Raw genomic sequence first — 144,179 nt, 5'->3', positions numbered from 1 at the left:
TTAGGTATACTCTATAGAATTTAAATGCGTGCCACTTAAAGTCGGTAAGTTATAGATTTACGCCTTTTTACGAGGTGACCGGTGAACTCTTTGTTGTTTATCTCTGCGGTTACACGGTGGCTGGCACTCGTCTGAGTTGTGACTCTTCCGAGACCTCAAGTCGCCATCAGAAAATTAAAAATCGTACATTATTGGACCATTGATGTTGTTCTAAAGCGTCACTTTAGTCTTGTACGAGTGCTTATGCTCGTAATGGTCCATTTTCAATGCGATAAGTGTCTTGCGGTTTGAACTTAGAGCGTTTCTAAGGGGATTTCCAATCTCGACGTGGACCGGATCGACAATTTTCCACACTCTAAAAGCAGCGTATTTTACGTTATGATAATTATTTTCAACAGGCATATAAATGGCCAAGTCTATATGAAAGGTTATTAAATTTTATTTTATTGGTCGTATTTATTGTTTGAAACGAACGAAAGGTCAATTCGAAAGATTATCTTAAAATGTATATTGTAGATAGACTTTGCAAGTTTTGATTGGTTTTCTCGGTTAGAGTTTAACTTGTTTGTAGCATTTAATATATCTTTCTAACATTCCCGTATATATTATACTTTATATATTTTAATTGGAAAAGCTTTGTACATTTGATGTTTGCTAACATGATATATCCACATATGTATGTACATACTTATTCATTAAAAAAATTACGTACCAAAAACAAATATTTACACTGAAAATATGCCACACGAAATGCCGTCTACAGCTAACATGTTTTTGATGAAATTTAATAGAATTGTCTGCTAAAATGCCATTTATCTAAAAAAAAATTTAAAATGTTGTAGTTTCTTTATATTTTTCTAAATTTTTATTACTAACTTTATTTGTATTTTATTGTATTTTTCTTTTCTTTGTGTAAAATGGTCATTTTTTGACCGTACATATAAATAAATAAAGAAATAAACAATTTTAGCGTGGCTGGTTTTAGAATTTGAGACATGTTTTTTGCTTTTTTAACTAATATATTTAATAGTAATTATATAAAAAAATGAGATTAATTAAATGCAAAGTTTGAAATTGAAAAGCTTTAACGAAAATATTTAACTATTTCCCTCAATTTTTATTTTTTTATTTAGTTTCATTTCAATAAACACTACCCCAATATGACGATTTGGCTAGATAATATATGTATACATATACGATAATATACATATAATCAAACGTACATATAAATTATATAAAAAACACGTTTAATTTTATTTAAAAAACTACGCAAGCTTTACATCCTACCCAAAATATTTAAAGAAACAAAAAAATAAAAAAAACAGTAAAAGTTAAAAATTAAACAAAATTTAATAGGTTTAAATTAAGCTTTAAACTTTAAAGTTTAAATTAAAGTTCATTCCTGAGTACCTATCTCACACTTCATTTAATGTTTATTTACCAGCTGTCAATACTGTCATACATACCAACAGATTATTTATGTAGGTATGTATGTATGAAATGTGATATCATAATTCCAAATAAAATTTAAAATTAAATTCGCCCACACTGCAAAGCTCAAAAAGCAATACGTCACAATCGAAATCGGAATTCCAAATATTTTCGCTTGTCTTCCCCGCAAATTTGTCAAAGCTTTTTATTTCACGCGTGAGGCAAAATCAAGTAAAATATTAATCGAGCACACTCGACCCCGTAATATTAAGATCAAAGTTTCTCAAAATTGCAATTTTTTCCACGATATCTCATATGCGAACAGTGCGAGCTATTTATTGCATTGCCGCAATAAAACTTATGTATGTATCTATATCTAAACTGTGGTGCGTAGATATCGCATGACGACGCTCCTCTCCGATTGCGCCACCATTTCGGGTCATCCGAAGTTGACCCGAGATGGTGCAATGTTGAGAATCGCCGTTGTCAATATTGGGATAATCGCGCGCTCAATCGTCATATAAAATCAAGTGAAATTTTATTCATTCCACGTATTTACTGCCGTGAAAGATGCACTCAGCGTGTGCACAATATCTACTGACTATTTCATGGTTGGGTTGGTTCTGAAAGGACTTCATCTTTATCGACTTTTTCATCTGCATAATATCGGTTATTTTTTCATTTATACAAGTCAATAGCTGAAAAAAACTCGATCGTTTTAATATTCAATGTAGTGGACCGAAAAAATGTAGACAACATTATAATAACCAGCAGCGTGAACTAGTAGTTAGCATATTATGCTTTAGATCAAAGTGGTCATGGTTCGATTTCCATTAGTAGCTGTTGGGCATAACTTGGTATATAACTCCAGGTCGATCGTTTCCTATCAGAGTTTGCCAATTTTTATGATTTTATACAGACTCAAGAAATTATATATACATATTTTAAATACATAATTATTACATAAGTCGAAACAATACCTGACATCTAAGGTCAGACATTACAAACATCGTATACAATACGATCAATAACATTTTTCATGTACCAATACGAATTTTTATATTCAATAAATATCCACAGAGACACCTATCTAGAGAAATCAAGCGAAACCTGAGATATAACAATAGCTCAAGGTTTAAAATAGAAAATTGGAGAGGAAAAGCTAATTTTACAGGAAACTGTTTCAATGAAAATAAGTAAAATTGGCAAATTCTGATAAGAAACGATCGACCTCGACAAACCAAAGTCTGGCCAACAACGAAATTCTAGTGGGAATCGAACCCGTGACACCCTGCAAGAAAAAATACAACACTCACCACTAGACCAGGCTGTTGGTTTACTTGTTTATTACTTAATATGCAGCATAGTCTGCTTTTTAAACATAAAAGTTTGTTCGTTTGTTTGTCAATTACCTACGCAAACTTACAATTTTGAATTTAGAATCACCAAATCGTAATATCATAGGCATTCTGGTCTTGGAAGCAGTCCGGAGCTTTTGGAAATGATTTTTTCGAATATCATCCACCCGAGAAACGCTGGGGAAATCAGCAAGTATCAAATTTGTATAGCAGAGGTGACTTAATTCGCTCTTACTCGATACTTAATACGCTTCGCTCTTAAAAAATACAATAAATTCAGCAAAACTTTTCAGGGATTTTTTTTAGGAAATGAATTGTTGAAATCCGCAAGTTCAACTATGCATATTCAAACGACAAATTTGAAGTTTGAGAATCGGTGGTTCGGTGATTATATGATAAGGCGCGCACATTACGTCCAGTGTCGCCAAGCTATTGGGCCGGGCTACGTGTTACTTGAACGTTATAAATAAGCCAATAATTCACGGCGATCCATGAAATTATAATGAGAGCTTATGGAAAATTTTCACCATTAATCAAGATTACACGGTACAAGGTGTCCCACCGACGGACAACCATTTAATTACAGGGTGGCCCGCAAACTGACACACACACACACATTGTGCAAATCATATTGCATTTTTAAATAGCATACATATATACAATGTCAGTATGAATTGACCATTAAATAATTCTCGAAAGTATTTTAAATTTTCAATTATTTAATCAGAGTTTACAAAATTTTAAGCAACCACTAAGTTTCTTAGATGCCTTTATATGAGGAAATATAAATATTACCCCTATTTATTTCCCACTGCCTTTTTACAAGGTATGCTAGGCTTCGACTCACTATCTTCGAGAAGAATTATTGCCATTTCCAAATATTTCTTTGGAGTATTAAAGGGAAGAATTGACAACCCTTCGATTTTAGTGGAATTTAAATTTTCGGCACCTGAATGTGGTAGAGCTTTGCGTCATCATTTACTTTTCCAACCTATTCCTGCGAAAACATCTGCTTTCAATAGCTCGTCTCTTGTAAAGGCTTTCCGGTTCCTTAGGCCTTGTTCATAGTCTCGACAATGTCGCTGCGACAAAGTCGCAGAAGTGTCGCGAAGTGTCGTTGTTCATACTGATGTCTAATAGTGTTCATAGTAAGCGCGAAAAACTGTCGCGTTTATGAACACAATTAGACATTAGTAAGAACAGCGACACTTCTGCGACATTGTCGCAACGACATTATCGAGACTATGAACAAGGCCTTAATGTGAGAGATGAATATTTGGACCTCTTCAACTGTCATGTTGATGAGCTGGTCAGTTTCATAAGATTCAACACGAGTCTATTTAAATGAGATGAATGATTGGTCATTTTTATTGTTCTTTTCTTTGTTATTTTCTTTTTTTGTAAGACTGGTGTGATACTTTGGGCCAACCTGTCAAGTCACATTGGTGATATTATTGTTAAAAAATTAATAAATAAATAAATTGTCCTATGGATTAACCTCAACCAAATAGTAAGCATTGTTACGAAATGTTGTCAATCATCATTGTTATGAAATGTTGTGATCATCGTATTAAACGATTTTACTTACCACTATCTATCTACTTTAAATTTTTGAAATATTTATTATATAACGATAAAAATTTATTTTTCCAACAAAACATTAGTCATGATTATTTCAATTAAATATGACAAAACATGTCATATTTAATTGAAATAAAAAACAAACCTCAATTGAGTGGGATTCGAACCGACGACCTTCGGGTTTGTGGAATTTAAGTACTTTTCACACAATTCAGCTGTACCAAATCTGCAAATTTAAACACACCACATATAAAAATTCATAACAAAGCGTTTTGGAACACCCAGTGCTATGATTGGTGGGCAAACGGGTAGCAGGGGTCGGCCATATTAATCAACACAGTATTTGGTAACGTGGACAACATTATTTAAGTATTACCGATTATACTTTGACAAATAGTCGATCCAGAAAGTCCCACAACGAGTATCATCCTCGTTTTTATACGACACGACACAAGAGGAGAAAAAACCTCATACACACATTGCGCAATCTCTATTTATACGCTTTCATATATATCTAAAATACCTACCGAATTTGAATAATACACAAATATATGTATTTGTCCGAAATCGCTCGTATTTTACGATCTGTGTGTGTATGTGTGTGTGTGTGTGTGTGTATAATATAATATGTGTGAACTGGGTTCGTTGAAACCGCGGGTGGTAGCTTTGAATAAGTCTCGCCTTCTTTAACGTTTAAAACATTCATATATCATCATATTTTCCATGGGCATTTACCATAAACCATTTTAGATCTCGTAGATGCGGCCGTCGAGTGTCTGTACCGTTACGTGGTGCGTGAAAAGCACCAAAGGGTTAAGTCCTTACTTGCCGAATTGTTGCAGATCGTCGTATGTAGACATTTCCTCGAATTTGTGATACGTCTATGATATGAGTTTCATTGGATCCATCTTGTTGAAGCATGTGGAATCTATGGTGGATTTGGGTATCACTTTTAATCCTCAACTCAACTTTCATAACCATATCAAGACAGTCGCTGACGTTTCCTTTCGTCGATTCAGATTTGTCTTGAGATATGCTAGGTTATTCCCCAACCCTTTATCTTCTTGCTTGCTTTTCAACTCGCTTTTGAGAAGCAAGCTAGACTATAATGCGATTGTGTGGAATCCGCATGAAGCAAATTACTATCTGATGATTGAGAAAGTTCAAAAAGCATTTGATCGTTTCCTATATAGGAAAGAGTATGGGTCTCTACCCATATCTCTACCCTACCACTTTCATTTTGGCCATGCTTGGGTATAATTCCCTTGAACTTCGTAGAAACTTCTCATTGATTTGTTTTGTACTCCAGCTACTGCGTGGTAATACTTCATGTACCTCGTAATTATTTGCGGAACAATTGGAATACTGCTGGAACAATTGGGACTTTATGTACCTCGTAATTATTTGCGTGGTATACACTATCATTTGATGGTTGTACCCAGTGGTGTATTCCTAAATAAAAAAGAACATTTTGGGTGGTTTTAAATAAAAAGCCAATAAATTTCATTAAACGTCCTTTACGTTTTGAATGTGCTCAGATTACTATTCGATTGTGGTCATCGAGTATTAGAACGAGAGTCTGCTCACAAGATTTGGAATACAAAAATTCAGTCAAAATATTTTTTAATTGTACTCGAAAACAATATTTATATCAATCAAAGTGCCAGGACGGCGACCTGGCCCGACTACACCACTGGTTGTACCTCTTACCCGCACAATTCTTTATCGAATACCTCCTAATCCAAGAGCAATCCGACTTGAAATCAATTAAATCGTTTACTGGCAACCTATTTGACTTTTGATTTGCCGGGTGAACACCGAATCTGTTGTACTGGTTTTATTTTAGAGAGGGACACTCTTTTTATTTGCAGGGTGAAATGTTTTAGAGGTAAGCATTAGCCAGCAGTTTGGCTTAATGATAGCGTATATATTTAACACCACTGCGATCGCTGGTTCGACTCGCCAAACTGCTGGTTAGATTTGGGGTTTTTGTGACTCCAAATCGATCGTTTCTCTATGAGAGTTCGCCAATTTTATCTGATCATTGTTGAAACGATTCCTGAAAATTGGTAATAGATAATTTCTTGTTTTCACGAAAATCTTTGTGTATAATTTGTAGAAATTATGCACAGAAATCTGAAATCTATAAATGTCTCTATAATTTCGTATTTATTATGTGTATAAAAATTGTAATAATAATTGTGCACAAAATCTAAAAATAATCCATAGATGTCTCTATGATTATTATTTCTGTACTTGATTAATTATTGTATTCGATGTTTATTGAACGTACTGTATACGATGTCTGACCATTCAACGTATTGTTGCGTAGGGGTGGGTGGAGGATCCAAGTAAAAGGCCAAAGTCGTTTCACAGCATTTATTGATGTTTAAGAGGGCTGGACTTCTCCCTACCTCAATTATGGCACTAGAGAAATTATTTTTTAATATGCTATGGATATCCACCATTGGGGTGCATCTATTGTTTTATTTTTTTGATTAATTATTTTTTATAGGAGCTAGGAGCCGCCAAACATCTATAAAATCGCCTCTTTTTTACACCCACGAAAAGAGTCTAGCGTGGTTATTTAACGGTCGATTTAAAAAAAAATACGCCGATAAATGCACAGAAAATATCTTTCTCATAACAATGATGAATTTTTTTTTAAAATTGGTCCAGTTTCGGAGGAGTAAATAGGAGAATACGAAACCTCGATTTTTTCAATTTAAAATACGTTTTATCTGGTCGAAACGCAACTGTCGCATTCACTCAATATATATATTGATATATATTGTCGCATTCACTCAATATATATGTACATACACTCAATATATATATCGAAGAAAGGAACGGTAACAAAATTAAGGTTTCAGGCGTACAGCCCTCTTAAGAATTCAGTCATTGTTTTATTGTACTAACATCTAGTCCATATGTGTATATATGTATTTTAATAAAATTACATTAAATTCGACTTATAAGTATTTGTCTTAAATGTGGTTTACATGCGGAAACAAAATTGTATTCATTTTTGAGAAGACTTTGCTTTCAATAATATTATAATGAACAAAAAAAATTAAACCACTTATCTATATACATATTATAAATGTGATTGAACATAAAAAAAGTTCACATATATCTAAAAAGACCACTTCATAAGTTTGATATATATTGACCACTTCAATATTGATATATATTGTCGCATTCACTCAATATATACCTTCACTCAATATATATATATCGAATAAAGGAACGGCAACAAAATTAAGGTTTCGGGTGTACAGCCCTCTTAAGGAGATACACGCACTGGCAGTGCTCCGTCCAGAATGTCTTGATATCGCCTAAGTACCGCCTTATAAGGGGCAGGTCTCCCAGGACATCTTCGACGTCTGATTTGTTTACCTATTGTTATGATCACGTCCTCGGATATGTATTCCCACGACATTCGGTCCCACGGTACCACGGTATCGGTCACTTCTGAGAAGGGACCAATAACGGCCAACTCGATGGCCATTGTTTAGCCTACATGCACTTAGTAATCCTTGAAACCAATTATAACGGTCGCACAGTGTCAGGGATGCGCCTCGGCTTAATCCGATTGCACTTAACCGGCGGCTCTTTTTAGTATATGCTACAGTATTGTATACGTTGTCTGACCGTTCTCTTACACTCGTCGCATTGGAGCGATCTGTAATGACGAGTGTACAATGATTGTAATAAAATAAAAATAAAAAATAATATCGAGATAAATACCTAATTTATCGGGAAATAGGGCTGTTTTGCCGGGCCGATAAATGGTACCCTTTTTTAACGACTCCACAGCCCTCGAAAAACATTTCTGTCTACTTCTTCATATTTCCTCCCCCCCATTCGTTAGCAGAAAATACTTCGCGAAGACAATCTAAAACAATTTTCCTTTGCGGTGCAATAAATAATGTCCGGGGCGACGAACGCAATGAGCCGTAATCGCCGATTTAGAGTCGAACGCGCTAAACGGCATGTTTGCGCGTCCCAGACTCCGAGAGCACGATCTTGCCAAGTTAACCGATCGGTGTCGATCTAGTCGTTGCATAAATAAATATTCATTAACTTAAATGGCGGCCGTCGAGCCGCCGATCGTAAATTATAACATAATATACATCCAACGCTGCGCTTATTGTTCGACATACGTATACAAATCACACGAGAGACATTCAAACGGGGAGACTCGATGCGATCGAAAAGTGTACCTTGCCATTACATACATACATACAATAGACGGAGGCCGGATCTCATATGCACATCTATCGCATAGTTTTATTTACGGCCTTCCGATGTTAATGTGTTAATTGCGATTCGGCCAATCGATCGGCGAGTTGACAACGATTGGTTGATTTTTTTGCACTTGTCAAATGTGATTGGTCGAATCTCGCCATTGTCGAATTCCACGGTGACTCTCTAAATCGCACTCTTTGATCTGTCGTCGATGCTATCGATTTTTTGCGCCCAGTTATTTATCCTACGTGCTTATTTATAATGTTTTTATTTTTGCTAATAGTACGTTTCCAACGGTGTGAAAATATCGCAAGATATTATTTGGAGAACAGTTGTACATGTGTGTAATGTGATATAAGTGAGTCATAATCGGTAATCACAGGCAATCTGAAATGTATTGTATGTATATAAAAATAGATTATTATAATGTTCATATGAAATTGTGTGATTGTCCTTTGGTAAAATTTGTATTAAAGCTTCGGTTTTTTCTCGTCATGTTCAATTCACTTTGTGTAGATATTATTTTTTTAAATATGCATATATATTTTTTGAGGATTGCAATATTCTCCCTATTGTCTGGAATAAAAAAGTAAATATATTATTATTATAGGATATGTAGTATATATAAGTAAATAAGTATCTACTTATCCAATTATTACTTTTAGGATGATAATGCTAATTTATACCTATTCATGAAATAGACTGTAAATTTTTAAAATTAGAAAATCGACAAATAATGCCAACGACTGAATTTTCTTCATATATTTTCGTGTAGATATGGTTTGAAGTATACTCATGACAAAATTAGATGTACTATTATACTATTTTTCAAAGTGAATTATATTTGCAAGGATTTTTCCTTCTACCAGATTTTTATTTTTATATTTTCGTGTAGATATGGTTTGAAGTATACTCTTATTAAAATCAAACATACAATTTTACTATTATATTTATCAAAGTGAAGTATTATATTTGCAAGGATTTCTCATTCTACCAGATTTTTCGTATTATCTTTTGGAATATATTATAAAAAAAAGCCTGTTGATATATTTTCTTCTTGAATAGTTATCTTTTTTGTTCTCTCCGAAGTCAATTATATTGTACCTTTAAGTGAAATGACTATATGGCAATTTCCTTCGAATACCATGGTTTTTATAGTTTTGGAATATATGTACATATATGTAAGACGAAAAAAATTAATGTATGAATACTTTTCTTCTGAAAAAATATGACTCGGTGGTTGCGTTTATGTTTAGCACCGAGAGGTTCCGGGTTCGATCCCGTGCTAATCTTTACTACTGCTGGTTAGACTTGGATATTTGTGACTCCAAGTTGATCTTTCTTATCAGAGTTTGCCAATTTATCTGATTTTCATTGAAACGGTTCCAACAAATTGACAAAAATCATCCTACCTCTGAATTTGATTTATGTACAAACATGTAAAAATGTACGAGATCTTCGATCAATGCGTTTTGCCAGTGATGACGTATGGATGTGAAACTTGGACACTGAACGCCAAGATGCTAGAAAAATCCAATGCACTCAAAGAAGTATGGAACGCTGTATTTTTGGCATTACGAGGAAAGACAGAAAGCGGAACACGTGGGTGAGAAGTATGACAAGGGTAGTGGACATAGTGGATAGAGTGAAGAGATTGAAATGGCAATGGGCGGGTCACGTGGCTAGAAGGATGGACGAAAGGTGGACACAAGAAGTACTTGAATGGTACCCGAGAGAATGCAAAAGGGTAAAAGGAAGACCGCAAAGAAGATGGGTGGACGAAATTAGGAAAATGTGCGGGGTGAGATGGATGACAGTTGCGCAAAACAGAGATGAGTGGAAGCGTGTTGGAGAGGCCGTCATCCAGCAATGGATGGCGAATGGCTGTAAATGATGATGATGATGATGATGTAAAAATGTATGTATAAATCTAAATCCATAAACGTGTTGGAGAGGCCGTCATCCAGCAATGGATGGCAAATGGCTGTAAATGATGATGATGATGATGATGTAAAAATGTATGTGCAAATCTAAATCCATAAGTGTCTCAATGGATTAATTCATTAATTAATTAATTGCTAATTTCGTATACTTCAGCCTCTCGAAATATAGTGATTTATGTAATAAAAATCTGCAATGTTTGTAATTAATTTTCTAGGAAGGCGCATTGGAGTCTACCTGTTAGACCTTCCTGATATATATCTATGTAAAATTAAAGTAAATTATAATAAAATTAGTACATACATATCTACCTAATTTTGACCTTTACTTGTTTTCCTACTTTTCTAGCATTTTCTTTCAAATTCATTTATATTTTAAGATAGATAAACACACAACAACAATACAATGAATTAGCGGAATCTTTATGACCATCACAAGAATCGATATTCCTGCGAAAACGTCTGCTTTCAATAACTCATCTCTTGTAAAGGCTTTCCGGTTCCTTAATGTGACAGATGAACATTTGGACCTGTTCAATTTTCATGTTGATGAGCTGCTCAGTTTCATGAGATTCAACACAAGTCTATTTGAATGAGATGAATGATTGATAATTTTATTGTTCTTTTCTTTGTTCCTATATTTTTTTGTAATACTGTTGTGACACTTTGGGGCAACCTGTCGGGTCACATTGGTCATATTATTGTTATTATTGTTGCGTAGGGGTGGATGGAGAATCCAAATAAAAGGCCAAAGTCGCTTCACAGCATTTATCGGGTGATTAAGGGGATCCACGCACTGCCAGTGTTCCGTCCAGAATGCCTTAATATGTCCTGCTTATAAAAGGCAGGTCGCTCACTGCATCTTCCTCGACGCGTTTGTTTTTTATAGTCACGTACCAGATATGCAGTACCACGGTCACGCACTGTCAGTTCTGAGAACTCTAGCGGGAAGCGACCGAATGCCTTTACCGACCACTACGTCCATTCGGGAGTCTCCATTGTTAGCCGACAGCACTTAAGCCTGGAGATAATCATCGAAAACCAATTATAACGGCGGCTCTTTTTAGCATATGCTACGTTATTATTATATAAATAAATATCACCAAGCTTATATTTCATTCATATTCCCTATATCCTTGCTTTAATCCCACAATCTATGTACATCTTAAATATCATTCGAACAGTTTAACTTTAATTAACCTACCTTTATGTTTTATCCGAAATACTCCAATATTCAGTCCAAATTCAGAATGTTCGATCTGAAACTAAAATTGAATTTTGCTAGCAAGCAAAAATTCGATGCGGTGCAAACGATCGACAAACGCCAGACAGACTGAACCACAGATTAACGACACGTGTACCTTATGCGTGCGCACTGCTCGCACTTACACTAAGCGAAATCTACCCGAAGTACCGACATACCTACCCTGTATACGTTCTGTGCTTCTGATACTTTAGTTCCTAATTTTGCCTTATTAGACTCGCCAGAAAGATTTTAATAATTGCATCTGTGCACATCGAAAGGTTACTCGTCATCTGATGTGCAATCTATCATTCGTTTAAAGCAGCCATCCAGTTAATCTGTGGTTCAGTCTGTCTGGCGCTTGTCGATCGTTTGCACCAAACCCGCAAAAATTATATGAAATAATATAAATACATATAAAAATTTAGCAATTTACTTTTGAATTATTTATCATCAAACTGTGAATACATGCACACTGTTCGAGAGTACGGAAACCGTCTTTTTTCCGATTGTATAATAAAAGTGGCGCTAGTTACGCCGCGAGCCGCAACAGTTGAAACGCGCAGCAGCCTCTCCTTCTTTTTATTACGAGGTTTTTTTTTATAGATCTACGTACATGTGTATATATAAACGTGCTCGAAAATTAAGCGAAACTTACGATAATAGTCGAAATCGGTCCGAGCCGTGAAAAACTATAACTCAAAGCACGCGCGTGACTATTGGGTTCGCTCTCGTTGCCGGGATGATTTAAATCGGTCGTTATCATCGTCGTTCGGATTTTCACGTCGTCAAAACTTTTCATTATCCGAAAATCATCCTGACGCTTCACAATATTTATCCGCTCGACGTTTCGTGCGTAAATCGTGTAGCCGACAAAACTGACGCGAAAATTGCCGGGTGAAGCTCGCCTAGCCGGGACCCTACTTTGGGAGCAGATTTATTTGGGAACAAGATGGTCTCTCTCTCTCTCTCCATCTCGATCTCGGAACATCCAAATGCAATACATCAGCCACTGATCTGAGGTCAAACGACTAATTCGACCACACTCGAAGACGATAACTCCGACGTCGACATCATATTCAACGCGTTTCCATTTTATAACCAGTGCAGAGCAAAAGTTACCTACCTTTAAAGAGAACAATTTTGTATTATCAATTCTCAGTTATTATTTATCATACTATCATTTAAAGGGTAATTGGATTATTAGTCACATTACGATCGCCCAAAAGACAATCTATGCCATGAAAATCGCGAATACGGAATATTTTACACTCGAGTTCTCTTTAGTATGATAGTTATCTATCGTTAGTGTGATGGACTTTTCGGCTGCCAGATTTTCCGTTATAGAGATTTCAGTGATCAATAATCACCAAACCCATTTAAAGTAACATTTTTTATTCGAAAAATGTAAGAAACAATATTAACCTTTGAAGGAATATTAAGCGTCGAGATCGAACGAGTGTCTCGAACCGGGGTCGAGTAAGACCTCAGTATTTTTTAATCAAAATACAGCTTTTCTCAATACAAATGGGTTCAATATATGTATGTCTTATTAATCATTTTATACATCAACATAAAAAGTTTTAGTCATGTAGCATGTTTTTGACTATTTTTGTATTAGAAAATAACGACAAGCATCAACACGCAAACGCACATAGGTAAGGCCAACAGGCGACTGCATGACTCATTAGCCACGTGCCAAAAGCGACGAAAACAATAGCTTACGAAAATATAGCTATCTCTTTCTCTCGCATTGATTCATCGATCAACAAGAATATGCAAGCAAACAGTCAAAAACATGACTTATCGCTACCGCCTTTAAATCATACTTTGGAACGTAGAAATGTATAAATGTATTTTTTTACGATGCACCCCTTTTCTAAATCATACAAAATCTATTAAAATAAAGTTCTTGTAGTTCATTCTAAGAATACAAGAAATGTAGAGTGTATAACTTTGAAAACCACATAGTTTTTACGAAAAACGTAAAAATTGGGGCACTTGCATACCCCACTTCGGTGAGGGAGGGTCAAATAATAAACCATTTGATTACACACCTATGTACATATATGGTAGAGTTGAAGTGTATCTTCCAGTTGTAATATATTTTGACTAAAATATCAGTGCTGTCAAAACTCAACTGTTATATTACAACTGGCGCACATTGTTAAAAGTATATTTGCGCTTGTAGAGATATAGTTTACTAGTTGAATTGTATTCGAATATGAATGACCTAAAACACCGGTTGGAATATATTACAACTGAAAATACACTTCGACTGTAACATAAAATATTATATTTATAACTAGCTGAACCTGGCATGCGTTGCAATGCCACAATAACGCATGCAATTCCCCTTCCCATTCCCATTTTTCGGAAAAATGCAGACAGCGAACACATTTGAAATTATTCAATTGTTCGTTTATTTTACCCTAACAACGCAGGTCGCGACTGTAAAACATTTGAAATTATTGCGTTGCAATGCCACTCATTCCCGTTTTAGGGCGATTTTTTTTACAGTAAGCTTCCCGCACATGCATACAACAAATCCTGAAAGGTCCATCGTAATCGGTTGAGTGGTTTAGGAGCCTATACGAGACAGATAGACAAACAGACATTAATTTTTATATGTATGTACATATATATAGATATGTAAATACGCTTATATAAAACATTTCAAAATTTATTTATTCAAAATTAAAGTATTATAAAAATATACCGAGATTAGGCTGTGTGTATAATGACAAGATAGTAATGTACATATGTACATATGTTAGAATCAAAATTAAACGCAATATTATGTAGGTACTGGTAAAAGTATTACATATTACATAAGCAAACTGCACCAAGAGCCTCTCGTCTCACAAAACCCATGTCGATATATGGCGAAGGTACTTCAGCATTGACGTGTGCCGATTTTGGCGAGTTGACAGCAACAAATGTCGACAATATTCGATCCAATCATACATCAGTGGCCAGGTGTCGTCAATCCTCGTCACGATCGCATTATTAGCCGCACTATATACTGTCTCCGTTTCGAATTTGGTCTTGCTCGCTGGATACAATGGTATGTATATGGTGGATGCATTCAGCTTCGACAGATGCGTGTAGGTAATATATGTATTGTGTCTATGCCTATCCATTTGTAAATATTCGATAAGACTTTTCAGATGCGAGTTGACACGATTAAAAGTGCTACTACACATTACACATGTATCTATGGATTTGGCATGCTAAATAATAATGTTATTATCAACCTTGGTTGCTCACATTCGAATGTTCAATATGGTACGAAGTCTATACAAGATGTTAGTTGAGTTGAAAACATTCAAATGTTATCTCCTTGTCCTACTTGGATCAGGTTCTTGAGCCCTTTCCAGCACCGTTTAGCTTCCCGAAACTTTCTGGACCACATTTTCTACAAAAGTCTTCATTTACTCATTCGAAGAACGTGCTCTAGCCAGGTAAGTTGAGTAATTTCTAATACTATTATGTCCAGCACTTTCCCAAGAAATTTCACCTTCACTGTCTGTACTTTCAACCTGTCGTTTTTTATTGATCTATTCAAAACTTTGTCACTCTGTTATTCAATTATCTAACCAGATGTCTTATTCATTGGAACTTCTTCGTCAAATTTTCCTCGTCCTAATTTTTAATTTGAGTCCTCTATTACTTTAAAATTTGTTCTCACTGTAGTCGCAGCCATTGTCAAATTGAACTCATCTGCTTACATTAAAAATCTTTTTGGCAGCCTTTCTACGTATAAACATCCATTAAACGTAGCTTAGTCAGCTTTGTCAAAGCCAATAAATCAATTACTAGATATATTCTTATTTCATTGCTACGTAATACCTCCTACAACTCTTTTAAACCTTTGAATGCTGACCAACGCCAATCGGCGTTTTGCTGACAAGTCCATAGACCTGTAAATTTTGCATGTAAACAAGAATACTACCTGCTAAGCCTTTAAAGGTAGCATTGAATTAAAATGCATTGAACATGGGTCGTGTAATCCGTGTCATTCATTTGTCAACGTTTATAAAAACTCGCTTACACCGGAATTTCTGAATTTATAAGCATAGCAGAATTACCCGATGGAAATCCCTAATTGCTGAGTATTTTAAATTGTGGCTTGGCATTTAGATTGTGAGCATTACATTTTAACAACAATGAAGAAGATGGAACTACATAGTTTCGAAAAAGCACATTTATTAATAGAATTATTTTGTTTATTTTATATTGTTGCAAGATATATTAGAGAGTCTAAACACACCTTTACAAAACTCGAAATCCTCAGCGGTAGTTATGATAGGGTTTGTTTGGATTAGCTACAATTTTTATACCTGCTTTCTATTGGATATCTAAATAATTCTAGTTGGAAATGTTGGCGAAATTTTCAGCATGGCGGGCTTTCAACAGAAAAGACATCAGCGCCCAAAGGGTTAATGAAAACTCATTTTTGATTAGACCGTGTATGGCTGTATCTGACACTCTCCATTAAGATCCAAAAATTATATCTACATATTTTTTTTATTTTTTTTTATTTATTCATATACATATATTTACAGGATATAATGTTTATTTCAAAGTTGGACATGTATTCCTTATCAGATAAGAGTAGCTCTTGTGCCTGATAAGGGAGCTACGATTCTATTATAAATTCTTTAAATCTATTATAATATTTTTTATATAAAAATTACATTAAAATTTTTCAGTGCAAGTTTTTTTTGAAAAAGTGTTTAATTTTTTTTACTTGTTCTGTTTGGTTAACAATACAGCGCAATTCAGAAGGTAGATTATTATAGTTATTTATGGCTTGAAAAATATAATGGTTTTGCATTTGTGTTGTTTTAAAATTTGGTGTGATAAATTGGTTTCCATTTCTCATTAGTTTATAAAATTCTTGATATTCTTTGTTATTTTTTTCTTTACACATTTTTATAATGGAAGCTTGCTTAAATATGTCATCGATATTTGGTACTGGAAATAGTTTAAAAAGCGATTTTGTCGAGAAAGTAGAGTTTTTTTTAAGTATTACTTTTATAATAATTTTTTGCGAAACTTTTACTGAATTTAGATTGCTTTTGTAGGATCCTCCCCAACCTATAATTCCATAGATAAGCAGAGAGTGGACAAGGGCATTATTATTATTTTATAAAAACTACATATATGTATATGTAGTTCATTTTCAAGCCTTTAAATGCTGTGTTTCCATTTTTCTCTGATTGAATTATTTATTTTCTATAAACGAACACTTTATATTCCAATACATATGTACATATATCTGATGCCAACTATGATGTTCAAGCTTCTCACCCAAGTGTTTCTCCTTAAGTTTTTTTCTCGTTAGTCGCATATCACATTTTACAACAAAACAATCCGATGATTAAGATGTTTACCATCGCAAGTTTATAATTCTACGTTTGCTGTTATTTTGTTCATAAAAAATACATGCGTATTTCCAGTTCTAGGCAATAAAGTTTATAACCTTTTACTCAGAAGGATATCGAGTGCAGCTGTGCAGTTCACATTGAATGGCTAGCAATTAATTTTACTAGTGCATAACGGAAAATAAGATCCTTCCTTGCTTGTGTTCGACTGCAATATTTTCGAAGTTGTTTGAACATTTGTATAATGTTTCCGGAAACTTTTGATTTTAAACAACAGGTTTCCGGAAACCAATAGAATGACACCACTGCTCTCACCTGTACTCTTTTCAAAGTAAAAAATATCATTCATTGTCAGTAAACAAGCAGCGGAAAGGTGATACGGTAGAGCTGTCGCTATCCACATTCCTATTGGCACTCGGAGCCATAAAGAAGACAGATTTGAGACAAGTTCTCATCAAAATTCTCACGGGGATGGGAATCCTCATAACGACTCCCATATAAGAGACCTTCTTAGCAGCCCTCGTGTGACGTACGAGGTATGTAAGCACAAGCACGAAAGACAACGTCGTAAGTCGAGTCTTACGAGTCGAGGAAAATTCTGCGAAAATGGTCCTGAGTAATATACGTTACGACTGCCATCGATCACCTATTCCGAACACGTGTTTATTAGTCGACAACAATGTGTAATTGAAAATCGAACCGACTCGTTTTTATCTTCTCTTGTCTTCAGCGAACTACTTCTGAGAGCTCAAATGGATATTGCACTGGCTAAGTCAGGGGTCCTCAACCTACAGCCCACGCACTTTTCATCCGGCCCTCAGCTATTTTGACTTGCTCGTGATGTTTTATGCGAGAAAAAATATTTTCAAAATACTGCCACTACGATTTCGATAAAACTGCAGGGTTTCCCAAACTGGAACACTTCGCAAACCCGGAAATTTTAACGGAACACTTAAAATTTCCTAATAGTAAAAATTTAAAAAAAAAATGTTATTAAAACAAATTATTTATTTAGTTATTATTTTTAAATATAAAACTATAATATAATCATAAATATATGAATAAATAAAACACTTAATGACTTTGAGTCATTGAATTGCATATCTTTTTGATATTGTGTGGCGTCCAGCCTATTCCTGCACTTTGACTTCGTTGCAGAATTGTATTTTTACTTTATCTATGTACGTAGTAACAATAGATAAAGTTTTGTGATTATGCGAAAATTCAAGCTCGAGATTTTGAACTCAGAATCGATTACTGATCACGTTTTCATGATCTAGAAAAAATGTGTGTGTGTCTGTATTTTGGGGATTTTTTGAACACAGTTAGTCCTATATAACTGAAACTGAGTATAGATTACTGAAACTCTTATCAACACGACGTAAATTTTTTTCAATTTTTTAAGTTGACCGGAAATGGTACCAATGGTCCCCTTATAGGTGTCCTCTTTTTTTTAAGTTTTTGAATTCAACTATCTCCCAAACCGCTAACTGAATCGGACTGAAATTTTTTTACGTGTAATAGAAATAATAATCTTTATAACCTTATATTTTTTTAATATTTTTATCTGAACCGGAAGTAGTACTTTTACTCTAGAGAATCGAGGCTTTATATGTTTTTCTCAGAAACCTTTTGGTTTATTGAACTGAAATTTCATATCTAGCTTTATTAAAAGATGCATTTTTTCTCTTGTATTAAAATTATAATACTTTTTTGCTTGTAATGATAATTTAACTTCATTGCACTTAGTAAAAATAACCATGTTTTAGCAACCATGAAGGATTTGTTAAAACTTCAACAAAATTTTGTCCTGATTTATTTTGTGCCTTCAAGAAGACTAATAACTCACTTCGAAGTTCATAAAGTCTTAATAGTGCTTTTCCTCTGGATAACCATCTCATTTCGGTATGTAATAAAAGTGTTTTGTGTCCACTACCCATTTCATCGCACAAAATTTTAAATAATCTGGATTGAAGTGGTCTTGATTTCACAGTTTATCACTTTCACGACTTCATCCATAACATTTTTTAAATGGAAATTTTTTAGTCACCAATGCTTTCCTATGCAAAATACAATGTCAGCCGGTCAGGGAAAAACAATATACACCATCTCTTTCATGCGCTGATTATCACTCGCCTTTCAATATGAAGTAGAAGATCTTTAAATGTGTTGTAGTGTATAAAACCTTTCCAAATTGTCGCGGAACAACTATTCAGGTTCAGCGGAACACTGGTGTTCCGCGGAACATAATTTGGGAAACCCCGGGTTAAAGAAATGGCTTTCTGAGTTCCAGGTAGTCTTTTGATTAAATTCCAAATGACGTTGGGATTCACGTAAGATTTTTTTAATGTGAAATTACCCCGTTTATATGATAAGGTGAATAAAAATAAATAAACTACTAAAGCGGTGTATAAATTAGAAAAAAACTTCGAAAATGGTAAAAATGCAAATAATTTTATGTTATCGTTTTACGGATTTACCACGATACAGAAAGTCTTTTCCAACCTGAACTGTTTCCAAATTCCAAAATTCACTGTTTTTGGTGTACATTAAACTGGATTCCAATAAGATTTTTTTTCATCCGGCCTCCATACATTTTGAATGTCTGAACTGGCCAAAAAGGTTGGGGACATTTCCCAAAAAGGTTGGGGACTCCTGGTCTAAATACAGTGTATATGCACTGAAGTTGTGAGTTGTGGTACAGACGTTCCTTCATTACTGTGGTTGCTTTTTACTTACCTCCTTTGTTATAGTTCTTCAGATATTGCTACTGCTTAAATGTCTACTTAGGGCCGGGCCGCACCGTGCAACTTTGTCGGCCGACTAGTCGCGCGACACGAAAAAATGTATGGAAATGTGTGCGACAAACAAGTTGACGGGTGTGGCATGTCCCATCTACCTGCATGCATTGGTCTGGTCGCCCTCAACCAAGTTGTTCGCGAGTTGAGCGGTGCGGCCCGTCCCTTAGAGGTCTGCTACAGTGAAACTTTCCGTTCAAAGTGGAAAACCTTTTTGGATATAAAAAATACCTGTAGGTAAGCCTGATAATACGAGTATGACCATATTTTACCATGCTTATTGAAAAATACGTCAAACCAAAACCTTCAAATGCAAGATACTGTGAAGTAAGTTAATTCTCCTTCGCTAAAATTTCTTCTCAAAAAACCTCCTTCAAAAATTCCGAAAAATAAATACATAATAAATACTGCAATTGGTTTATTTTTAGCGACAGTCATCTTAAGACAATGAACTATATATAGATATAGCTTTTGGATCTTAATGGAGAGTATCAGATACAGCCATACATGGTCCAAGCAATCCAGCCAATCAGAAACGACTTTGACGACAGCCAATCAGAAACAGATTACAGGCGCCGTTTCGGTTTTATATATAAGATTTAAAAAAAAAATGAAAAAAGCCATAGAAAGCATGCGCAAAAGAATATATTTACGTTATTCAATAAAATGAATTATATTATTGCCCACCACCCCCTCAACGAATACAGTCTGTGTGACCTATTCATGTGAAAATTTTCAAATCGCGTTTATAACATCTATTTAAACAAATCAAATGCCTCGTTTCTGCTTTGGACTGCAGGTCGATGACTATGCCATTTCGAGATTGAAATGAATTAAACAAGAGTCTAGCGAATGTATGTAGTATACGATAATCTTAGTTGTAACACCAGTTTTAACGATTGTAGCAATTTGTCCGGGTCGATTTCTCCGGTTATTGGGTAATTAAGTCGCTTATCCGAAATAACACCGCGAAAATATCTACAATTTCAATTAGGTCTTAATTTTTTTGCTATAAATGAATCATATTCGTTGATGTTAATTTTATGGAGATAAATTAGAGAGACACGTAAAATCTATGTCTACAAGTTGTTCTCGTTCGAATGTAATTGTTAATTTTCATTAATTTCGTATTGATTAATTTCCCGAATCAATTAAAAATGTTTCGACGAAACGAAAACAGAAAAAAAATCAACACCACGCCCCATCAGCAAACAGCTCAGCCTCACCAGACTGTGGGCGGAGCCCTGATTTATTTATTTATTGATTCCATAATCAGGGCTGTACCAGCTGATCGAGCAATCGTATGATTTTCATTATTAGACTCAATTTTCATTAATACACTAGATTTTAGCATATAATGCTTTGAACAGTGGTCACGAGTTCAAATCCCACTGGTTTCTGCTGGCCAGACCTTGGATTTGTGACTCCAGGTCGATCGTTTCCTATCAGAGTTTGCCAATTTATCTGATTTTCATTGAAACGGTTCCAAAAAATTTGGCAACTTTTTCAATTTCAACAATCTCAAATTTCGCTGAATTGTATAAAATGCTGCAAATTAACAAATTTGACCATAAATTTCTCTATGTATGTTAATTGATATGTATTTACTGAATTGTTTAAAATACTGCAAAATTACCAATTTGACCATAGATGTCTCTGTGAATATTAATTCATATGCATTTTGTATAATACTAATATTTGTATCAAATGTTTCTGGCCATGAAGGCGCATTGGGGTTACCTGTTAGGACTTCCTGGTATAAATTAAAGATTAAAATGAAAAAAAATTAAAATATATATGTGAATACACTTTTAAGTTAGGTTAAGTACAAATAATGATAATTTAACATAAATACTGACCATTCTACATACATATGATTGTAGATTTGTCAGTATTTATTGATTAAAAGTGTAATAAAATATTCACCAAATAAACACAACTATTCTACATATTATACTATGTAATTTGATTAAAAAAACACATCTACATATGTAGAAATATCAGTACACTTACTATGATACAGTCAACTATAAAAAAATAAAGCAATTATCATGTATATTGAAAGAATCATAATTCTAGCGAGATCTCATTTTTTTCCATTTATTTCACAGAAAGTGCTTTTCTTTGCAGTATTTCACAATAACTTTCAGTATCGTTTTGTAAAACAATATCATCATATCATTGCTAATGCATAAAAATAAATCCAAGTGGAAAACTTTCTTACTTTGAGTAAAGCCACTATTTACAATACTCATGCTCCGGAGAGAGAATTGGATCGCACTTTAACGATACAAAACATAAATATTAATTAATATAAATAGCATAAAGAACAGCCCTTGAATCGATCTCAGTGCCGCTCGCTTTCACAGGGATAAATAATGCATTAAGTGGTATATACGTACACATGTATATCGGTCTCCGAAGAGCGGGCATACCACATGAGACTCTATTCAGCTTGTTATTAATTTCTAATCGATTTGTGTCCATGTAAAACAGTCACGTGCACGCCGATTAATAGCCATTAGTACTCGATGGTAAAATCTCGATCTTGAAAGAACTCTAGCATCATTTAAAACATAATTATCAACATAATATAGACATTTAATCCACCATACAAAAGTATTGTTGGCATCTAAACAATATGAAATAGAGATATTAGAATAAATGCATAACCATTTCAATATTTACAGATAGATAAATAATGTTAGCGGTGTTATTAATAAAAACAACAACAAATCAATCTATTTGATAAACAAAGATAGAAAATTTACAAACAATATGGTCGACAAATGTAGCACAACATACTGAACCAGAAATAAGGGAAGACATTCAAATATCAGGTCCGAGTATATTAAATATTATTATGTATATGTTATGTGACTAATTCTATTGCTTGAACTTTTGTTTTTTTATGAATTGTATTAATTTCTGTATAGTTATTATTTTGTTTCATTTCTCTTATATTTTTTACCATTGTGACGCATTAGGAATTCCTGTAATGCTACATTGGGCCAAACTTTAAAAATAAATAAATTATGTATGTACATACATTCCGAGGTTGAAAATGCAATCAAAAAGGCCAAAAATAAAGAAAAAAAACTCCAGGAAAGACTCTATACCTGTGAAATTATTCAAATCACTGGATGAAGGCATTCGAATACTGAGGATCCTTTAAGCAAATATACATATACATAGTTTATACGAGGGTTCGGTGATCATTGGTCACAAAGCGCTCCCCCAAGTCAATAAAATCCGTATAATGGAACATCTGGCAGCCAAAAAGTCCATCATACTAACTATAACTATCATACTAACGAAAACTCGAGTGCCAAATATTCCACATTCGCGGTTTTCATAGCAAAAGTTGTTTTTGTGACCATCGCAATGTTACTAATAATCCAATTACCATATACGAGACTGTCAAAGTTCCTCAAGAATGGTTATAGTCAACATGAATTCCCCTACCAAAGAAAAACAAGCCAACCGGTTGCGGTGATTACATGTATATAATAGATAGATCAGTGTAATATTTCCTATGTAGATATGTACATAGATCATCAACGCTTTACAGAGTAATATTTCAAAAATGTATTTGTAAAATTATGAAATTGCAAAGATTCAACGAAATAAAAAGGTCTATAGGTCTTGAATATCCATTAATAAGAGCCTGGAAAAGACTTCGATAATGGTTTGATGTAGTTTATTGAAATGTAAAATTTGCACGTGGTGGTTCAGCGGAGCGTACGGAACACAAGTTGTCCGTACGCCGTCTGCTCGAACTCTGTCGACCGTCGCGTATTTCCGCTTGGGCCGACACTAATGCCAACTCGTCAATAATGCCAATCGACAATCAGTTAATAAGACTGTTTGCCACACGTCATTACAAAAGTCGGAACATAGTCCCACATAGGAAAACTGTTGAACAATACAGTTATTCTACAGAGTTACAGCATTACTGACGAGTCGTTTACAATAAATCATAGCTCTTAAAATAATTAAATAGAGGGTGAATAATGAAACCTTTGCCTCATCCAGTGTGAGGATAAAATCAATTTATTGGTTCAGTAATATTTCAACTTATAGGTATACCTCTGGTGAATGTTGTTTCTATTTACATTAAAATTTTTGAAATCTCCTTTGAAGCTGTGAATAAGCATTACAAGATAAGTTTACTTTAAAGAAGAGAGAGTGGACTGTATATGGTTTAAAACTTAAGCATTCCTCATCTTGATGTTAACTTAGACAATACAATGTTGACACTGTTACAGTTGTCAAGACAGATCAGCTATTACCGATCAACTAAACTTGATTAGTGAGTGTAATGCTCCTAAGTTAACTTGATTTCATCAACAAGTAGCACAAACATTGCTAAATTAAAAGTAAATTGGAAAGTCATTCATTCATTCCTACAAGCAGGAAATGAAGGCGAACTATGATTATAGATGTCTCTACGTTAAACATCGAAATGTTCAGTATTATAATATTTACTTATTCTATGATTCACATAAATACTATAAACAGTAAGAGTTAACTTACGTTTTCATAACAAGAAACATAAGACCTGCGGATGACTCCCGGCAGGTTATAATTAAGTAGACATGAAATAATTTAAGATGCTCCATTAAGTGTGGCTTGGAGACTAACATTAACAAATCATGAATCTAATTTTAACTGTCAAATTTAAACAGTTTATTTTAAACTCGGATATAATCCTTCCGAGTGATGACATGAGACAAGTCTTATATTATAAAGACAAAATGATTAGATTAAATTCGGAGATATATACTGCCGAATGTTAAAATGAAAATAGCTTAAATTATACACACAACACAATTAAAGTGAATTACGGAGTACTACTATTAACATTGAATGATTTAAACTCATGATTACATCTAATAAGTAATATGAGTTGGGGGTAGTGTCTTCGGGTTAAACTAAGCTACCGAAGTTGACGGAATTGAAGCTGCTGTTTCTCCTCCCTCTTGCTGATCTTCCTTCCTGTCAAGTGGTCCTTGTGGTAGAATCGGCAATGGCGCCACTAGATGACTGGACCGACGAAACTCTCCGCTGGCAGTAAAGACGTCGACGACTCGAACTCTGCCATCTGGTCCGGGATACAATTTAGTGACTCGACCCAAGACCCATCGGGTTGGCAGCATGTGTTCCTCCTTTAACAGGACCATTTGACCCACACTCAGATTGTTGCTCGAGTCCTTCTTCCATTTGTGTCGTAACTGCAAAGAATGTAAATATTCCGCCGACCAACGTTTCCAAAATGCTGCTGTGGTCAATTGTATCTGAAGCAGATTGGCATGGACATTAGTGTTATATTTAACCTCCATTGGAAGAGCGAGTAAGGATCTGCCAATTAAGAAATGTCCAGGTGTGAGGGGTAAAAGGTCTAGTGGATCCGAAGACAAGGGACTAAGAGGACGGGAATTCATGCAAGCTTCTATTTGAGTCAATACCGTACAAAATGATTCGAAATTTAAGGTGGTGGCCTTTAACACCTTGTTTAAATGAATCTTCATGGATTTAACCGCTGCTTCCCACAGCCCTCCCATGTGAGGCGCCCTTGGCGGGTTAAACTTCCAACGAATCCCTTCGGAGGCTACATACCGTAGTAGCTTCTCCTCATGAGGACGTTCGTAAATTAATTTTACTAAATTAACGAGTTCACGACTTGCACCGACAAAATTAGTAGCATTGTCGGAATATATCGTATTGGGCCTGCCACGTCTGGCTACGAATCTTCTTAAACAATTTAAGAAATTTGAACTCGTTAAGTCTCCGACAAGTTCCAAGTGAACTGCCTTACTGGAAAAACACACAAAGACACAAACGTAACCCTTAATTATCTTAGAATTCTTATTGCAACCACTCTTCACAGGAAAAGGTCCTGCGAAATCTATCCCCACATGACTGAAAGGAAAATTCGCAGTGGTACGTTCAAGCGGGAGTAATCCCATTAATCTATTGTGTGACAGTGGTTTATTTCTGAAACAAATGACACATGAACGCACCACTCCTTTGACAGTATTATGTCCGGCCAATGGCCAATAGGTCTGCCGCAATGACGACAGTAAGGCTTGAGTACCCAAGTGAATATATTTCAAGTGCGCATCTCGGACAATCATGTGTGTAAGTTTATGCTTATTTGACAAGATAATGGGTGACGTTGATAGAGTTGTTCCCAGAGGAAGTCTACTTCCAACACAAATTAAATTCTCGTGGAATAGAGGGGACAATTTAGCTAATTTACTGCTACTGGGAATTGGATGTCCCTTGCTCAGCAAACGATATTCCAATGGAAATGATTCCATTTGCGATAACCTTATCAAATTATTTAAAGCATCTTTTAATTCTAAAGCGGACGGTTCGTTATTTTCTTTAACGTTTAATTGTTTATTCCTTAGTGGCCGACGAACATATGATAAAACTCGAAGGAGTCTTGGAAGATGAAAATGTTTATCTATCCAATTATTTTCCCTCACAAGGGTAGCGTTAGTGACTACCCTTCTCTCTGGAAGATCTATTGTGATCTCAGGAGGTCTTCGAGGCCATCGTGATTCGTCTAATTTCAACCAACTAGGGCCGTCCCACCATAACGAATTATGATTTAATTCTGATGGTTGAGTCCCTCGAGAAATTAAATCTGCTGGATTGTCTGTAGAGGAGACATGGTACCACTCAATGGGTTGAGATATTGATTGGATTTCGGCCACTCGATTGGCAACGAAGGTGGTCCATTTACATGACTCTCCTCTAATCCAATGCAATGCGACGGTTGAATCCGTCCAATAATATTTTTCATTAATATGAATTGTTAATTGGTCTATTGTTGACTTCATTAACTTTGATAATAACATAGCGGAGCACAGCTCTAAACGCGGAATAGTTACAAAACTGAGCGGAGCGACTCTCGAACGAGAACACACAAGATGACATTTGGAATTTCCCAATTGATCAGTACATTTTACATAAATACAAGCACCATAAGCTTTCTCGGATGCGTCACAAAATCCGTGTGCCTGTATATTAATGACATTATTTGGTATTATCAATCTAGGAATTTTATAAAGTTTCATGACTGTATTGGATAATTGACAATCTTTCCATTTTTTGAAGATTGTCTGAGGAATGAATTCATCCCAACCAATGGTTTGTTGCCAGACAGATTGCATTAATATCTTATAATTAATTAACAATGGAGATAATAGTCCTAATGGGTCGAAGATCTGACTAATTACTGATAAAAAGTTTCTTTTTGTTATATTTTCAGTCTCGACTTCGGTTTGAACCTTAAATACAAAAACGTCTTCCCGCGGTTTCCAAAATAAACCTAAAGTTTTGTGTGATTCGTTAGAGAAGTTAAAATCTGAACAATCGTCAGCTTTAACATCCGTGATTATATCGGAGTTGTTCGATGTCCATTTGCTTAAGGGCATACCGGCTGATAATAACATGGTTTCCAGTTGAACCTTTAATAATTGACCAGCTTCAATAGTATTAGTTCCCGTGAGCAAATCATCAACATAAAAATCACGTTCGATCACTTTACTAGCGATGGGATATTTGTTTCTATTCTCCTCTGCTAACTGATTTAGACATCTAGTAGCTAAAAATGGGGCTGAAGCAGTTCCGAATGTTACTGTATTAAGCTTGTAATGCTTGAATTTACTCTGGGGATCTGTTCGCCAAATGATTCGTTGTACATTTTTATTTTTCTCTGCTATTTGAATCTGTCGGTACATCTGCTTAATATCCGCAGTAATCACGTATTTATGGAGTCGAAAGTTGAGTAGTAAACTTAACAAATCTGATTGGACATTAGGTCCCACCATCAAAATATTATTTAGTGAGATATTAGACGTTGTCTTTGCGGACGCATCAAAAACTACACGATATTTAGTGGTAAGGCTAGACTCCTTAACCACGACGTGATGAGGTAAATAACAATGAACCTCATGTGCCTCCGGAGGTTCACACTCTGACATATGTCCTAAATTTATGTACTCTTCTAAAACTTTATTGTATTCCATTTTTAAATTATTATTGGCTAAAAAACGTCTTTCCAAAGTTTTGTGTCTTTTCTCCGCAATGTGCAATGAACTTCCTAATACTACCGGGGAATTTTTATATGGTAAAGCTACACAAAATCTACCGTTTTTATCTCGTGATGTGTGTGCTTGGAAATGTTCCTCACATCTTTTCTCCTCAAGAGATTGATGTTTTACCATAGGAACCTGGTCGATCATCCAAAAGTTTTGAATGTGACTGTCTAATTGACTTAAGCCTATGTGGCTCTTCCCTGGAGCATTATTTACTTCGGGATATGGACCAACTATTGTCCATCCGAATTCGGTATCCTTTAAGATAGGCATACCTTTTCCTAACTGGATGGTTCCTGCTTTCATAGCATGAACGCAAATCTCGGCGCCGAGCAATAAATCGATTGGCGTCGGTTTATTCCAAAGGGGATCTGATAACTTGATTCCCGCTGGTATTGAAATTAACTGTTGATCCAGTTTCACAGTTGGAATTTCGCCAGTAATTTCTGGTAATACCAAACACAACACTTTGGTTGAGTAATTAGTGGTTGAAGACCTTATGGTCACCTTGGTGATGTGACGAATGCTACTTTCTTGATTAGCGATACCTACAATTTTTTGAGAGATTTTCTCTAATTTGAAGTTATTCTTCTTAGCGAAAGATGTGGTAACATAGTTGACTTGTGAGCCGGAATCTAATAATGTGCGACCCTTAACGACCGTTCCATTGGACGTTATAATGTCTACTTGTACCGTCGGTAAAATTATCTCCCTTTGAGAGAAATGAGTAGAATGAGCATTAATTGACTTCCTTCCCGTATTATTGGAACTAAATGTATCGTCCTGATGCAACAAAGTGTGATGGTTTTGTTTGCACCTTAAGCAATTATAGTTAGACTTGCAATTTGTTATCTTATGCGATGAATTTAAACATTTAAAACACATGTTATTAGATTTAACGAATTCATTTCTTTCCATACTGGATTTTGCTTTGAATTTATCACATTTGCCTATGAAATGATTATTTCGACAGAATGCGCATGCGTTTACCTTACTTGATGGGTTTTTGTTCGCGACATGAGTTCTCATGATTCTTTGACGACTATGAGGGAATTCCTTCACCGTAGTTACAGATGCAGTAGATTGTAATACATTACATCTATTCTGCAAGAATGTCTCTAAACTTTCATATGGTGGCATTTCTCTGCTAACCAGCGATATTTCCCAGTCTCTTACTATATTAAAAGGTAATTTCCTTAGAACTAAACATGTTACCCATGGATCTAAAATTTCTCTCGCGTAACCCAACGATTCAATGTTTTTAATACACACTGTTACCTGATTCAATAGATTTCTCAATTCGATATGTGATTCTCTTGTGATTAATTTTAAGTCACAAAGTGAATTAATCCTAGTTTTGAGATTAAGTCTTGGTAAATTATATTGCTTGTCTAAAATACTCCAAGCTATTTCGTAATTGTCTGAGCTAATATCTAAACCTGATACAGCTGCCAAAGCGGGACCGATTAAGGATTGATGCAAATATTGCAATTTCGTGACATTCGAATATTCCGTTTTGTTTCCTATTATATTCTTAAAAGCTTGTTGAAACGATTGCCATTCAGATGGATCTCCCTGAAATGTGGGAATGGTTAACGTCGGTAACTTATCTCTAGCAAATTTAATTGTTGCTTGCTCTACCTTTAGTTTACTATCTTGAAAGGATTGGCAATCTAATGCTGCTTTAAGATTTTTAACTGTTATTGTAATTGCATCGTACTCTTCGTCTATTTTGGCCGCTTTCGATATGTCTGTAAGGTTATCTAAATACTCGTAATGGAGTTTTCGGACATAATCGTATGCTTCTTTAATGGTTTGATACTGTCCTTCATCTAATTCGGAGGATTTATCTATTTTTCCTTTTAGTCTTTGTACCGCGCCTGAATACCTTAATTCTATTGACGTCATTATGACTTCTACTTTATTTTCCTTCGCTAATATTTCTATCGATTGAGTCTGACTTCGAGTCTGATGTATTCTAGAGCTTGACCTGTCTCTAATAGGTTCTACGTCCCTAGTTGGATTTCGACCTTTATGCGACTTGGAAGTCGAAGCTTCTATTTCCTCGTTTTCAGCACTTGACATTTGTTTCAGAAAGTTGCACTATTTCGTCTCATAAATACAGTTGTTCTCTACTATAGCTGTCAATTGAACTATTCGTAGAGATAAGGTAATAATATTCAATGATTAACCGTGAATCTTAATATTCTACTTTAACTATTATCGCCAGAATCTATCCAACATATTTTGGAAGAAATAACAACCCTAAATTGGTGGGTGCTTGATTTAAACCACTTTGGGGCTACAAGTCTTGTGATTTATTTTAAATCACCACTGTTTCATCACACATTATGAAACAAAGAGATCTACCGATGTATGAATATGCCGGTATGTACTTGATTTAATCCACTTTGGGGCTACAAGTGTAATTCCACATTTATCGTGGAAGGGGGGGGGGGGGAGGGTGTTTCTACACACATTAAGAAACAAAGATCTACCGATATGAATATACCGGTATGTACTTGGTTTAAGCCACTTTGGGGCTACAAGTATAATTCCACATTTATCGTGGAAGGGGGGGGGGGGAGGGTGTTTCTACACACATTAAGAAACAAAGATCTACCGCTATGAATATACCGGTATGTACTTGGTTTAAGCCACTTTGGGGCTACAAGTATAATTCCACATTTATCGTGGAAGGGGGGGGGGGGGAGGGTGTTTCTACACACATTAAGAAACAAAGATCTACCGATATGCATATACCGGTATGTACTTGGTTTAAGCCACTTTGGGGCTACAAGTATAATTCCCCACGTGCTTTGCTAATTTTACACTACATCTGATTTTACACTTTTAATACGAAATTCGATGCGACCGATGAAACATTCCTTCGTAGCGCGATATTATTTTATACAATCGCGTTAATTAATTGTTATACTTTAAAACATATTTTAAAAACTGACCTACCCACATGATTGCCTTTTGAACAGATTGCCTGAGATTGAATACATTCACTTACTTGAATATCCTTTACGATGTTTATGTGATCGTTCCGATAATTTTGGATTACCTCTGTGTCCCATGCGTCTTTGTAGGTTATGTTTTTATTTATATATTTTCTGCGTCAATCACGCGGTCATGTACCTCTGTACATCAATCAATATATTGCTGAAATAGAAGCAAACATGTTATTAGTATTGGAAAGGTATGGATAGTAACAAAGGAACGATACCGATTTCTTAATTGACATCCATTTTTTCTCGACCACGTTTTTTCCTATTGGTTTGTCCGTTTGGTGTTGTGGCCTAGGTTACTGGTGTCCGGTTCGAAGTGACCATCATGGAAAAGACTTCGATAATGGTTTGATGTAGTTTATTGAAATGTAAAATTTGCACGTGGTGGTTCAGCGGAGCGTACGGAACACAAGTTGTCCGTACGCCGTCTGCTCGAACTCTGTCGACCGTCGCGTATTTCCGCTTGGGCCGACACTAATGCCAACTCGTCAATAATGCCAATCGACAATCAGTTAATAAGACTGTTTGCCACACGTCATTACAAAAGTCGGAACAGAGCCCATTTTATAGTTTATGTACGAAGGTAATGACGTGACAAAAATCAACCGAATTTTAGTAGTTGCAGGATATTTTGATGTTAAAAAAGGTGAATTCACTGAAAATTTTCTGCGCCATTAATTGCATTGAAGGATCCTCCAAATGCAATTAATATTTATAATGCTATTAAAGAGGACTTAATCAAGTTAAACGCATCGACGCACAACTTGTGTGCTGTAACTGCTGACGGAGATGTGGTTATAAAGAACGAAAGAAAGCGGTTTTTAAATTCGTTTAATGAAGACTGAAAATGAAATATTTCGCATGCATTGTATTGTATGTACTTTAAGAAGTGCTAGTTAGCAAAGCTGTAATTAAATGTATGGAAGATATGGAATTAACAGGAAGAAAAGTATTAAAAGCAAATAATACCAGTAGTAAGTTGTTATGTATAAAAATTTTTAAATGTCTTTTATTAAATAAACTTACCTATAAATTGATCCATTTTTTTTTTTAGGTTTAATTTATTAAATCCCAACCATAAGGAAATTTGGTGTGGCCACCATATGTTTCCATAGAACTTCCAATGTCAATTATGCGGCCACAGTAAAATTTCACGTGAGAACCACTAATGTAGATTGATCAAATTAATGAGCCACACACTTCATTACTCAAAATAATTCAAGAACGATTGACAATTCGGATTTAGAGGGGGATTAGATACAAGGAAAACATGGTAATGCATGAACGTGCATTACCATGTTTTCCTTCAAAAATTTAGAGTATATATGTATTTAATGATAGAGTGAAATATGGTATATTAATCGATGCATTAAAATAAATAAGGCTATATGGAAGGGATTTGTTCGTTTGAAAAACCTATATCGGAATCAATCTGCTGTTGTAAAGGTTGAAGACATGAAAACCGAAAATATAGATATTTATTAAGGGGTACGGCATCCCGGTATGTTGTCGCCCATGCTCTTCAGCCTGTATTCGGAAATGATGTTCGATGAGGCAGTCGATAACCGAATAGAAATTCGAATAGGTGGTTAAATAATATCCGTTTCAGTGATGATACGTTCATTATGCGTAAATCTCCTGGAAGAAGTACGCTAATAATAAAATTTCTTGGTACTGTAAAGCGCCAAAAACTTGAATATTTTGTATTTCAAATATGGCCTTCTATAAATAGTAATAGAAGGAAAGGTAGAGAGCAAACAGTGGCTTGAAAAAAAGAGGCTTTCTTCACTCCGGACATCAGAATATCTCGTGGCAAGATAGGGAAGAGTTCGCCCAAGCTGTCAACAATTTCTACCCGTGGCAGTCGCCGACGTCTGAACACAGATTTGGCAAAGAAAGAAGAAATAAAACCGCACACAATTGATATTGAATGACGTGCGTTTTTCGTCGTAGTCGTATTTAAATCCATTTTCTAGTTTCATTCAGAATGTATTAAGTATGTTTTGACTGAAATGTCTTCTGGTGGAATGTTGATATCATCTAACATTATTATTCTGTAATCACATGTAGTGGCACTTCTTTGCGTATCTTAAAATGAAACAAACTTTTTACAATATTAAACCAGTGTAATATTTTTAGTGTGATAAAAGTTAACTTTATAAATTAAACGGATACTTTGCTCAAAATCACTCCATCTTAAAGTTCTCGATTCCATTCATCCGTCTCGTCCTTAAAGAAACAATCCTAAAAGTTTGACAGGCCGATCTATCCTCCCATATTAAATCTTGTAATAAAACTTCTGTCTTGATCTTTACCCACTTGTCTAACCTCAGCTCTGCAGTTTCATTAATTTGGATACAAAAGTTTCGAAAGTGTCGAGCAATTTCAGATTGTTGATATATCAACAATATCACATTTTTCGTAAAGCTTTTAATCTGCAAATGAGAATTGTATGGCAATGGGTTAAAAGTAGCAGTAAGACCAGATTTTTTTTGTCAAATATCCCGGATTCACACTACGCAAAAGACACCCACAGTGAAATTCCATCCGATTTGAATAATCCATCTAAATATTAAGAAGCTTAGTCTGAACCTAAAATACTTAGCCTTGCTCAGCGTAATTTTAATATTCCAAATGCACTCTACCAGTGGATGAGGGTTGTTGGGGATGGAGAACGAAGCAGTTGAAGAGGAACGAAAGCAAAGTTTGCACTCATCGCGCACAAACTTCAAACAAAAGTGACGTTTCTTCTGCTTCTTCTTCTTCTTCTTCAAGAGGCAATTTGGCCATAACTACACTTACTTTTTCAAGCAATAAAAATTCCAACCATTCGAAATGAATGATTGGAATTTTTATTGCTTTTTCTTTGTTATTTTTTTTTTTGTAAGACTGGTGTGACGCTTTGGGGCAACCTGTCACTGATCATTTTATTGTTTTAAAATAATAAATTAAATTAAATATCTGCTATATCAACTCATGATATAAGCTCTTTAATTGAAGAAGATAATTATTCTTATATTAATTATTATTATCTTCTATCTCCCACCTATTTATGATATAGTGACAATTAATCAATTAATCTAAAAATTATATTATATCAATTCGTTTATCAGGTCACTGATTAAATAACTATGGAGGTATGGCGAATGAGATGATTGGCTTGTTGATGCACGAGTGTTTATTGTTGCAGCCGAGGAAAAAGTGCTGTAGCAACTTTTGAACGCGGCCGAGTTGGTCCAAACTCGCAGGAAGGTGACCGAAACTCGATCATGTCATGGAGCCGCCACATAACCATTCTTTTATATTGTGGCGGCTCGCTTATACGACATGGTCGAGTTTGGTTGCCTTCCTGCGAGTGGGGACCAACCCGGCTGGGTTCGGAGAGCTACTACTCACTCTGTCTTCAGCTGTCATATAATAAACACGTGCATTAACATGCCAGTCGTCTCATTCGTTCATCCTCCATACTGGTGACCCCCGACATCGAGCCACGCAGCCTCGATCAATTTCAACATGCCGCTCATCCCTGCCTCGCCGAGTCAGGCGGGAGAAGCTACCCGCCGCGCCCCCATCGCCATCAACAGAGCGCGTCGCGGCCCGCGGGTGACAATAAACGAGCAGACACGGCTACCTACCTACCTACCTACCTACCGACGTCCAGCCACAACGTCGACGACAGGTGCTTTTAAAAAATGGGGGAGCGAATGAGACGACGATCTTGACAGCTGGATGTGGAGTCATGCGCGATCCACTACACATAGAACGGTCATCCAGCACCACAAGACATACACCACCTCAGCACCATCATCATCATCATCATCATCAAGGCCCCGTCCGTCCCCACGAGCGTCGTCACGCCGAGACGGGCGGTAGCGCTACAACACCTCCACGAGCCACAACGACTCACAGTCCAGCTCGGAGTATCATCAACCACATCGATGCCCCTGCCGCCCCCGCCGCCCCACCAACCGACATCAGCCTCGGAAGAGCGCCGCCGCCGCAGCATCGCATCGCGCGACCATCGGACCACCCACCGTCCTGCTCGCGACGTCACCGCCCTCGAATCTACCGACCATTCAGGGCGGTACACCTATGTACACAGCGGATGACCCACGTCAACATTTTTTTTTTCTCCCCACGTAATAATTTTTTCTCTTTGTGTAACAACAATTTTTTTTCTTTTGTAAAATTTGTTTCTTTGTAATTTTGGTATCGCTGATGCTGGGGGGGGAGTGATGTGGCGGCTCGCTTATACGACATGGTCGAGTTTGGTTGCCTTCCTGCGAGTGGGGACCAACCCGGCTGGGTTCGGAGAGCTACTACTCACTCTGTCTTCAGCTGTCATATAATAAACACGTGCATTAACATGCCAGTCGTCTCATTCGTTCATCCTCCATAATATTTATCTACTTATATAATCAAATCCATCATTTGTTACCAAAAGTTAAAACCAGCAGAAACTACAATATGTTCAGAATGACGACCCCACAAAAAAAAGTTTTTATTAAAAATAATCACAAATTGGTCGACCATGTCGTAGACCTGCTGCACATACATTTCATTTGATGAAATACTAGGAATCTTAAATTAGAATAATAAAATCTATCATTAGTTACTAAAAGTTTAGACCAGCAGAAACTACAAGATATTCAGAATGTCGACCCTTCCAAAAAAAAGGTTTTATTAAAAAATAATCACAAATTGGTCAACTTTTGTCCCTCCCCCGCTGGAAAAAATTGAAATGTCAAACCCTGTATTAAGTATTTGTACAACAAAAAATGAATTATACAATTCAAATATTTTTGATGATTTCTTTATGACCATTTTTTTCTATTTGTCTACTTATCAGTACATTTGGCTTTTACCCAATTGTGATTTTGCTACTGGTGTTAAGGTATTGTCAAAAAAAAAATCAAGTTGAAGTCTTGACGTCTCGGGTCAGTTGTCACTTGGACAAATAAACAACACCATGGAGTGCAGACTTTGTCTGTGCTCTGCTCCACTCGAGTCGTCTCTCTCCATCTATGACGATCTTCATCCACTGGTTCAGCGCATTCGGAAGTGCTGTCAGATGCCGGTCCGTTATGGGTATTTTTTAACCTATTGCTATTAAAATTCGTTACTACATATTTGTTGTTATCAAACTCATTTGCAGGTTGAAAAAGGTGATAATTTACCAGACACAATATGCTTGTTGTGTGTCAAAAATCTGGAATTATTTAACACTTTCCGAAATGTTTGTATTCAAAGTAACGAAACGGCGAGGCTGAGGTTAGATGAATGTGTGCAAATTAAGACGGAAGAAGTTTTACTTGAAGATTTGACATGGAAAGATGATACAGATGTAATTTCTTCATCAAACGTTTGCGATTCAATCGTTAACAATAAGACTGATGATACTGAGGTAAATATCCGTTTTATAGAAAATGCAAATTTACCACTCAAATGCACTCTAACTGTAATGTAAAAGTATTGCTCTCGTTTAATATTGTATGATGTTTGTTTTATTTTACAGAAAAATGGAGAAAAGTTTATTTTGTGTGATTATAGAATGGAAATGGTTGACGATACTAAAATTCTACATTCCGCACAATCTGGATTGGACCATCAAATTAATATTCAAAATAAGTCTAACGACATAGAATCCCACTCTAGGATAAATCCACATGAATGTAATATTTGTTTTAAATCATTTACTCGAAATAGGAATCTCGTTGCACACATTAAATCACACACTGGGGACAAACCATATAAATGCGATATTTGTTTTAAATCATATTCACTAAAAAGTCATCTTGTTGTACACATGAAGTCTCACACTGGGGAAAAGCCACACAAATGCTATATTTGTTTCAAATCGTTTTCCCTAAAAAATACTCTTGTTGCACATGTGAAATCTCACACTGAGGAAAAATCACACAAATGTAATGTTTGTTTCAGATCGTTTGCTCTAAAACGCTATCTTGTCGCGCACATGAAATATCACACTGGGGCTAACTTGCATAAATGTAACATTTGTTTCAAATCGTTTGCTCAAAAATCTTTACTCTTGAGACATGAAAGATCTCATACTGGAGAAAAGCCATATGAATGTGATATTTGTTTAAAATCATATTCTCTAAAAAGTCATCTTGTTGTACACATGAAATCTCACACTGGGGAAAAGCCACACAAATGTAATATTTGCTTTAAATCGTTTACTCGAAAAAATAGTCTTGTTGCACACATACAATCTCACACTGGGGATAAACCATACAAATGTGATATTTGTTTTAAATCATATTCCCTAAAGAGACATATAGTAGTACACATGAAATCTCACACTGGGGAAAAGCCTCATAAATGTAATACTTGTTTCAAATCATTTGCTCAGAACTATGACCTTATGAGACATGAAAGATCTCATACTAACGAAAAGCCATATAAATGTGATGTTTGTTTCAAATCATTTGCTCTAAAACGTTATCTTGTAGCTCACACGAAATCTCACACTGGAGCTAACCCACACAAATGTGACATTTGTTTCAAATCGTATGCTAAGAAATCTTTACTTTTGAGACATGAAAAATCTCATAAGGGAAAAGTTGTATAAATTATGTAATTTTTGTTTCCAATCATGTGCCCGAAAAAGTAATCTTCTACACATGATAAAAGCTTTTATTTCGATTTTGATCATTTGCTCAAAAAAATTCACATGGCACAAAAACCCCACAAATGTTATATTTGTTTAAAATCATTTATTAAAAAAAAATCTATCTTTATGAGTCACAAAAACTTTCAATTTCTATTTACATGTTATCAAAGCGTTTTAGAATGCATTGGTGCTTCAAATTCTTAATGAAGCATCCTATAGCTCTAGGCTATCATGTGTAGCCCTAGTGAAAGAAACACATGAAAATAAACTCTTCAGTTTCTTTACTGTATATTGATGATTATCAAAAGTAAAATGTCTGTTTTGGCAATTGATATGAAATCAATTTTATGATATTTATATTTAATTTATTTGTTAATAAGATGAAATTTTTTTGTTAATGTTTATTGTAACTATACGAAATCCTTAATCCCGAAAACCAAAAATTAAAGGGATAGGCTTTCTATGTTCATTGAATTCGTATAAAACATTGTTAACTTTTGCATATAAAATAATATACTTCTTTGATTCAGATGCCATGTGTTCGATGATGAATTGAACATATGTATGTACATATACATATTGACTACAAAAGCATAATATTATAGTCTCGTTGATTATTTTACATATAATTTTTTTTATAATTAACACCAATTAAAAAAATAATAACGAAAATCCTTATTAATACGAAGAATTAAAAAATTCTTATAATAAACTCTATACTTATTGAATAAATTGAGATTAAAGTGGTTTGTATATATTTTATTTCTTTATCTGTGATAGTATAGTGTGTTGATTCGTCACGTATGTTATCTAAACTTTTTAGAATGCATTGGTTCTTCAAATTCTTTACGAATCATTTGTATGAAGCATTCTAGAGTTCTCGTCTAACATGTGGAGCCATAGTGAAAGTAACACATGAAAATACACACTTCAGCTTCTTCAGAAATAAATTACACACACACAGCGGTTGAATTTTTAATATATAAGGGAAGTGGAACTGAAAAAAAATCCTGATCCGGAACTGAAAAAGGAATCCGGATCGGAAACTGAAAAAGGAATCCGAACAGCGACTGTGTATGTGGTTCGTCGTCGTCTTGTCGACCAGCTCGTTCTGGAACGGTGCGGGGTGGGGTAATTAGAAAGCCACGGTTAGGTTATGACCTCGTTTATTAACAGTTGAATTATGCCGAGCCGGGGACTATGCTCGGCGCCTCTGCCCCTTTATGGCGGGGGCTGTGGATGTGCACGCTGGCTGATCAGTACGGGTCGACCACGGAGCCAGCCTCCTCGGCTGGCTGTTACGAGGCTGCTACATCTGGCGGTCCTCACCGGGATTACCGGACGAACAGACCTACGGAAATGGAGGCTAAATAGCTACTGTCAGAATTGCCCGCGCAAGCCGTAAGAGCACAACCAACGGCCATGACGGCTTTTAGCTCGAACACTATGAATCTTAATTAAATCCATTAAGGTCTGTTCATACTTAACAGCACTGCACGGCTTCAGCACTGCACGACTCCGTTTCAAATATGTCATTTTATTACATTTCTATTCATATCTACCTACACGTCACGGTCACGTCACGTTTACAGCACTTTGGCCGAGTGGAAGGCAAAATCAGCCTACTTATACATTACAGGCCATGACGATACGGCGCAATATTGCTTACGTCGTATTGCCGAGTACTTACAATATGAATGCATACACGTGCATTCGTAGCTACGCGTCAGAATACAAGTCAGCAAAAATGTTTCGGCGTTTATCGAACGAAAAATTATGTATAATCGCGTTGTTGTTGGAAGAAGAAGCTCAAGAAGGCAATAAAAAAGCACGGAAGCGTTTTGATGTGCATCCCATGTTGAAAAATAGAAAAACCGAAGGAGAGTTTTGGACATATTTGAAACGGAGTCGTGCAGTGCTGTTAAGTATGAACAGACCTTTAATCGGTTCGTGCCGACTAGGTATGAACAGACCAAGTATTTGTACAACAAAAAAAATAAATTATACAATTCAAATATTTTTGAAGATTTCTTTATTAAAATGACCATTTTTTTCTATTTATCTACTTATCAGTAAATTTAGCTTTTACCCAATTGTCATTTTGCTACTGGTGTTGAGGTATTATAAAAAAAAATCAAGTTGAAGTCTTGACGTCTCGGGTCAGTTGTCACTTGGACAAATAAACAACACCATGGAGTGCAGACTTTGTCTGTGCTCTGCTCCACTCGAGTCGTCTCTCTCCATCTATGACGATCTTCATCCACTGGTTCAGCGCATTCGGAAGTGCTGTCAGATGTCGGTCCGTTATGGGTATTTTTAACCTATTGCTATTAAAATTCGTTACTATTTGTTGTTATCATTTTCATTTGCAGGTTGAGAAAGGTGATAATTTACCAGACACAATATGCTTGTTGTGTGTCAAAAATCTGGAATTATTTAACACTTTCCGAAATGTTTGTATTCAAAGTAACGAAACGGCGAGGCTGAGGTTAGATGAATGTGTGCAAATTAAGACGGAAGAAGTTTTACTTGAAGATTTGACATGGAAAGATGAGACAGATGTAATTTCTTCATCAAACGTTTGCGATTCAGTCGTTAACAATAAGACTGATGATACTGAGGTAAATATCCGTTTTATAGAAAATGCAAATTTACCACTCAAATGAACTCTAACTGTAATATAAAAGTATTGCTCTCGTTTAATATAGTATGATGTTTGTTTTAATTTACAGAAAAACGGAGAAAAGTTTATTTTCGGTGATTATAGAATGGAAATGGTTGACGATACTGAAATTCTACATTCTGCACAGTATGGATTGGACCCTCAAATGAATATTCAAAATAAGTCTAATAACATAGAATCCCACTCTAGGATAAATCGACATAAATGTAATATTTGTTTTAAATCGTTTTCCCTAAAAAATAATCTTGTTGCACATGTGAAATCTCACACTGAGGAAAAATCACACAAATGTAATGTTTGTTTCAAATCTTTTGCTCTAAAACGCTATCTTGTCGCGCACGTGAAATATCACACTGGGGCTAACTTGCATAAATGTAACATTTGTTTCAAATCGTTTGCTCAAAAAGCTTTACTCTTGAGACATGAAAGATCTCATACTGGAGAAAAGCCATATCAATGTGATATTTGTTTTAAATCATATTCGCTAAAAAGTCATCTTGTTTTACACATGAAGTCTCACACTGGGGAAAAGCCACACAAATGCTATATTTGTTTCAAATCGTTTACCCTAAAAAATAATCTTGTTGCACATGTGAAATCTCACACTGAGGAAAAATTACACAAATGTAATGTTTGTTTCAAATCTTTTGCTCTAAAACGCTATCTTGTCGCGCACGTGAAATATCACACTGGGGCTAACTTGCATAAATGTAACATTTGTTTCAAATCGTTTGCTCAAAAATATTATCTCTTGAGACATGAAAGATCTCATACTGGAGAAAAGCCATATGAATGTGATATTTGTTTAAAATCATATTCTCTAAAAAGTCATCTTGTTGTACACATGAAATCTCACACTGAGGAAAAGCCACACAAATGTAATATTTGCTTAAAATCGTTTACTCAAAAAATTAGTCTTGTTGCACACATACAATCACACACTGGGGATAAACCACACAAATGTGACATTTGTTGTAAATCATATAGTAGTACACAAACCCTAAAGAGACATATAGTATTACACAAACCCTAAAGAGACATATAGTAGTACACAAACCCTAAATAGATACTTGTTTCAAATAATTTGCTCAGAACTATGACCTTATGAGACATGAAAGATCTCATACTAACGAAAAGCCATATAAATGTGATGTTTGTTTCAAATCATTTGCTTTAAAACGTTATCTTGTAGCTCACACGAAATCTCACATTGGAGCTAACCCACGCAAATGTGATATTTGTTTCAAATCGTATGCTAAGAAATCTTTACTTTTGAGACATGAAAAATCTCATAAGGGAAAAGTTGTATAAATTATGTAATTTTTGTTTCCAATCATGTGCCCGAAAAAGTAATCTTCTACACATGATAAAAGCTTTTATTTCGATTTTGATCATTTGCTCAAAAAATTGACATGGGACAAAAACCCCATAAATGTTTAATTTATTTAAAATCATTTATTCAATAAAAACCATCTTTATAATTCACAAAAACTTTCAATTTCTCTTTAAATGTTATCAAAACGTTTTAGAATGCATTGGTGCTTCAAATTCTTTATAAAGCATCCTACAGCTCTAGGCTATCATGTGTAGCCCTAGTGAAAGAAACACATGAAAATAAACTATTCGGTTTCTTTACTGTATATTGATGATGATCAAAAGTAAAATGTCTGTTTTGGCAATTGATATGAAATTAACTTTATGATATTTATTTATTTGTTATTCAGATGAAATTTTTTGTTAATGAAACAGTTTTTCATTATTTTTTATTTAAGTTGTATCTTTGTGTCAAATAAATATGTATATGTTACTACAAGTTTTTTTTGTTTCTTTATTTCACGGGTACATTGCATGCAATATTCTGACCTTTATTTTAATTTAAAACCAGAAAAACAAAACAAATAGAGGAATACTACTTATACAGTTGTTGGTTATTTGGATTAAAATTTAAATTAACTTTAATGACCAATCACTGATAGCTGCTTGTCCAACTTGGGAGAGCAGTAGATTCAAGACATCCCAGCCCCGTTCATGAAACAGGTCCGGAAAATGAAAAAGATGTCGAAAATAATGAATTTTATTTATAAAACTGCTATGAAAACCCAAAAAATTTAATTACTGTCTCGGGCACTTGAGATCTGAGGACAAGAGTCGTCCCGATTGCTTTGTCTTTCAAAAGAATAAAAAAGGGATAACATAAATCTCCTCGGGTACATTTTTTAAAATGTTTATATATAGGTGTATAGTAAATAAATAGTACAAATATAGTTGCAAATATCTTCCACATAAACTGATGGAAGCAATGAATTATTAAATTAAATGGATTTAATTGTTGACGACATAGTGAAATAAATATACACTATATCTGGTGTATGTATACTATGTATAACGAATATAATTCTCACATAAAAATTAGTCTCACAGTTCTAATTATCTAAATTTTTATTCAGACAAAGTTATATACTGCGCTTCCAGATGATTTTGTATTTTTATATAATGTAATAAAAAAGTTCTTAATATTTTGTAGTTTAATTTAATTTAATTTTAAAAAGTTTTTTTGCTTAATTTTATCTTTGATATTTATTTATTTGAATAAAGTATGGCTAAAATTGGTGACAAAGAAGCATCGAATATTCGGTATTAAACTTGAAAGGTCTGTACACAGAGAAATGTAATTATATTTCTCTGCCTATACATATTAAATTGATGAATCGGATTTAAAGTTTAAAAAATATTAATACTTCTCTGTAGTATATGTAGTCTAATTTTCATGTGCCTATTAATTCATTCTATTAATTTAAGGTGACCATTCGTACTGTTTTTACCAGTACAGTACTGGTTTTTTGATTATCCGTCGTGGTAAGTCGTAAGATAAAACCAGTACACTTTTTTTTTATCAAATAGATTAATTTAAATACACAAAGCCTCAAGCAAAAATGATGTCTCCTACAAAAATATTGGGAAATTAGTCAAATATTCCTTTGTTTACCAGGAATATATGCATCTGCCCGAGGACTATGTTCTTCGATGAACAATATGTGGTTCAGTAATAAAACGCAATATTGAATGTTAAAACTTTAAAATGTTTACTAATCGATAAGAATAATTTTAACCAGTTCTGCGTAGAATTTTATAAGAACATAAAAGAAAATTAATTCTTTATGTTAATTTTTGAAGTACTTAGAAAAAAAAAATTGTTGGTGAAATGTCTTGGTTTTCAATTTGAAAAAATGATCACCCTATATTAATAGGCACATGAAAATTAAATCTAAAAGTATTAACAATTTACAAAAAATCAATCGGCAGATAATTCAAGAAATTCATTACCCACAACATTAATTTGTAAAATAAAGTATGATATTATTTTGATTTTTAAATGCTTTTTATTATTACGAAATTATGTTCACAATACATCTTATATCTATTTTAATAGCTACTGATCTACTGATCATTTTCTATTTTACAATTTTAATTTAATTTTTTTAGTAATCATAGTATTATATTATTCTAATGTTAATGTACAGCATAATAGGTAAAAGAGCTCAAAAACCTATTGTATGATATTATCGATTTTTTAAATGCTATTTGAAATTTTGTTAGTGGGCATTGTCATTGGATCAATGGTCGCCTTGATCTTTTTTCATAAATGTTCCGTCGTTGAATTAAATGTCTGTGAAGCTTTTGTCGTGACACATCAATTTATCAAGGAATTTTAATTGCATGGTTTTGACGTTTCGGTCAGTTGTCACTTGGACTAACATTCAATACCATGGAGTGCAGACTTTGCCTGTGTTCTGCTCCACCCGAGTCTTCCGTCTCCATCAATGACGATCCTCATCCACTGGTGCAGCGTATTTGGACGTGCTGTCAGATACTGGTGCGTTGTGGGTAGATTTAACCTATTGCCATTAAAATTCGTTACCCTTCATTGCTATCATTCTCATTTACAGGTTGAGAAAGGCGATACGTTACCAGATACGATATGCCTATTGTGCGTCAAAAATCTGGAATTGCTTAACACGTTTCGAAACGTTTGTACTCAAAGTAGCGAAACTGCGAAGCTACGGTTAGACGAACATGTACAAATCAAGACGGAAGAAGTTTTACTTGAAGATTTGGTATGGGAAGATGAGACGGGTGTGAACTCTACATCAAAAGATTGTGATTCCGTCGTTAACGACGAGACTATTGAACGTGAATCTAAGACATTAGGACAGAGTGATTCTGAGCAGAATATTCTTTTGATTGAAAATGTAAATTTACCTCTTGAGAGAACTCTAACTATATTGTAAAAATATTGCGCAAGTTTAATATAATATGACTTTTGTCTTATTTTACAGAAACGCAGAAGAAAGTTTGCTTCGGGTGATTACAGAACAGAAATGATTGATGATACTGAAATTTCACACTGCGCACAATCTGGATCACACCATCAAATTAGTAATCTAAACATGTCTAAACGCATAAAATCCCGCTCTAGGGTAAATTCTCACGAATGTAATGTTTGCTTTAAATCATTTACTCGAAAAAGAAATCTTGTTACACATATAAAATCTCACGCTGGGGATAAACCACACAAATGTGTTACTTGTTGTAAATCATATTCTCTAAAAGGTAGTCTTGTTCTACACATAAAATCCCACACTGGTGATAAACCGCACAAATGCGATATTTGTTTTAAATCATACGTTCAAAGCTATGACCTTTTGAGACATAAAATATCCCATACTGGGGAAATGCCATATAAATGTGATATTTGTTTTAAATCATATTCTCTGAAAAGAGATATTGTTGTACACATGAAATCTCACAACGGAGAAAAGCCACACGAGTGTAATATTTGTTTCCAATCATTTGCCAAGAACTATGACCTAATGAGACACAAAAAATCTCATACGGACGAAAAGCTGTATAAATGTGATGTTTGTTTCAAATCATTTGCTCTAAAACGTTATCTCGTCGCACACATGAAATATCACATCGGGGCTAACCTACACCAATGTGGCATTTGTGACAAATCATTTGCCCAAAAATCTATACTCACCAGACATGTACGATCTCACACTGGAGAAAAACCATATAAATGTGATATTTGTCTTAAATCATATTCTCTTAAAAGTCATCTTGCTGTACATGTTAAATCTCACACTGGGGATAAGCCACACAAATGTAATATTTGCTCAAAATCATTTACTCGAAAAAGTAGTCTTGTTACACACCTAAAATCTCATATTGGGGAAAAGCTAAATATATAACAAACGTTATATATGTATTTGTTTCAGCTCGTATTCTCTAAAAAATCATCTTGATATACACATAAAATCTTGCAATAAGGAAATACCACGCAATCGAAATATTTGTTTCGAATCATTTTCTCAAAACCTTGTGAGACATTTCGGAAAATTTCGCATTGGAAAAATGTATCATATTTGATTGTGGCTATTTACAGATACTTAAATGCAAATTATTGGCAATTTGCAGGAAATATACCTACGACAGGCGCAAAGCCTTCTGCGCATGCGCGTGAACTGTCACTGTCAGCGTGTTTACTGTTAAAATTTTGTTTTAAACCTCTTAAAATTTAGTTCGATCTCGTAAAGTGACGTAGAGTAAAAAATATAATCCAAATTAGTTAGTATTATTAACCTATATACAAGTACAAGCTGCGAACTAGCTAAATGATCTAAATCTATTACAATAACGTGCGAAATGTATTTGCCTCATCTATAATGAACGATTGATTAAAGAAGTCTAGCATACATTAAATGTAAGAAATTATAATCGGATTATAAGTTCACGCGCATGCGCAGAAAGCTTTGCGCCTGTCGCAGATATAGTACCAGCAAATAGCCAATAATTCGCAGATATAGTACCTGCAAATAGCCACAACCATCATTATTTGCTTAAAAATGGAATATTATTACTATTACAAATATGAACTTCAAATCTCACAATGGAGGAAGTGACCAGTTTTGTGTGACGGGTGATCACGAGTGACCGATCTAAAGCGACCGGTTGTCCTGTGACCTTTTTTTTATTGCACCTGAAAAAATACCTAAAATTCATGCCTCTAGACTAGAATACCCCCTTAATTTTACTATATTTTGTTTTGTTTATTTATTTGTTATTCTGATGATTTTCTTTTATGTATTCTTCAAACATTAATAAATATTTGGTAAAATAATGGCTACTAAAAATATATTTTGTTTTTTTTTATTGCACCTGAAAAAATACCTAAAATTCATGCGTCTAGACTAGAATACCCCCTTAATTTTACTATATTTTTGTTTTGTTTATTTATTTGTTATTCTGATGATTTTTTTCAATGGAATAGTTTTTCTTCATTTTTTTATTTAAATTGTTTCTTTATGTCAAATAAATGATTATATTGTAACGTTACATAGAGAGACGCCCCGTAGACCGGTGACGTCATGGTGACGCCGACCAATGGTGGAGTCGGGCGTTGCGGCCAATGGCTACACCCGACTCCTTGACCAATGACTATACTTGTTTACGTGTCATAACGTGTATGCGCTGAGCGCTGAATATTTATAAGTATGGTGCGCTCTCGAACGGTGGCATTCGGATCCTGACCTCCACCGGACGAGCAGCAATAAAGACCTGGAACCTGCCTGCGTGTTTTCTTGTACCTCGACCTGACTCCACTTACCTTTGAATACTCTTCACTGGTGTCAGAAGTGGGATCTACATGGTTGAGACAAGGAGCCACAAAGGTGCGGATTCGGGGTCTTCATCGCTGCCGGAAGAAATGGAGCCGAATCGAGAACAAAGCCCTGGGGAGCCGAGCAACGGAGGACGGAGACGGGAGGAGCAGAGGAGCCGGGTGTCGAGGAGCCGGGTGCCAAGGACACCGGAGCCGAGCTACAAGGAGCTAAGCCAGGGAATGGCGAGCTGCCAAGAGCAGGTCCAGTCCCTGCAAAACACCTTCGCCACGTTTTTGCAGTCCTGGGAGAAGTCTGCGACACCAACGCAGCCGAAAGCCGACGTACATCCAGAACCACCGAGGAGATCAGAGGTATGTTACGAGGACAGGCGGACCACACAGCGAGACACGTACGGGGTGCGGCAACATTCCCACCGGTACGACTACACCACGTTCGACGGTACTGAACGGTGGAAGGACTTCCTCAACCACTTCGAGTTTGCTGCACGGCTGAACAAGGAGACGACGAACCTGGAGGACCGACTGTGCTGCCAACTCCGAGGTGCGGCCGCCATTTTCGCCAGTCAGCTGCCATCAACGCTGAGCTACGACGACTTGACGGAAGAGCTGGCACAACGTTTCAGACGACAGGGCACACCGATTGCATGCCATGCGGCAGCGGAACAGAGAAGATGGAGTGCGGAAGAACCAGCCGCGGACCACGTAGACGCGATACGAGCCCTCTGCGAAGACATGCTGGAGGGCGTCCACACGAACGCCGAAGCAGTCGAACGCATGACCGTGTGCATAGCGGCGAACTCCTTCACGTACCCCAGTCTACGGGCCAAACTTGGCGCGCTCCGGATCACCCCGACTACAGCGGACGTGATAACCAGAGCCGACGCAACACGACAAGCCGTCATCTTCGAAGCGAAGGAACAACGGTCGGCACAACCAACGTCGAGAACAGTACGTCCCGACGCGGGAGCGTTCAGACCATCTCGACCGGCCGTGCGACCCCCACGATGGGTGTCATCGGACCAGACAGCGCGACCAGCCACTACTACTCCAACGTGTTGGAACTGCGGACAAACGGGACACATTAGCCGGTTGTGCCGCAAGAAGAGGGTCCGGAAGCTGGAGCCAACGAACGACGAGGATGAAGACGACGAGGAGGAGGCGGCTTCGGGAAACGAGCAGTGATCGGCCTGTTACGGGTCAGACCGATCACCGGTGCACGCAAACAGTTTGTTCACGGAGTGAACAAACTGGACGGCAGCGGCACGGCCGGCTCGTTTGTCGTGAAAGGAGAGATCGGAGGCGTGCCGTGTCGAATGGTGGGGGACACCGGGGCGTGCATCACGGTGATCAACCCGGAACTGTTCGCGAAGATCTCTCCTAAAGATTACACCGTCGTGAAGGGCCATTACAGCAGAGCGCGGCAAGCGGCGGGCCAAACCATCAAGATCCACCGATGGATACGGGTGACCCTTAATCTGCAGGGCGAAAAGTTTCCGTGGAACGTAGCGGTGGCGGATATCCAGGATCCCATATTGTTGGGACTGGACGCACTGAGACATGTCCGAGCTACGTTCGAGTGGGGCGGAGTGGAGAAGTGTATCATCAGGGGCGTGCAACGCGAGAAAGGGAAGAAAAACGCACCTGCTGTCAAGAGCATCCGCGGGGAAGTACCCCACCCGAAGATCACGGCGTTACTCGAGAGGGCCGATATTCTGCCAGAAGAGAAACGGCGCCTCGAGACCATGATTCGGGAAAATCGGAAAGCGTTCGCCCGGGACGAGAAGGACCAAGGAAGGACCACCAAGGCGGTCCACACCATCGACGTGGGAGACGCGAAGCCGATGAAACAGCCGCCGAGAAGGATACCGCTAGCACGGAAAGAGGAAGTACGCGCTATGATCGACGACTTACTGAAGCAGGGCGCGATAGAACCGGGGCACGGGCCGTGGGCGTCACCGGTAGTTCCGGTCGCCAAAAAGAACGGGTCGCTAAGGATGTGCGTGGACTACCGGAAACTGAACACCGTCACCAAAATAGACTCACACCCCATCCCGAGGATCGACGACACTTTCGACCAGTTGAACGGAGCGAGCTACTTCAGCACACTGGATCTGCAGAGCGGATTCTGGCAGGTACCGGTCGCCCCGGAAGACCGCGAGAAGACAGCGTTCGTAACAGAGTTCGGTCTGTTTCAGTTCAAAGTGATGCCATTCGGGTTGTGTAACGCGCCAGCGACGTTCGTACGGTTAATGACAAAAGTGGTCGGTGACATAAGCAATGTCCTCGTGTATCTAGACGACATTATCGTGCACAGCAAAACTTACGACGAACACTTGGTGCATTTAAACAATGTGTTCGAACGGATACAGGCAGCCGGCCTTAAATTGAATGCAGACAAGTGTCGATTGTGCTGCCGCGAGGTCGAATTTCTGGGACACCGAGTGTCAGCCGAAGGAATTTCGACAGATCCGAAGAAAGTCCAAACCGTGCGGGACTGGACGACTCCGAAAACACAAACCCAAATGCGCAGCTTCCTGGGACTGGCCACGTACTACCGAAAATTTGTGCGCAATTTCGCCGAGATCGCGAAACCACTCCATCAGCTAACGGAAAAAGGGCGCGAGTTCAAGTGGACACCGACGTGCGAACAAGCGTTCGAAAAGTTGAAAGAAGCGCTGACTACCACGCCAATTATGTCGTATCCCCAGCCGGGAGAGCGATATGTGTTGGACACCGACGCCAGTCAACATAGCATCGGTGCAGTTTTGTCTCAAGTTCAAGGGGGGGTGGAGAAAGTGATCGGGTATTTCAGCCGGACAATGAACAAACCCGAACAAAACTATTGCGTGACCCGAAAAGAGCTATTGGCGGCAATTAAAGCCATTCAACACTTCCACCACTACCTATCGGGCTCGAAGTTCACGTTACGAACCGACCACTCAGCGTTAACGTGGCTGAAGAACTTCAAAAGACCGGAGGGCCAGTTGGCGAGGTGGCTGGAAATTCTGGGCCAGTACAACGTGACCATCATTCATCGACCGGGGATAAAGCACGGGAACGCGGACGCACTATCGCGAAGGCCGTGTACGGAAGAGTGTCCCAAATGCTCACGCGCAGAGACAACCGATCAAGAAAACGACTCGGCCCGAACGGAACCACTAGAACCCGCAGAACCGGAAGCACGAGTTGCCCTCGTAGGGATCTTGCCCAACGAGATGACAAACTCGACGATCGACAAAATCGTCGAGTGGAAGAACGCCGGAACGAGACCACCGTGGGAAACAGTATCTGCTGAGGAGCAGGAACTTAAAATACTGTGGACCCAATGGGACGCATTGGAGGTGGAAGGCGGTAAGCTGTACCGGAGATGGGAGAACACCGCGGGAACACGTCACACAAAGCAGCTGGTGGTGCCGACTGAGAAGATACCCGAAATCATGTGGGAGATGCACAACGCGCCCACGGGGGGCCACTTCGGTATCAATAAAACGTACCGAAACGTGCGCCAAAAATATTACTGGCCGACGTGTCGAATCGACGTCACCCAGTGGTGCGAACGATGCGCACAGTGCGGGGCCCACAACGGACCACACCGAAGGAATCGCGGGGCACTTCAACCGTACCTTTCGGGGACGCCACTACAACGAATGGCAGTCGACATTCTGGGTCCACTCCCGGCCACCGAACGAGGAAACCGATACATACTGGTGGCCATGGACTACTTCACGAAGTGGCCGGAAGCGATTCCACTACCGAACCAGGAGGCAGAGACCGTAGCAGACGCCCTGGTAGAACAAGTGTTCACGCGGCTAGGCGTCCCGAACGAGCTGCACTCTGACCAGGGACGAAACTTCGAGTCGAAGTTGTTCCGTCAGGCACTGGACCGGCTGGGCGTACACAAAACGAGAACAACACCATACCGACCTCAGTCCGATGGAATGGTCGAGCGACTCAATCGAACCATGCGGGCGCACTTGACGAAGTTCGTCAACGACGAGCAGGACGACTGGGACACGCTGGTTCCGCACTTCCTCATGGCATATAGAGCGGCCCAACACGATGCGACAGGAGCATCACCAGCAGCCATGATGTACGGACGAGAACTGCGCATGCCGGCGGACCTACTATATGGGGGCCCTCCACCAGACAGCGAACCTCAGGATCCACACCGATATACCACGAAGTTGACCGAAGACATGGCCAAGGTACATCGGTTCGCCAGAGCCCACCTCCGGATGCAGAATAGCCGTATGAAGACGCGATACGACGTCCGCAGAACCGAACCGGCGTACGAAACAGGTGACCGAGTATGGCTGTACAACCCTGCCAAGACTCCAGGGCTTTCACCAAAGCTGCAATCGCTGTGGGAAGGACCGTACACCATAGTGACCAAACTTAGTGACGTAGTTTATAGGATACGCAGGGAATTCGACGGCTCAAACCGATTAATGGTGGTGCACCTGGATAGACTCGCAAGGTATAAGGCCGTCGAATATTGACTGTAATTGTATGTAACTGTTTTCTAATTGTTTAAGTGTAAATTAATGGGTCGATCGGGACGATCTCTCTTAAGAAGGGGGTTATGTAACGTTACATAGAGAGACGCCCCGTAGACCGGTGACGTCATGGTGACGCCGACCAATGGTGGAGTCGGGCGTTGCAGCCAATGGCTACACCCGACTCCTTGACCAATGACTATACTTGTTTACGTGTCATAACGTGTATGCGCTGAGCGCTGAATATTTATAAGTATGGTGCGCTCTCGAACGGTGGCATTCGGATCCTGACCTCCACCGGACGAGCAGCAATAAAGACCTGGAACCTGCCTGCGTGTTTTCTTGTACCTCGACCTGACTCCACTTACCTTTGAATACTCTTCAATATCATTACAAGCTTTTTTGTTTCTTTATTTCATAGGTATATTGCGTGCAATATTCTGACCTTTATTTCAATTTAAAACCAGAAAAACACAACAAATAGTGGAATGCTACGTCGTTGGTCATTTGGATTAAATCCCCTCGATGTAATTTTTGTTGAAAATTGAAATAAAACTAATATTTTTGGATGATGATTTTTGATGTAATATGGTCTAGTAAAATAAAATTTGACAAACATTGTTCAAAATGTCCTAGAATAATAATTGATGTTAAAATTAATTTAATTTGTGTTTTTGTTTTTTTAAATTTATATTGTATTTTATTAAATTATTATATTATGGGGCGTATGGAGTGAAACGACGGAATTCTTAAGGCACGACTGTTTAATGTGATGGGTGGGAAGAAAGTAGAGTAGCAAAAAAATAACATGGCCGAGTTGGTGCCAACTCGCAGGATGGTGACCGAAACTCGACCATGTCGTATAGGTTAATAAAAATGAGGGGGGGAGGGGCGCTTTTTTTTCGTCAGCCTTTTTTTTGCTCCCTTGCATTGTAGGACAATAGTAATTGACAATAGTGAACCATTTTTTGTAGGCAATGGAAACTTGACCGCCGCCCTTTAGTGATCACAATTGAATACGGTCAATTGGGCGACCGGTACAACTGTATGACGCGACAAATGGGCGCTTTGCAACGTGGCGCTGCGTCACGTCCGTATACGTCCAGTATACGTCCGGTGAGAAGTGAGGAACACCCTGGTCTCTCTTCGTCGAAGTGAGACCAGCCGTGTTGGGTTTGACATAGCCTCAAGTCACACAACACGTGTTCTTTGCTTACCGCTGAGCAATTCTACAAACATCACGTTCAGGTGGCTTCTCGATTGAGAGCCCCTGGCGTCTGTACAGTTCCGTTAACGACAACGAATAAACGATGCTAAGCATTGCTATAGCCCAGTGTTCAGAAAGTTCTAAAGTTTTTGAACATTGAAGATCAAATATAAACAAGACAAATTACACTACGTTGGGGATGTCATTTGGGGCAGGAGGGGACATTTTATCCCCCCTCCCAAGATTTGACCAGGTCAGGAACATGTATGAAGTGAAACGACGGAATTGTTGAAGACACGACTATTTAATATGACATTTGGGGAGTGTTCAGACCAATTGTCTGATGGTCGGCTTTCGTGGCCTTACGACCCACGATCTGGCCGATGATTTTTGTGTTGGCCGCACTGGTGTGGCCGGCGCGCAGACTCTCGCTCCAACTGCCACCGCGTAAACAGTGTGTGTTTTCGCGGCTCGCGTCCTCGCCACCGAATCACCAGCTCGAGACTGGTGATGTTTGACGATACTTGGAGACCAGCTCCAGTATCCATCCGGTGTGCACTAAGGAAGCCTGGTCTGCCTTCGTCCCGAAGGCAGACAACTCAGACACGCGTGCTTGGTGCATAACCTCAGCCGCACAACACGTGCTACTATTTGTATTCGAACTCCCCCCTTCCCCCCTGCTTGATCTCTGTACATTTAACTTAAAATACAGTTAATCATATACAGCTTTACGACCTGTTTTTGATTACATATAATCCCCCGCCCTTTTTTCCTACTTTACACATCGAGCTTACACACGCACACGGTACGAGAGAGGGAGACAGAGAGCAGAACAGCCATCAGCAGAGACCAGACCACAGACGACACCGTGAGGAAAGCCAGCGCCGACGCTCACCACAAGCTATACAATCTTCATGACATCAGGTGGCGTCTCGATTGAGAACCGCTGGCGTCCGTTCAGGGAGGAAGTAAAGCAGTGGTAAACCAACATGGCCGAGTTGGTCCCAGTTGGTGACGGTGACCAAAACTCGATTATGTCGTAGAGCTGCTGCATATGCATTTCATTTGATGAAATACTATGAATCTTAATTAAATCCATTATTCTTTACTGAAACTGCATACCAGCAGAAATTACATGTTCAGAATGTCGATACTTCCAAAAAAAAAAGGTTTCATTAAAAAATACTCACAAATTAGCCAACTTTTGCCCCTCCCCCCTGGAAAAAGTTGAAATGACAAACCCTGTATTAAGTATTTGAACAAAAAAAATGAATTTTACGATTCAAATATTTTTGATGATTTCTTTATTAAAGTGGCCATTTTTTTCTATTTATCTACTTATCAGTAAATTTAGCTTTTACCCAATTGCAGTGGCGGCTCGTCCTAATGGGCTGCCGGGCTGCAGCCCCTCCTATAAAATTCTAAGATATATGTTTAATAATACATTTAATATTTTATTTATTAATGATATTTTTTTTATTAGTTGGATGGACGAACTATTGGGGCCTTCGACAGAGTAAATATTACTTACAATATCACCCATATCCAAAAGGGTGATATTGTAAGTAATGTTGACCCTTTTGAAGAGACCACTAACTTGTATGGTGACAGATGAATTAAAATGTTGCTGTACTGGCTGTAAAGTGTTACAGCGCCGCGCTGAACGCCGCGCAGCCCGGAGTTTCGGAACGAGAAAGAGAAAGAGCTATTTGCAAGTGCAGATAGCTCTTTCTCTTTCACTCACTCTGCCGTTTTGGGCTGGACAGTCGGCAGCCTTCGCCTGTTAAACGACATTCATCTGTCAGTTTGTTTAAGATTTCGCGCGCTTGATCTTACATTTGATTAGTTGAATCGCACGATCACAGCTTTATTCGTTTTCGTTACTCTTAATTGGTTGTGTACGAGCCCTCATCAAATCTTCGGTGAGTCGTTTTCATTTTGATAACAGCAAACTTTTTTCAAATCTGTTTAACTTTTTCTCGTAATTTTTATTTAAATATATTAAGATTTTTTTTCTTTTAAAAATGGAAGAACAAAAGAATTCAGTAAAATATTTACAAAATTTGCACTTTTCGCGACTAGAACTTACCGAAAAAGTCGCTATAAAAGCATTAGGCTGCCTCACGCCCAATTTAATTATTTCACAGCCTGCAATTAGTAGATCTTTTAGTTACTCGCGAAAATTTAATCCAGACATTTATAAAAAATACAATTGGTTAACGAGATGTACAGAAAAAAACGCGTCATTTTGTTATCCGTGTCTTTTGTTTGGAGGCGAGTCGCCAGGCGAAGCATTGTAGGAATCTCGTCGTCGTCATCGTCATCAAAATCCTTCGAGAATATTCCGCAACAACTAAATGCTCGTACAACCACTTCCATCAAGCATTCCAGAAAATACTACGCCTCGACGAAAGCAAATTCCTCTTGTACGCATCATGTTCAGACTATGTCTGATGATCGGCTTTCGTGGCTTTACGACCCACGATTTGGCCGATATATTTTTGTGCTGGCCACCCTGAGACAGCGGTTGGCACACAAACTGACAGTTGTCGATAGCGGTTTGGCGCTTAAACACCCCGGTGTTTACGGGGCCCACCTCGCCACCGAAATCACCAGCTAGAGGCTGGTGAGGGTTGTGACGATACTTGGAGACCAGCTCCAGTATCCGTCCGGTGTGCACCAGAGGAAGCTTGGTCTGTCTTCGTCCAGAAGGCAGACAACTGAGCTACGCGTGGCCAACCTCAAAAGGCACGCGTGGTTACTTTGTTACTCCCCCCCCCCCCTGTCCCCCCTGCTTGATCTCTGTATATACATATATATATAAAATACAGTCACCATACAAACAGAATTACAACCTGTTTTCATTATTACAATTTCCTCCCTTTTTCCACATCACGCATCCCACGCACATTACGAAGGAGAAAGGGACATAGCAGAGCAGCCGACATCAGCAGAGACCAGACCACCGACGACGAAGGAAGGCACCTTGAGGAAACCAGCCCCGCCCAAGCTTACCACTAGCTATCTCACAAAACCGACTTCCGGGGTGCTCTCGAGTTGAACATCCCTGGAGTCTGTACATTTGGTCCTTCGATTCCGTATGTCTTCAGAGCTGGTCTTCCAACGTCGTCGAATCCAGGTTGGTCGTAATTAGCATTTTTCTGTTGTTGTTGCTATTTTTTTGGTCGTCAACGTCCATTTTGTTTTTTCCCGCGTCCATTTTTTCCTTTGTTTGATTTCGTCGCATTTCAATAATGGCGTCTTTGAGTACGCTTAAAAATACGCGGAAAAGAATTCGCGCTCGGTTAACGAGAAACGCGAATCAATTGGGGGACGATCTGAGCATCTTCGAGCTCAGAATCAGGCTCGAAACAATCAGACCATTACTGTCTGAATTCGAAGCGATCCAAGCTCAGATAAACGAGCTGGACCAAGAAGAGGCGCAGGCCTCCGAATCCGTCGTGGACCTATTTGATAGGGAGCATATGGCCGCCTTCGTGCGATGCACCGAAGCAATCAATTTGCGTGAGCCGCAATTGAGCGCTTCACCGTTAGATGGCGCTAACCTCACAATGTCACCTGTACCGCAATCAAATTCGGCAATAAAATTGCCCCGTTTGGAGTTGCCCACCTTCGAAGGCAACGTCCAAAATTGGCCGCTTTTTTCACAACGCTTCTTGGCCGCTATGGCCGGCGAGAGTTCGCAAATCGCCCGGTTCCAATACTTACTAAGAAGCCTAAAAGGAGAGCCCCAACGTTTAGTTGACGGCCTGGAATTAGCTTCAAATTCATTTACGAGCGCGTGGTCTATTTTGGATCAGCGCTATAACAACAAGAAAATTATTGTTCAGCATCACCTTCAGGCATTGCTTGAAGCCGAGCCAGTTGTGAGCAACAATCACGTCAGTCTGCGTCGTCTCATAGATGATGCCAACATGCATGTACGTGCGCTCGTTAACTTGGGCGTCCGGGTCGAGACCTGGAACGAGATTCTGGTGATGTTTATCACCAGAAAACTCGACCGGAGTACACTTCAGCAATGGGAGCTTCAGACTCCCAAGTATGAAGACTGCACGTTTAGCAAAATAATGCATTTTCTAACGTGCCAGTGCCAATCGATGGAAAATGCCGACTTCGTCTTAAAAAGCGAGTCGAATCCTCGACCAAGAACTATTACGAATCCGAAGGCAGCAGTTCTGCATGTGAGGAGGGAACGCTCCTCCTGCATCAGTTGCAGCGGAAGTCATTCTCTGCTAGCCTGTCCATCATTCCGCCAAATGAGCGGTGATGAGCGTAGGTCGAACGCCATAAAATGTCGACTATGTCTCAACTGCTTGAGGCCAGGGCACATAGTTCACGCGTGCCAAACAAAGCAGAGATGCTTCAAATGCGGTCATGCCCATCACACCATGTTGCATGACTCAACTCCATACCAAACTTCGCCTTCAAATAAGGCCAAACATTATCGGAGCCCCAAGAAATCAGAGAACGCCAAACCCGTAAAATCATCGTTGGTTTTACACTCGGTGAGACGCGTATCGCCTTCTCACGCCCGAACTGTCCTGTTATCCACCGTGGAAGTACAAGTTCGCGGCGGAGATGGGCGTTCGCACAAGGTTCGAGCATTGTTAGATAACGGCTCCGAACTCAACCTCATCTCTGAAGACTTAAGAAGGCGACTCGCCTTAAAGTCGAAAAGGATGGACGTCAACCTGGTAGGAATAGGTTCAAATAGGACGTCCATTACTAGTGGCGCGGTAATTCGAATTCTACCGCGCATCCCCAATCAGGGCTCCAGTGTTGATCTCGATTGCGCAATCATGCCCGAGATCGCGAATCAACTTCCATCGCGCAACGTGTCCGAAATTCGGAGCCATTTGCCGCGTCATCTCCCCCTTGCCGATCCGTCATTCGATATTCCCGGTACAGTGGATATGGTGATAGGCAGCGACGCCTATCATGCGATGTTACGCAATGGCAAACGTACCATTTTAGTTCCCTCCAAGTCACGCGGTGACAGAGGAGGACGCATCGCGATGATGAATACAGCTTTCGGCTGGATATTGGGCGGCTCTCTAGAAGCGCCCACAGTTTCAAGCGATTCTCGGAATTGCCATCACACAACGGGTCGTGATCCGTTATCTTGTTTTGGCGCGAGACGTCCAGTCAAGACAGTTACGCGTCCCCTGGACGAATCGCGTATTTCCGCGGTACGAAGATTCCGCTTGCCGAAGCGCAATGTACCCGCGCCCTTTAACCCTCACATCTTTCGACCTTCCCAACCCAGCTCCCATAACTCCTGGCCAGTTCCTAGTTGGCGCACCACTAGTTGCGCAACAGCAGGAGGATCTGGTCGATCAACCCGGAGCGAGGGTGCTACCACACCAGCACATGCAGCAGCGGCCCCTGGCAGACAGGGGCACAGGAGTAGGTCCTACTACTCCTCCATCAGCAACACCAAGCGAGCAGTCCGGCGAGTAGCTCGACTGCCAGTCGAGCAGCACTCAGTGAATTTGTGCAACGGTGTGGCGAACGTTCAAAACGTCCCACATTAAAGTTGGCGTCTTTAATTTGTGTTGTGATTTAGTTAAATGTGTTTCCATTTAGTTTTTTTTGTCTCTTGTTTGTTGATTGGTGTTGGTAATGGAGCTATCAATGCATATGGGACATGTAACGGCTTAACAATATTGTTACCTAGCACTGGTGTTGGTTTTTTGTTGTTTTTTGTTTGTTTGTTTGTTTACCTTGTTGGTTGTTTCTTGCGGGCTTAGTCAGCTGTTAATGTACAGCGGGACGATTGACGGTGGACGAACCTTTGTTTTTGATTACTAATTGTGTATTGTTTGTCTTGTTTGTTGTGTTCTTTTGTTATCTCATTTGTCATGCTTCATTAGTCTCTTGATTAATTCATTTGTTTTGGAATCCGATCCTCTGGATTCCAACGGGGGGAGTATGTTCAGACTATGTCTGATGATCGGCTTTCGTGGCTTTACGACCCACGATTTGGCCGATATATTTTTGTGCTGGCCACCCTGAGACAGCGGTTGGCACACAAACTGACAGTTGTCGATAGCGGTTTGGCGCTTAAACACCCCGGTGTTTACGGGGCCCACCTCGCCACCGAAATCACCAGCTAGAGGCTGGTGAGGGTTGTGACGATACTTGGAGACCAGCTCCAGTATCCGTCCGGTGTGCACCAGAGGAAGCTTGGTCTGTCTTCGTCCAGAAGGCAGACAACTGAGCTACGCGTGGCCAACCTCAAAAGGCACGCGTGGTTACTTTGTTACTCCCCCCCCCCCTGTCCCCCCTGCTTGATCTCTGTATATACATATATATATAAAATACAGTCACCATACAAACAGAATTACAACCTGTTTTCATTATTACAATTTCCTCCCTTTTTCCACATCACGCATCCCACGCAAATTACGAAGGAGAAAGGGACATAGCAGAGCAGCCGACATCAGCAGAGACCAGACCACCGACGACGAAGGAAGGCACCTTGAGGAAACCAGCCCCGCCCAAGCTTACCACTAGCTATCTCACAAAACCGACTTCCGGGGTGCTCTCGAGTTGAACATCCCTGGAGTCTGTACACATCAACAACTAAATGCTCGTACGACCACTTCCATCAAGCATTCCAGAAAATACTACGCCTCGACGAAAGCAAATTCCTCTTGTACGCATCAACAACTAAATGCTCGTACGACCACTTCCATCAAGCATTCCAGAAAATACTACGCCTCGACGAAAGCAAATTCCTCTTGTACGCATCAACAACTAAATGCTCGTACGACCACTTCCATCAAGCATTCCAGAAAATACTACGCCTCGACGAAAGCAAATTCCTCTTGTACGCATCAACAACTAAATGCTCGTACGACCACTTCCATCAAGCATTCCAGAAAATACTACGCCTCGACGAAAGCAAATTCCCCTCGTACGCATCAACAACTAAATGCTCGTACGCATCAATAACCACTTCCATCAAGCGTTCCAGAAAATTCTACGCCTCGACAAAAGTGCATTCCTTTCTTACGCATCAACAAACCACCACCATCGGTCAGGCGATTCCAGAAACACTATAAAAGGAGGTACAACCCAAACAACGCCAGTCGACCCACAGCAGCAAGCGTCGACACACAGCAGCAGACCAGTCAACATACAGCTCCTGACCAGCCACCACTACACTACGCGGACTTGGAAGATCAACCAGCCGGACGAGCCAGCAACACACTGCCGTATCCAGAGACCTTCCGAACATAGCCGAACAACGAGCCAGCAACACACTTGTACAGACTCCAGGGATGTTCAACTCGAGAGCACCCCGGAAGTCGATTTCTTAGAAGCTCGTGGTAAGCGTGGGCGGGGCTGGTTTCCTCCAAGGGATCTACAGGTCGTCGTCTGCGGTCTGGTCTCTGCTGCTGTCGGCTCGGCTCGATGTATATCTCTCTCTCTCTCGTACAGTGTGCGTAAGTGAGGGTGATACGGGGCAAAGGCGGGAAATTGAATAGTAATGAAAACAGGTTATAATTCTGTTTGTATGGTAACTGTTATAATTGTTATAATTCTGTTTATATATATACCCAGAGATCAAGCAGGGGGCAAAAAAGGGGGGGGGGGGAGTCCGACTTGAAATTAGCGCGCACGTGTTCAAGAGGTTATGATAACCTCACTCAACCACGTGGCTACGTGATCTGACTTCGACGAAGAGAGACCAGGAATTCCTCACTTCTCACCGGACGTATACTGAAGCTGTACTTCCAGTATCGTCTGCCGATCAAGGCTGAGCTGATCGGGACTCGGTGGTGGGAACAAACTCGGTAGCGAACAGAGATGTTCACTCGACCGAAGCGGAAAACGAATAGAAGGCGGGGACGCGCGCTCGGCGCCGATCTCCCTCCAAAACGGCTCCTTTGGTCGTAACGCCACGAAAGCTGACCATGAAGACTTGGTCGGAACATACTCCCCCCGTTGGAAGTCAGAGGATCGAATTCCAAAACAAATAAGAATTAATGGTGCACAAGCGACTAATGAAATACACAAAAACCAAGCAAATAAGCAAAAAAATAACAAAAAAAACAAAAAACAACACAACAAAATAACCCAGTCAGCAAACAAAATAACATTAGTCCACCGTCAGTTTCCCATCCTACATAAGCAGCTGACTAAGCCGGCAAGAAACAAACAAAAAATAGACAAACAAACAACCAAAACACCAACAAATAACCAACACCAATGCTAGGTAACAATATTGTTCAACCGTTATATGTCCCAATCTATCCTGATAGCTCAATTACAAAGCACCAATCAAACCAACAAGAGAAGCATAAAAGAAAAGCAACTCAAAAACTTAAGTTAAAACACATAAACTGAATCCACAACACAGATACAAACAACGCGCCAACTTTAATGTGGGACGTTATGAACGTTCGCCACACCGTTGCACAAATTCACTGAGTGCTGCTCGACTGGCAGTCGAGCTACTCGCCGGACTGCTCGCTTGGTGTTGCTGATGGAGGAGTAGTAGGACCTACTCCTGTGCCCCTGTCTGCCAGGGGCCGCTGCTGCATGTGCTGGTGTGGTAGCACCCTCGCTCCGGGTTGATCGACCAGATCCTCCTGCTGTTGCGCAACTAGTGGTGCGCCAACTAGGAACTGGCCAGGAGTTATGGGAGCTGGGTTGGGAAGGTCGAAAGATGTGAGGGTTAAAGGGCGCGGGTACATTGCGCTTGGCTGAGATGAAGCGGCTAATGGCTCTGAATCTCGGACACGTTGCGCGATGGAAGTTGATTCGCGATCTCGGGCATGATTGCGCAATCGAGATCAACACTGGAGCCCTGATTGGGGATGCGCGGTAGAATTCGAATTACCGCGCCACTAGTAATGGACGTCCTATTTGAACCTATTCCTACCAGGTTGACGTCCATCCTTTTCGACTTTAAGGCGAGTCGCCTTCTTAAGTCTTCAGAGATGAGGTTGAGTTCGGAGCCGTTATCTAACAATGCTCGAACCTTGTGCGAACGCCCATCTCCGCCGCGAACTTGTACTTCCACGGTGGATAACAGGACAGTTCGGGCGTGAGAAGGCGATACGCGTCTCACCGAGTGTAAAACCAACGATGATTTTACGGGTTTGGCGTTCTCTGATTTCTTTGAGCTCCGATAATGTTTGGCCTTATTTGAAGGCGAAGTTTGGTATGGAGTTGAGTCATGTAACATGGTGTGATGGGCATGACCGCATTTGAAGCATATCTGCTTTGTTTGGCACGCGTGAACTATGTGCCCTGGCCTCAAGCAGTTGAGACATAGTCGACGTTTTATGGCGTTCGACCTACGCTCATCACCGCTCATTTGGCGGAATGATGGACAGGCTAGCAGAGAATGACTTCCGCTGCAACTGATGCAGGAGGGGCGTTCCCTCCTCACATGCAGAACTGCTGCCTTCGGATTCGTAATGGTTCTTGGTCGAGGATTCGACTCGCCTTTTAAGACGAAGTCGGCATTTGCCATCGATTGGCACTGAAGCGTCAGAAATTCGATGAGTTTGTGGAATGTGCACTCCTCATGTTTTGGCGCTTGAAGCTCCCATTGTCGAACCGTGTATCGATCGAGCTTCCTAGTGATGCACATGACCAAAATGTCGTCCCAAGTGTCGACCGGAACGCCCAAGTTGGCCAGTGCACGGACGTGCATGTTAAAATCGTCTATGCAGCGATGCAAACTTGCGTAACTATTGGACGCAATTTGTTCCGCGTCCAATATTGCGCGAATGTGGGACTGAACAACAATTTTTTTATTGTTGTAGCGCTGCTCCAGAATGGACCAAGCGCGGGAGAAGGAATCATCAGATAACTCTAAGCCACTGACTACGCGATTGGGTTCTCCTTTTAGGACTGCCAACAAGTATTGGAAACGGGCGAGTTGAGAAGTTTCGCCGGCCATAGCGACCAAGAAGCGTTGTGAGAAAAGGGGCCAATTTTGGACGTTGCCTTCGAAGGTGGGCAACTCCAAACGGGGCAATTTTATTGCCGAATTTGATTGCGATACAGCGGAAATCGTGACGGCAGCGCCACCTACCGGCGACGCGCTCAGTTGCAGCTCCCGCAATCTAAGCATTTCCATACATCGTTCGAGGGCGATTAAGTATTCCGTCTCGAACTCGTCAATGACGGACTCGGAGGCCCGAGCCTCCGCTTCGTCCAGCTCGTCAATCTGAGCTTGGACCGATTCGAAATCAGACAACAGAGGTTTAATTATCTCGAGTCTGATTTGGAGCATGGAAATACTCAGATCCCCCTCCAAATGGTTCGCATTTCTCGTTAACCGAGCGCGAATGCTTTTCCGCGTATTCCGAAGTGCTTCCATTTTGGACACGACAAAAATAAACAATGGACACGGGAAAAGAAACAAAATGGCGACCAAAAATCACAACAACAACAGAAAAATGCTAATTACGACCAACCTAGATTAGACGACGTTGACAGACCAGCTCTGGAAGAAATCCGGCTCTTTCGAAGGACCAAATGTACAGACTCCAGGGATGTTCAACTCGAGAGCACCCCGGAAGTCGATTTCTTAGAAGCTCGTGGTAAGCGTGGGCGGGGCTGGTTTCCTCCAAGGGATCTACAGGTCGTCGTCTGCGGTCTGGTCTCTGCTGCTGTCGGCTCGGCTCGATGTATATCTCTCTCTCTCTCGTACAGTGTGCGTAAGTGAGGGTGATACGGGACAAAGGCGGGAAATTGAATAGTAATGAAAACAGGTTATAATTCTGTTTGTATGGTAACTGTTATAATTGTTATAATTCTGTTTATATATATACCCAGAGATCAAGCAGGGGGCAAAAAAGGGGGGGGGGGAGTCCGACTTGAAATTAGCGCGCACGTGTTCAAGAGGTTATGATAACCTCACTCAACCACGTGGCTACGTGATCTGACTTCGACGAAGAGAGACCAGGAATTCCTCACTTCTCACCGGACGTATACTGAAGCTGTACTTCCAGTATCGTCTGCCGATCAAGGCTGAGCTGATCGGGACTCGGTGGTGGGAACAAACTCGGTAGCGAACAGAGATGTTCACTCGACCGAAGCGGAAAACGAATAGAAGGCGGGGACGCGCGCTCGGCGCCGATCTCCCTCCAAAACGGCTCCTTTGGTCGTAACGCCACGAAAGCTGACCATGAAGACTTGGTCGGAACAACACTGCCGCATCCAGAGACCTTCTGAACATAGCTGAATGCCGAGCCAGCGACACTCTACCATATCCAGAGACCGCTGAACGACATACTTTTGCCCACAAATACCATACCTTTGTACAACCATAGGCAAACAATAAAACTTTATAAAACTAGCACAACAGTGTTTCGTTAGGCCGGGATACGGTCAACACATTGTACCCCGCCTACAGCATCTTGGACGAAAACAGGAGTTATTGACTTAAAACATTTAAACGTTAAATTTAAAAATACGAGGGAAGTGTCGAACACTTAAAAAATGTGTGTAATCTCACGATTTTGGGAATAGATAAGCATAACGAAAACGTCAAAAAAAATCGAGATGTTTTATTTAAAATTATTGATTGCGTTAAATTTTGCGGTAAATTTGAAATGCCAATGAGGGGACACGATGAAACAGATAATTCAAAAAATCCAGGAGTTTTTCGGGGGCTTCTAGAATATTCACAAAATTTCGACGATTCTTTAAAAAAACATTTTCAAACTTCTTCGGTTTTTAAAGGGACATCAAAAACTATTCAAAATGAACTTTTAGATTGTATTTTGAACGTGTGTAGGGAACAAATAAGTGCTGAAATAAAAAAAGCAACTTATCTAGCTGTTATGACAGATGAAACAACCGATATATCGATGCATTGTCAACAGGTTAATGTTTTTCGTTACGAATTAGGGGGTTAAGTTTTTGAAGGGTTTTGGGTTTTTTTTAAATCCGCGTCGTGAAACCAGCAAGAACGAATTTTTTTTAGCAATCTTACTGGAGTACCAGCGTATTTTTCGAAATCTTCATCGCGTTTGGACGCACCCCTTTAATGGGTGGTGAATTTTGCTAGTTTTTTTTTCAATAATACTTAAATCCACATGTAAGTGGTCGTACTCCATAAATTGTGCTTATTTTGTCCTGTTATGACATGATAGAATAATTATGGTGACATTTTTTAGACATCTTTTCAGTGCAGCCCCGCCACTAAAAATTATCACGAGCCGCCACTGCCCAATTGTCATTTTGCTACTGGTGTTGAGGTATTGTCAACAAAAAATCAAGTTGAAGTCTTGACGTCTCGGGTCAGTTGTCACTTGGACAAATAAACAACACCATGGAGTGCAGACTTTGCCTGTGTTCTGCTCCATCCGAGTCTTCCGTCTCCATCCATGACGATCCTCATCCACTGGTTCAACGCATTTGGAAGTGCTGTCAGATGCCGGTCCGTCACGGGTATTTTAACCTATTGCTATTAAAATTCGTTACTATTTGCTATCATTTTCATTTGCAGGTTGAGAAAGGTGATAATTTACCAGACACAATATGCTTGTTGTGTGTCAAAAATCTGGAATTATTTAACACTTTCCGAAATGTTTGTATTCAAAGTAACGAAACGGCGAGGCTGAGGTTAGATGAATGTGTGCAAATTAAGACGGAAGAAGTTTTACTTGAAGATTTGACATGGAAAGATGAGACAGATGTAATTTCTTCATCAAACGTTTGCGATTCAATCGTTAACAATAAGACTAATGATTCCGAGGTAAATATTCGTTTTATAAAAAATGCAAATTTACCGCTCACGTGAACTCTAACTGTACTTAAAAGTGTTGCACACGTTTAATATTGTATGAAGTTTGTCTTATTTTACAGGAAAACAGAGAAAAGTTTATTTTGTGTGATAATAGAACAGAAACGATTGATGATATTGAAATTCCACATTCCGCACAATCTGGATTGGACCATCAAATTAATATTCAAAATAAGTCTAATGACATAGAATCCCACTCTAGGATAAATCGACATGAATGTAATATTTGTTTCAGATCGTTTGCTCTAAAACGCTATCTTGTCGCGCACATGAAATATCACACCGGGGCTAAACCACACAAATGTAACGTCTGTTTCAAATCGTTTACTAAAAAATATATATTCTTGAGACATGAAAGATCTCATACTGGAGAAAAGCCATATGAATGTGATATTTGTTTTAAATCATATTCGCTAAAAAGTCATCTTGTTGAACACATGAAATCTCACACTGGGGAAAAGCCACACAAATGTAATATTTGCTTTAAATCGTTTACTCGAAAAAATAGTCTTGTTGAACACATACAATCTCACACTGGGGATAAACCATACAAATGTGATATTTGTTTTAAATCATATTCTGTAAAAGGTAGTCTTTTACCATATTAAATCTCACACTGGGGAAAAGCTACACAAATGTGACGTCTGTTTCAAATCGTTTGAAAAAAAATCTTTACTCTTGAGACATGAACAATCTCATACTGGGATAAAACCACATAAATGTAAGATTTGTTTCAAATCATTTACTCGGAAAAATGACCTTTTAAGACATGAAAGATCTCATACTGGAGAAAAGCCATATGAATGTGATATTTGTTCAAAATCATTTTCTCTAAAAGTTCACCTTGTTGTACACATGAAATCTCGCACTGGGGAAAAGCCACACAAATGTAATATTTGTTTCAAAACGTTTGCTAATAAATCTTCACTTTTTAAACATGAAAGATCTCATATGGAAAAAGTTGTATAAATTATGCGATTTTTTTTTTTAATCATGTGCTCGTAGTAATCTTCCACAAATGATAAAATCTTTTATTTAGTTTTTGATCATTTGCTCAAAAATATCTTGTTGGCCAGATAAAAACTTCTACTTGTGAAAAATTCACATGGGGCAAAAATCCCACAAGTATTACATATATTTGTTTAAAATCATTTATTAATTAGTTCTTAATAATTTTGTATTGTATAGCCTATTTGAACACGAAAAGAAGAGATACGTATGAAGATTTGCTCAATTCATCGGAAGAAGAGTACGATAGTGATGATAATAATGAGATAGAATTCGAAAACTCCGGTGATATTTCTGATATTGAAGACAACATTGAAATCAACGATGATTATAGTGATGTCAATATATCGACTGCTGATGAAGAAAGCGATATAGAAAGTAAAGTAGGAAATGATGAAGTTTGTTACACATCGAAATCTGGATTCACGTGGAACTCGATTCCTTGTCAGTCATCTAGCAAACTCACAGCTCATAATATTGTCAATGCACCATCGGATCGTTTACAAAACGACACCAAAACTATTAATTCAATACGAGAGGCATTTTTACTATTTATTACTGACGAGATGGTCAATTTAATTTTGTAATGAAACCAATCGAAGCTTCAATGATAATAATATTATTACAGTGAATGAAATGTATGCATTTATCGGAGTTCTCTTGGCATCCGGACGAAACGGTGGAAGAATAATGAATATAAATGAGTTATGGAGTACAAATAACCTCTTTAGGTTATTTTTTTTACTGCAGTTATATCACGAAATAGATTCCAATTTATATATAGGAATATACGATTCGATAATCGTAATACCAGAGCACAACGATTTGCTAACAGCGGTGACAAACTGGAAGCTATTCGATCTGTATTTGATCAGTTTCCAAAGTCTTGTTAAAATAACAAATAAAGCAATCATTCATGCAATGTATACATTTTTATCTATCACTGGTAATGTTGGCGATACAGATTCTGAAACTAACAGAACTAAATACTTTCCACCGAGCTCTTCTACTTCAAAATCAAATAGATGTGCTTTTTGTTCAAGAGCTCGAGATAGAAAAACTAGGATATTTTGCTATAAATGCAATAAGCCTATTTCCACTGCTCATAGACTTTCTATCAAGCAATTTACTTGTAAGGATTGTCAAAACACTGCGAAGGAATGATAAAGTACGTAACATATTAAATTTTTTAAACTTTGTATAATAGAGTTAAAATTTTTATTCATATATGTATGTATATATTGTTGCGTAAGGGTGGGTGGAGGATCCAAGTAAAAGCCAACAGTCGTTTCACAGCATTTATTGATGATTCAGGAGATACACGCACGGTCACTGCTCCGTCCAGAATGAATTATATCGCCTACGTACCGCCTTATAAGGGGTAGATCTCTCGGGACGTCTATTCTGTTTACCTACTGTATAGTCACGTATTCGGATATGTATTCCCACGGTATGAGAAGTGCAATCATTGTTTCATGCACTTAGCTTGTCGCTAATCCTTAAAACCCACTTATACCAGTCGCACGGTATGCATTTAGTTAATCCGTTAACAGATATCCGTTACAGATAATCTTTGAATGGTCACAGTCTCTGGGATTCTATTCGCTTAATCCGCGGCGTACGTTACAATATTTTTTAGGGTTGTGAAGTCGTTGGCTTTTTGGTTGGAGTATGGAAAAATTTTGGAAAAAGTCGTATTTTTTTATCCACGGTTTCTTTTTAATTTGTAATTTTTTCACGTTTATGTCATGTATAATAAAAAAAGTTTCAAATAAAAAAAAGGAATTATTTTGCTTGATAACTTATGGAACGTTCACTTGATGACTTCAGGTCTGACCGCACTATGCGACAACCGAACGATCCGACACTTCACAACAGTACTCGACCAAATATTGATTGTATGAAATTGTATGAGTCATAACCATAGAAGTAGAATGCATAGAATGATCATTGTTAACAAAAGTATTTTGAGTTTTTGTAGCAACATTTTTGGAGGCTGAGAGCGATTCTATGCATTCTACTTCTATGGACATAACGCGCTGCGCGACAGTCGCATGACGTAGAACGACACCTTGCGTCAAAGTTGACTTTTCGATCAACTTTGACGCAAGATGTCGTTCGCGACGTGATGCAAGTGTCGTTGATTGGGGGTTGCCTTGCGACAATTATTCTCCTTCTTCATATCGTGACTTTGAAACATCATGTAGCCATAATCTTTTGGTTTTTCTCGATTGTTCTTCTTCCTCGCATATCAAAGATACTATAATAGCGCCCGTTTCGTTGATCTTGCTCCGAAGTACCGAACGAATCATTGACATAATTTACTGCGTAGTGTCGCATCGCTGTCGTAGTGTCGCATCACTTGTGAAGTGTCGGATCGTCCGATTGACGCATCGTGCGGTCAGACCTTTATCCAACGATCACTTGACACATATCGAAACCAAGCGTTTAGGCGTCAGTCAGCCCGCGTAGCTTCGATGAGTATGTGCTCATGTGAAGCAATCTATAGCTGATTCAATGACGATAAAATGCATTTTAATCATTGTAGAGCGTGATTATAGTAAATATTTTAATTGTTTTAATTACTACATTAACCTTTACTTCGTTTTGAATGTATTTTGCTCAATTTTAAGTGGGGTTACTTTGTACCCCATATCGCTTCTCGTGTGACTTTTGAGATATCGGTACTAGAAGGTTAAAAACAAGTTATCTTTATAAGTCACGAAAACGTTCGATTTCGCTTAACATTTCATCAAAACTTTTTAGAATGCATTGGTGCTTCAAATTCTTAATGAAGCATTCTATAGCTTTAGGCGCGAAACTTAATTTTTGAGCGGGCAGCTCTGCGCTTTGCAACGTCACGTGGCGCCAGACTTCCTGAATTCCCGATGCAAACCAGGAACCCAAGAATCTCGAACTTTTATGGCACCGTAATCTTAGTGCTAAGATTGTAATGAACCAGCATCTTAATGCCCAAATGTTCCTTTAACAACAAGCTCCTTTTTTTTTAGTATAATTTCATTCTAAAAGCTATTTCCAAAGTACTTCAGGGTTCGTCCCTGTAATAATTTCTTAAGTACTCAATATTTTACATATTAAGCTATATAACGCTAGAAAAATTAGCCGCGGGTTTCCAAGTTTAGAGCGTTTGAAACTTTCAAGTTAAAAATAGTTTTAAATGTAAAGTTTTTTCTTTTTGATGATTTTTTTTTCTTTTTGTTTTAGGCACATCTAGTGCTTCAGGCGCTGAAGTAGTGACTCGAAAATATCTGTATGACCAGATAAAAATGCAAAATTTACCAACTCTCAGTGAAAAACTGAATTATTATGAGAATCATCTCTTGAACTGTTATGGAAATAACGAAAATGCTAAAAAGTGTTTGAAACGAAGATTTTCTAATGTGAAATCTCAAATAAAACAAAGATGGTTGAAAGCTAACAAGCACGAAGATGATTTCTTAAAACATAACAAATCGTGGTTAGAAGGAACGTTTGAAATTCCTATGCAACCACATTCTCCACAAGGTCGACCACCTAAACCTTTTGGAGGATTAAGTGAGCGAAGTAAGAGAAGGAAAACTGAAGAAGTCCGTGCCACTTTAAATGACGAAGTCATTGTTCACGCTGCAAAATCGAATGACGGAATACATCAATTGACAGCTCAACAAGCACTCCAGATGTTCGTAGAAGCAGATCTTACCAGAGGGCAGTATGAAATAATAAGAGCAACAAACCCAAAACTTTACCCGTGCTACGATCTTTTGTTAAAAGCAAAACGAGAATGTTCCCTAAAAAAAGAATCCCAAAGGGCCGGGCTGCACCACTCAACTCGCGAACAACTTGGTTGAGGGCGATCAGACCAATGCATGCAGGTAGATGGGACATGCCGCACTCGTCAACTTGTTTGTCGCACACATTTCCATACATTTTTTCGTGTCGCGCAACAAGTCGGCCGACAAAGTTGCACGGTGCGGCCCGGCCCTAAGGATTACGGCTAACTGTGCAGAGAGCAACATTCAATGCTTAATGGACTTGACAGTATCGCGATTGTCAATATTCTTAGAAGAGGTGCTAATTACACTAAGCGAAGAAGAAAGGAAATCCGTAACTATAATATGTAAATGGGGTTGTGACGGCTCGCAACAAACAAAGTTTAAACAATGTTTTGAGAATGAGACTGACTCCGATTGAAACATTTTCATGAGTTCTTTTGTACCTTTGCGTTTTGTTTTTGGTAATAAAGGCAATAAAACAGTTTGGCAAAATCCAACACCTTCATCTTCGCGATTTTGTCGTCTTATCCGATTTCGGTATTTGGAAGAAACTACAGATGTAACGAAGAGATCAGTTATGTACAAGAGTCTGTAAAGTCGCTGAACAACACCAATGTCACATTACATGACAAGGAATTTATATTTGGGCACAAACTACAAATGACAATTGTGGATGGAAAGGTGTGTAACGCTGCCACAGACACAAAATCAACCTCCCAGTGCTACATCTGTGGGGCTACATCAAAGAGTTTCAACGATTTGAGCAAGAAAAATTATGTTAGCCCTCAAGCTCTTGAATTTGGTTTGTCTGTATTACACGCCAGAATTCGGCTATTTGAAAGTGTAATCCACCTAGCGTATAAATTGCCTGTTAAAAAATACAGAGAGAGGAAAACTGAAGAAGAAAAGGCCTTGGAAGCAAAAAGAAAATCAGAAATCCGAGAGAGGTTTCGCAATGAAAATGGACTTTTAATTGATATGCCAAAAGCCAACTTTGGCAATACAAATGATGGAAATACAAGCAGGAGATTCTTTGAACAGCCTGAACTATCTTCAGAGATTACGGGAATAAACTTGGAATTGATTAAACGATTCAAAGTAATTTTAGAGACAATTTCCAGTGGTCATGAAATTAACGTAGAAAAATATGACCAATATGCGTTTGACACTGCGAAATCGTACGTGGAGCTATATGGATGGCATCCAATGACTCCCACTATGCATAAAATACTGATGCATGGAGGACAAATAATACGGAATTCATTGCTTCCTATTGGCCAACTCTCGGAAGAGGCAGCAGAAGCCCGGAATAAACATTTTCGGACATATCGGCTGAACTTTGCCAGAAAGTTTTCTAGAGAGGAATGTAATTCAGATATATATAATAGACTCTTATTGAGTTCCGATCCCCTCATCAGCAGCATGCGACAAATAAAGAAACCGTCACGCAGAGCTTTTATGCAAGAGACCATAGAACTTTTGATGCCGGCTGAACCAAACACTGAGCCAATGGAGGAGTGCTCTGAAGATGAAAAAGATATATAGGTACCTACATTTACTGCTATAACATGCAAAATGTATTACTTTGTGTTTATTACCTTTGTATTTTAAATGTTGTTTCTGTACTTGTCCTATAAGTTGCTCCTTTTCAGAAGATATACTATGTAATGTGTAGGTATATATGAAATAAAGATTTGTTTGTATAGGAATGACATTTTTTTTAAATATTTCTTGTATTTGGAAACAAAATAAGCCAAAAAATGTTTTTGACCGCCTAAATCGTCGATATCTACGTATGTGCGATGCTAAACATTGCTATAACGCAGTGTTCTGAAAATTCCAAAGTTTTTGAACATTGAAGATCAAATATAAACTAGACAAATTACACTAGGTTAGGGATGTCATTTATTTATTTAATTTATTTATTTATTTATATATATTTTAGCTATCAAGCTAATTTAAAAATACATCTTAATTATTATACTTAACTCTAAAATTTATAATTAACTTATATGTATGTACTGTCCCTCACAGAGGTGTCTCTTCGCACCAAGCAGGAATGCATCCATGTTTTTAGCAGACCTGATGCACTCAGGGAGGGCATTATACATGAGCACACCCCTGTGAAAAACACCCCCAGCCATCTTATTCTTTCTTACTCTACTTACAACCAGTTTGTCCTTATTTCTAGTATAAAAACTATGTTTATCTCTATTCCCTATTATATAATCATCAAAATATTTAGGTAATATCTTATGATCTAACTTATAAACAAAAGACAATGTACTAATATCACTGTTCGACACAAAAAATGTTACAGAGACGAGATATGACTTTTCTTATAGATCTATGCCCAGTGAACACGAATCTGGTAATAAAAAGTGTTGATTGGCTCGAGATTCGGAGATATATGTGTTTTTTAAATCGCGCGATTTTTATATATGTATCTTGGTGTTGTTCGGTCGATTTCTCAAAATCTGTTAATTTCCTGTTAAAAATGAATATTGGAATCTACAGTCGGGTATTTTATCTTCCATTTGTAGTACTTTTCAGCTTTCAAATCTCTCTAAGTAGTCGTCCAGTTCAAATCAAAAGTCAAAATTACGTATTTTCACTTGGGATTTTTTCCCACTGTTAATACTATTGTGGCAGCTCGCTTATACGACATGGTCGAGTTTGGTTGCCTTCCTGCGAGTGGGGACCAACCCGGCTGGGTTCGGAGAGCCGCTACCCACTCTGTCTTCAGCTGTCATATAATAAACACGTGCATTAACATGCCAGTCGTCTCATTCGTTCATCCTCCATACTGGTGACCCCCGACATCGAGCCACGCAGCCTCGATCAATTTCAACATGCCGCTCATCCCTGCCTCGCCGAGTCAGGCGGGAGAAGCTACCCGCCGCGCCCCCATCGCCATCAACACAACACGCGTCGCGGCCCGCGGGTGACAATAAACGAGCAGACACGGCTACCTACCTACCTACCTACCTACCGACGTCCAGCCACAACGTCGATGACAGGTGCTTAAAAAAATGGGGGAGCGAATGAGACGACGATCTTGACAGCTGGATGTGGAGTCATGCGCGATCCACTACACATAGAACGGTCATCCAGCACCACAAGACATACACCACCTCAGCACCATCATCATCATCATCATCAAGGCCCCGTCCGTCCCCACGAGCGTCGTCACGCCGAGACGGGCGGTAGCGCTACAACACCTCCACGAGCCACAACGACTCACAGTCCAGCTCGGAGTATCATCAACCACATCGATGCCCCTGCCGCCCCCGCCGCTCCACCAACCGACATCAGCCTCGGAAGAGCGGCGCCGCCGCAGCATCGCATCGCATCGGCGCGACCATCGGACCACCCACCGTCCTGCTCGCGACGTCACCGCCCTCGAATCTACCGACCATTCAGGGCGGTACACCTATGTACACAGCGGATGACCCACGTCAACAATTTTTTTTCTCCCCACGTAATAATTTTTTTCTATTGTAAAATTTGTTTCTTTGTAATTTTGGTATCGCTGATGCTGGGGGGGGGGAGTGATGTGGCGGCTCGCTTATACGACATGGTCGAGTTTGGTTGCCTTCCTGCGAGTGGGGACCAACCCGGCTGGGTTCGGAGAGCCGCTACCCACTCTGTCTTCAGCTGTCATATAATAAACACGTGCATTAACATGCCAGTCGTCTCATTCGTTCATCCTCCATACTATATTATATTGAGTATTTTCTATTGAAACATGTTTATTAGGATAGTGTTCTGGCCACACTATTTTTTGATTTCGTTTAAAAGGGGTAATTGGATGTGTGGTGAATTTTAAACCGGTTAATTTTCGAGCAAAAAAAGTAAATGTAGGTACCTATATATCTTTTTCATCTTCAGAGCACACCTCCATTGGCTCAGTGTTTGGTTCAGCCGGCATCAAAAGTTCTATGGTCTCTTGCATAAAAGCTCTGCGTGACGGTTTCTTTATTTGTCGCATCATGACTCATCCATCCTAATTCATCTAACATACTTCCAATACTCTTAAATCTACTCACATTCAAAATACCTCTCATAGCTTTATTCTGTATTTTTTGCATTTTTGCATTTGGGGCAGGAGGGGACATTTTATCCCCCCTCCCTAGATTTGGCCGGGTCAGGAACATGTATGAAGTGAAACGACGGAATTGTTGAAGACACGAATATTTAATAATAGTGTTGGGCCCGTTGATTTCAACGGGTGGTTTCGAAAAGAAATTGAAACTCGACTAAAAATAAAGTTAAAGCTATTGAATCGACTGGTTTCGGAAAGAAATTGATGCACGAATTAGAAATTACGAAGTGAATACGAATTACGAATTACGTTTTGTGCACCGCCGACGCCCCGACGCCTTCGCCCCCAGCGGCGCCGACGCCTCCGGCGCCCGCGCCGAGCCCCCGGAGTCCCCGGAGCCCCCAGCGTCCCGATGCCTCCGGCACCTTCGACGCCTTCGCCCCCAGCGGCGCCGACTCCTCCGGCGCCCCCAGCGCCCCCGATGCCTTCGGCACCCCGGGACCTTCGCCACCCCGGGACCTTCGCCCGCAGCGGCGCTGGCGCCCCCAGGGACCCCGATGCTTTCGCAACCCCGGGGCCTTCCCCCCCAGGCGCCCCGGCGCCTTCGCCCCCAGTGCTCCGGACGCCTCCGGCGCCCGTAGCACAAAAATGAAAAAAATTAAAAAAATGACATCTGAAAAAAATTAAAAACTGAAAAAAACGAAAAAAACTGAAAAAAAAAATTGGTTCCCCATACTGCGCCCGTTGTCCGTCACATATTTATATACATATTTACCGACACATTGTTTTTATATATAGTATGATATGATATTTGGGGAGGAAGTAAAGCAGTGGCAAAACAACATGGCCGAGTTGGTCCCAGTTGGTGATGGTGACCGAAACTCGATTATGTCGTAGAACTGCTGCACATGCATTTCATTTGATGAAATACTATCAATCTTAATTAAATCCATTATTCTTTACTGAAACTTTAGACCAGCAGATACTACATGTTCAGAATATCGATCCTTCCAAAAAAAAAGGTTTTATTAAAAAATACTCACAAATTAGTCAACTTTTGCCCCTCCCCCCTGGAAAAAGTTGAAATGACAAACCCTGTATTAAGTCATCATCATCATTTACAGCCATTCACCATCCACTGCTGGATGAAGGCCTCTCCAACACGCTTCCAGTCGTCTCTGTTTTGCGCAACTCTCATCCATCTCACCCCGCACATTTTCCTAATTTCATCTACCCATCTTCCCTGCGGTCTTCCTTTTACCTTTTTGCATTCTCTCGGGTACCATTCAATCACTTCTTTTGTCTACCTTTCGTCCATTCTCCTAGCCACATGGCCCGCCCATTGCCATTTCAATCTGAATCTCGAGCTATTAAAACTATATCGTCTGCGAACCGAAGGTGACTCAAGAAGCAACCGTTGATGCTTACTCCGGCTGTGTCCCATTCCAAGTTCCTGAAAACTCCTTCAAGCACCGCATTGAATAACTTGGGCGAGATTGTATCTCCTTGCCTTACTCCTTTTCCTATGCTAAATCTATCTGTAGGCACAATGGCCGTCGATATTCGTTGGCGCGCTCGATTAGTTCGTCGACTACTTGGAGGTGGTCCATTGTGCTGAAATTTGCCCTAAACCCTGCCTGTTCAATAGGTTGGTTCTCGTCGAGGATATTCTTTTGTCTTTCTGTAATAACCTTCGTGAAGAGCTTGTAAACCGTTGGAAGTAGACTAATGGGTCGGTAGTTCTTAATATCGCTTTTATCACCTTTTTTGGGTATTAAATTGATCGTTGCGTTTTTCCATCCTTCTGGTATAGCTTGGTTCTGGATGCATTTGCTGAAAAGCCTAGCTAAGATATTATTTAGGCGGGAGCCGCCACATTTTATTAAGTCAATAGGAATATTATCTTCCCCTGGGGTTTTAGCATTCTTAGCAGTTTTTAGCGCGGCCTCTACTTTGCTAGGCAATACTGCAGGAACCCTTTGGCCGGGTGTCGATTTCGGAGCGGGAAGTTGTTCGTTGTTGTTCTCGTATAGTTTTGCTTAGAACGTGTAAACTCTGTCTATGATTTCTTCTCTATTCCTAATTATTACTCCGCTCTCTGATCTGATTGCGATCATTTGGTTTTTGCCTAAGAAAATATCCTGTTTGCACTTTTTCAGGCTACGGTCATTCTTAATGGTATTTTCTATTAGCTTACTGTTAAAATCCCTGACTATTCTCTTTTTAATTTCCTTATTTACTAGATTGTATTCTTGCTTATTATTGTCCCTATCTAAATTCCTTTTATGCTTAATTCGGTTTTTTGTTTCCGCTGAAATTTTGCTTAGCTTCATCTGTTTCCTGAATCCACCTACATAATTTCTTACCTGCTGAGGTTATGACCGAGCTAATGATAGTGTTCAATTCCTCGATGTCTGCTTCTGGATTCAATTTCTCGTATCTATTTCCAAGTTCGAGTTCGAATTCCTTTTTCCTATACCTTAGTTGGGCGAAATCTAGAGTGTTACTGCATCCTTTTGTTAATTTCCTACGTTCACAATTTATATTAATGGCCATCCGGGCCCGGACTAGTCTGTTATCGCTATCTTTATCTACTTTACTTAAAACACTAACATCTTTAACTGAGTGCAGGGTATTTGTTAGGATGAAGTCAATTTCGTTTCTGTCTCCTTTGGGACTCTCCCAAGTCCACTTATTGTTTGTGTTTTTCCTGAAAAATGAATTAGTGATAAAGAGCCTGTTGAGTTCTGCGAATTCTATGAGGCGATCGCTTCTTTCGTTTCTTTGGCCGGTACCAAAATTGCCTACTGCACTTTCAACAACAGGTTGTAAGTCTGTTTGTATTGCAACTGTATTTTAAATAAATTATACAGAGATCAATCAGGGGGGAAGGGGGGAGAGTAAACAAAGAACCACGCGTGCTAGGGTTGAGGTTATATCAAACCCTAACTCGTGGCTGGTCTCACTTGGACGAAGAGAGACCAGGGTTTCTTCACTTCTCACCGGACGTACACTGAAGCTGTACTCCCAGTATCGTCTGCCGATCAGGCCGAGCTGAACGGGACTCGGTGTCGAGGAAGTGGGCCGCGTTAACACCAATGTTAATGCGGCGACCGTTGGCTAACAACTCCTGTGCGCTGACCAGGGTGGCCAGCACCAAAAAACATCGGCCAGATCGTGGCTCGTAAGGCCACGAAAGCCGACCATCAGACAATTGGTCTGAACAATATACGTTCCGAAATGTCGCTTATTTCTATAATATTTCTTTCTATTTTCTTATTGATCAGAAAGCCCACTCCTCCTATTCTACCATTTGGTAACCCTCTCCAGTTTAGACAGTTGCCACTTTTTAGAATTATTTGATTTTGTTGTTTCCGTCTAACTTCACTGAGTCCTATTATATCCCATTTGATATTTTCTAATTCATTCTCAAATGCAGGCACACTTCCTTCACTCGATAACGTTCTTACATTGTTCGTAGCTAAATACAGGTTTCTATTAGTTAAACTATCATTCATCGTCACTCTTACTGTACGGACGCCAGGGGTTCTCAATCGAGAGCCACCTGATGTCGGTTTTGTGAGATAGCTCGTGGTAAGCGTGGGCGGGGCTGGTTTCCTCACGGTGCCTTCCTTTGTCGTCGGTGGTCTGGTCTCTGCTTCTGGCTGCTCTGCTCTCGTACTGTGTGCGTAAGTGTGAGTGTGATAAGGGAGAGTGGCGGGAAATTATATGTAATCAAAAACAGGTCGTAAAGCTGTATATGATAAATATATTTGCAAGTTGAATTTACATAGAGCAAACAGAGAAAACAAGGGGGGGGGGGGAGTAAACAAAGAAACCACGCGTGCTTTTGCACGACCAAATCGTGGGTCGTAAGGCCACGAAAGCCGACCATCAGACACTTACCTTGTTGGAGGTTAAGTATTTGTACAAAAAAAAAATTTACAATTCAAATATTTTCGATGATTTCTTTATTAAAGTGACCATTTTTTTTATATTTATCTACTTATCAGTAAAATCAGCTTATACCCAATTGTCATTTTGCTACTGGTGTTAAGGTATTGTCAAAAAAAAATCAAGTTGAAGTCTTGACGTCTCGGGTCAGTTGTCACTAGGCTTGGGCATAGTAGTTCGCAACTGAGATCGCTCAGTTTAGTTCGCCGCTCCTAAACGAACTAGTTCGCTCTTCTAGTTCGCCAGCTCCCAGCTCGAATCAGTGAAAGGCAGATCGTTCGCTCGTTCGTTCGTTCGTTCGCGTGATCGTTCGCTCGTTCGTTCGCTCGCAGATCGTTCGCTCGTTTTGGCTCGATGAAAGAATAACACATGACGCAAAAAAGAAAACAAAAATAATCAAATTTTTTATATTTTTTTAGAAATAATCAACAATTATATAACTATTAGGTACTGGTTAGTTCTTATAAAAAATATCACTTACACTTATAAAGTTGTTACCTAACAATTAAACATAATGACTTGTTTGAGTGAGATCGTATGTATAAAAAAAAATAAAATGGAAAAAAAATATTACATATTACTGTGTAAAAATATCAATTTGGACACTTTATTCGATGACAGTAGTGTTCTACGTTCATTAAGGACTTGACCCGTCGCTGAAAAAACGCGTTCGCAGGGCACAGATGTTGTTACGACACAAAATCTTTTCAAAACATACGCGTAAACGTGAGGGTATATCAAACGACGTTCATGCCACCATTGAAGCGGATCTTCTTTACGATTTAGATACTCTTCATTTAGGTATTTATCTAATTCGCGAATGCCAGCAGCAAGCTGGTTATCTGGCCTAGTAATTTTTTGTATCTCTTGGTCGTATTCATCCCATATGCAGCTATTTTTATTACTAGGTATAGATGTTGATGCGTCGCTGGAAGTAGGAACAGCCTCTGGAGTATCCCCTTGAACTAATTGTACTTGGCCGATTTTATTTCTAATGGCTTGTACTACCATTTCACAGGCTCTTTGATTTTTGAATCCCCTCGTCTTAAATCGAGGATCCAAAATCGTACACTCTGCGTATAACATATTCTTCTCTATATCTTTGAAACGATCTTCCATGCCTTTCTTTAGCAGAGACTGCACATCAACTATTTTTGTATTGTAAGAAACATGTCTTTGTAAAAATTTTTTTAGTAAATTACATAAAATTATTATTTTAGATAAAGTGACGTTTTTCTCGGCACTTATTTCTACGGTAATCTCGTAGAATGGACTGAGTAACGGTAAAACTTCCTCTATTACTTCCCAGTCCCCTTCATTTAAAGTTAAATCAGGGCGTAGAAGTGCAACGGTAGCAATCACTGCATCCTTTACCTGTACTATTCGCTTGAGCATGTCAAAAGTGGAATTCCAGCGGGTTTGTACATCCTGCTTGAGCTTAAGAACAGGCAAATTCATTTGCTGCTGCGTAGCAGCCAATTTATGTTTTCCTTGTGTGCTACGATTAAAAAACTCGACAATATTTTTAACTCTTCCCAAAACGTCACATATCTTTTTCGTAGCTTCTTGTACAACAAGATTTAGAGAGTGAGCGAAACATGAGATGGACCGCCAATCACCAAGTCTAACAGCAGATAAGATATTTGCTGCATTATCGCTAACAATGGCGGCAACTTTGTGTGAAATGTTCCACTCTGCCATAACAACTTTCATAAAGTCGCACAAGTTTTGACTAGTATGTCGCTCTTTATAATTGATACAACCAAGTAATACTGAGTGAAGTTTAGTCTCTTCATTTATAAAATGAGCTACAATAGCTATATAGCTGTTGTTATTTCTAGACGTCCAACCATCAGTACTAAGAGACAACGCTGGTGCTGCTTGTACCTTTATTTTTGCTTCAGCCATGACGTCATTGTGAATTCTTGACATTAAATTTTCCGATAACGTTTTTCTTGATGGTAGTTTATAGCCTGGGCATTGAGAAACTAATTCAATAAGTTTACGAAATTCTGTTTCTTCTACGATTCTTAAGGCGTGATGCCCTTTAGCTACCATCTTGACAAGTTGTTTATCAATTTGCTCAATCTTTCGAACTGGCGGTGGTCTACGAATGTATTGGGTCATCGATTGTTGGGAGTCTACTATATTTGATGATGCTGAAATTATATTCTCTGATTCACATGTGCTTTGACTTGATTGAAGTGAGTTTAAACTAGGTAATATCGGTGTTTGTCTTTCAGCAGTTAATGGGATCAAAAGGTGTTTTGTTTTCATATGTCGGGTTAAATTACCATTCGATCCGCCCGCAATACTTATTATTGTTGAACAATGGTTACATTTCGCTTTTTTATTATCAATGTCTTCTGTAAAATGAGTCCACAAGGGGCTATGTTTTCTTTTTGATGACATCGTAACAAATAGCCTATAACAAAACACATTAACCCTATACGTAAACTATTTTTAAAGTATATTAAAGAAATGAATAAATTGTTATTATACATTAGAAGCATAAGCTATCTGATAACGACAGTCTTATTATTTTAAAATTTGTTTAACGTTCGGTTAACGTCACTCTCGTTCATTCGGTCACAAACTAATGAAATTCTTGTGTAGTTCGCGAACGAACTGTCTTGTGTAGTTCGCGAACGAACTAGATCGTAAGAGTGAACGAGCGCATGTGCAGTGAGCGAGCGGCAGTAAGTGTTGTGCCGTCCCACTCTCGCTCATTCGGTCACGAACTAGTGAACTAAGGAACGAGGAGTGAGGGAACTAGTTCGACTAGTTCACCTGTGGGAGCGCTCTTACGACCTAGTTCGTTCGCGAACTACACAAGCCTAGTTGTCACTTGGACAAATAAACAACACCATGGAGTGCAGACTTTGTCTGTGCTCTGCTCCACTCGAGTCGTCTCTCTCCATCTATGACGATCTTCATCCACTGGTTCAGCGCATTCGGAAGTGCTGTCAGATGTCGGTCCGTTATGGGTATTTTTAACCTATTGCTATTAAAATTCGTTACTATTTGTTGTTATCATTTTCATTTTCAGGTTGAGAAAGGTGATAATTTACCAGACACAATATGCTTGTTGTGTGTCAAAAATCTGGAATTATTTAACACTTTCCGAAATGTTTGTATTCAAAGTAACGAAACGGCGAGGCTGAGGTTAGATGAATGTGCGCAAATTAAGACGGAAGAAGTTTTACTTGAAGATTTGACATGGAAAGATGAGACAGATGTAATTTCTTCATCAAACGTTTGGGATTCAATCGTTAACAATAAGACTGATGATACTGAGGTAAATATCCGTTTTATAGAAAATACAAATTTACCACTCAGATAAACTCTAACTGTAATGTAAAAGTATTGCTCTCGTTTAATATTGTATGATGTTTGTTTTAATTTACAGAAAAACGGAGAAAAGTTTATTTTGTGTGATTATAGAATGGAAATGGTTGACGATACTGAAATTCTACATTCCGCACAGTATGGATTGGACCATCAAATTAATATTCAAAATAAGTCTAATGACATAGAATCCCACTCTAGGATAAATCGACATAAATGTAATATTTGTTTTAAATCATATACTCGGAAAAGAAATCTCCTTGCACACATTAAATCTCACACTGGGGAAAACCCGTATAAATGCGATATTTGTTTTAAATCATATTCACTAAAAAGTTATCTTGTTGTACACATGAAGTCTCACACTGGGGAAAAGCCACACAAATGCTATATTTGTTTCAAATCGTTTTCCCAAAAAAATACTCTTGTTGCACATGTGAAATCTCACACTGAGGAAAAATCACACGAATGTAATGTTTGTTTCAGATCGTTTGCTCTGAAACGCTATCTTGTCGCGCACATGAAATATCACACCGGCGCTAAACCACACAAATGTAACGTCTGTTTCAAATCGTTTACTAAAAAATATTTACTCTTGAGACATGAAAGATCTCATACTGGAGAAAAGCCATATGAATGTGATATTTGTTTTAAATCATATTCGCTAAAAAGTCATCTTGTTGAACACATGAAATCTCACACTGGGGATAAACCACACAAATGTGATATTTGTTTTAAATCATATTCTGTAAAAAGTAGTCTTTTTTACCATATTAAATCTCACACTGGGGAAAAGCTACACAAATGTGACGTCTGTTTCAAATCGTTTGATAAAAAATCTTTACTCTTGAGACATGAACAATCTCATACTGGGGTAAAACCACATAAATGTAAGATTTGTTTCAAATCATTTACTCGGAAAAATGACCTTTTAAGACATGAAAGATCTCATACTGGAGAAAAGCCATATGAATGTGATATTTGTTCAAAATCATATTCTCTAAAAGGTCACCTTGTTGTACACATGAAATCTCACACTGGGGAAAAGCCACACAAATGTAATATTTGTTTCAAAACGTTTGCTAATAAATCTTCACTTTTTAAACATGAAAGATCTCATATGGAAAAAGTTGTATAAATTATGCGATTTTTTTTTTAATCATGTGCTCGTAGTAATCTTCCACAAATGATAAAAGCTTTTATTTAGTTTAATTTTTAAAATCTTTTATTTAGTTTTTGATCATTTGCTCAAAAATATCTTGTTGGCCAGATAAAAACTTCTACTTGTGAAAAATTCACATGGGGCAAAAATCCCACAAGTATTACATATATTTGTTTAAAATCATTTATTAATTAGTTCTTAATAATTTTGTATTGTATAGCCTATTTGAACACGAAAAGAAGAGATACGTATGAAGATTTGCTCAATTCATCGGGAGAAGAGTACGATAGTGATAGTAATAATGAGATAGAATTCGAAAACTTCGGTGATATTTCTGATATTGAAGACAACATTGAAATTGACGATGATTATAGTGATGTCAATATATCGACTGTTGATGAAGAAAGCGATATAGAAATTAAAGTAGGAAATTATGAAGTTTGTTACACATCGAAATCTGGATTCACGTGGAACTCGATTCCTTGTCAGTCATCTAGCAAACTCACAGCTCATAATATTGTCAATGCACCATCGGATCGTTTACAAAACGACAGCAAAAATATTAATTCAATACGAGAGGCATTTTTACTATTTATTACTGACGAGATGGTCAATTTAATTTTGTCATGAAACCAATCGAAGCTTCAATGATAATAATATTATTACAGTAAATGAAATGTATGCATTTATCGGAGTTCTCTTGGCATCTGGACGAAACCGTGGAAGAAGAATGAATATAAATGAGTTATGGAGTACAAATAACCTCTTTAGGTTCTTTTTTTTTACTGCAGTTATTTCACAAGGTAGATTCCAATTTATATATAGGAAAATACGATTCGATAATCGAAATACCAGAGCACAACGATTTGCTAACAGCGGTGACAAACTGGAATCTATTCGATCTGTATTTTATCAGTTTTCAAAGTCTTGTATTGATAATTTTTCTCTCGGTGCAAATATCACAATAGACAAAAGATTGGCTATGTTTAGAGAAAAATGTCCCTTTCGTGTTTATATGAAGACGAAACCGGGCAGATATGGCATAAAGATATGGATAGCTGCAGATTCTGAAACCGCTTATATTTTGAATCTTCAAGTATACACTGGGATGATAAACAATGTCTGAGAAATAAATCAAGGACTGCGAATAGTAACACAACTATCAGAACCCTATTTTGGATCTTGGAGGGGCATTACAGTGGACAATTTTTTTACCTCAATTCTTCTTGCGAAATTATTGTTCGAGAATAAATTGACAATTACAGGAACGTTGAGAAAAAATAAACGGGAAATTCCAAGACAATTTTTAAGATATAAAATGAAAGAACTTCACTCTACTTCATTTGGATTTACGGACACTATGACACTAATATCACATATCGCTTAAATAAATAAATGTGTATTGTTGCTCTCAACTCAATTCAACGATATAGGAATTGAGCCCGACTTAAAAAAGAAACCTGTAATTACTTCCCACTATAATAAGACAAAGGGAGCTGTTGATACTGGTGACAAAATGACACGAGAGTATTCATGTGTAAGGGCTACAAGACGATGGCCTCTACGATTATTTTTAGAAATTGTGGATATTGCAGTTTTAAATGCATATATTATTTGGACTCGAACATATCCCGAATGGAGGGAAAATGACCGTAGTCGCCTGAGACGTTTATTAGACAAGTGTGTTCGGAATTGTGTACAGAAAATGTGCTTGCAAGAAAAAGTAGTGGTAAAATAATAAATAAAGCAATCATTCATGCAATGGATACATTTTTATCTATCACTGGTAATGGGGGCGATACAGATTCTGAAACTAACGGAACTATTAATTTTCCACCGAGCTCTTCTAATAGATGTGCTTTTTGTTCAAGAGCTCGAGATAGAAAAACTAGGATATTTTGCTATAAATGCAAAAAGCCTATTTGCACTGCTCATAGACTTAATATTAAGCAATTTACTTGTAAGGATTGTCAAAACACTGCGGAGGAATGATAAAGTACGAAACATATTCAATACGAAACATATAAATTCAGTAAAAGTTTCGCAAAAAATTATTATCAAAGTAATACTTAAAAAAAACTCTACTTTCTCGACAAAATCGCTTTTTAAACTATGTATTTCCAGTACCAAATATCGATGACATATTTAAGCAAGCTTCCATTATAAAAATGTGTAAAGAAAAAAATAACAAAGAATATCAAGAATTTTATTTATCACACCAAATTTTAAAACAACACAAATGCAAAACCATTATATTTTCCAAGCCATAAATAACTACAATAATCTCCCTTCTGAATTGCGCTGTATTGTTAACCAAACAGAACAAGTAAAAAAAATTAAACACTTTTTCAAAAAAAACTTACACTGAAACATTTTAATGTAATTTTTATATAAAAAATATAATAGATTTTAAGAATTTATAATAGAATCGTAGCTCCCTTATCAGGCACAAGAGCTACTCTTATCTGATAAGGAATACATGTCCAACTTTGAAATAAACATTATATCCTGTAAATATATGTATATGAATAAATAAAAAAATAAAAAATTTATATTAAATTTTTAAAACTTTGTATAATAGTGTTTTCATATATGTATGTATATATTTTTCAGGGTTGTGAAGTCGTGGGTTTTTTGGTTGGAGTATGGAAAAATGTCGAAGTCGTATTTTTTATCCACTGATATTTTTTATTCTGTATTTTTTTCACGTTTTATATCTACATAATAAAAAAAGTTTTAAATAAAAAAAGGAATTATTTTGCGTGATAACTTATCGAACGATCACTTGACACATGTCGAAACCAAGCGTTTAGGCGTCAGTCAGCCCGCGTAGTTTCGATGAGTATGTGCTCTTGTGAAGCAATCTATAGCTGATTCAATGAAGATACAATGCATTTTAATCATTGTAGAGCGTGATAATAATAAATATTTGAATTGTTTTTATTATTACATTAACCTTTACTTCGTTTTGAATGTATTTTGCTCAATTTTAAGTGGGGTTACTTTGTACCCCATATCGCTTCTCGTGTGACTTTTGAGATATCGGTACTAGAAGGTTAAAAACAAGTTATCTTTATAAGTCACGAAAACGTTCGATTTCTCTTAACATTTCATCAAAACTTTTAAGAATGCATTGGTGCTTCAAATTCGTAATGAAGCATTCTATAGCTTAAGGCTATTTTGTGTAGCCCTAATGAAAGAAACACCGATGATGATTGATGATCAAAAGTGAAATGTTTGTTTTGGAAATTGGTATGAAATTAATTAATTAATTCGTGCCTCTAGACTAGAATACCCCCTTAATTTTACTATATTTATGTTTTGTTTATTTATTTGTTATTCTGATGACTTTTTTTCAATGGAATAGTTTTTTCTTCATTTTTTTTTATTTAAATTGTTTCTTTATGTTAAATAAATGTTTATATCATTATAAGCTTTTTTGTTTCTTTATTTCATGTGTATATTGTATGCAATATTCTGACCTTTATTTCAGTTTAAAACCAGAAAACCATAACAAATAGTGGAATGCTACGTCGTTGGTCATTTGGATTAAATCCCCTCGATATAATTCTTGTTAAAAATTGATTTAAAAGTAATATTTTTGGATGATTTTTGATGTAATATGGTCTAGTAAAATAAAATTTGACAAACATTGTTCAAAATGTCCTAGAATAATAATTGATGTTAAAATGAATTTAATTATTTTAATTTGTGTTTTTGTTTTTTTAAATTTATATTGTATTTTATTAAATTTTTATATTGTGTATCACGTGTCAATAAAAATGAGGGGGGGGGGGGCGCTTTTTTCTTCGTCAAACTTTTTTTTGCTCCCTTGCATTGTAGGACAATAGTGAACCATTATTTGTAGGCAATGGAAACTTGACCAACCGCCCTTTAGTGATCACAATTGAATACGTTTAATTGGGCGACCGGTACAACTGTGTGACGTGACGAATGGGCTCCAAGACAACTGGACACGAAACTTAATTTTTGAGCGGGCAGCTCTGCGTTTTGCAACGTCACGTGGCGCTTGCTTTCCTGAATTTCCGATTTAAACCAGGAACCCAAGAATCTCGAACTTTCATGGCACCGTAATCTTAGTGCTAAGATTGTAATGAACCAGCATCTTAATGCCAAATGTTCCGTTAACGACAACGACTAAACGATGCTAAACATTGCTATAGCGCAGTGCTCTGAAAGTTCTAAAGTTTTTGAACATTGAAGATCAAATATAAACAAGACAAATTATACTAGATCAGGGATGTCATTTGGGGCAGGAAGGGACATTTGATCCCTCCTCCCTAGATTTGACCAGGCCAGGAACATGTATGAAGTGAAACGACGGAATTGTTGAAGACACGACTATTTAATATGACATTTGGGGAGGAAGTAAAGCAGTGGCAAACCAACATGGCCGAGTTGGTCCCAGTTGGTGACGGTAACCGAAACTCGATTATGTCGTAGAGCTACTGCACATCAGTGGCGGGCGGTGACTTTTCAAACAAGGGATGCTGTCCCTTGTTTGAAAAAAAAAACCGACCAATTTATTTTTTAAAATTTAATTTTATTCTTCGTTCCTTTTTACAAAATTCATCGATAACCGCATCATAGAATTTTTTATTGTTTTTTAAATTTGACATTATTTTCTTTTCGATTGCAATTAAAGCAAGACCAGAGAGTCTTTCTTCACTTTGACTACTTCTGGTGAACGTTTTAATTCTTTTCATAGTCGAAAATGATCGTTCAGCCGATGCGCTCGTGGAAGGTATCGTACAAATTAATTGTATTAAACTAAATACTTGTTCCAAAACGTCTATTAGATCATCTTTCACAATTAATTCCTTTACGTCATTTATAGATTTCAAATGAAAATCTTGCGTTGAGTACATGTAAATTAATTCGCTTTTTAATTTCATAAAATCAAAGTATTTTCCATAAGTTAGGTGGAGTGATTTAAATAGGAAATCTGGAAAATTATTTTCATATTCTTTAAATTTTTTGACGTTAAAAAATTCGAGAAATTTTAAATTTTCGATATCTCGAAATCGATTGGTTGTATTTACTGAAAGAGTTTCTAAAATTTCAGAATAGTGAAGTTTATACGTTGTTTTCACATCTTCTTCACATTCAGCATATTTTCTTTTTCTATTAAAATTTTTAGTTATTACTTTGTTCCACAATGAATCAAAATCGTCTTTTTTGTTATCTAAATATTTTACAAATTTTTTAATTTCACTTACGCAATACGATATGTCAAAGGTTTTTTTTTGTAAAATTTCAAATAAAAAATCTGCCGAATTAAATATTGCAGAAAATAAATGCAAATTGAAATTGAATTCAAACTCTTTTAAATAACGATGAAGGACTTCAGCATTTATGACAGCATCAGTATCCGATTCGTCTTCATCATTAATTATTTGATTAAATATTTCCATTAATTCTGTTTGATATTCTAATATCATATTTAAAATTTTGCTATTGTAGTTCCATCGTGTAGGGGCAGCAGTGGGAAATCGTTTTTTTATTTGACAATCGAGAAGGGAAATTCTTCTTGAAGACTTACAAAAAAAAGTTGAAAATGACAACATACGGCTGAAAAAACGTTTGCATCCGGATATATGTTTAACAGATTGCGACAAAACTAAATTCAATCTGTGAGCGTAACAATGGACAAATAAAGAATTAGGACAAATATCTCGAATTTTTCGTTGCACTCCATTATGCTCCCCGGACATTACAGCCGCTCCATCGTACGTTTGTGCAATTAATTTGTCCAAACAACCAAATTCTTCCAAGGTCTCACGTATGTGCTGAAAAAGAGCATTAGCTGTTCTATTGGGACTAACATCGACAAATCCAACAAATCTCTCCTGAATTTCATTGTTTTCATCTACATATCTAAAAATAGTAGATAGCTGAGCTTTGCGACTGATATCTGTAGATTCGTCCACAATTATGGAAACAAATTTTGATGCACGTATTTCAGTTTTAATCTCATCTAGCAAGACTTTTGATATTGCGGATACCAAGTCATTTTGTATATGGTTCGATAGTCCAGTAAACACCGTAGAGTTATCTAAATGAGTTTTCAATTTTATGTCTGATTCACTCAACAGATACAGCAACTCAATATAATTCCCTCTATTTTCCGATTCCTGGTGTTCAAAATGTCCTCGTAAAGGTTGTTCTTGTTTTGCTAAAAAACAGATCGCGCTTATTAATTTCGACAAAATGTATCTATTTGCAGTAACTTCTTTGTTGTGCATTTCAATATTTGCTTTAAATTGAGCACTTAAAAAATTTTCTATACGAGGTCCCTTTCCAAATTTTTTAAATTGAGCAGCAGAACATATGTGAGCTTGAGAACATTCATGTCTCTTGCGCGATTTACTTAAATTGTTTAGGTCAGAAAATCCAAATTTACTCCAGACATTCACTTCTTGAGAAAATAAAATACATGGCCAACAGAATAATTTCGTTAAGTGAGCACATCCACAAATCCATGAAATTTTTTCGTATGTTTCTGTGTTAAAATACCTTTTAAATGTTTTTGTTTTAGACTGAATATTTAATATTGGTGTGGGTTTGGGGCTCTTAACAATAATCTCCTTTTCATTAAATGGGAGAGAAGCAAATCTTCTTTTCAGCACATTTTCAATTAAACAATTGCAATTATTATTGATCTCGACGACAAGTCCACTCTCATTGTTATTTTCGATATCCATATTAAAGGCAATAATGAAAACTCGTAAGTAGTGGAACAGTAAACTAAAAATAAAGTTAGACGAAACTAATTTAAATGAAAACTTAATTCAAAAGTAAAAAATAACCAACTTACAGTATAAATGATTAACTTCGTCTAAAGAAATGAATCGGCTAGCTTTTTGATAAATAACTTGGGGCGTAGCGTGCGGAAATATCGATCAACAGCGGCTTCCAAGTGAAACTCAATAGATAAGCAAACAGAGAAACCGAATCCACCGTAGAGGTTAAACAAGTGTCAACGCGTCCGCGCGAATATGACAGCCTCATAGTGCGCATGCGCAAATGGGATCGGTCCGAACTCCGAATCCATGACGCGCGCGCACTTCACTCAGCGTCTACTCGCCAGCGTCACTCGCCTGTGGCCGGCCTATGCGAATGCGGCCTATGCGAATCCTTAATAAAAATTATCAAAAGATCCTATATAATGCATCATGTAACAAAAAACACGTGATATGTGAAATATATATATATACTCATATACTACATCATAATCACGTACATCACTAAGAATACATCGAAGCGAAATTCAAATATTTATTAAAAATACTCTTGGCTTTTTAAAGTTATAGGGGATGCGCCGCATCCACCGCATCCATGGACCGCACGCCACTGCTGCACATGCATTTCTTGCATTGAAATACTATGAATCTTAATTAAATCTGTACGGACGCCAGGGGTCTCAATCGAGACCACCTGATGTCGGTTTGTGAGATAGCTCGTGGTAAGCGTGGGCGGGGCTGGTTTCCTCACGGTGCCTTCCTTCGTCGTCGGTGGTCTGGTGGCTGGTGATGATGGCTGCTCTGCTCTGTCCCTTTCTCTTTCGTACAGTGTGCGTGGGATGAGTGATGTGGAAAAAGGGCGGGAGATTATATAACAATGAAACAGGCCGTAAATCTGATTACAATGATTATATTTTCAAGTTGTTTGTACATAGAGTTAACAGGGAAAAGAGGGGGGGGGGGGAGTCAACTAAGAAACCACGCGTGATTTTGAGGTTAGCCACGCGTATCTGAGTTGTCTACCTTCGGTACGAAAACAGACCAGGCTTCATCTGGTGCACACCGGACGGATACTGGAGCTGGTCTCCAAGTATCGTCAAACATCACCAGCCTTTAGCTGGTGATTTCGGTGGCGAGGAGCTAACCACGTAAACACACCCAATGTTTACGCGAAGACCGTTATCGAATAACTGTCAGTGTTTGGGGTAGCCGCTATCTGTCAGGGTGGCCAGCACAAAAATATATCGGCCAAATCGTGGGTCGTAAGGCCACGAAAGCCGACCATCAGACAAGTAGTCTGAACAAAATCCATTATTCTTTACTGAAACTTTAGACCAGCATATACTACATGTTCAGAATGTCGATCCTTCCAAAAAAAAAAAAAGGTTTTATTAAAAAATACTCACAAATTAGTCAACTTTTGCCCCTCCCCCTGGAAAAAGTTGAAATGACATCCCCGAATTAAGTATTTGTACAACAAAATGAATTATACAATTCAAATATTTTTGATGATTTCTTTATTAAAATTACCATTTTTTTACATACCTCCTTTGCATTTCACATGGTTTTTGTGTAAGTGGTATTTCTATTTATCTACTTATCAGTAAATTAGCTCTTTCGCAATTATCACCCATTTTGCTACTGGTGTTGAGGAAACGTCAACAAAAAACAAGTTGAAGTCTTGACGTCTCGGGTCAGTTGTCACTTGGACTAATATTCAACACCATGGAGTGCAGACTTTGTCTGTGCTCTGCTCCATCCGAGTCTTCCGTTTCCATCCATGACGATCCTCATCCACTGATTCAACGCATTCGGAAGTGCTGTCAGATGCCGGTCCGTCACGGGTATTCTTAACCTATTGCTATCAAAATTCGTTACTATTTATTGTTATCATTCTCATTTGCAGGTTGAGAAAGGTGACACTTTGCCAGATACGATATGCTTATCGTGTGTCAAAAATCTCGAATTATTTTACACTTTTCGAAACGTTTGTATTCAAAGTAACGAAATAGCGAAGCTGAGGTTAGTTGAACGTGCGAAAATCAAGACAGAAGAAGTTTTACTTGAAGATTTGACATGGAAAGATGAGATGGGTATGAATTCTCCATCAAATGCGTACGGTTCCGTCGTTAACGACGAGAAAAATGAACGTGAATCGAAGACTTTCAGACGAAGCGGTTCTGAGCAATATATCCGTTTGATTGAAAATGTAAATTTACTCCTATAAGTGAACTCAAACTCTACTGTAAAAATATTGTATTACGTTTGTCTTATTTTACAGAAACGCAAAGGAAAGGTTATTTTGTGTGGTTACTCAGCAGAAATGGTTCATGATACTGAAACTCCACATCCTGCACAATCTGGATTGGTCCATCAAAATAATATTCAAAATATTTCTAATCACATAGAATCCCGCTCTAGGGTAAAACCATACGAATGTAATATTTGCTTAAAATTATTTACTCAAAAAAGTAGTCTTGCTGTACACGTAAAATCTCACACTGGGGATAAACCATACAAATGTGATATTTGCTCAAAATCGTTTACTCGAAAAAGTAGCCTTGTTGTACACATCAAATCTCACACTGGGGACAAACCACACAAATGTGATATTTGTTTCAAATCATATGTTCAAAGCTATGACCTTCTGAGACATAAAATGTCGCACACTGGGGAAAAGCCCTATAAATGTGATATTTGTTTTAAGTCATTTTCCTTAAAAGGTAATCTTGTTACACATTTGAAATCACACACTGAGGAAAAATCAAACAAATGTGATGTTTGTTTTGGTTCATTTGTGCAAAGCTGTCATATTCTTGGCCACATGAAAACTCAAACTGGAGAAAAACCATACAGATGTGATGTTTGTTTCAAATCATTTGCTCAAAAACGTTATCTTGACGCGCACATGAAATATCACACCGGGGCTAACCCACACAAATGTAACGCCTGTTTCAAATCGTTTGCTAAAAAATCTTTACTCTTGAGACATGAACGATCTCATACTGGGGAAAAACCATATAAATGTGATATTTGTTTTAAATCATTTTCGCTAAAAAGTCATCTCGTTGTACACATGAAATCTCACACTGGGGAAAAGGCACACAAATGTAATGTTTGTTTCAAATCATTTGCTCAAAACTATGATCTTGTGAGACATGAAAGATCTCATACTGGGGAAAAGCCGTATAAATGTAATTTTTGTTTCAAATCATGTGCTCGTAAAAGGAATCTTGTTCTACACATGAAATCTCACACTGGAGAAAAATCACACCAATGTGATATTTGTTTTAGATCATTCGCTCAAAAATGTCATCTTGTTGGCCACATGAAAACTCACACTGGAGAAAAACCATACAGATGTGATGCTTGTTTCAGATCTTTTTCCACAAAATATCTGCTTGTGAAACATTTGGTATGTCACATTGGAGAAAAACCCCACAAATGTAACATTTGCTTAAAATCATTTCTTCAAAAAAGTTATCTCATCAAACATATTAAACGTCACAGTGAAGAAAAACAACACTAAACATAATATTTGTTTTTGAAAATATTTACTAGAAATAGTAGTTTCGCTGCACGCATGATATACCATTCTCTGGCATGGTAAAACATAAAACATTCCATACTGCAGAATTGTTCGTCGCATATACGAGTATGTACTTGATTATTTAAAACAATTTAAAACATATAGTGAAACACCTTTTATTGGACATCTGTTTTTCATTCAAGATAAATATGTAGGTTTTTGTTTAACTCTGTGAAATGAGTACGATTTTATTAATTTTTTTTATATAATTATATAAAATCTCACATTAGGAAAATCGTACAAATTTGATATTGGTTTAAAATCAGGCTCTTAAAAAAAAGAGACATGAGGGATGAATATTGAAGATTGAAGAAAGCAAGCTCAGATGTGATGTGCTTAAAATTATTTGCTCAGAAGTATGATTTAATATACATATGATTGTCTACGAGTCAAAAAATGTTATTTCTCGTTACATGTAATCAAATTTCTTCAGAATGTATGTGGTTCTTCAAATTCTTTATGAATCCTTTGCATGAAATATTCTAGAGTTCTCGTCACATAGAGCTATAGTGAAAGAAACATGTGAAAACACACTTTGGCTTCTTTATTGTGCAATGACAATGATTAATACTTAATAATATCTCTGTTTTGACAATTGTTTTTAAGATATTGTTTATTTATATGTAATAATGTAATTCAGATGACCTGGTCAATGGAACATTGTATCTTAAATTTAACAAATAAATGTCTTTTGTATCTTTTTATGTAATAGCTTTTAAATTTATATACTATGTACACTTTGTGTACGGGCACTTTAGTATGCGATCTACCTGCACGTTTTTACTTTAATATGCGGTCTCACTGTATCAGTTCACACGTGTGACAGTGAGACTGAATAATACCGACCCTAACAACCTAATCTTAAATGAATGGGGCCAACCCTAACTTAACCTGACCCTTAAATAAATAGGTGTTGGCTGCTAAGATATGTTTTTTTTTGTGAAAATATTGATGAAATAAAAGTAAAAAAAAAAACATATCTTAGCAGCCAACACCTATTTAACCCTTTGCCCGCGGCAATAAATATAGCGAACAAGCCCTGTACGCGGCACCTTTTTCGCGAATTTGGCAATCGAGTTTTCGACCTTAAATACAGATTTTAATATTTACTTAAGTAAACAGATATGTTAATTAACACATAAAGTATTATTTTAAACAATAAAATACATAATATATCTCGTAGTTTAGGCTTAATTGTCAAATAACCATTCTTCATACAATTGAGACGTATCGTCGCCATTGTTCAACAGACGTGACGTCACATAAACGAGGTTTCCGTATGGTTCCACAAAAAACTTATTTTGACTGGTATATATTCATTTTAAGCAAATTGAATAGATGGCATTCAACTCTCAGTAATATATTCAACCAATTTTGAACCTTAAAACAGTTGAAATAGGCGCATATAAGGCTCAAAATTCCGTGCAAAGTTCAGAAATTCTATGGAAGACAGCCGCGCTACAGACTTGTCGCGCAAAGCTTCCATAGAAGACGGCCGCGGGCAAACGGTTAAGGTCAGATTAGGTTAGGTTAAGTTAGGGTTGGCCCTATTCATTTAAGATTAGGTTGTTAGGGTCGGTGTTTTCTTCGCTGCTGACGATATTTTGATAGAAATGCTTCGACAACATTATGGGGCAGCAGGAAAAAACAAAAATTATAATAAATAGGTCGTTGCTACGATAGAAATAAAAAAAAATAGTCGACTGCGATTTAAAGGTAGATCGCATACTAAAGTAGCAACACACATATATTATACTTTTCTTAGTAGTACTACATAAAAACATGAATTAAAGTTTGGCGACGAGTTTATTCAATAATAAAAAAATGACCCGACAAGATAAAATATTTTTCGATCACATGTAGGTAATAGAAATACTAAAATATTAATTTTAACATTATGGTATTAGAAGTAGGCTTGCATACTAAACATTAATTTTTAAAAAAGTTTGGATTTAATATTATATATTGAAAAACAATACTGCAGAACGTTAAATACATAATATATACAAATAATAATCGGCATCAATTACGGATATCGTTCATGCTTGATCTTGTTTACGTTGTGGCCGGGCGTATCAATAGTGTACACTTCGTAATTGATTACGGTAAAATTGTAATCGCCCATCAAACTAGCCGAGCTCGCACTTTCTCCGTCGTAAGAGTGAGGCAAATTCGAATAGCTATCGATGTTCGAGTTGCAATTGTGCGATATTAGCAGATCGGCACCGGCTCCAAAAATTGGCCCACAACTGGAAACCAGAACAGAAAGTAAATATACACGAGTGAAATTCAACGATAGTGCTCATTGTTTAGGACTTACTCGGCGTGATAACATATGGCGTATGGTTTTTTGACTATATTGTATTTGGCAGGGGCGTCTGTGCCGCCGTGCAATGAGAACAGGAAGGCTTTCTCAGACGATATGTAGCCTCCGATGTGACTCGTTTTATGCCAGGCCACGTCGCTGAATCCTCCGCATATTTCTCCTCTACTTCCCTGAAGATGTAATGGATAGTTATTATTATTTATATGTATAAGTTGTATAGAATTCAAATGATTTTTTGGAAAGCATGTTTTGTATTTTACATTGACGAGGATCATCGATGGTGCTACTCCGTCGCAGTGAGCATGAAATGCTGCTGCTGAAAATGCATGAGAAGAAGCACGGAAGACCAGACGCCAAGTTTGTTTCGGAGATCCATACCTAAATTTTTATAAAATATATGTTTATAAAAAAAGTAAGTAATATTCGAGTCTCAATCTCAAGACAAAAACATCTTTTAATTTCAGCGGACTAAATTAATTAGTTAGCGAAATTCAAAGCATTCTTGCTCATTGTTTTTTTACTTTATCTATGTACGAAGTAACAATAGATGAAGTTTTGTGATCATGCGAAAATTTGAACTTGAGGTTTTGATGGATTCGAACTCGGAATCGATCACTGCTCTGTTTCATGATCTAGAAAAAATGTGTGTCTGTGTATTTTGGGGAATTTTTGAACACCGTTCGTCATATCGAACTGAAACTTATTATTGGTTAGTGAAATTCTTATCGAAGTATTTTTTTCAAATTTTTAAGTTGACCGGAAATGGTACCTCCCCTTAGGTGTAGGTGTCTTTTTTTTTTTAAGTTTTTGAATTAAAATATCTCCCAAACTGCTAATCAAATGAAACTGAAATTTTTTCCATGTAAAGAAATTATAAATTATAAATCCCAATAGTTTTTCCTAAGCCGGAAGTAGTACTTTTACTCTAGAGAATCGAGGTTTTTATGTTTTTCTCAGAAAAATTTTGGTTTATTGAACTGAAATTTCATATCTAGAAGTTTAAGCTTAATACCAAGCTATGTATAAAATTTGGTAAGCATCCGTCAACCGGAAGTGGCAGTTTACTTTGTTCGATTATTCTTCCACTATTTTTTCGACCCCTTAAACATGTGTGCTCTTCACAAAAAAATTCCAGTATAATTCTTGTATCAATATGATGAAAATAAAAAAAAAATCACTAAATTTAATAAACCGGAAGTGGCATTTTTTTAACTTAGAAAAGTCAAGACCACGATTTCTTCTACACCCCAACACGAATCAAGCTAAAAATTTATATTTGTATTTTTATGTACTAACTCAGAGTTGGTAAAGTTTTGATCAGAATTCGTAAACCGGAAGTAGTATTTTTTTGTAAAACAAAATTTCATTATTTAATTTTGACCTTTTAAATTATTTTTATTTTCTTGATATTTAATGTGAATAATATTCAGTGATTTTAAGTAATAAAAAAAAATTCGAACAAAATCCGACAACCGGAAGTACATAGAACTTTTGTCTTGTGTATGTTTCCCTACATTTGCGCTTAATATGTATCGAAAATGTTCTTATAACCGGTATGTGTGAACGTGTATGTATGTTTAATTATCGAATTTTGTCTTGTGACCTTCGTATATTCCTCAAATACATAGATAAAATCATGGGTTGATCACATCCGAATTTTTGTTTTTGTTTAATATACATACCAGTTATTGAGTATATTCTGTAAATGACTTCTATCCTGTTGCAAAATTACTGATCCAGGGAAGAGATTCAACGATAGCCTGAAATATAATCATTAATTTTTAAAATAATTTAATCCGGCAACCATTCCATTAGTGTTCATGAAAACGAATCCTCACCTCGGTTGAAGACGCTTATCAAAATCGGGGTGATGATTACGCACACGAGGTCCAGCAGAGTTGCCCAACGCCCCACCTCCTCCACCACCACCAACTCCTCCACCGCCGCCTCCGGCTCCTCGAAGAGCCGCTCGTCTATACCGTTCCAACGACACTTCCATAGCAACAGCTCCAGTTGGTTCCACTTCCTCCGCGAACACTTGACTATCTAAACTCATTTCCAAACAATTATTAGATTGAACCCGTCGGAATCGCAAGATTCCACACATCCTACACATTACCGATCAGTAACAGTCGTACGTGTTGCATTAGCGGTGTGAGATGCTGGCAAACTCTAGCACGTTCCTCTTCGGCCCAGTGAGCCGTCGGCTGTGTCACTCCGGCTTGATGCTTCGCCCAGCTCAAAGCACATCTCCAAACGTCTTCCTCCTCCAGACACAACTAGATGAAACGATCGATTCTATTAATAATTTGAAAATATCATAAAATGTTTCAATAATGTAATTTACTGACGTAGTCGGAAGAGATGAGTTTTATCAACGCGTCTTTGGGTAAGTTTAAGAATGCGTTCGTTTTGATGCATTCCGATGCATTTTCGCCAATGTATGATATGCATTTTTCCATTAGAGATGCAGCACTTTTACAACCTATAATAAAAATTTTGTATTATTTCAGCGTTGAATAAAAATTCATTTTATAGGAAGGTACGGTTGAGTTAACTTAATTTTGTTGTTTTAAATTGAAAACTGTAGATTTTGTATTCATTTTAATGTAGTAATTCAAAATTTAATAAAAGCTATAGAAAGGTATAAATATTACTATTCTTTTTTATGAATTACTGGTGGTTTTACCCGGCTTCGCTCGGTATTTGTAATGTAAACCGCTTAAATGTGGCTAATTTAATAGTAAACATTCACGTTTTTTTATTAAATTTATTTGAATCTGAAACTGAAACAGGAATTCGGATCCAGAACTGAAAAAAGAATCCTGATTTGGAACTGAAAAAAGAATCCTGATTCGGAACTGAAAAAAGAATCAGGATATGAAACTGAAACAAGAATCCAGAATTAGAACTGAAAAAGAAATCCTGAAGCGAAATTGAAAAAGGAATCTGGATCTAGAACTGAAAATGGAATCAGGATCCAAAACTGAAACTGAAAAAGGAATGCAGAACCAGAACTGAAAACGGAATCGATATCATAGGAAATAAAATTGTTTCGATAACGTCACAGATTCTACGAACCAAAACTTACATACATACAAAGTCTTTCGAAATTATATATTAGATTACAGATTTACTGTGAAAAGGTTTATTATAAAATAAACATTTCCAATATTCGGGAAGGGCAAAAAAAAAACGTTTTTCTTATAAAATAAAATTTATTTAAAATGCTTAATGATAATTACATACAAAACTTATATTATTACAATATTTTATTGTAATGAGAATATCACTTTCACCGTGAGTCCGTAGCGATTTATTAAAAATGCCTTTACTTGTGATTCGGCATAAGATTTCAATATGTAACGATCATTGTGAAGTCGAATAACTTGTTTCAACATTACATTGTTGTTATTATCAATCGGCATAAACATTTTAAAACGGCTCAATCACACCTCGGTACGGAAATAAGACAACGGTACTTTTGTGAAAATGAAATATTCCGCCAGGAAGACACATGTTAGAGAATTCACATCTAACTGATCATATGTACTGAGATGTAATCGGGGAAATATGCCTATATGAAACGAATCAACACCTTTGAAGTATCACATTCAATACAGATTTAGAGCAGTTTTGTGTTCATAATGAAACATTAGCAAATAGTAGGAATTCGGTAGGTGAATGAGACGAGACACAATCGCTACGGCTCGATAGTACGTGAACTCGGAACGGGGAAGATGGGTGTGGGGGAGAGGGGAGAGGGGAGGAAGAGGTTATGTGAGAGGAGCGGCCAGAGGGTTGACGTTCTGGATGAGCGTGATGTTGTCTCCCTTCATCATGATGCGGCCGAGGTGTTTGCGGGCGCCGCTCTTGGTGTTGAACTCCTCGGCCTCGTCCAGCACCAGGTTCATGTACTCGTCGAAGCCGACGATGTGGCCTTCGATGCGCAGCTGCACGTTCTCGTACAGCCACACCTGCACGCGCGACCTGTTCTGCAGGTAGCGGAAGATCAGGTTGATGGGCTGCACCATCACCTTCTGCACCTTCGCCGGCCCTTTGTACGACATCTTGGCTGATTTCCGCGACGAATTGGCGAGATAACCTCAAACACGGCCGACGACAGCGGACGCCGACACCCGCCAAATGCCAATAATGCCGGTGCGAGCAGGCCGTAACGGCACTATTTTCGACCATTGTCTGTCGCTTTCGATTTGGCCTTTTTCACGTTTTTAATTTCAATTATAGCTTGAAAAGGGTCGCGATTGTTGGTTTCGTTCTCCACGTGAACCCAGCCAAGTAAAAGTTGATGACCTACCCGTCCTACCCGTTCCGCATCTTTTCTTATTACCCCATTGTACCGAACCCCCAGAGAAATGTAATATTAATAGAAGTGGCTTTAACCCTTTGACTGCTACAACAACGATAAATCGTTGTTTTGAAATCGGCGAAGATTGCTACGACGATCGTTGTTGTCGTCATTAATTGTCGTATTTCAATACTTTCTTTGAGCCACCAGCGCATCAGTGGCACGAAACATTTTTTTTATATACGTATTTATATTTATTTTTCAATCAAGCTTTATAAATATTTATCAATTTTTTAAATAAAAGCTCTTCGATTTCGGGTTCATCATCAAAGTAAATTTCGGGTTCGTTGTCAATGTCATATAAGGAGTTATTACTTGGGAATTGATTATTGTCGATAAATTCATTTTCCGAATCAGTAGAGCTGCTGATTTGTCGAGTTCCTCGGCGAGGAGCTATTATTTCGCTTTCATCACTTTCACTGTCCGATATCATTTTGCAGAGTTAAAATAAATGGCAAAAAACAATAGAAATCCGCTTTCAATTATATAGGTCACGAGACGTCACGAATTCGTGCAATCAATCAAATGCAACTGAAATGCATACAAAATGTTTATGATACATGTTGAAAAATTATTTGATTATTAGAAACTTCGCATCCTTGTGTGTCTCGCTCACACGTACACAATTAAAACCAAGAAAGAAAGAGAGAAAGACCGCTACCTGTTTCGAATATATCGCATGTTGTAAGGATACATCGATGTCTAAAAATAGTTTATTGAAAAAAATAAAGCGTTGGAAAAAAATCGTCAAAACTTATTTAGTGTATATATGTAGGTATCTCTTTCGCACGCACGCATGTAAAAGCAAGACAGAAAGAGAGAGCACGAGTCCACAACTGCTTCTTAAAAATGTATATAAAGTATTATAAAAATTACGAGCGTTCGGCGAAGTAAGTATGTAAAAAAAAATATTATATTTTTTTTTTCAAAATAATTACAAATGTTAGCATTTTTCGCTTGGACATTGAAAAACCTCGTAGCAGCCAAAGGGTTAAGTGTTCTTTTGTTGTCAAGTGACATTCTGTCCACGGACAAATCTAAATAATTTTAGCATCAGTCGTATTTGACGCTTGGAGCTCGACGTATGTCCGATAAAAACTTCTCTGTTTGTTTATATTACTCGCAAGATGGACAAGCATAGGTAAAAATTGCACAATACATTCAAAAGCACACAATAAACAACATGGGATACATTATTATAAGTAAATTGATCCGATTGTATTCGGTGCGATGTAGCATATTTATAGAGACGTACCGCGTAAAATTGACAACAATTATTTATTCGTAAGGGCCCCTCTATTCTTATTACATCTTGCGCAAGTCGCCAAAATCTCGATCACAGAACATCATGCGCGTTTTTATATATTGTTACGTATACCGCCGAGTAAGTGCAATCGGATCCCAGAGACAGTGTGACCGTTATAATTCGTTTCGAGGATTATCTCCAGGCTTAAGTGCAAGTCGGCCAAACAATGAATGCACTTAGCGGCGATAGTGGCACTCGGTCGCATTCCCGTGGAGTTCTTAGGACTGACAACGCCAAAACTTGGGACTACACATCCGAGTACGTGACTAAACAATGGGGAAGTAACCGGACGTCAAAGATGCCCTGAGCGACCGATCCGTTATAAGGCGGTACTTAGGCGATATCAATACATTTTGGACGGAGCACTGCCAGTGTGTGTATCTCCTTAATCACCAATAAATGCTGTGAAACGACTTTGGCCTTTTACTTGGATCCTCCACCCACCCCTACGCAACAATATTATATCCAGTGGTGTGGTCGGGCCAGGTCGGAGCAGGTCACCGCCCTGGTACTTCTTTTTGAGCCGCCCTGGCACTTTGATTGATATAAAAATTGTTTTATGAGTACATACAATTAAAAAATATTCATTGATACAAGAATTATACTTGAATTTTTTCGTGAAGAGCACAGATATTAAAGGGGTCGAAAAAACGAGTGGAAGAAAAATCGAATGAGAGTAAACTACCACTTCCGGTTGACGGATGCTTGCCAAATTTTATAAATATTTTGGCATTAAGCTTAAACTTTTAGATATGAAATTTAAGTTCAATAAACCAAAAGGTTTCTGAGGAAAACATAAAAAACCTCGATTCTCTAGAGTAAAAGTACTACTTCCAGTTCAGATAAAAATATTTAAAAAATATAAGGTTATAAAAATTATTATTTTTATTACATGTAAAAAAAATTCAGTCCGATTCAGTCAACGGTTTGGGAGATAATTGAATTCAAAAACTTACAAAAAAGAGGATACCTATAAGGGGAGGTACCATTTCCGGTCAACTTAAAAATTTGAAAAAAAAATTAAGTCGTGTCGATAAGAATTTCAGTAACCAATACTTAGTTTCAGTTTGATAGGACTAACGATGTTCAAAAAATCCCACAAAATCCACAGACAGTCACACAGACGCATTTTTTCTAGATCATTAATCAGTAATCGATTTTGAGTTCGAATCAGTCAAAATCTCTAGTTCGAATTTTCGTATGATCACAAAACTTCATCTATTGTTACTACGTACATAGATAAAGTAATAAAAGTCAAATTCTACCGACCATTATACGCACGAAGAATGTTGTATTTCTTGACCAAAATACAATGCGGAACTGAAACGAAATGTAATTGGCCATCGCGGACATTTTACGTGAGTCTCATGCTAGATCGGTTCGACCAGAGAAATGTTATAATAATAGAAGTGTCTTTAGGCGTCATATAGTTGTCAAGTGAGGAATGTCCACAGACCTTTACAAATAATTTTGGCGTCAGTCGTATTTGATGCTTGGTGCTCGACGTATGTCTGATAAAAACTTCTCTATTTATTTATATTACTCGCAAGATGGGCAAGTGCATCGTTAAAAATTGCACAATGTATTCAAAAACACACAATAAACAACATGGGATACATTTTTAAAAGAAAATCGATAATTTAAGTAACACATTATTCAATTAACATCTGACAGTTTTTAAAAGTGTCATGGTGAACGCGGGCGATATAAAATTATTTTTAAATAAATATAAACACATTTCTCTTGGTGGCACCGAATTCTAAATTATATTAATAACCAATTATTTAAGTTTTATTAATATAAACATCGTTCATTTTATATTATACATATGTTTTTTGAAACTATACATTACACGCTAATTTAAAAGGTCCCAAGGAGATACAAATTCAAAAAAGTGGATAAAAACAATTCGCCAACTGAGAAAAGAAACGCATTGGCCACCAAAGCCCAGCACCACCACATACTCACATTGTAAATAAATCTATTTCAAAATAAAACTTTAATTTCTGTAGTGAATATGTGATGACCCTGATTATATTCCGTGCGTTGTAGCGGAATTGTGGAGACGTACGGCGTATTATTGACACAATTTATTTATTCGTAAAGGCACTTCTATTATTATAACATTTCTCTATATACAAATAAGTCCATCCATTTCATTATCGTAGAAACACAACACATATCTTGCTTTCGAGCGTAGAGTACAGAGCGTAAAATTACGTAAGAAGGTGATCGGAGAAGGAAATCAAATTTGTATATCGAAGAAAAATCAACGTTCTATTTTGAAATAGTTTTTGTTTTGCATTAAACGCAATATATGGGTTTCCATTGATTTTAAACAATGCATAGTGTCTTCAATGATTTCACTCGACAAATCCGAATTCAGTCAAAAGCACACTCTACTCCGAATGTGTAAAGGGGCACTCAAACGTGTGGATGCCCACAAGAACACCATTTATGTACATACATGTTTAAAGCTAACGCTAGCGAAGATGCCGCACTAAATGTCGAATAACTGCAAATATGAATTCAAAACAAATATATAATATATCTGAAGACATTTAGATTTTATCCATATCTGTTCCCTAGTGCCTTTGTCTTTGAATTTTTGTCTTTCAACTCCCTGACAAAGAGAAGCGATTTATTTATTGGGAAACATTTAGTAAAATTACATAGAGGAGAGATTTACAATCCCGTTTTCCTGGAGAAACTAAAATTTTGGGCCCCGGAAAATCATAGGGTTTTGCGATTAGAGCTAAAACAAACGTGCTCATGGACTCCCCCCTCTCGAGAGCTGTTCGACTCCTTAACTTACTGGCACATTACTTGGACCTCTTCAATGCCAGTTATGTTGAGTTGGTCGAACACATCCTACATAGCACGATATAATTTTCAATCTTCTTTATTTGTTTTTTATTATACATATTTTTATTTTTTTATGATTTTTGTTATTCTTGATTTATGTTTACTTATATTTGTGTTATTACCACATTGACAATTTATGGCTATCTGTCAAGTCTCTGTGATATTGAATTTTTAAAAATAAAATAATGTTTAAAAACGTTCACGATAAATACCTGAAGGTCTTTCTTGAATGTCCATGGCAGCAGCGAGGAAGGTACAAGCACTAGCCACCGACAAAGTGGACGTGACGTGATCTTCGCAAGCAGATCTCAACTCTTCAACACCCAAATCAGCTGCCAATGTCATCATTTCAAACACTCCAGAATCTTGCAGCAAAAGCTTGAATGATTAAACATGTTTTTAGACTTGAACCATTATTTTTTTGTAATTCGTAAATATTTTTAGAGTCGACCCAAGTTCCAAACCTTTCCCGTGTACACGTACAGTATAAATTGCCTGAAGGTGTCAGGCAAAGCGTGCTGAATACGCACAGGAGTAGGACCCGAACCTGCAGGTGAAACAGAACTACCTGGAATGCGGCAAATTTCACCTCTCTTTGTATTCTGGAAGCTTTTACATCTGAAACGAATAAAAATATCGTTTGAATGGTTAGATTTTTTTTATGTTATGATATTCTTTGACTGATTCGATAGGGGAAAATCACTGAAAAGGGGGGAGGCACTTGTAAGGAAGATAAATAGAACGCGGGGAAGGTACGTAAGTAGGAGTAGGTGCAGCGGAAAATTCGCCGTTTGGAAAAGCTGAAATCGACATGTCAAAGCTTTTCTGCAGAGCGAGTGGGTTTTGTGTCCGTTATTGAAACCGGGCGACACTTTTCAAAAAAACTTCTCCACATACGTAGACTCTCTAGTGGTGTGGATGTACCTTCGACGCAAAACATATTTGCGAGGAAAATCGGAAACGGCACGAGAGATTTTCCGAACGACGACGACGCCCTTACAAAAACACTCATTGCCACCGCTTTCAGCAAATACAATTTAGTTTCCATTAGTCTGAGCAAATAACGCGATTTTGGACAAAACCGAAATGCACACTCCTAACCGTATTGGTACAACCCTAACGACAAAAAATTCATTTTTTTTTCATTTTATACATATAATATAGCCAGTGGTGGTACGTGGAAACATTTTTGAGGGTTTTTAGGGTATGTATCCGTTGGTAAATGGATTATTTCGCACATTGCGATCGCGCGGACGAAAATTTTTGTCACGAAAGTGGCGAATATATTTTTTTTGATTTTTAAATGCTTTTTATAATTACAAAATAACGTTCACAATACATCTTATATCTATTTTAATATATATATAGTTTCTTTCCTATGGTTTCTTCACATAAAAACTGACGTTCAAAAATCCATCTTATAACTATTTTAATATAGATATAGTTTCTTTCCTATAGTTTCTTCACATAAAAACTGACTTAAGTCTCTATGCATGGGCTTTGCTAAATTTCATATATGTACATGCTAGTTTTCGACAAAAATTACTTCTATATTCTATCATTAGATTTTTTGGGAATATCATGCAAAATAGTCATTTTCCAGTGTCATATAAATTAATATTGAAAGAAATCGAAAGAAAGGCAAACTAGGAAATATAATGAAAAACACAATTGAGGAGCATATAATCAAAAACTACAAATTCTACATTGATATTTTTTAAGTTAATAAACTATTGAATTTTTTTTGAATATTTCTATCAAAATTGAAAATATTTTTCCGTGTTTAAATTATTAAATAAACTATTCATGCAACTAATTACAGCATTATTCGATAATATGAATCCAATCCATAGTGAATATTCACTAATTTAAATGAACAAAAAATACACGAATATGGACATACGCATATGTATGTATGTAAGTACGATTCAAATCGCAACGGGACACGAAACAAGGTCGTCAGTGAGACTCTTTTAGCGCTTTAAGTCATGTTTATTTATCGATGTGCTGAAATGAACTGTCGTTTAATTTAGGTATTACCATTGTAGGTATTACCTATTATTTAGGTATTACCATTGAACTGTCGTTTAATTTAGGCATACCAACTTAAACATACACTCGACCCAATTATGCCAACCTAATCATTTATACATGCATTATTTTGCGGTCGAGAACTAAATCTTAGATGTACGTATATATGTACATAGATACTAGTTTGTACAAACTTAAAAATTAAAAACATGAACAGGATACAAATCAGTCAAAATTTCTAACGATTACAATATTTCATATTACATAAATTTAGGATTGTAAATAGGTTTTTGAGCTCTTTTTCCTATTATGCTGTAGATTAACATTAGAATAATATAATACTATGATTACTATTAAATTAAATTAAATTGAAAATAGAAAATTATCAGTAGATCAGTAGCTATTAAAATATATATAAGATGTATTGTGAACATAATTTCGTAATAATAAAAAGCATTTAAAAATCAAAAAATATTACATAAAGCTAAAAAAAGCCTTGTTATAAATGAACGTATCGCAGTATGGCTCTGTGGTTGCGTATATGTTTAGCACCGAGAGGTTACCGGATTTGATCCCGTGCTAATCTTTAATACTGCTGGTCAGACTTGGATATTTGTGACTCCAAGTTGGTCGTTTCTTATCAAAGTTTGCCAAATTATATGATTTAATTGTTGAAACGATTCCTCCATCAAATTAGCAAAAATCATCCTATCCGCTGTCACAAATATCTGAATTTGATTTATGTAGAATATTTAAATAATTATGTACAAGTCTAAATCCATAGATGTCTCTATGGATTAATTAATTAATTAATTGTTAATTTCGTGTTCCTCAGTCTCACGAAATACAGCGATTTTTATAATAAAAATGCTGCAATGTTTGTAATTAATTGTCTAGGAAGGCGCATTGGAGTCTACCTGTTAGGCTTCCTGGTACGTATCTATGTAAAATAAAATAAAAATAATAATATACATATACATATACTACATATGGAGATAGATAATATAAAAACAAGTAACTCATAGTGGCAGTTCGAATTGGAGTAGATCTTTGAAAAGTTCTGCATTTTACAACCGTGAATAAATCACAGCCAATTGCCGCCCACCCAATCCGATTAAGTTGATTTTTTTGGTGCAATCGAGCGGCCACTCGTTTTAAAAATTCAAAAGTGAATTATTCCACCGGCGGCCGTTGCGATATTTATAAATCAAACAGAGTGCAGGTGTATCGCCATTGTTGCAGCGTGACGAGCGATGCGCTTCCGGTGCAGCACAAAAGGGGCGCGGCGCAAAAAGCTTTTCATCTCTCCCGTGCATTTTCACGGACTAATCGCATTTTCCTTTCATTTTCGCGGTAGACGGGCGAAAAAGCGACAAGGAAAAAGGGTCATCCGTTGCGAATTCCGGGTCCCGGATACCATCTGAGTATATTTCATCAGATATGTGCCCGTTAAAAAGTCGGAACACCTCGCCCTTAAATGTATGTAGGACGCAGATAAGTCGAGGTGACCGAAATCTTTTAAATCCCGAAGGACAGAAAGGTTTTGTTGACAAAAATAAAAGGGAAAGGATTTTTCCGCGCGCTGAGAGCGAACAAAGTAGAACCTTTTCCGGTATGTGAGCACCGAATTTCGAACGCAAAAACGTATGTCATTGTACTGAAGCGTGAAAATATTCGGAATATAATATAAAGCAATTCAATATATGTATGTATGTATAAGCTTACTTTTTAAATTTCATTCTGGGTATGATAATTTTTTACAATAATATAATAAGATAATCTTCCTACCTAAAATACACTATTGTTTTGAAACTCTAACCAAACAACAAACAAGGATAATGACATACTTACAGTCAATATGACCAATGACTAGTCTTTAACCATTTGTCTGTCTTATTAGTTTCACAGAGTCCAGCAACGTGATTAAAAATTTTGTTCTTGACTCTTTTAATGACCAACAAAATTATTATATAATATTATATATAACCCTTTGAGTGCTGACGTCTTATATATATATAACCCTTTGAGAGTCCGCTATACTTAAAATTTTGGCAGCATTTCAACTAGAATTATTTAGAAATCCAATAAGAAGTAGCTATAAAAATTGTAGCTAATCCAAACAAACCTATATCACTACCCTAGATAACTAAAGCCGAGGATTTTGAGTTTTGTAAAGGTGTGTTTAGACTCTCTAATATATCTTGCAACAATATAAAATAAACAAAAGAAGTCTATTAATGAATGTATTTTTCCAAAACTAGTTCCATCTTCTTCATTGTTGTTAAAATTTAATGCTCACAATCTAAATGCCACAATCTGAAATACTCTGCAGTTAGGGATTTCCATCAAGAAATTCTGCTACGCTTATAAATTCAGGAATTGAAGTGTAAACCATTCTTTATAAACATTGACACGGATTACACGATCCATGTTCAATGCATTTTTTTTCACTGCTACCTGAAAAGGCTTAGCGGGTAGTGTTCTTGTTTATTTTTTAAAAACAACGTCAATTGGCGTATTTGAGGCTCATGGACTTGTTTGCAAAACGCCTATTGGCGTTGGTCAGCATTCAAAGGGTTAAAACACAATTCAAAGACACTTGAATATATAATAGACAATTTGGGATTGTTTTTCATGGATTGGAATGAGGCAATCCAATTAAATGTCGATAAATGAATTAATCATCCCACACAATAGTTCGTATTTGATTTGCACTCGATCGATCGTTCGCCACTGAATGGGGCCTTGATTGTCGAATAATTTGGCAACGTGTCCCTCGGTATCACTCGACCATTAGATTGTCCGCTGGCTAAGCCGTTTTCCACTCAATTGAAAGTTTGCTTCGGATACAATCTCAAACACAAAGGAATTTCAAGAGCGAACAACATTTCGCGACAATTTATTTAGAAGCACAATTGCGAGTGTTCGTGACACGTCAATGAGAATGTGTGCTATGTACGTATGTGGTAGATATAAGATTCGAGGTATTTCCGGGACTCCCCTACGAGGACGAAATGCCGATGGTGAGTAATTGGTGGTCACCTGACAGTCGACACAAAGGATCGACAACAATTACTGGAGGATTGGAAGTGGGTGGTGAGGGGGTTATTTTCTGTCCGAGACACGTTTTCATTCTGTGCGATTATTGCGCGACTGTTTGACAGCTGTGGAAAAACGATAAGTGTTTGTAGAGGTGGATGGAAGTGCCAAATTGAACGATGCGAAAAGAAGTGACGCCACCAACCCCGAGGGCTGCAGCTACCGACCGGTGAAAAGGGTTTCTGCATTTTGGAGTGCGTTCGCAAAGTATTGCCTAGTGAAATTTATGACGTGAATTTTTTTCACGTGAGCTCAATAACAGCAAAGCTTGGTTTTTCACTTTATTTTTTTTAGTGGGGGTGTAGGCTTTTGGCCTCTACATACATAATATCTATTCATCTCTAATATATAATTTCGAAAGAGACTTTGTAACTTTTGTTGGTTCGTGGTAATCCGTGACGTCATCGAACAAATGACTATTCAAATAAATTTAATAAAATGTTTACTATTAGATTGGGCATGTTTAAGCGGTTTATATTACAAATACCGAGTTATATTACAAAAACACTAATTTGTTATATTTATAATATAAAATATAGCACAGTGGTAGTACAGAGTGAACCAATGAGCAAATTAAAAATTAGTAATGGCCAAAATCTGCAATTAAAACAACTTATCTTAGATTGTATAAATCCGTGTCGATAGCAATTTAGTTGAATAGCCTAATACCCTTAGCTACAGTAGATAATATAATCATATTGGTATTTATTTATTTATTACAGTTATGCTATAGTGACATTGCAGATATACTCCAGGGCGTCACTATAGCTAAGCTAGATATATAATACTAGTTGTATGCCTGTTGAACGGGTGCTTTCGGATTGGTACATGATTTAAAATAAAGTTACAATATGAATAGAATAATAATTAATCGGAATCGGAACTGAAACAGAAATCGGTAGAAATCAAAAGTACGTATTTTCACTTGGGATTTTTTCCCACTGTTAATACTATTTTATATCGAGTATTTTCTATTGAAACATGTTTGGCCAGAACACTATCCCAATAAACATGTTTCAATAGATAATACTCAATATAAAATAGTATTAACAGTGGGAAAAAATCCCAAGTCAAAATACGTACTTTTGACTTGAACTGGACGACTACTTAGAGAGATTTGAAAGCTGAAAAGTACTACAAATAAAAGATAAAATACACGACTATAGATTACAATATTCATTTTGAACGACAAATTGACAGATTATGAGACATCAACCGAACAACACCAAGATATCGAAAAATCGCGCGATTTAAAAAACACATATATCTCCGAATCTCGAGCCAATCAACATTTTTTATTACAAGATTCGTATTCACTGGCAAAGATCTATAAGAAAAGTCATATGTATATCGTCTCTGAACCATTTTTCGTATTATAGCATTTCTCACTGTACATATCACTGAAATCGGTCTCCGTGACGAGCCAGAATGTTATAATTTTTCAAAATTTTAAGCCGATTGGGAGTGATACCTCCATTCTTCTCTTCTTAATTTATTTGGATTTTTTTCCTCTCCTAAATCATTCAATAAATATCAAATGTCAGAAAATAACATATTTTTTTATATACATACATACATCATATATGGGTTTACCTTACGGGCCCGAATGTGAAACGCCCGAAAACGCAAATATCGGAAGGCAAAGATCGGAAATCGAAAGATCAAAAAAAAAGGGTACATGGTAAACGGTACATACTCACTTAATTTGCGCGAGCAGGATACAACAGGAACAAGAGGAACAGGCTTTTCCTCCCGTATTAATGTGCGCGCGCAGAATACGGGAGGAAAAGCCTGTTCCTCTTGTTCCTGTTGTACCCTGCTCGCGCAAATTAAGTGAGTATATACGCGAGTATGTACCGTTTACCATGCACCCTTTTTTTTGTATCTTTCGACTTAAGATCTTTGCCTTCCGATATTTGTGTTTTCTGTAATTTAACATTCTGGCTCGTCACGTAGACCCAACTGAAATATGTATGGATAAAATGGTCAATGTTTGAAAATTTGATAATATTTTAAAATTATGTCGCAAAATATGCATTTTGATACTGAATTTTTCAATACTCAATTTCATATGTGTGTTTAGTATTAATTAAGGCAAAATGAAGAATAAACCAAGAAAATATGGAGGAATATTCCGAAATGCATCGGTAGACGATTGCGAGCAGACTATAGCGGCACTTGTATGTGACAACCCCTGGACAGTCGCCCCGAGGGCGACTCCAACCACCGGAACTATCTGCTGAGATGATTGGAAAATTCTTTCCGCTTGTTTACGACCCCTGCGCCAATATAAATTTCATCTTGCGCAAAATTCCACACTGCATTTTCGCATACGCGATATTAAATTCTATCGTAATTAGTGGCGAGGACGAAACGTCAGCCGAATATGACGCTGCAGGATGTCCAGACCTGGATGGTCCCGACGCGACGACATCATCAACTTGGACCAATTAATCTTCATTATCGGGGGAAGAGGGAGATGGGGGAGCAATCAGTCAACGTCACCAACGAGCCAACACACGCCGAAAGGGTTTCCTATCGCTATCAGCACATTTGGTAACGCGGTGGTTAAATGTTAATACGGACAGAGGAGCGCTAACCACACCGTCAGCTTCATTACATTGAATGGATCTCCTTTAATTTTGTACATACATACATATAATGTGTAATTCGCATAAGATAAAAAACGCCGCACAATGGGACGTACACGTACAAACCAATTAGCAGTAGTGCAAAATTTGTATTAAATTAAATATACATTTGTATGTATTGGAATCTTATCATATAGAAAGATAAGATTCACAGCGTGTCACAGCGTCCTTCTTGTATAATAGCGTACTATAATGCACACGCGCGGATTAGTTTGTCATATAATTATATTAAAAAAAAAAGTTTTTTAAAAACATACCTCTTCTACAATTTGTATGTACATATATAAAATTATTATTTTGAATACAAACATTGATGTATAATACACATAGATGGGCCCTGACGTGTGATTTTGCTCGGAGATCTTGTCTTCACTAACTGAGGGGTGCGGGGGGTTTAACTAGCGGGGAAGTTGGGAAAAAAAAATGGTTTTTTTCCCTACGACGCAGCGGTACCTACCTACCTACTAAGAGAAACTGTGCATGCGCCAAAAGGGAGACCAGTATAAGACGTGAGGGCGGATCTAGTGTATTATACATCAATGGAATAAAAATATTAATAATTTTATTTTACTACCGCCATCTATGTTTAAAACTAAAAACTGGATAAAATTCACCCACTTTTCAGAAATTCAAATTTCAAACGCGTCTTATACGATATTTTTGCACCATCGTAATGGCGGAGGATCCATTTACTTATATTGATGCCCAAAATGAGCAATATGGTCAGGTATATTTTTGCACCATCGTAATGGTCATCGTAAAACCAATATACAAAGTATGAAAACGATTGGATAAGAGGCAAATTTTTTCCTGAATTGTAATCGTAAGTGAAACGTAAAGGAGGTATGTAAAAAATATTAGGTTATACAATTTATAATTTCTATTACAAAATAAATTCAGTCCGATTCAGTTAGCGATTTGGGAGATTATTGAATTCAAAAACTTAAAAAAAGAGGACACACGTTTAAGGGGAGGTACCATATCCGGTCAAATTAAAAATTCACGTCGTATGGATAAGAATTTCAGTAACCGATGCTAAGTTTCAGTTCGATAGGACTAACGGTGTTCAAAAACTCCCCAAAATACACAGACACACAATATCGTTAGATTCTTGCGACCGCAAAGGGTTAAATGCCCACACATTTTTCTGATAGTAAATGAAAAAATTTCAGTCTGATTCGGTTAGCGGCTTGGAAGATAATTGAATTCAAAAACTTCAAAAAAAAGGACACCTGTAAGGGGAGGTACCATTTCCAGATAATTTTTTAAAACATTCACGCAGTATCGATAATAATTTTAGTAGACCGATACTAAGTTTCAGTTCGATAGGACTAACAGTGCACATTTTTTCTAAATCATGAAAACGTGATCAGTGATCGATTCTGAGTTCAAATCAGTAAAAATCTCGAGTTCGAATTTTCACAAAATGTAAGGAAACTTACACATTACAAATGTCTAAATTTGATTGGGTGATTTGATTTTGAAAATTTATTTTGTCAAATGTATCAAGACAATAATAAGATAACAACTATACAAAAGCTATTCTAATATGAATGAAAACAAAAGCGTATACATATGTATTATATTTTTAGAAAGTCACTGGTAGACATTTAAAGAAGTCTAAAAACAGATTGATACTTTTCAATAGTGCTCATCGAGTAAATATGTTTGCAAAAAGTCATAATAAATTTAATACGTTTGGTGAATTATTCAATAATATTTTGAGTCTGAAAGAACTATCATCTACTAGTATTATATATTTTTTATTATATATATTTATTCAATCAATCATGCACACTCGTTTTAACAGATTGCTCCAACGCGACGAGTGTGATGTATATAATTATTTAAACAGGTAAAGGTATACCCATTTATTAAACACAATATCTATGGTCAAATCAAACCAACAGAATAGACTAGTGGTTAGCATGAATAGAGTGGCCACGACTTCAAATCCCATTGGTTTATACTGGCCAGACCTTAGATTTGTGACTCCAGCTAGATCGTTTCCTATAAGAGTTTGCTAATTTATCTGATTTTCATTGAAACGGTTCCAAAAAATTGGTAATCTTACCCATTTTTTCACGAAATCTGGATTTTTCAGCAATCTTGAATTTCGCTCAATTGTATAAAATGCTGCAAATTTATAAATTTTACCATAAATGTCTCTGTGGATGTTAATTGATATGAACGTTGTATAATACTACACCATTTCACCAATTATTTATTTATTTATACAGGTAAAAACCCATTTAAGTAAACTACATAATAAAAACATTTAATGAAATCTTACAATATAAAATTAGCAATAAAATAAAAAAAAATTAAGGAAACTCAATATTTTGAATGGATTCTATAAACCAACCAAAAGTAACATTAAATATGGCAATGTCCATCTTATTATACGTTTTTCATGTGATTTAACACTTGTTTTGCACGTGAATATTTTTCCTAGCATACTATTATTAGATGATTGCACAAGTTCGTACCCGTTTACTGTTTTCCGCCATCAATCAAAATCGGACATGAAATTATTCATACATCTAATATATTGTTTCAGTGTTTAAGCTCGTGTGTGATGTTCCCCAAAATTGGTTCGACGACCGGCGCTAACAAGAAGAAATAAAAACGGTGACAGCCCTGATGGATGGAGTAACTGGTGAGGAGACTCGACGCTATCTCATTTTCAGCTGATGACGAAGAAACTTAACGCCCAAACAAAACTGCTGGTACTATTAATTTCCAAGGGATATCAGCTCTTCAAGATGAAATTGACGACACGGCAATATCTCAACAGTTAAACCCCCCCTCGAAATAGTGACCGAGCCCGCATAATATTTGCAATGGTCGTTATATGTATTCTATTTTGTGTGAATGTGTGTGTGTGTGTGCTGAGGGAAAATAGGGAACACGATCAATCTTAAAGGGAATGAATGAACCTCGCGAAAAGTGCTCTTTGAGGAAAGGTTCTCTGCGGGAAAATCCCGGATTTTCCACGCGCACGCAAGTCATTACTCGGCACACGTGGTCTATATATAATATGTAGGCATGTAAGCACAAATACTATATAATATATATATTCTCACGAAATAAATCCTTCTACGAAAAGAAAAAAAATCATATAAACAACAAGACGGATCGTTGAAAGCTTTTCGTTTAGGATAAACGATGTGTGTTCACGAAATGAATAAGCACACTATGAGTTCATTGTTCTTAATAATATATTTATATCGTATATAATCGAAATTATTGTTTTATTCATTTTTTATTAAAATTAAATGTGTAATAGTATAAAAAAGTAAGCCAGTACGATAGTACATAGTGAGTAGTAAATGTAGAAAAATAGAATGGAAATCAGTTTTTCCCGCTAAAATTCAACACATTGGTTTTTAATCGAATCTATATTCCGTAGCAATTAGAGGTTCCAAAAAACCACTCGAAAAATAGCCGGTTTTCGTTTTTTTTACAAATAAAAAGCCGGTCAACCGGCTTTCACCAGTTTCAGAAAATTAAATTTTTTTTCAGTTTTAAATTTTTACATCCAAAAATGTTGTAAATCTAATATATAATTTTGAAAGACACTTTATATGTATATAAGTATGTACATATGGATATACATATCTTTGGTTGGGAATTTCGTAAACAAGTCTTAAATTGTAAAAAAATAATGTCTTACCTCGTAGAAAAACTATAATTGTGGAATCGTGAATAGATAATAACACTGCCAAGATAAATTTAGTGCACTCGACGTTGTGTCCGAAAACGTAATGAACTATGAAATATTTCCATCTTTTTTAGCTTAAAAATCCAAAAGCTTGTCGAACCGTTGGAAATTTAGAAAACGAATTCATTAGAAACGGCATATCACAAACATGTTAAAACCATAATAAAAAGTAGGTATGTGGCCTCAAAATTTAAAGGGCTTCCAATTCCTTCGAAGAAAAATCAATTATATTCCGGAAATTCCCATGTATTTTGACTACTTTGTTTGTTTTCAAGTACCCGGTTTTGCGATAATTGCTCTCGTCGTCGGCTTTTCTGGTTATAAATTTGCCTTTTCTCAATAGTGAATATCTCGAAGCTACCGCTAAGTGCTATACCTTTTTTTTGTTCAAAGAAATATACGCCTATAAGAGATTTCGGATATACACATTTTTTTTTGATCCGTCATAGAAATTTGAAATCCATAATTGTTAGTTTTAAGAAAAAAAACATTAATTAAAGATAAACTTAAAAATCCGGTTTATTTGAGCCATAAAAGCCGGCTTGGAAGCCCTAGTTGCAATACTTCTCACCTGACACGAGCGAGATACACATGAATACCAAATCGAAACGTCAGAGGCTGAGCGATAGTTGTCAAACCTTCCAAAACAACCGATAGATGTCTCCACTGCGATTTACTAAGCTAAAGCGCTTCATTTCACACCTAGTCTTGGTTTACTCAATAGTTCAAACATCCTAAAGTTGTACCGCGTAAATTTTTATTTTCCGTTCGTTAAACCCTTCGAATCAATTCCATAAAGCGGTAACAACGCAAAACATTTAACACTCACACAGTTACATATTATACTGTTGTATATTCGAGTGTAAGCAACAAAAGTGGATCGATCACGATTCGGTGTAAGTTTTCCCTTTTATGTTAGCTCTGAATGAATTCCATTAGTGGTTTCGGCGCTATCAAATCCACTCAAATTCTCGTAACTCAGTTGCGGCACATCTCGACCATTGTGAGGGTTCCTGAGAGCCCTTTCGCCCACAAAAAGAAATCGCATCGTCCGCAACATTAACTGAATCGTAACCACTCGAGTTAAAGTCTCTAATCTGATCACACGAACATCGCGAAACGCCGATACGACTTCGCATACCCGAAATTAGCACGCACTCCTTCATTACCCAACTTAGTTTTGCCAAAATCTGTTACGGAGGATCTCTACCGGACGTACAGCCTAATAAAGCGCCCCTGAGCTGACAACAGCCCTGCCTAACTGTGCAGAATTATCCAAATTCCAAATATTGTATTTAAACCGAACATGAACATAAGATTTACATACATACATACGAGTACACATATGTATACATATAGCAGTGTTTCTTAACATTTTCAGTGAGCCGCACCCCTTTGAATCTGAAAATATGTTCCCGCACCCCCTTTTTTTGATTTTTAAATGCTTTTTATTATTACGAAATTATGTTCACAATACATCTTATATCTATTTTAATAGCTACTTATCTACTGATCATTTTCTATTTGACAATTTTAATTTAATTTGGTTAGTAATCACAGTATTATATTATTCTAATGTTAATCTAAAGCATAATAGGAAAAAGAGCTCAAAAACCTATTTACAAATCTCGCACCCCCTTAAAAAATGAGTTTTGGTATCTTTAATTTAGAAAAATACATTTTTTTCTTAGCGCATAAATATGCCACTTGATAGGACACTTTTAACAAGGGCTTTTGAATTGTTGTGCCACACAATTTTGTGATTGTACCACTGTCATCAAATCGAGCCTTCGTTGACTTCAAGATGTTCAGACTATGACATGCACCTTCACCACCATGCACATTGTTGAAATGTTCTAACAACTTTTATGGTTTAAGATTGGAGTTTGAAAACATCTTGGAACATAAGATGTATTGAAGTCGTTGTGTATCTTCTTTTTCTGTTGTACAAGTGAATCCGTAACCAACATAATAGTCTTTTTGACATGGCGGGGTTTACTACAGTCAAATAATAATTAATAAATAATAATTAGAAAGAACGTATAAAATAATAATAATATATCTATGTATAATTTAAAATTTTGCGAGAAAAATTCTTACGTTTGTGTGATCATTATATCCTATTCAGGCTATAATCACTGAACAATTACGTTTTTATTTGTTTCTGCTTTAAAATGGTAGATAACGTTTGCAATCCAACTGTACACATGCTAGTATCAAGAAGATTTTGCTATCTATCTATAGTATCTGCCAATGTCGCAAAAACAATTGTAAACAGTATACCAGTGGAGACGACGGTGTCCAAATTCTGAGAAAACTGTCGTTATTATTTGCGAAAGATGAGGATAGAGCTTGACGCGATATCCTGCCATAAATTATATTATTTTAGTTATAGATACCTTTGTGTAAGTGCTTTCGTCACGAAAAAAATTGGCAGATGTCATCGAATATTAAAATAGTTTTCAAATATCATAAAACTAAATTTATATTGTTAGAAACGCCTCCCACACCCCCTGATATGCCTTCTCGCACCCCCGGTTAAGAACCATTGACATATAGCATGCATATGTAAATCTGCTATTTTGTGATTTTTAATCTAAACGATAGTCGACCAATGGATGACCAGCATTCATTGTCCAATCAATGATCGGAACTCAACGGCATATTAACTCACAGCACTCGACTAGAAAATTTGACGATTCTTTTTGTATACAGGGAATATTTATTTTTAATAATCTCATTTACGAGTATCACTCTCGTATTAAATGTACATATGTATTTCATTCGTATTAATGTTGTATACGTGCATGCAGTGATGTAAGGCAGCGTTTGATTGAGATCATTTCATACGAAATTTGATTTTCAAGTGTGCCGAAGGAGAGTAAAAAAAATAAAAATAAATAGGAAAAAAAACGACCGTCAAAAAGATCGAAAGCGGAAAAGGAAATCGAGTAACATTTTGTTATACGACATTTATAGGTGGTAAACAAAAATAAACGCGAAAGGTTAATAGAAAGCATCACCAACCCCCCCACATCGGCGATTGAATAATGCCTAAACACGTCGTGAAAGTTTTCCTATGTATGCTTTTCCGGAGAGGGTTTTTCCTCGGTTTACGACGCCGTACATAAACATTATGGCGACGTAACGCGTCGTTGCGGATCCGACGTAAAACCGATCGCTCGAACCGAAATATGTCTTATCTGGGATTTTGTCTCATTTTCTGACATGTGTGTCTACTTTTTTTCGTAATATTATTCCCATATTAAATTTAGACACTGAACGTGGTCACTGAAAAAAATAGAAATTCAAAAACCCTACAATATATTAAATATTATATTGTTATATAAATTTTAAAATACACAATGGTTTTGTGCCTTAAATATTACCATAAAATATATTGTTTTTGTCATACATTGCAAACCTCATACATACAATTCTTCTCCATTCTTTCTTAAATTTATTCAACGCGTTCTAGATTTTTTGGAGTCCGATTTGAGTAATTCTTTTGTTTATCAATCTATCTAAATATTATTTGAAATAAAAGCTTTTAATATATTAATTCAGGACAGAGTTTTGATTGATTGATCTATTTCGATTTTAATTTTATAATTTTCATGCAATATTCAATCACTTTATGTTTAGTAATGCACTGTTCTATTTAGTCGTGTTTTAGTTTTTATTATTTTCTTTTTCATCTGTTTATTACACTAATTGGGCTCAGATGTTATTTTGTTACATTTATTCTTTATTTTTATGCATTTCTACATCTGTTGGCTGTTGATTTTTCAATAAATAAATATCCTACTTACTACTATTCTACTATCAATCAATCTAATATATGCACATATTTATCGCATTGGTTTCTATACAAATATTTTATTAAAAAAGAACTTTACTCTTTTTTAATGAAAACACGAATCTAATATATAATTTCGAAGGAGACTTTATATTTAAGGTTTGGGTGGTAGAAAAAATATAGTTTTCTATGACGACGATATCTATTTCGAATTTTATTGCGTTTTCGATTCCAATTTCTGTTTCGATTTACAATTCCGATTTTAGTTCTGATCCCGATTCTTTTTTCCGTTCCGGGTGCCGGATTCCTTTTTCAGTTCCGGTTCCCTTATTCATTATTTGTGTGTGAATTACACACACAACATATTCATTTTGTGTGTGTAATTCATTTTTGATTGGCTGTTGCTAAATGTTATTTTTTTTCGATTCAAATAAATTTAATAAAAAACAAATGAATATTAGATTGGCCATGTTTAAGCGGTTTATATTACAAACACCGAGCGACGCCGGGTTAAACCACTAGTATAATATAAGATATAACTCTTATTTACAATTATTTAAAATATGATTTAAAAACTGTAGCTCCTCGCCCTTGTTTCTGAAGTGTCTAAAATAAAATAAGTGGTGGACAATGGGAGTAATCGACATTTGAAGTTGTGAAAATCAATTTGGACGAAATTATTGTTTTGAACTAAACTTCAAACACCGATTGCATCTACCTATGTATATGTTTTATAAAAGTTGAAAACAAATACTTATTATTCGTTTTTTAGTGTATGCAAAAACTTCCAAGGATTGGGTGAATGTAAATATTTCTTTATGGAATCATTACAAATATCTTTCTACATTTATTTTTCGACATGAAAATTCAAATCCATCAAAAAAAAAAAGGTATTTCTTTCAAGTTGAAAGCATCTTTTGTGTATATAGGAAAATATTCCAATATCAGTTTTTGAATATTGACGAACGTGTTTACTCCTTTTTTGGACTCCCCGTCAGATGGTCAATATTGTTTTGGCGACTTAATGGAAAGTCGTAGCCTCGAGCAACAAGAAGCAATCGTTGCTCACAAAAATACCCATCACCCACCCCCCATTCAGGTCTTATATTTGTTTGTCAAGCCTACGGGGGTGGCGGGGTCAATCGCCCAGCAGATATCTCATAATAATTCTCCAACGGTGTTTACTATTGCCATTCATTCGAGAACTATGATTTATGATTTATGTCGAAAACATTTGAAGCACGCCCTTCATTCCTCCTGACACCTAGAAAATTTGATTAAATAATCAACCAACAACCTATAATACAGCATTTTCTCGTGGTCATTATATATATGTACATTGAGATCATATATTGTTAGATACGAATAAAGTTTATAAGAATCGTCTCTTTGCAAAGTGCTTATTTTTTACTGTGACCGTTGCTCACTCGCTCCATTTCCAACCCCTCTTTTTTGCTTGTATACTTATTGTATTTTTCGGGGTTTGTTATTAAAATTGTGCTCGTATTGTTGTCGTCGGGGTGGGTTTCCTCTCTCGAAATAATCTAATGGAGAAAGCGTGTAGAAAATTCACCATTGAAAAGTTCCTCTCGAAGTCACTCGAAATATTCGTTGAATGAAACGATGACGATATTCGTATTCGATTTGTCGCTGATAAATGCGACATTTCAGAACAATAGGTCGTTCGAGCAAAGGTGAATATTGTCATAAGCTTAATTATGTATATCGTAGTCTAGTAGAGGGGTTCTCCTTAAATGTTAACGAGAATGACCGTTGAAATTTTATTAAACATATATAAGTATCAACATCGATATTAATTTTAGTTATTTTCTATGGGAATAGTTAACATTAACGGATTAATTCAATTCAATTATATCAATTCTCTCTTCCACTCGTCTCTGCTTTGCGCAACTCTCATTCATATCACCCCACACATTTTCTTAATTTCGTCTACCCATCTTCCCTGCGGTCTTCCTTTTACCCTTGTACATTCTCTCGGGTACCATTCTAGCACTTTTTTTTGTCCACCTTTCGTTCATTCTTCTAGCCACGCGACCCGCTCATTGCCATTTCAATCTCTTCCACTATTTCCACTACCCTTGTCTTACTTCTCACCCACTTGTTATGCTTCCTGTCTTTCGTTACGCTTAGCATACTTCTTTGAGTGAATTGGACTTGGCGTTGAATATCCAAGTTTCACAACCATACGTCATCACTGGCAAAACGAATTGATCGAAAATCTTTTTCTAAAGGGAGAGTGATATTTTTTATTTAAAAACAACATCCATTCGTCCAAATGCACTTCATCCTAATTTAGGGCTGCCAGATTTATTGATATCCAAACCGGGAGATTCCTATTCCTACCCCCCCCCCCCCAGACACAGATTAGTTATGTTAATAAATTAAATTAATTACATATTGCCAAAGAAGATTGAAAAAAATATATATATATATAAAATATATAAAAAGAGTGAAAAAAGAAAAAGTTATAGGCGTTTAAATAATTAAAATTTGACAGCGAGATGGTAGGGCGAAAAGTTTTGAAACTACCGATGTGAATGATGAATGTGACGGATAAACGTCACCGTGTAATACGATGCAGTATTTTCAAACGTGTCTAATATGATATTTTTTCACCATCGTAATTGCGGATGATACGTTAACTTATATTGATGACCAAAATGAGCAATATGGCAAAGTATGAAAACGATCGGATAAGAAATAAGGGATATAAAAAATGACCGCTTACACGAAAACCATGTGAAACGTATAAGAGGTTAGTAAAAAATGATGATGATTGACATTCATAAGATTCATCATTGGTATTTCTGAACAATGACAGGTCAGTCTTAGGCAGCCTTATCCTAATTTCATACGTCTATTTATTTCTTCTTCTTTACTACTAGACATGTCTATTATTTTATTATATACATAGAGTATACCTTTGTAATTCGTATTGTCCTGAGAAACAATTCCATTACAATCGGATAGGTATGAAACAATTTAACAATTTATGACAATGGTCGCAGACGCATTCGGCCGTTGTCAGTGTACATTTCAAATTGGGGTGTTGATAAAGGATAGGGTTGAAGAATTTGCCAAAGTACACACTAATGGAAAAGTTATTACCATAACCCACCGGGAAGCAGAGCAACTCCATTGTTTTAATGGAAACCTACGCTACGTCATCGGCTCGCTTCGTTAACTCTGCGAAAGCTTTCCGGATTCGAAAGCCTCAACGTTTGACTTCTAATTGGATAACAAGGAACAAAAAAAAAATAGCATAATTAATACCCATGCGTTGATTGCTTCGATAGTCCCGACACAAATTTGATTACAAGTCGTCCCGTGTGCAGACATCAAAGTTGGTTAGTCGAGGTACAAGCAGGGTGGGTTGGATCTCGAGACAAAGGGATCTGTGACTTTGGCAACCCCCGCCCCCCCCCCACCCACTCTGATAAACCGATAAACGAGACTGGCAACCTATGTTTGACAAATTGTATCTGATGCTTAGCCTAATTCGGTTAATGCCGCATTCTGCACACGGCTCGCCCCATTTATGATTCGATTAAAATTCGGATGTTGCCATCTGCTGCCGCCCTTCTCCACGTCTGAAAACTCTTGGTTAGACGAAAAGTTTCTGCTTCGACTTTAGTTTAATTCCGGTTTATCCGGCGAGTCCGGCGGATGTGAATTTTCCATAATTTTTAAGTCTAGATTATAACTGATACCTAGACGAATCTGTGACTATACAAATTGGATTAAACTGTATTTTATCCTTTGCAGCTGATTGGATGAAGGCAGCTATAAAATGCTTTCATTCTTTTTAACCCCGCAAATTTTCTAAAACTTCAACCACACATCTTATGTACTTGTAGCATGTTATGTACATTCTCTTAGGTACCATTTGGGTATTTCTAATGTACATTCGTCTAATCGTTTCATCGCTCTACTATCTCAGCTACTCACTCAGTAATATCTCTCACCCATTGTGTATTGTTTCCAGTCTCCCGTTATACCATAGTCAGCACTGGTTGCAGTTTATGTTTAGCACCAAGAGATAATTGGGTTCGATCCCGGACTATTCTTTAATACTGCTATTTAGACTTGGATATGTGTGACTCCAAGTCCTTATCAGAGTTTGCCAATTTTATCTGATCATTGTTGAAACGGTTCCTCAAATTTGGCATCTTCTCACAAATCTTCTGTATTTAATGTATGTACAAATTTTAAAAATTTACGTAGAAGTCTAAACTCACAAATGTCTCAATGGATTAATTAATTAATTGTTAATTTCGTGTACTTCGGCCTCTCGAAATACAATGATTTATGTAATAAAAATGCTGCATTGTTTGTAATTAATTGTCTAGGAAGGCGCATTGGGGTCTTCCTGTCAAGCCTTCCTGTTATATATCTATGTAAAATAAAATAAAATAAATACCAAGTATAATTCTTTGAGTGTATTGGACTTTATATAATTCTAAGACATTTAATATCCATGTATTTGTTAGTTATTATTAACAAACCATAGTCAAATGATGTAACGAAATGCGCTTTTTTTCTAATACATTTTACAATTTATATTTTTCACATTCATCGTAAAAGGTCGAATACACTCTTGCACTCTCTGGTTAGCACACGTCCCGTGTTCACCCCTAATTACTATCCCCACACAAATCTAATATCAATCAGGGGTATGTGGCTACTGGCTAGACATCTGCCACCCCAACCATTTCGATTCCTTCATTAGATCAACTTGCGGCATCCCCAGTCCTTGGAAGTTTCACTTCTATCGTACGTGCTCTCAGACATACCCAATTTTTCATTTAAAAGCACTGATTTCATTCTTCTTTAAATTCCGCGATAAATAATTATAAATTATATATACAGGTACATATACACCCATATATTTACATTAAACTAACTAGTAACTATTATACAAGGCAAATATATACAAACATTGATCCACAGAGATGTATATATCTGTAAGAGATTGGAAAGTAGATTTTTTTTATATATAAAGGAATCGGAATTGGAACAGAAACAGGAATCTGGATCTGGAACTGAAACAGGAATCGAGAACCGGAACTGAAACAGGAATCCGGACCCGGAACTGACAAAAGGAATCCGGAACTTGAACTGAAAAAGGAATCGGAATCTTTGATTTGTTCGATGACGTCACGGATTCTACGAACCAAAACTCACATACATACATGCAAAGTCAAAGTCAAGTTATATATTAGATTAAACACGATATCTATGGTCAAACATTATACAAGGCAAATAAAAACAAAGATAACCATCCACAGAGACATACTCGTATATCTACAAATTTGCAGCATTTATACAAATCAGCGAATATCGAAATGCTAAATAACTCGAATTTTTGCGAGAGAGATAGGACAGAGATGCCAATTTGTTGGAACCATTTCAATGAAATCAGATAAATTGCCAAAGTCTGATAGGAAACTAACGCCCTTGGAGTCACATATCCAAGGTCTGGCCAGTAGCACACACCAGGGATAGACCTTGTGCCCACATAATTGAAAGCATTAAGTGCTAACGATTGATCTATGCTGTCGATTGACTTGCCTTTACTGATTGATTGAATATATGTACCAGTGGTCTGGTGCACGTGTTCGTGTACTTAATGAAAGGTGAGCACTATTTAACTGTCAGTTGACTGATAACGTATGTTTATTGTCAATGTAATAAACACTTGTTCTATTACATATATGTTCATATGTAACTAGGATTTATTTTTCAAGTCCAGAAGAGTTCAAGAGTTTTAAAAGCCTTTTATTGAGCGTTTAAAATAAAATAAATGATTAAATTGACATGCTTGGATTGAATATAAGTTGGTATGCTGCGTAACATCGCGACCAAACGATAGTTCTTTTCGAAAGTGTCAAACGAGTCTCATCGGCTTCCCTTACCACGTGTCCCGTCAAGAATTGAGTCCTACATGTAATATAATAAGATCGTTGGTAATGCAATATTTATTATATTATATTCTGTTTTAGTTTAATCTATATTATTATATTACACAATATGAAATAAACGAAAAATCAGGTTGTTTGACTCAAAGCACGAAGGGGCATAATCAAGTCCGTTTGAGGGCCCCCACTTGCAGTGCCGTACATGATATAATTAAATAATAACAAATATTCTTCATCGAGCAGCGCAAAAGGTATAATTCTATTTGTATGCGGTGAATTAGTATGAACCCAAGGAAACATTTTGCAAAAAGGGAATTTCCCGATAATACAGCGGAGCACAAAGGGTTCCGGTACAAACTGCAACCCTCCCTGCCACCCCCCCCCCCTCCCTTCTCGTCCGCAGTCCGTAATGGTTTATTGTGTTTATAATTCCGGCGAGATAGGGCCAAATTGAGAAAATGTCCCGAAAGCCATTGTGCTCGCTGTCATTTTAAATCCATACGCAGAGCCGTAATGAAGTTAGCCCGGGGGAGGAGGAGGGGGAGGGAGAGGCAGGGGGTTGTACAAAGGCATTCGCTTTAAACACGGTGAGTTTACACAAAAATAAATACGAAAAAATGGCCGTTTTGTACGCGGAGAGAGTGCATTGAATGGGGAGGCGAGGGGTAGTATGACTCGGCGGAAAAAAATTAAATATTACTCTAAAGGGCTGTTATTAATTTTAATTTAATGCGCGTCGTTAATCGTTTGTGGCGACGACGCCATTTTTGGGGGTGACTTTTGAATTTTTACCATCAATCAATAAATAGAGAGTCGCTTTTTGGAGCGTGGAAACGGTGCGAAAAAATAAATATTTAAATCCGAGAATGGATTGAAATTAAAAAGGAAACGGAAACAATCTAACTTTCTCCCTGTTCATTTCGAGTTTTAATTTTGTTCGTAGCGCTGTGTTTATTTGGTTTCGTGTTATTAAAAAAGAAATAAGGTGTTGTTTTTGGAAAAATTCTTCGCTTTCTCTTAAATGAGAATTACGAGTACTTTTTTTTTAATAAAAATTTTACACTTTCCGGTACATTTGAATTATTTGTTTCATTAAAATATAATTGTATCAAAAATAATGTGTGACTCACATTTAGTTCCCGCGAAACGAGCTAAGGTGCAAACATTCAGAATGGTGTTTTTTAAAGTTAATTTTGCACATAGAAAAAAAAAACGCTAGCACGCCTAATCCATGCCATTGAATCCTTGGCAAAACTCACCACTTGAAGTGTTTTCGAAACATGCAACAATGGAATATTTGAATGAATGAATGAACCGAAGTATACTTTCCGTACTTGCTGGTTCCGTGCAGTTGGCGGTAGGTGCTGTGCTAATATGAATAGACCTTAAACAATGGCATGAAGGCATATACATACGTCTATCCCATCTGGAAAGCTAGAGCGCGTCCATGCCGTACGATTAATTGTGTTCTTACGATTATGAATCAATTAATAATAAAATTTATAAAAATATACTTACAACAAGAAAAAAATGTATTTATGAATTTACGTAAAAGTTTCTGAGCATATTGTATGTATATGTGACTAGGCAACCAGCAGAATAGACTAGTGGTTAGCATATAATGCTTTAAACAAAGTGGTCACGGATTCAAATCCCACTGGCTTCTGCTAGCCAGACCTTGGATTTGTGACTCCAGGTCGATCATTTCCTATCAGAGTTTGCCAATTTATCTGATTTTCATTGAAACGGTTCCAACAAATTGGCAACCTTACCCATTTTCTCGCAAAATCTTGAGTTTTCAGAACGAATCACGAATTTCGCTGATTTGTATAAAATGCTGCAAATTTACAAATTTGACCATAGATGCATCTGTGGATATAATAATAATATTTGTATCAAATGTACAATGTTTCTGGCCAGGGAGACGCATTGGGGTTACCTGTTAGGCCTTCCTTGTATAAATTAAAACATGAACAGCCACAGATACATCTATGGACAAATTTTTGCAGCATTATCTAATCAGAAAAAATTGAGATGCAGAATAACATGAATTTTTGCGAAAGATTTGAAAAAAAATATTTAAAAAAATGTAGGTGTGTGAACGTAGTGTAAATATTGAATAAAAAAATTATCATTGAATTTGTTTTTTTATTCAAATGTTTTTATTCTTTGAGTAATTTTTATCAAACGAACATACATACTTCAGAATCTTTTTAGATAAAGTTCAGTAAAATCGTGTTTGTCAAAATCTACTTTTTTTTAAATTTATTGTATACTAGTTGTTATACCTGGCTTCGCTCAGTATTTGTAATATAAACAGCTTAAACATGGCGAATCTAATAGTAAATATTAAAATAAAATTTAAAAAATATATCGAAACGCCATAGAAACTGTTTTGTTTACGGAGTTCCCAATCAAAAATACAAAGTCTTTTTCGAAATTATATATTAGATGTATTATATATTATACCAGAATCTGGCGGCCCCCCCCGGTTCCCCCCGCGGCGAATTTATTTGAATCGAAAAAAATATATGTACATCTAATCGTCATAGAAACTGATTTGTTTTCGATTAACATTACATATTTACATACTTACAAAGTCTCTTTCGAAATTTTATATTAGATGTTACCTGACTTTCAAAATTTATAAATTTATCTGTATATTAAAATAAATTAGAAATAATGGAAGTCACATATGTTTTATACACAACACTGAAAAAACCGCATTGAGCTCCGAAGCCGCAGTTTTTCGATACATCAACTTGATATACACGTATAATTCAATAAATAATGAAAAAAATAGAGATTTTAGACACATTCTTGCCATAGTATGACAATCACAGATTGTTTAAATGATTATTTAATTTATTTACCTTGCAGAAAGAATGATTTTGTGTGCGTAGACCCTCTCTTCGTGAGGTCCCAGCAAGAAGACAATATCAGAAGAATCCTGATCCTCAGATAGCCTCTGGAGATCCCTCAAAAGTCCTGGAAGACCAGCATGCTCCCCGCCTCCCCCCGCACAGCAAGGACCACACATAACCCCTCGACTACCCATCTCGAATAATCAGCACTTAAATCACGCAAAACAAACCATATTTTCAATTCGAGTACAATTTCATAAGTACAATTCGAGGTTAAGTATTTTGACAGCGCGCGCGCAATTTGACGTTTCCAGGTGGCAGCACTGTCGCCTCTATACAAAAACCGGTAATAATAACACAAAAAAAAAAGCCGAAAAACCGATAATAATCGAACACGCACTATTTACTCACTTATTTACGTTAAAAAGACTTGGACGAACCTCGGACATGTCGAAGTAATGTTAGCGCTCGGGTTTTTTGTGGTTTGACTTGTGGGTTCGGATGTGAGACGATTTGAGATGGAAAGTGGGTAGTTTGGAGGCTTTAGATTGTCGTTTAGATGGTGTTTTGTTTATGGATTTGAGTTGAGGACGCGAGATGAGCGAAGACTGGTGTGTTTGGTCAATGGCCCCGGCACTGTTGCCAAATGACTCGCCGACAACAGGTAGTACAGGTAAAAAAAAAGCTCGGGTCGCACGCGGCACACAGGTATGTACTAGACCTGTTCTGAGACCTAACAAAACAAAACAGAAAAAAATAAATAAATCCAGAGCGCGATCCTGGATTCTGGAAGCGATTGATAAAGTATTAGGTATATAGGACACCTGTCATGTGCTATACGAAAGTTTTCTTTTTTTATATAATAAAATTCGCTTAATTCAAATTTAAATATGCATACATGTCTATCAACCATATTTTTTATTGTTGTGCCCGATGGAATATCATCGCATGGGTTATGGAATATTAAGCTATTAATTACAAAAAAATTAAAATAAATGTGTCGGTTCTGTGTTCAATCCGCATGTGGTCGTATTTTATTCAAATACCTTTTTAATATATTTATATTTAATTGTTTAGTATGAAAAAAATGGTAATAAAAACTATCTACTTACCTACAACAAACTATCTACCTACCTACATAATACATTCAGCGCGCGCACATTAATACGGGAGGAAAAGCCTGTTCCTCTTGTTCCTGTTGTATCCTACTCGCGCAAATTAAGTGAGTATGTACCGTTTACCATGCACCATTTTTTTATCTTTCGACTTAAGATCTTTCGATTTTCGATCTTTGCCTTCCGATATTTACGTTTTCGGGCGTTTCACATTCGGGCCCGAGAGGTAGACCCATATATGATGTATGTATATAAAAAAAATGCTATTTTCTGACATTTGACATCTATTGAATGATTTAGGAGAGGAGAAAAATCCAAATAAATTAAGAAGAGAAGAGAAGAAGAGAAGAATTGAGGTATCACTCCCAATCGGCTTTAAATTTTGAAAAATTACAACTTAATTATAATTATTTCACCAAACAATATATAGTTCCAATGTGATAAGATTAACGATGCTCGAATTATCTCCAAAATACACAGCCATACATTTTTTTTAAAACCGCAAAAATGTGATACTGAGTACGAATTTTCCCACGGTCACAAAGCTCCATCTATTGATAAAATAAATGAAAAATACGGAAAGACATACAGATAAGGATGCTGAAAAAATCAGATCTTGTTACGTTTAAAATTTATTAAGGCTTAGTCATCCATTCATTCAAAATTGTTTTTATAATTTTTGAATATGATTATAATTTAAGTGGGTTAGTTAAAAAAATAATTGAAGAGAATTGTTTTCATCCAAAGTGCCATCTATTGAAGGATTTTCATTTCTCAAAATAAATGCACATAATTAATTTCACATGTTTTCGTAAAACGGGTTTAAAATCGCTTTAATGAAACTGGAGCGATATGCATTACAAAGTCGTATATATTAAAATCATATTCATATATTCAAGCATGCATTTAATTCACGTCAAAGTTTCTCAATATAAACTGCGCCGCCAACAACTTATATGTAATATCCATGTAAATATTAAGCTCGCAAATTTATGAATATCCATGAATTTCGACGCTAAACTTTCGATTCAAAGCCAATTCAAATTTATTCCAAGTTTTCAAACACACATAATAATTTTTGAGCTCTGGATTTTAATTAAATCTAAATTTCACTATTGGGGAAAACTTCCATCACTATATTACATAGTTCGTATCAATTTGAGTAGTTAGCGATGCGAAATTTGGCGACCGTCATGATATTCATACGAAGGTCTATTTATATAAGGAAGAGAGCAAGTTCGGGCCAGGTTTCGAATGAAGAATAGCAATTTGTATTTAAACATTGACATTTTATATATTAAAATGTTTTCATTTACCATTTTTATCTATCTATTACATACAATATAAAGTTTTTTAGTTTCTTTTTCTGCTGCAATTTTCAATTTAGAACGGTCAAAAGGCCGAGCAATGCCAATTACTTACTTAAAAAGAGTGTTTGAAAATAAAAAAATACATATGTATATGTAAATACTTGACTATTTATGGCGAATTTTGTCGATGAATTCGTCACCGCTGGGCAGACGAGAATTTGCAGGCTTCCCTTACATCGTTTACAATTTTGGACCAGGCCCTTAATAGACCTTGGGAATTTGTATCGTCTCCCCCTCCCTCTCCTTGGACCTCTGTACATGCATATAAATATATATGTTAACTATAACTATTAATTTTTAATGTTTTATTTTTTGTGTATTTTATAAAAAAAATTATTACTTTATGTGAACGTTTATAAAATATTTTTAATGTATTTTCTGGCCACAGTGTTGTATTGGGGTAACCTGTAAAGACACTGTGGTATGTTTTAAAAAAAATATAATATTCAAATATACATATAAAAAAAGCCAATATACATTTGTACATCTCGTTGAGTTATTTAAATAGTTTGAGTCCTTATATTCGGAATCATACCGTTCGTTGTATAAGTAGACCACGCATTCGCCTCGGTTAGCGCAGTACTAAACCGTGCATAACTAATGTGAATATTGCATTGTTTGTAATTTGAATTCGTACACTTGGCAACGGCTAGTACCTACCCCCCCCCCTTTAATGATATTATTATTATTAAATTAATTAATAGATGGAAGCAGAGTGTCAGTTGTGAGTATATGCGTGAAAGTGCGGTTCAATTTGCGGTTCTAATATTTACGCGGTTCGCTTCGGTTCGCTAAATCGCGTGTACATTGTCATTTTGCGGTTTACGGTTCGCTTCGGCTTACGTACGCATTTTGCTCCAATATATCATATGTATGTATGTATTTAATTTTCAGATGTAATTTCGTCAGCAATTGATATACGTATTTGTTCATAATGTTTGTTTTTAATTGTATAAATTAATTTTAGCTTTCGTGTGGTTGTAACGATCCGAAATATTATTTGTATGTCAATAAAATTGGGCTTTGTTTCTCTGTGTATTTTTTAGCTTGTCTGGCTGTAAAGTTTCTGCATGCACTAACGCAGCGTATGGTCGTTGGCGAATGTCCTGCTTTGTACAGGGTATATCACATTATCAATTTAATTTTTAAAAGCTTTTATTATATAACTCAGCGGTTACCAACCTGTGATATGTACTACCAAGTGGTACGCGAGTCAAAAAAGGTTGGGAGCCGCTGCACTAACGGAATACTTCGCGACCTGAGGGGTTCCAATCTAGGATCGATTGAATCTTCTCCCTTAAGCTGGAAACTTTCTGGTTGATTCTTAAAATTATTGTTTAATGGTGAGAATAATACAAATACTTCAGTTTGATCATTTTCGATACATACGTACATTCCAAAAATCCAATTTTCTGATCATACTTTCAATTTTATCTGCAAAAGATCATTATCGAGCTGTTCTCAAGTGTCAAATTCCAGTTATTTATTTATAAGTGTACGTATGTACGCTGAACGCTCCGCTGCACGCTTTTTCACAGCGTTCGTGTGAGCTGGTCACTTTTTTCGTCATGGCGTTCGTGTCGTACGATATTATTGATATGTATTTAGAAGAAAACGTGTGGTTAAAATATTTTAATAACTCCAGACAGGCTCCAAGTGAGATAATTAAACAAAGAAGGCTGAGTGGGGAGTTTTCTACGTTGTATGAGATTAAGTGAAGATAAATTCTATGAGTACACTAGGATGACGGTGACAACTTTTGACTATATACTAAAAAAAATTGAATCACGATTAAAACTGACGAGAACAAATTTTAATCCATCGGATTCTATAACCCCTGCAGAAAAATTGATAGTGACTATAAGGTAAGTTATAAATAAAACTCATATTTATTTCGATATAACAGATGTATTTATTAATTAATATGCGAGTACATATACAAGTTACTAGTGTTCTAATTAATTATTAATTGCTATTATTAAAAGATGAATCTTCTGGATGATTATGGAAGGGAAGACAATTGGTTTTGATACAGAGCACGTTCGTTTTCAGTGCATGCCTCTATTAGCCATTCATTAATTTTCCCGCGAAAACGTAATTTTTGAAGCTCATTTAATTTCTTCAACGTCGGTAATATACTTCTAAAAAATAGAAAATCTTCGTCATTTTTTAAGTTTTCATCTTGTTGGCTGTCTTTCAAACGTTTTTCCATTACCATTGATTGTTTTTTTTCTATCTCCAACATGTCATCTTTGATACGACGTTTTCTGATGTTTTCTGAACGTTTTCTGATAGAAGTTGATGATGGTTGACAATTAGAAGAGCCAGCAGGTGACTGTTCATGATAAGATCCCGGGGATGACACAGAATCAAATATATCTGTATCAGTTTGGGTATTTTCTGTGTTATGACGACTCTCTGTTTCATTTACAGTTAAATTACCTGTAGATGAAGCACGGGTAACTTCTGTTTTCATAAATGACATTGTATAAAAATATTGCCACGTCGACACCCATGTTTCCGTTTCTGCTCCTGATCTGAGAACTGGTTGCTTTTTTAACTCCTTTCTATATTGGTCTTTCAGATGTTTCCAGCGTTTTTTTAATACATCTTCTGTAAAAAAATATAATAATAATAATTACTTACATGTATTTCATTTGATTACAGGTAACTCGCTACAGGAACCTCTTTTCGATCACTGGCGCTTAGTTTTCAAATGGGTAAAACAACAATAGCAAACATTGTATATTTAACTTGTTCAGCTATATAGATGGAACTGGTTGATGTACATACATATGCCACACCCAACCCATAACGACTTAAAGAAGATAGCAAGTGATTATTACAGACTCTGGCAGTTCCCAATGTGCATTGGTTCTATTGACGGCAAGCACTGCAGGGTGAAATGTCCAGCTAAGTCTGGTTCTTCATATTTTAACTATAAAAGTTATTTTTCGATAATATTGCAAGGAGTTGCAGATGCAAATAAAAAATTTATAGCCATAGAAGTGGGAGGAAAAGGTAAACAAAGCGTTGGAGGCACCTTTCACTATTCAACTTTAAATATGTTAATGGAGAATGGTCAACTAGATGTTCCTCCACCCGATTTGATACAGCTATACGTGTGCCATATGTTTTAATTGCTGATGAAGCGTATCCTTTAAAAGAACTTATAATGCGACCATTTCCTTCCAGAAATTTGGATATAAAAAGTGAATATTATAACAAACGCCTGTCACGTGCACGGAAGTCTATTGAATGTACTTTTGGCATTTTAAATACGAAGTGGCGTATTTTAAGTAAAGCGATTGAAACTAACACAGAAAATGCTTGCCTCATCATAAAAACTACGTGTTTATTGCATAATATCATACGTGACCTTGAAGGTGTTATGTGGTAGGATCTTACAACCTATGTATATATTTATGTATAATACCCTTTAACCTTAAGTTTGAACATCTGTTTCATTTTCAACTACTTATGATGTTATCTCTTAAAGTTATCCCTCATTATTTATGAGACTTTCAATATCTTTATTGCTTCCACACTGTACAATCAACTATTCTGTTCAATCCTATCTACTTAACTTTTATCTATTATAATTTATGCGAGTTTCTAACACGATTGTTATATAAGACGACATAGTTAATGACCTGTTGAAATCCAAAGTATTACTTTTAATAATTTTTATTGCTATAGTTGCATTTTATCCCACGACACGTGTAAACTCTCAAATATTATTATCACTATTTATCTCTATGATAAACTGTGTATCTACTCAATAAGTCTCGATACTCTCAAAGGATACATAAATCAAATATTAAAACTGTCTTACACACGGATGTTGCTCTGTATCTTAATCACTTTGTTATTTACCAACATTCTGTGATTGGTTAAAACTTATCATTCTTTTGTGTATAAATGCTCATGTTAGATCTATTGAACCTCACTTGCGATTAAACTGCCTTACTAGTAACTTGTGATTTAACTGTGTTACTACATAGTTACTTGCGATCAAACAGTCTTACAAGACACTTGTGATTAAACTGCCTAACTAGCACTTCGAGACTAGTAACTTGTAATACGAACTTGTATATTAATCTCGTTTATATTTACTGCTAATTAAAGAATATAATCATTTGACAAAATCTGTGACTATAAAATTCTACACCATCTCCTACTTGTCCCCGTAACAAAGGATCTATTGCTGATGTCAATAATCTTGGAAACATTTAGATCGGAATAGCGTCTAATAACTCCTCAAGTAGGAGAAACAACAGTTCATCACCGATCGCGAGAAACATACGCCAACAATTTTGTGATTATTTTTGGGATAATAGAATTTAAAGTATTATAAGTAACGTACAATCAATAAATAAGTCAATAAAAGAATTATTTACCTTCAATTCGTAGTTTTAATGACAATTCCTTCCACACTTTCTGTTTAATTATCCTATTTTTATATAGGGAATGAGTTGTTGACCATAATTCTGGTTTAAGTTTGAGTTCTAGAATAATATCTTCGAAAGACATTGCGCGCACGCTCTCGTAACCGCTGCAAATCACAAACTGGTAGAACATGCACGCGACGCTCCGCTACACGCCCCGCCCCGCCTCGTTCAATGCAAACACGCACGCTGTTGCCAACGCGCCGCGCCGCACGCTGTTGCCAGCGGGGAATTTGGGTTTTTCCTTTTCGGTATCTACCTACATACCTACTAAGAGAAGCTGTGCATGCGCCAAAAGGGAGACCGAGAAATGCATGACCAAAAGAATCCGCATCGAGATGGCTAGAACAGCATTTGTAAAAATGAAGGCGCCGCTTACAAGCAAGCATCTCAATCTTCATACGCGGTGAGATTCGCGAAGAGCTACGTCTGGACAGTCTGGACACTACACGGATGTGAGACGTGGACTCTGAAAACCAAGATGATCAGCCGCATTGAAGCTTTTGAGATGTGGGTCTATAGGCGTATGCTGAAGATTCCGTGGACCAAAAAGATATCAAACGAAGCTGTCTTCGGCATGATGGGGAGAGGCAGGGAACTTGTTTCTGTCATCAAGCGGAGAAAGATGGATTACCTCGGACACATGATACGGGGTCCAAAATACGAATTTCTCCGTTTGATAACCATGGGGAAAATAGAAGGAAAAAAATGGATTGGCAGGAAAAAGTTATCTTGGCTTCGAAACATGCGTATGTGGACCGATATGAGCGCCGAAGAGCTGTTCCGAGCTGCTGAAGACCGATGCGGATATATTCAAATAATCGACGAGGTGGTCGCCAACGGGGTCTACGTGACTTGACAGAATGTTAAATTACAGAAAACGCAAATATCGGAAGGCAAAGATCGAAAATCGAAAGATCTTAAGTCGAAAGATCAAAAAAAAAAATGGTGCATGGTAAACGGTACATACTCACTTAATTTGCGCGAGCTGGATACAACAGGAACAAGAGGAACATGCTTTTCCTCCCGTATTCTGCGCGCGCACATTAACACGGGAGGAAAAGCATGTTCCTCTTGTTCTTGTTGTATCCTGCTCGCGCAAATTAAGTGAGTATGTACGTGAGTATGTACCGTTTACCATACACCATTTTTTTTTGATCTTTCGACTTAAGATCTTTCGATTTTCGATCTTTGCATTCTGATATTTGCGTTTTCTGTAATTTAACATTCTGTCAAATCACGGAGATCGCGCCAACGTCCGGATGCGGACAAGGCATTAACAAGAAGAAGAAAAGGGAGACCGGTATAACACGTGAGGGCGGATCTAGTGTATTATACATCAATGCTGTCCGCTCCGCCCCGCCCGACGCTTAAAGGTCTGTTCATACTTAACAGCACTGCACGGCTTCAGCACTGCACGACTCCGTTTCAAATATGTCATTTTATTACATTTCTATTCATATCTACCTACACGTCGCGGTCACGTCACGCTTACAGCAATTTGGCCGAGTGCAAGGCAAAATCGGCTTACTTATACATTACAGGCCATGACGATACGGCACAATATTGCTTACGTCGTATTGTCGAGTACTTATAATATGAATGCATACACGTGCATTCGTAGCTACGCGTCAGAATACAAGTCAGCAAAAAAGTTTCGGCGTTTATCGAACGAAAAATTTTGTATAATCGCGTTGTTGTTGGAAGAAGAAGCTCAAGAAGGCAATAAAAAAGCACGGAGGCCTTTTGATGTGCATCCCATGTTAAAAAATAAAAAAAAACGAAGGAGAGTTTTGGACCCTGTATAAAGAGCTTGTGGATGATGGACAAAATTTTTTTAAATATTTCCGTAAAAAATTTAAATTTTTTTTTAAATATTTGCGCCAAAACCATGTCGAAAGATTGAACAGCTGTCAACTGTCACTATCGATAATTGGTCCAAAACAGCAAAGCGGCAGACTCATGGCACGTAATTTGCGTGTATATTTCCACGATGGCCAAAAAAACGGATACGACACGTTGACGGATGTTGCTGTAAGGTATGAACAGGAAATGTCGGGTACTGCTGTAAGCCTGCTGTGGCGTAAACGTGACGGTTGGTAAGAATATACCCATACAAAATGTACCAAATAATACTTTTCGTACGGCCGGATACCTGCTGAAGTCGGTACGTGCTGACTAGGTATGAACAGACCTTAAGTCGAGCGTGCACTCAGGCCGTAGAGCGTTAATGCACTCCAAAATATATGCCGGATCAAAGGAAAACGTATCGATTGCCAGATTTTCGATCATCGACTGTACATATTGACGTCCACTATGATTAATTACGATAATGTTTATTAATTATATAAAAAATATTTATATTTTTATGATTGTAAATAGTTCATTCCTGCATATCCACCATTACTGATTTTGGTTCGCGTACCACCAAGTGGTACGCGTATAGAGCTGTCAGATATCATGCAAGTCAAACCGGAACACCCCCCCCCTCCACCAAAAAAAAAATCAAAGTGATAATATTTAGAATATCTATAATTGATTTTTTTCCCTTCTATTTTGAATATATGTAAATGAAAAGTGCTACAATTACAACGAAGAAACCAAAGATAGACTTCACTGAGAGGATTAGTGAAATAATCTAATAAGGTTTTTGGTGCCTTTTCTTTAGCTAAAACAAGTTTTTAAGAGGGCTGGACAGCAGCGCCTTGTCCATACAAACCTACTATATTTCTCCCTACCTCAATTATGGAACTAGAGAAATTATTTTTTAATATACTATGGATATCCACCATTGGGGTGCATCTATCGTTTTATTTTTTGATTAATTATTTTTTATAGGAGCTAGGAGCCGCCAAACAACTATAAAATCGCCTCTTTTTTACACCCACGAAAAGAGTCTAGCGTGGTTATTTAACGGTCGATTTAAAAAAAAATACGCCGATAGATGCACAGAAAATATCTTTCTCATACCGATGATGAATGTTTTTTTAAAATTGGTCCAGTTTTGGAGGAGAAAATAGTAGAATACGAAACCTCGATTTTGTCAATTTAAAACACGTTTTATCTGGTCGAAGCGCAACTGTCGCATTCACTCAATATATATATTGATATATATTGTCACATTCACTCAATTTATACATACACTCAATATATATATCGAAGAAAGGAACGGTAACAAAATTAAGGTTTCGGGTGTACAGCCCTCTTAAAGCTTCAAATAGCTTTAGAGTGCGTTCCATTGCAGGTAATAGTGATAGCCACCTAGTTTTTGAATGTGAGAGTAGATTTTTATATTCAATATTAGCAAAATCACAGAAATCTTTTAGTCTTTCTGTTCTGACAGGGTCCATTCCGCGTCTGCGAGTGATGAATCATTCTGAGTGTGAGAAAATTATCGATTCAAGATAAATTGATTGATGCCCGATACACATTTTTTGTCTCCCTTCTACACATAGTTCTACAGGAAGTATTAGGCAGAGACAAACAGTTCATTGTTGAATATTGTTTACCAGACTGTCTGGTCCAGACATCGACTTTTTGTTTATAGTTTATGTTAATTCTGAGTTAAAAACTTCTGTAGAAATTGCGTGGCTCGGTCGTTAAGCTTCTGCTTAACACTGAGAGGCGCCGAGTTCGATCCCTTGAGCTGACCTCGATTGAAAAGAATTTTTCTGAGTATATCTGTAATGCTGCTGGTCAGACCAGGATTTGTGACTCCTGGTTGATCGTTTCCTATCAGAGTTTGCCAATTTTCTCTGATTTCATTGTTGAAACGATTCCCGATTAAAAATTGGCTAAAAATCCTTCCTACCCACTATGTCACCACTATTTGAGTATGATTAATGTAAATATTACAATAAAAATGTATGTACAATTCATAGATGTCTCGTTAATTGTCGAGTTTAAGTCAGTGTCTCGTAATTTAGCGACTTATATAATAAAAAATGCTGTATTGTTTGTAATTTGGCCAGGAAGGCGCATTGGGGTTTACCTGTAATGCCTTCCTGGTATGAAAAAAAAAAAAAAAAAAAAAAAAAAAAAAAAAAAAAACCGGGACATTTAGGCGTCCCGAGAGGTTTGTTCGGGACACCGGGACACGAGACTTCAAACTGGTGACAATCCCGATTAATCGGGACGCCTGACAACCTATACGCGTACCACAGGTTGGGAACCGCTGAGTTATATAATAAAAGCTTTTAAAAATTAAATTGATAATTTGATGTACGCTGTACAAAGCAGGGCATTCGCCAACGACCATACCACGTTGAATACACCGGTTCTCGTCCGATCACCGAAGTTAAGCAACATTGGGCGCGGTCAGTACTTGGATGGGTGACCGCTTGGGAACACCGCGTGCCGTTGGCCCCCCTTTTTTGCATTTTTTATTTAATATTACACATCTACTACAAATTGTTTGTTATTTTAGTTCATTAGTGAAGAGTTTTCCGGATTGAAAGCGGCGCGAGAACACATTGTTAGTTGTAATTGTAGGGGTTTGTGACATTGTGTCTGGCTGTCTGTCCGTCTGCGGTTCGATCCCCTCGCCCCACCCCTATCTTCCTTACACTCGCATATCCCCAGGGCGGCTCTCGCCTGACTGACACATAGGAAATTGCAGGGAATCAGGAGGGATGTCGTGCCACTTGCCGCCTGCAGGAAATTGTATTTATTTTTCGCCGCGATTAACCCCTTGTCAGCCGTGGACGCCCTTGTCCGGTAGCGCTGACCGGTAATTGCGGGGGTGAGATTACATCGTTTCAACCCCCCCGTCCAAATCCTGAAAAAAATTCACTCTCATATGTATCCTTAATTAAAAGTTAAATAAAATGTTCCAACATTCATAATTTTCGTATATAACTATAGATGTCGTACAAGTTTCACACTATATATACATGAAACATAATCCAAATCGTTTTCAGATTTTCATACATATTATGTATCGACGGCTGTTTTTTTGGTCCATCCTATCATAAATTTAAATTGTGTACAATAAATATATAGGTAAACAATGTTCCAGTTAAAATATGTCATTTTATTAGGTAAAATTAAGATTATTATTAATATATTATCATTTTAAAATATATGTGCATACACATTATACTGTAGTTGTTTCCACGAATAAATTTTAAATAATTTTATTGTTCATAAATTATGTTCACAATACATTTTAGGTCAATTCTAATAACTAGTGCTTCAGTTATCATTTTCTATTTTGCACACTAAATTACTGGTTGACATTTAGGATTATATTATTTTAATGTTAGAAGAAAAGTTCATAAACCTATTAATTTTGAAAATAATAATTATGATAAGTGTGTCGATCAATATTCAACTGTAAGTTTTATTTATAAAATTAATTCTGTCTTGAAAATCCAATTTTATAGATTTCATTTAAATTTCATGAATATGTTACAATATAAATAAAGTAAAAAAAAGTATGAAAAAATTCTACCCTGCCTACTCAAAGAAATAGCCGCGTTTCAAATAATAATTCAGCTATTTTCGATTATCCGTCACTTTTCAATCCTCAAACCCCTGCTTTTCAACTTTTTTAATAGCAAGCGATAGCTTTGAACATTTTCACACCACGAAACGTCAACTTCAAAAAGAACTCACCCCTAAAAAAAAGAACAAATTTTCTTTTTTAAAGTTTTCCCCGTTCATTCTATTCTTTATGTATAGTCAATTGCAAATAATTAATTATTTTTTATATGACATTAAACATATAAAGTGACATCTATACTAATTTCATAAAACTATTTAATTGTTATTAAATAGCTATACTACGGTTATTTCGTTGAATATAATCGTACAGCATTTCACTTTATCCTAGAGCATTTTAAGCAAATTTCTTCAAATCCAGATCGAGTACATTTGCAAATCTCGTATAAATCTTCAAAGTTTGCATTTCACTTCACATACACGCAGTGGCTCAATGGAGACTCAATCGTACTTGCACATCCGATTCGTCCGATGTTGTGTTCTAATTCCGGGTTTTATTTTCCGAGCGATTTGCATTTCAAAACCCCGAAACCCTGAGTAGAATACGTGCCCAAAACCCGCCAAAGGGTGTGTGATGGGGAAGAAACTATGGGGAATTCGCCCTCACTTGGGGGCTTTGCGAATAAATTTATATGGTAATATGCGACACAAAAAAGGGAGAGGAAAGGGAGGGGGGAGAAGGTTGTTGAAAAAAAATGAAAATCCTGAAAGGAGAATCAGAAAACGCTTTGCGGCCGGTTTATTGTTTCTTGGACTGGAGTGTTGCTCACAAATTACCATCACGTTTGTGGAAAGCAGTGTAAAGAATAAAAGAGAATTACATGAAAGGAAAAAGACAATTTTTGGCTGACATTCAGACAAATCTGAAATAAGCGCATATATATAATATATATAAGATATTATGATGAATAAGATATTTAATAGGATACCCAATATATGTATGTACGCCGAATATGTATATGTAAGCATCATGTACATATGTATTATTGTAATAGTAAATAGCGCAGACTTTTTATTTGCCATTTTCTAAAGGTATTGTATTATGAAATGCACTTTAATTAAAGTTAAAGCATTGGCAAAGGATGTTGTTTCTCATTATGAAGCAGTTCTATTCCGGAAAAGGTACACATTCAAATATACCGAAACACTCCTATATACATATGTACATACATATGTCATTCAAACTCGCAGATTCGGAAGCTATTCTGCAACGAAAAAGCACTTCAATTGAATTAACATTTAAATAAAATATATACAAAAGATTACTTGCATAGAAATATCTTGACGCTAAGCAATTATATTTAAATCATCTAAAAAATTCGGATGCAAGAGTTCTGAATGCATTCTAGCGACATGAATTGTTATTTAAACATCTTTAAAGCGTTTTTTTTAGCAACGTATCGAGTTTAATTCAATCGAGGGTGAACAATAATTAGAACCGACGCCTACGTTAATTATAAAGTGGGAAACCGATGCCAGAGGCTATGCCGATTTGCACAAATTAGCCAAATTTATATAACTCTGTACAAAGACAGGGGACGATTATTCGTGCACACATACTTGCAGGTTCCAAATTAGTACCGTAGAACCTTTTTGAGATTCATGATTGTATGTATTTGTATAACTATGAATATACATACATATATGTATGTATACGTCAAGTAGGTTTTACTTGAAACCATTACAGATATACATATATAAAATAGGGAGGATATTACTTCTAATTACACAAAAAAACTAACCATCTCTTCAAATACATATGTACATCCAAGTTGATCGTTTCCTATCAGAGTTTGCCATTTTTTTCTGATTTTACTGTCTCAATGGTTCTTCAAAAGTTTGCACACACCCATTAATTATTGTCACCATTGTCTGATTATGATTTTAATTTGTAAATAAGTATACATATGTACGTATCTATACACATTTAGCAGTTAAGAACTACAATAATAATTTATCGTACAAAGTTGCCTTTCGGAAGAATATCCTATTGTTTTCATACAAAATTTGGTTCTGATGATTTCTCGAATTGTTAAAATAAAATTTTAAATTAGCATAAATTTACATACCTACTTATAAAATTTTCCTCTAAACTTCATAAGATATTTTTTGATTAAAATTCAAATTGCAATATTATTATTTTGATTATTAAAAGCTTTTTATTGTTCTTAAGATACGTTTTAAATACGTCTTATATTTTGATAGTTATTGTTACAGTGATCATTATCTATTTTACACATCCTTATGCTGTAAGTATTTATTGTATGAGTGGAGTTTTGATCTTCTCTCATCCATTTGTATTTATGGCTGGATGTTTTGTATTTATGGCTGGATCTTATATAATAAATGCAATATATTCTCCATACAATGTTTATTTGATATTTTCATTGTACATACATACTATTATTTTTAATGATTATTTATTAATGTATTTTTGTTTGTATAATTTTTTTTCTCTTCTCTATTATATTTTCAACCTTTGTGGCGCATTAAGTATTCCTATAATGCCACGATGGTCCAAGCTTAAATAAATAAATAAATAATGATTGTCTTATTTTAATATGTATGTATGTATGTATGTAAGAATATAAAACATGATTGAAGAAAAAGCTCAAAAATCTATTTATTACATCAAAAAAATTTATAGACATAGTTGTATAAAATATATGGAAATTAACTGTGTCTTCGAATTCTAAAATAATGTATTTATTTGTAGAAAGAGGGGATGGGAAAGAAAGATATTCTCGGTTGCAAAATATCTACTGTATGTATACATATATATTTGAACGAAAGAAAGTTCCGTACACAAAAATCCAAATGGAAGAATTCGAGTGAAAAGAGCTTCGAAAGGTATTTCCAGCAATTTCCTTAATAACATCATTTACGATGTTGACGGCTCCGCGAAAAAGCGACTCTCATCAACGCCTCTCGAAAAAAAAAAAACAACAAATAGAACGATAGTATGATCATTCTCTTCACTGATGAAAATGTTTCCTCCGGAATCAAATGTTTATTACGTTGTAAAATTGCTTTAGCGTTTTATCGATTTTTTTTTTGCACAGACTTTCAAACGGCTCAAAGGACGCTTACGTAGTTCGTTACATATTATACATTTACAAGTATAGATGAATCTGTACTCGGATTGCCTTATTCATGAGCAGCTCGTCAAAGAAAGCTTTAACATCATTAGTTTTACATTCCGTCTATTTCACCCCTTTTATACGCGGTAAGAGCTCTCGTCTACCACCGCATCGCCTCTTTTGTCGCAGAACTTTCATACGTTTGTAATACAATTTTCAGCGGGATCCAACTATGCAAAGAGCCCCATGCATCGGTGGATAAAAATATGAAACAAAACCGATAAAAACGAAGATCGAAACTGCATCGGGGGGTACCATTTGAACGGAACATGTGTTTCGATTCTCGTTGTGTTTGTTGGACGAGCAACCGACCAATTCTGTGGGGAGTTTCAGAAAGCATCTCACATATCAGAGGGGAAGTTCAATGGAG

The 144,179-nt window shown here is 37.0% G+C and overlaps 12 protein-coding genes, 1 long non-coding RNA gene and 1 other non-coding gene across 23 annotated transcripts; 9 read left to right on the top strand and 5 right to left on the bottom strand.

Moving 5' to 3' along the window:
• The first annotated feature begins 36,013 nt into the window (after positions 1–36,013).
• Positions 36,014–38,498, top strand: LOC143911848 (uncharacterized). 3 transcript variants are annotated; one of them, XM_077430913.1, is made up of 4 exons: positions 36,064–36,194; positions 36,273–36,521; positions 36,633–36,789; positions 37,058–38,498. In XM_077430913.1, the coding sequence occupies exons 1-4, from the start codon at positions 36,087–36,089 to the stop codon at positions 37,069–37,071; spliced, it is 528 nt and encodes a 175-aa protein (XP_077287039.1). In that variant the 5' UTR covers positions 36,064–36,086; the 3' UTR covers positions 37,072–38,498. The 3 variants fall into 3 exon arrangements, with proteins under 3 accessions (XP_077287037.1, XP_077287038.1, XP_077287039.1); XM_077430911.1 differs by having other exon boundaries at positions 36,014–36,194; positions 36,633–38,497; XM_077430912.1 differs by having other exon boundaries at positions 36,043–36,205; positions 36,368–36,521; positions 36,633–38,497.
• A 933-nt stretch (positions 38,499–39,431) lies between these two features.
• On the top strand, positions 39,432–42,311 carry LOC143911847 (uncharacterized). The gene is made up of 4 exons (XM_077430910.1): positions 39,432–39,712; positions 39,825–40,050; positions 40,124–40,372; positions 40,484–42,311. The coding sequence occupies exons 2-4, from the start codon at positions 39,943–39,945 to the stop codon at positions 41,465–41,467; spliced, it is 1,341 nt and encodes a 446-aa protein (XP_077287036.1). The 5' UTR covers positions 39,432–39,712; positions 39,825–39,942; the 3' UTR covers positions 41,468–42,311.
• Positions 42,312–44,090: 1,779 nt separating this feature from the next.
• On the top strand, positions 44,091–46,623 carry LOC143911891 (uncharacterized). Of its 2 annotated transcripts, none has more exons than XM_077430980.1 (4): positions 44,091–44,308; positions 44,382–44,684; positions 44,772–45,930; positions 46,263–46,623. In XM_077430980.1, exons 1-3 carry the CDS (start codon positions 44,201–44,203, stop codon positions 45,684–45,686), a joined length of 1,326 nt encoding a protein of 441 aa, XP_077287106.1. In that variant the 5' UTR covers positions 44,091–44,200; the 3' UTR covers positions 45,687–45,930; positions 46,263–46,623. The 2 variants fall into 2 exon arrangements, with proteins under 2 accessions (XP_077287106.1, XP_077287107.1); XM_077430981.1 differs by having other exon boundaries at positions 44,772–45,937; positions 46,242–46,623.
• Positions 46,624–56,505: 9,882 nt separating this feature from the next.
• Positions 56,506–58,410, top strand: LOC143911986 (uncharacterized). The gene is made up of 2 exons (XM_077431091.1): positions 56,506–56,879; positions 58,407–58,410. Exons 1-2 carry the CDS (start codon positions 56,506–56,508, stop codon positions 58,408–58,410), a joined length of 378 nt encoding a protein of 125 aa, XP_077287217.1.
• Positions 58,411–64,908: 6,498 nt separating this feature from the next.
• On the top strand, positions 64,909–72,106 carry LOC143911733 (uncharacterized). Of its 2 annotated transcripts, XM_077430747.1 has the most exons (4): positions 64,909–65,252; positions 65,322–65,570; positions 65,681–67,874; positions 68,266–68,380. In XM_077430747.1, the coding sequence occupies exons 1-3, from the start codon at positions 65,145–65,147 to the stop codon at positions 66,224–66,226; spliced, it is 903 nt and encodes a 300-aa protein (XP_077286873.1). In that variant the 5' UTR covers positions 64,909–65,144; the 3' UTR covers positions 66,227–67,874; positions 68,266–68,380. The 2 variants fall into 2 exon arrangements, with proteins under 2 accessions (XP_077286873.1, XP_077286874.1); XM_077430748.1 differs by lacking the exons at positions 65,322–65,570; positions 65,681–67,874; positions 68,266–68,380 and adding an exon at positions 69,852–72,106 and having other exon boundaries at positions 65,056–65,263.
• Positions 72,107–74,267: 2,161 nt separating this feature from the next.
• On the bottom strand, positions 74,268–80,810 carry LOC143911985 (E3 SUMO-protein ligase ZBED1-like). Its single transcript, XM_077431090.1, has 5 exons — positions 79,629–80,810; positions 78,980–79,535; positions 77,755–77,892; positions 77,470–77,663; positions 74,268–74,375 (listed from the first exon to the last, which is right to left on the bottom strand). The coding sequence occupies exons 1-5, from the start codon at positions 80,808–80,810 to the stop codon at positions 74,268–74,270; spliced, it is 2,178 nt and encodes a 725-aa protein (XP_077287216.1).
• LOC143912228 (uncharacterized) lies at positions 78,503–85,252 on the top strand. 3 transcript variants are annotated; one of them, XM_077431495.1, is made up of 5 exons: positions 78,522–78,551; positions 81,240–81,374; positions 81,448–81,696; positions 81,808–81,964; positions 82,233–85,082. In XM_077431495.1, exons 2-5 carry the CDS (start codon positions 81,267–81,269, stop codon positions 82,244–82,246), a joined length of 528 nt encoding a protein of 175 aa, XP_077287621.1. In that variant the 5' UTR covers positions 78,522–78,551; positions 81,240–81,266; the 3' UTR covers positions 82,247–85,082. The 3 variants fall into 3 exon arrangements, with proteins under 3 accessions (XP_077287619.1, XP_077287621.1, XP_077287620.1); XM_077431493.1 differs by having other exon boundaries at positions 78,503–78,551; positions 81,808–85,066; XM_077431494.1 differs by lacking the exon at positions 78,522–78,551 and having other exon boundaries at positions 81,013–81,374; positions 83,129–85,252.
• A 465-nt stretch (positions 85,253–85,717) lies between these two features.
• On the bottom strand, positions 85,718–90,010 carry LOC143911984 (zinc finger MYM-type protein 1-like). Its single transcript, XM_077431089.1, has 5 exons — positions 89,747–90,010; positions 87,494–89,676; positions 86,824–87,011; positions 85,871–85,956; positions 85,718–85,772 (listed from the first exon to the last, which is right to left on the bottom strand). Exons 2-5 carry the CDS (start codon positions 89,631–89,633, stop codon positions 85,718–85,720), a joined length of 2,469 nt encoding a protein of 822 aa, XP_077287215.1. The 5' UTR covers positions 89,634–89,676; positions 89,747–90,010.
• A 1,305-nt stretch (positions 90,011–91,315) lies between these two features.
• Positions 91,316–93,964, top strand: LOC143912227 (uncharacterized). 3 transcript variants are annotated; one of them, XM_077431491.1, is made up of 4 exons: positions 91,316–91,505; positions 91,579–91,881; positions 91,954–92,094; positions 92,967–93,964. In XM_077431491.1, exons 1-4 carry the CDS (start codon positions 91,398–91,400, stop codon positions 93,036–93,038), a joined length of 624 nt encoding a protein of 207 aa, XP_077287617.1. In that variant the 5' UTR covers positions 91,316–91,397; the 3' UTR covers positions 93,039–93,964. The 3 variants fall into 3 exon arrangements, with proteins under 3 accessions (XP_077287617.1, XP_077287618.1, XP_077287616.1); XM_077431492.1 differs by having other exon boundaries at positions 91,954–92,110; XM_077431490.1 differs by having other exon boundaries at positions 91,954–93,964.
• A 1,085-nt stretch (positions 93,965–95,049) lies between these two features.
• On the bottom strand, positions 95,050–128,905 carry LOC143912224 (uncharacterized). 2 transcript variants are annotated; one of them, XM_077431487.1, is made up of 11 exons: positions 128,244–128,887; positions 104,592–104,745; positions 104,340–104,505; positions 97,939–98,072; positions 97,707–97,866; positions 97,544–97,633; positions 97,426–97,465; positions 97,270–97,347; positions 95,848–95,965; positions 95,582–95,757; positions 95,050–95,510 (listed from the first exon to the last, which is right to left on the bottom strand). In XM_077431487.1, exons 1-11 carry the CDS (start codon positions 128,426–128,428, stop codon positions 95,288–95,290), a joined length of 1,524 nt encoding a protein of 507 aa, XP_077287613.1. In that variant the 5' UTR covers positions 128,429–128,887; the 3' UTR covers positions 95,050–95,287. The 2 variants fall into 2 exon arrangements, with proteins under 2 accessions (XP_077287613.1, XP_077287612.1); XM_077431486.1 differs by having other exon boundaries at positions 97,426–97,633; positions 128,244–128,905.
• Positions 95,303–97,241, top strand: LOC143912226 (uncharacterized). The gene is made up of 4 exons (XR_013260613.1): positions 95,303–95,529; positions 95,634–95,765; positions 95,831–96,067; positions 96,392–97,241. It is a non-coding gene; the product is annotated as an uncharacterized LOC143912226 (long non-coding RNA).
• SmE (Small ribonucleoprotein particle protein SmE) lies at positions 98,203–99,741 on the bottom strand. The gene has a single exon (XM_077431489.1). It carries the CDS (start codon positions 99,655–99,657, stop codon positions 99,364–99,366), a length of 294 nt encoding a protein of 97 aa, XP_077287615.1. The 5' UTR covers positions 99,658–99,741; the 3' UTR covers positions 98,203–99,363.
• A 3,709-nt stretch (positions 128,906–132,614) lies between the features above and the next one.
• LOC143912125 (uncharacterized) lies at positions 132,615–135,285 on the bottom strand. Its single transcript, XM_077431328.1, has 2 exons — positions 135,120–135,285; positions 132,615–133,332 (listed from the first exon to the last, which is right to left on the bottom strand). The coding sequence occupies exons 1-2, from the start codon at positions 135,250–135,252 to the stop codon at positions 132,722–132,724; spliced, it is 744 nt and encodes a 247-aa protein (XP_077287454.1). The 5' UTR covers positions 135,253–135,285; the 3' UTR covers positions 132,615–132,721.
• Positions 135,286–139,413: 4,128 nt separating this feature from the next.
• LOC143912469 (5S ribosomal RNA) lies at positions 139,414–139,532 on the top strand. The gene has a single exon (XR_013260641.1). It is a non-coding gene; the product is annotated as a 5S ribosomal RNA (ribosomal RNA).
• Positions 139,533–144,179: the final 4,647 nt, after the last annotated feature.

This window comes from Arctopsyche grandis, chromosome 5 (assembly GCF_051622035.1).
Source record: "Arctopsyche grandis isolate Sample6627 chromosome 5, ASM5162203v2, whole genome shotgun sequence".
NCBI classification, from domain to species: Eukaryota; Metazoa; Arthropoda; class Insecta; order Trichoptera; family Hydropsychidae; genus Arctopsyche; species Arctopsyche grandis.
The sequence above is the reverse complement of the archived record's forward strand: the minus strand, read 5'-3'. Positions and strand labels throughout refer to the sequence as shown.

Excerpts from the sequence above, each read along its gene's own strand:
- LOC143911891 (XM_077430980.1), top strand. The coding sequence starts at position 44,201 with ATGGAGTGCAGACTTTGCCTGTGTTCTGCTCCACCCGAGTCTTCCGTC. Across the intron at positions 44,309-44,381 it reads GGACGTGCTGTCAGATACTG|GTTGAGAAAGGCGATACGTT; the intron begins GTGCGTTGTGGG and ends TCTCATTTACAG. Across the intron at positions 44,685-44,771 it reads ATATTCTTTTGATTGAAAAT|AAACGCAGAAGAAAGTTTGC; the intron begins GTAAATTTACCT and ends CTTATTTTACAG.
- LOC143911847 (XM_077430910.1), top strand. The coding sequence starts at position 39,943 with ATGGAGTGCAGACTTTGTCTGTGCTCTGCTCCACTCGAGTCGTCTCTC. Across the intron at positions 40,051-40,123 it reads GGAAGTGCTGTCAGATGTCG|GTTGAGAAAGGTGATAATTT; the intron begins GTCCGTTATGGG and ends TTTCATTTGCAG. Across the intron at positions 40,373-40,483 it reads ATAAGACTGATGATACTGAG|AAAAACGGAGAAAAGTTTAT; the intron begins GTAAATATCCGT and ends TTTAATTTACAG.
- LOC143912125 (XM_077431328.1), bottom strand. The coding sequence starts at position 135,252 with ATGTCTTTCGAAGATATTATTCTAGAACTCAAACTTAAACCAGAATTA. Across the intron at positions 133,333-135,119 it reads ATTAAAACTACGAATTGAAG|AAGATGTATTAAAAAAACGC; the intron begins GTAAATAATTCT and ends ATTTTTTTACAG.
- LOC143911985 (XM_077431090.1), bottom strand. The coding sequence starts at position 80,810 with ATGTCATCAAAAAGAAAACATAGCCCCTTGTGGACTCATTTTACAGAA. Across the intron at positions 77,893-78,979 it reads CAAATTGATATTTTTACACA|GAAGTGTGCCTGCATTTGAG; the intron begins GTAATATGTAAT and ends TATCGAGTGAAG. Across the intron at positions 74,376-77,469 it reads ATCGGCAGACGATACTGGGA|AAACCGTCACGCAGAGCTTT; the intron begins GTACAGCTTCAG and ends CGACAAATAAAG.
- LOC143912228 (XM_077431493.1), top strand. The coding sequence starts at position 81,267 with ATGGAGTGCAGACTTTGTCTGTGCTCTGCTCCACTCGAGTCGTCTCTC. Across the intron at positions 81,375-81,447 it reads GGAAGTGCTGTCAGATGTCG|GTTGAGAAAGGTGATAATTT; the intron begins GTCCGTTATGGG and ends TTTCATTTTCAG. Across the intron at positions 81,697-81,807 it reads ATAAGACTGATGATACTGAG|AAAAACGGAGAAAAGTTTAT; the intron begins GTAAATATCCGT and ends TTTAATTTACAG.
- LOC143911733 (XM_077430747.1), top strand. The coding sequence starts at position 65,145 with ATGGAGTGCAGACTTTGCCTGTGTTCTGCTCCATCCGAGTCTTCCGTC. Across the intron at positions 65,253-65,321 it reads GGAAGTGCTGTCAGATGCCG|GTTGAGAAAGGTGATAATTT; the intron begins GTCCGTCACGGG and ends TTTCATTTGCAG. Across the intron at positions 65,571-65,680 it reads ATAAGACTAATGATTCCGAG|GAAAACAGAGAAAAGTTTAT; the intron begins GTAAATATTCGT and ends CTTATTTTACAG.
- LOC143912224 (XM_077431486.1), bottom strand. The coding sequence starts at position 128,428 with ATGGGTAGTCGAGGGGTTATGTGTGGTCCTTGCTGTGCGGGGGGAGGC. Across the intron at positions 104,506-104,591 it reads TGTACGTGTACACGGGAAAG|CTTTTGCTGCAAGATTCTGG; the intron begins GTTTGGAACTTG and ends TAATCATTCAAG. Across the intron at positions 97,348-97,425 it reads GATAAGCGTCTTCAACCGAG|GCTATCGTTGAATCTCTTCC; the intron begins GTGAGGATTCGT and ends ATTATATTTCAG.
- LOC143911986 (XM_077431091.1), top strand. The coding sequence starts at position 56,506 with ATGGCCGGCGAGAGTTCGCAAATCGCCCGGTTCCAATACTTACTAAGA.
- SmE (XM_077431489.1), bottom strand. The coding sequence starts at position 99,657 with ATGTCGTACAAAGGGCCGGCGAAGGTGCAGAAGGTGATGGTGCAGCCC.
- LOC143911984 (XM_077431089.1), bottom strand. The coding sequence starts at position 89,633 with ATGGATATCGAAAATAACAATGAGAGTGGACTTGTCGTCGAGATCAAT. Across the intron at positions 85,957-86,823 it reads TACCGGTCGCCCAATTAAAC|TACCGATATCTCAAAAGTCA; the intron begins GTATTCAATTGT and ends TTAACCTTCTAG. Across the intron at positions 85,773-85,870 it reads CAAAATACATTCAAAACGAA|ATTGCTTCACAAGAGCACAT; the intron begins GTAAAGGTTAAT and ends AATCAGCTATAG.
- LOC143911848 (XM_077430911.1), top strand. The coding sequence starts at position 36,087 with ATGGAGTGCAGACTTTGTCTGTGCTCTGCTCCACTCGAGTCGTCTCTC. Across the intron at positions 36,195-36,272 it reads GGAAGTGCTGTCAGATGCCG|GTTGAAAAAGGTGATAATTT; the intron begins GTCCGTTATGGG and ends ACTCATTTGCAG. Across the intron at positions 36,522-36,632 it reads ATAAGACTGATGATACTGAG|AAAAATGGAGAAAAGTTTAT; the intron begins GTAAATATCCGT and ends TTTATTTTACAG.
- LOC143912227 (XM_077431490.1), top strand. The coding sequence starts at position 91,398 with ATGGAGTGCAGACTTTGTCTGTGCTCTGCTCCATCCGAGTCTTCCGTT. Across the intron at positions 91,506-91,578 it reads GGAAGTGCTGTCAGATGCCG|GTTGAGAAAGGTGACACTTT; the intron begins GTCCGTCACGGG and ends TCTCATTTGCAG. Across the intron at positions 91,882-91,953 it reads ATATCCGTTTGATTGAAAAT|AAACGCAAAGGAAAGGTTAT; the intron begins GTAAATTTACTC and ends CTTATTTTACAG.